Source organism: Bos taurus, chromosome 5, assembly GCF_002263795.3.
Source record: "Bos taurus isolate L1 Dominette 01449 registration number 42190680 breed Hereford chromosome 5, ARS-UCD2.0, whole genome shotgun sequence".
NCBI classification, from domain to species: Eukaryota; Metazoa; Chordata; class Mammalia; order Artiodactyla; family Bovidae; genus Bos; species Bos taurus.
This window is the reverse complement of record NC_037332.1, coordinates 66,586,640-66,708,535: the sequence shown is the minus strand read 5'-3', so window position 1 is coordinate 66,708,535 and position 121,896 is coordinate 66,586,640. Positions and strand designations below refer to the sequence as shown.

The following is a 121,896-nucleotide window of genomic DNA, read 5'->3' as shown; positions in this document are numbered from 1 at the left end:
CTGACCCAGGGTTCAAACCTGAGTCTCCTGCATTGACTGGCAGTTCTTTACCAGCTGAGCCCCTGGGGAACATAACTTTTCATATTGAACATACTGGCAAGGAATCAGACATTTGGAAAAGACCATATTGAGGATACCTAGCAACAGGAACCCGTTTGCTGTGCTGGTGGGAATGTGGACTCATACAAGCCATTCAAAGGGGGCAATCTGGCATTACTTTGTGAAATTAAGGATGCATGTTTCCTACGATTCAGGACCTCATCCTTCTATCCCAGAAAAAATTCTCACACAGGATGTGAGAAGACAAGGATGAGGATATTTACCACAGTATTACTGTTGAGGGTGGTGTAAAGTTAGAGACAGCCTAGGATTCATCACTGGGGAATGGAAAAATCAAATATGGTAGTTATAAAGTGTGAAATATACTACACTAGTTAAAGGAGCAAAGAGTTACTACATTCAGTAGCATGACCATGTTCCAAGAATGTAGAAAGAAAAAAGTTAGAAACCAGAAAATCTATAGAAAATCTATATACATGGATATGCTATAGTAAATTTATACTGGGGCTTCCCAGATGGCTCAGTGTTAAGGAATCTGCCTGCCAAGGCAGGAGACACAGGTTCAAACCTTGGGTCAGTAAGATCCCCTGGAGTGGGAAATGGCAGCCTTCTCCAGTATTCTTGCCTGGAGAATCCCAGGGACAGAGGATCCTGGTGGGCTACAGTCCACTGGGTCACAAAAGAGTTGGACATGGCTTAATGACTAAACAACAACAACAACAAATCTATATTATGACATCACTCATATTCATGAAAAATATGTACACACACCAATATTTCCTTGTAGCTAATAAATCCACGACTAAATATTAAAACATGTTAAGGATGTCGTATCTAGGGGAAAGGAATGGGAATGTGGCATGAAGATAAAAGAGTATGAATAAATAAAACAAGAGACAGGCCTTGGAGGTTTTGATTACTTGCCATGAACTCAGAGATTATGATTAACTCAACTCTCTACCTGTGAGGTTAAATGACAAGTTTTTGATAACCTGCAGTGATTGGGAAATCTTCAACTTCCAAGTGAAGGTCAACTCTAAGTTTACCAGGTATACAACTGCACATCTTGCGACATGGTGCCTACCTCTTCCTGGTCGGTCAGCAAATCTCAGTGGTCGACAGGCTGAATTCTCTCTCTTTTTGTAAAAAAAAAAAAAAAGAATTTATTTATTTTAATTGGAGTCTAATTACTTTACAACATTGTAGTGGTTTTTGCCATACGTTGACATGAATCAGCCACGGGTGTACATGCATCCCCCATCCTGAACCCCCCTCACACCTCCCACCCCCATCCCTCAGGGTTGTCCCAGTGCACTGGCTTTGAGTGCCCTGTTTCACGCATAAAACTTGGACTGGTCGTCTATTTCATATATGTAATATACGTGTTTCAATGCTATTCTCTCAAATCATCCCACCCTTGCCTTCTCCCACAGAGTCCAAAAGTCTATTCTTTACATCTGTGTCTCTTTTACTGTCTTGCATATTAGTGTTTTTCTTTCTGACTTAGTTCACTCTGTATAATAGGCTCCAGTTTCATCCACCTCATTAGTACTGATTCAAATGCATTCTTTTTAACAGCTGAGTAATATTCCATTGTGTGTATGTACCACAGCTTTCTTATCCATTCGTCTGCTGATAGACATCTAGGTTGCTTCCATGTCCTGGCTATTGTAAATAGTGCTGCGATGAACACTGAGGTACACATGACTCTTTCAATTCTGGTTTCCTCAGTGTGTATGCCCAGCATTGGGATTGCTGGGTTGTATGGCAGTTCTGTTCCCAGTTTTTTAAGGATTCTCCACACTGTTCTCCATAGTGGCTGTACTAGTTTGCATTCCCACCAACAGTGTAAGAGGGTTCCCCTTTCTCCACGCCCTCTCCACACAGGCTGAATTCTTGGCTGTTCCTTTTACACTAATTTTCTTAGGGCTCACCACCACCCTTGTTCACAATAGCAACACATTGTATTCCATCCCAATTTAAATGATAGTTTAAAAAAAAAAAACAGTACAAAATTCATGTCATCAGCAATCTCATGGTAAGTGAGTTTTAATCTTATTGCATGGATAAATTTCCCCTTTAAGCCAAAACAATTTTGAAAAGAAGCTACTAAATGTTTTTCCCTAAAGCAGCAGACAACTAATTGTGCTCTCCTCCCAACACAGATCTGGGTCATTTTTATAAGAGAGGAAATTAAGAATTTTATTTTTAGTAGATGAGAAAAGAAAAAAGAAGTGCTATTATTTTGTTGTCCTAAAAATCATTGCTGTTCTTAATTTTAGAAGGGAAGGAAGAGTATGTAAGAGCCAGTGCCTTGGAACTGGGTGAAATGTAGTTTGGCTTTGAACTACTTATTTAAACTTTCTGTGTCTCAGTTTCTTTATTTATAAAGTGAGGATTCATAGGTCAAGGTTTTGGAGGGGAAAAATGAAACCACGCATGGGGAATGCTTGGCAGTGTCTACTATACAGTGTGCACTTATTTAAGTAAGAAGCTGTTATTGCTTGCTTTCATTCATTGCATGCCTCTTAAATAGCAACATAACAGGGTTGTCACATTCATTGCTCTCCTTAGTATGGCAGCAACATCAAGGGATGAAGTGATGTTTGCAAGGCAATCTTGGGGTGGAGGAAAACTCTTCATCTCACGTCTGTGTGTATGTGCAAGCTTAGTCACTCAGTCATATCCTACTCTTTGCGGTCCCATGGACTGTAGCCCACCAGGCTTCTCTGTCCATAGCATTTTCCAGGCAAGTATACTGGAGCAGGTTGCCATTTCCTGCTCCGCAGGATCTTCTAGACCTAGGGGCCGAACCTCATGTCTATCACACTAGAAAAGCACTGGAGTCCGATACAGGATATGGATTCTCCCGAGGGTGGAAGTCAAGGTCTTGCTCGTCTATGTTCAACAACATTGATTCTCCATCTGACCACAGGGAATATTAATCACACACCCAAAGACTCCTTTTGGACATAAATTATACTTCCGTCTGTATTCACAGCAACCAGTAGAAAGCCAGACATGTAACAGAGGCTCCAAGAATCCTAAACAACCCGCCCCATTTTATTTTATTTTTTTTGCCTCTTAAATTTATTATTTATTTATTTTTAATTGGAGGATAATTGCTTCACAAAGTTGTGTTGGTTTCTGCAGTACAACAACACGAATCAGCCATAAGCACATATATACCCCTTGCCTCTTGAGCCTCCCTTCCACCCCACCTTCATATCACCCTCCTGGTCATCACAGAGCACTGAGCTGGGCTCCCTGTTAAAACCCCATTTTAAAGACAAACTGAGGCAAGGACTTGGCCAAAGTAAGAGGTGGAATCAGGAGTCAATCTGTTTGTTTTGAATCCCAAATCTGAGATTTTTTTTTTTTTAATTTTTTGGCAGGTGCCTGGTCATTCCTTCAAAGAATTATGGGAGGGGAATGGGTGGATTTCTAGCAGCCTCTATTATTGGCTTGTTGACTTGTTTTCCCTTAGCCCATTACACTCTCCTGGCTAAATATTAGGCAGAGACTCAAGGCCTTGACAATCTTGATTTGTTTTCACATCTTTTCTGAACTTCTGTCTTTGCAGTGTTGTTTTGCCTGCTGGGAATGAATGTCTCGTCTCAGTGTCAGAACTGAAAAAGTGGAGGTGAATGATATCTTCCTGCAGATTAGCCCATCCCCCTATTTTATTTTCTTCAGAAGGCTTAACTCTGCCTAAACTTACTTATATGTTTGCTGTCTGTCTTCCAGAATGGTGGAAGCATGGTGGCGGAGGCAGGGTCCCCCCTGCATCTCCATCACCACCTGGCACATAAGAAAGGTCTGCAGTAGGCATCTGCTATGGTACACTTTTAAGCAGTATCCCCCAGTTACTGAGTGTTGAACTATACTGCAAGAACTCTGCGTGAGTACTAACTCCTTTCAGATTCTGTAACCTTGCGGCTCCTAGCTCACCAGGCTCCTCTGCCCATGGGATTCTCCAGGAATTCTCCTATCCCATGGACAGAGGATACAAGAATAGTGAAGTGGGTTGCCATGCCCTCCTCCAGGGGATCTTCCTAACCCAGGGATCGAACCCTCGTCTCTTATGCCTCCTGCATTGGGAGGCGGGTTCTTTACCACTAGCGCCACCTGGGAGGGTGGAGGGTGGAGGGGGAGTGGCTCAGAGGGCAAAAACTCTACTTAATGTTAAAGGTGTCACCTCATGTTTTCTCTTACCCACAGTCTTACTAAAACGTCCTGGTAAGGCGGCGCTACCATCCTCTTCTGCGTGCTCCCTCCCAGCAGAGATGTAAACAGCTCAGTGACACACTGGCTGCATTTCAACCCAGGTCGTGCTCTCACCTTTGCTCCTTAGCAACAGTGCCCAGTATTCACAACGTCATCTATTTAGTTTTCTGAAGTCAGACCCCAAAAGGTCGTTTCTTTGGTGGTTAATAGAAAGGAACCCCTCCCCAAACATCAACTAAGATACTGACTCTGCTTCTTATAATTTCATCAGGCAGCCACAGATTTACTCCAGTGGCAAAGAATCTGTGCCCAGGCTTTGGAGAGTCCTGGAAATGCCCAACCTGTCTAATCGCCAGGGCACAGGTGGTCCTGCCTCCCTCGCTGGCCTTCCAACATCCCAGGAGGACAGTCAAGTTCGGCCTCTCCGCGCCCGCCACACCCTCCCGGGCCGCTCCCCCTGCCCCTCCCCTCTGGGTGGCCCAGGTCCCGACCCAGAGCCCTGCAGCGTCAGCACAACGCCCATCGCGGGGCGTTCCTGCGGCGGGTACGCGTCAGGAGACATCTTGGAGGCGCTCCTCCCTAAAGCCAGGTTAAAAACCTCAGCACCACGTGTTGTTTGCGCTGTTTGCAAATCTCCCTGCGGCTGACGGCCGGTAACTGTAGAGAAGGCCAGTATGTCAGCTCTGGTCCTGGAGAGCCGAGCCTTGGGCAGGAAACTCAGCGACTTTGGACAGGTGAGCCTGGGGTGGGGTGGTGGGGGCGCTTAGCTTCGCAGGGAGGGGAGTTTGCACCCCTCCCGCCGTGGAAAGAGGTCAGAGCAGTGTTGGTGTTTCAAACTCCCATCAACTCACCAGGACATTGAGAGTTCATTTGAGGAGGATGGAAACGTTTAGGAAGTTGACAGATGACACATGTGCTCAACACGTTTCCCAAGGAGAGGACATTCCCAAGGAGAGGACATTCCCAAGGAGAGAGCTCATTCAGGGAATGAGCTGCAGGAGTTGGGGATCGGCTTTCAGAGCTGCCACGGATGGACTCTATGTGTGTCTTTACATAAGTCTCTGTCGCCTTCTTTTTCTTCTGTACATTGGTCCTTAACAATCTGGAATGGGAGTTGGGGTCCACCCGGATTTACTCTTCTGTGATGTTTACACGTGTTCTCAGCCAGGAATCAAAATGGCAAAATTGTAAGAAATTGTATCCTTTTTTTCACCTTTGGGAGAAAACGCCATGTCCCAGACTTACTCCCACCTGGGGAAGGAGAAAATTAAACACAGAGGAAAATATTCGAGAGTCAGCCTTGAACTTGGAATGTAAGAGAACCTTAAATGTGGCAAGAATAACGACCAGGGTGCATTCTATTCTCTAGAAAGTGTTCCCTGTCCCTTGAGGTGAACAACTGCAGAGTATGTTCTTTAATTGACTGGCCACATTCCCAGAATTTAGGGTTCAGACTTAAAGCCCACCCCTGGGAGATAAGGTGGGTCTATGGGGATTTGTCATCTGTAGGATTATTAAGAACGATTTAAAGACCAGGGGGGCTGGAGGCAGAGGATGATTGATGTTTTAGTATAACTAGAGAGTGTAGAAAAGTGGACTTTTTTTTTTTAATCCCAAGAGAAAGACTTCCTTTGGAAATGGTATGTAGGACTTGGGAGACAGAACTTCATGTTGAAGAGGGACGCCATGGGTGTCAGATCCCAGAACAGACCCCAGCTGTGGCGTTATTTAGCTTCTGGGCTGCTGGCTGTGGGATCCCCGCAAGCATGGCAGGAGGTTAGGGGCAACAATCTGGTTAGGGAGCCATGGGAACTGAAAACTTCATTTACAGAGCACTTAGAAGCCTAAGAATCACAAATTGTCACTATCAATGATGGCGGGGGGTGGGGGTGTGGTGTGTAAAGAGGAAGGTTTAGAGAGTGCCCTGTAACACCTGTGTGTTGAAAGCAAGCTATTTAACTTTGCAGAGCCGCAAGTCTATTCATTTGAAAGGTTGGAATAAAAATACCCATATCCTAGAGTTAGTATGAGAATCAAGTGAAATAATATCTTTAAAGCTCTTAGCACACTTTCTGGAATATAGAAGTGCCAGGGGTATCTAGCCAGAAATGATTTGTTTGTTCAACGAAATGTATCAGAATACTGGCAGGAGGAACACACACTGAGTCAAGCCCAGTGGCTGGTGGAACTTCTTAGTGGAAAGGTGATGGGCCCAGGATCAGGTGACGTGGACTCTGTGTTTAGTTTGCTGATGTTGTGTATCATCAAGAAGTCCCCTAACTGGGTGAAGAGGCTCAGTTTGGGATCTGTAAAACAGGGGGAGGGGGCTAGGACGTGGGGGAGGTGGGTAGAAAATAGTCCCTAGGAGGGCTTCCCTTGGTGACTCAGATGGTAAAGAATCTGCCTGCCATGTGGGAGACCCAGGTTTGACCCCAGGGTCGGGAAGATCCCCTGGAGAAGGGAATGGCTACCCACTCCATATTCTTGCCTGGAGAATTCTGTGGGCAGAGGAGCCTGGTGGATTACAGTCCATGGGGTCGCAAAGAGTCGAACAGGACTGAGCTACTAACACCTTTGAGTCTCTAGGACTCCAGCTCTGACAGTCTACAAAAAGACACATTTATACCTTCCTGAAGCTCTAACCCAGATAAGCAGAATGCCCTAGGTGTAGTCCAGATAGAAGGCTGATCTACACATGCAAGCACAACAATCCTGCAAGAGATGTCTGGCTCGTTCGTTCACTCAACTCAACAAAGACTTATTGAGCACCTACTCTAAGCTAGGCACAGCTAGCTGGTATAAGGTCTGCCCTGGTGAAACTTCAATTCTTTTGGAGGAGACAAGACTGTAACATTTAACCAAATGAACTTATAATTTCATGTGGAGGATAAGTGCTGTGAAGAAAAATAGAATGGGGCGACGGATTAAAAGATGAAGGAAACTCAGAAATCATAGCTCTAAATGGCACAGAGTCAGTGTTCAAACCCAGGTCTGACTCCAATACCCTGTGCTCTGCAACCACACTGCTTCCTCCTATAGATAAATTCTGCAATATACAGGCTTAGTGTGTCCACAGCAGGATTTCTGCTCTTGTTTCTGGGTGTCTTACACTGTAGATGTGTGTTTGTATAATCACACATGTGAAAACACACCTCTGCCCATGACCCCCAAAAGCGCTAAGGTCAGCAGTGAGTACCCCTGGAATATCTTTGCTGTAGATTAATTGCTTGTAGTTATGAAAACTGCTCTTTTTCCAAATATATTAACAATAGAATGTATTTGTTAGACAAAAGCAAAAAGAACTTATTTCTGTTGTTAAGTGTATTTCTCTGTTTAGTTCAGTCACTCAGTCATGTCCAACTCTTTGACACGTGCTACCATGGACTGTAGCACGCCAGGCTTCCCTGTCCATCACCAACTCAAACTCATGTCTATCTAGTTGATGATGCCATCCAACCATCTCATCCTCTGTTGTCCCCTTCTCCTCCTGCCGTCAATCTTTCCCCATCATCAGGGTCACTTCTTCACATCAGGTATCCAAAGTATTGGAGTTTCAGCATCAGTCCTTCCAATGAATATTCAGGACTAATTTCCTTTAGGGTAGACTGGTTGGATCTCCTTGCAGTCCAAAGGACTCTCAAGAGTCTTTTCCAACACCACAGTTCAAAAGCATCAATTCTTCGGCACTCAGCAGAATATAGTCTTTATATTCCAACTCTCACATCCATATATGACTACTGGAAAAACCATAGCTTTGACTAGATGGACTTTTGTTGGCAAAGTAATGTCTCTGCTTTTTAATATGCTGTCTAGGTTGGTCATAGCTTTTCTTCCAAGGAGCAAGCGTCTTTTAATTTCATGGCTTCAGTCACCATCTGTAGTGATTTTGGAGCCCAAAATAATAAAGTCTGTCACTGTTTCCATTGCTTCCCCATCTGTTTTCCATGAAGTGATGGGACCGGATGCCATGATCTTAATTTTCTGAATGTTGAGTTTTAAGCCAACTTTTTTCATTAAGAGGTTCTTTAGTTCTTCTTCTCTTTCTGATGTAAGGGTGGTGTCATCTGCATATCTGAGGTTATTGATATTTCTCCCAGCAATCTTGATTCCAGCTTGTGGAATCTTGATTCCAGCCTAGCGTTTCTCATGATGTACTCTGCATATAAGTTAAATAAGCGGGTAACAAAATATAGGCTTGATGTACTCCTTTCCCGATATGGAACCAGTCTGTTGTTCATTGTCCAGTTCTAACTGTTGCTTCCTGACCTGCAAACACATTTCTCAGGAGGCAGGTCAGGTGATCTGGTATTCCCATCTCTTGAAGAATTTTCCACAGTTTTTTGTGATCCACACAGTCAAACACTTTGGCATAGTCAATAAAGCAAGAGTAGATTTTTTTCTGGAACTCTCTTGCTTTTTTGATGATCCAACGGATGTTGGCAATTTGATCTCTGGTTCCTCTGCCTTTTGTAAGTCCAGCTTGAACATCTGGAAGTTCATGATTTGTTGAACTCAACGCTACTGTTGAAGCGTAACTTGGAGAATTTTGAGTACTACTTTGCTGGCATGTGAGATGAGGGCAGTTGTACAATTCTCAGTGATCAAAATTCTTTTCTTCTTGGTTGCTAGTAAAGATTTTTTTTCTCTCTGCTTTCTTTCTCCTTTTCTAGTTTTTAAACTAATTTTCTGTACCTTTATGCATCCTGAGTGTACATGTGTTTTTAAGTCACATATCTATTTGAAGCAAATAATTACAGGTTATGAGCCAGTTTAAACACATTCTGGAAAAGATTTGTCCAAGATCCCATGCTGGTCCACAGAACAGTACTGGAATCAGAATCCACCCAAGATCACATCATTTCACAAAATTCCATAAGCTTCCTTTCAGTTCAGGTCCCTCAAGCTTTGAAAAGGGGAGCTATTGTTCCAGTTGGGTCACTGGGATTTAGATTAAGGATTTTGGAGTTATTGGACTTAGGTTCACTTTACAGGCTCTGCCGCTCATTAGCTGAGTGTCCTTGGACAAGCCACTTAATCTTGCTGAGTCTGTTTCCTCATTTCAAAATAATAAGGGTGGTGGTGTCATCTGCATATTCAGGTTATTGATATTTCTCCCAGTAATATATAATATATTATATATATATATATATATATGCTGGTATATATATATGTACTACAACTTTATCCATTCATCTGTCAGATGGACATATCAATTGTTTCCAGGTCTTAGCTATTGTGAATAGTGGTGCTATGAATATTGAGGTGCATGTATTTTTTTGAAATATAGTTTTGTCCAGATATATGTCTAGGAGTGGGATTGCTGGATCATATGGCAATTCTGTTTTTAGTTTTATGAAGGACCTCCATACTGTTCTCCATAGTAGGAGCCTGAGTTCTTAACCTGCCATGCACTGCCTGTGTGCTCTCAGGTGAGTCACTTTCTTTGGCCCATAGTTTCCCCAAAATGAGATTGTGGACAAGCCTATCTCTGTGAGTCAGTTATTCTCAAGTCCCATGTGGGCATCAGGAGACAAACGGAATACCTAGATTGAGGAGGGATTATCCACCTTGGCTGAGGAGTACAGAAGTTTTCTGAGAGAAGTACTACCCGTGGGGCTTTTGAGGAAGGGTAATGGATTTGAAAGGGGAAGAGGGTAGGATGCAGTGCATTTCCTGTAATGAGGTGTTGAAAGGGGAAGGAGGAAGTCAGTTTTCTGGAAAGGAGTTTCCTGAGGGTGAATCTCAGGAGATGAGGCACCAACGAGACTTTTGAAAATTCGAAAGAGGTATTGTATATTGTTGGCTATGTTGTTGTTCAGTTGCCAAGTCATGTCTGACTCCTTGCGACCCCATGGACTGTAGCCCACCAGGCTCCTCTGTCTATGGGGATTCTCCAGGCAAGAACACTAGAGTGGGTTGCCATGCCCTCCTCTAGGGGATCTTCCCAACCTAGGCATCGAACCTTGGTCTCCCACATTGCAGGCAGATTCTTTACTGTCTGAGACATCAGGGAAGCCCTAAATTCTGCTAGAAGCATCCAATCACTGCCAATCACTGAGGGCTGGATTGTTGTCAGTGGGAACCAAAGAAAGGCCTGACCCTGAGAGCCATTTCTGGAGAAGGTCAGGCTGGCTGGGTGGAAGTGGGGAGGTAGTGGCTGACAGAGTTCCATACATTCACATCTGAATCGCACTAGTCGTAGGTGACTTCTGTTGAAATGTTCTGTTTCCTGGAGGCCAACAGGAGAGGATAATGTTGCCAAGTGAACTAGAAATAGAAATGTTTCGTCATTTCAAGGAAACTGGGAAGAACTGAAGGCTTAGTGTTCTCTCCTAGGAAGAAGACTGACATCAGAGACTGATTTGTGTGTCTCTGGCAGGGTCAGAGACAGAAAGTAGAGTCCACAGGAAGTTGTGATTCATGGACAGAGTGCTGGCATCCAGTGACATGGGCTCCACTGCTAACTGTGCAGCTCTGGATGAGTTATTTAAATTCTCTAAGCCTTCCTCTTGTCATCAATAAAAACGGCACTTGGAGAAAACCTATTTTCTAGATTGTTATCAAAATTAAATGAGATAATCCAAATCAAGTGCTTATTATAATGCTTAGGACAGTATACTAACCAGGTGGTACTAGTGGTAAAGAACCTGCCTGCCAGTGCAGGAGACATGAGACAGGGGTTGAATCTCTGGGTTGGGAAGATCCCCTGTAGAAGGGCATGGCAACCCACTCCAGTATTCTTGCCTGGAGAATCCCATGGACAGACAATCCATGGGGTCACAAAGAGTCAGACATGACTTTATAGGGCTTTTAATATATGGTAGATCAAAAAAAATTTTTTAGAAAGATAGTACTGTGGTCCATACAAAGATATATAACAGTTTGGTCTTGCTATTCATCTAAGGCTCCCTCTAATCACACTTACTGATAATTTTGGTTCTTCGCCCACACTGTTTCAGGTGAGGTTCTGGGAAAATCTGAATTCTCTGAATTAAAAGAATTTCATCAGTGGCCACACAGAGATTAAGATGCCAAGTCACCAAGAGCCTGCCCAGCCAGCCTTCTCACTGAGATAACGCAACATCCATTCCACTAATTTCATTAACTTGCTTATAAGAGAGTAATTGTTCTGCATGGAGTTTTTGTTCCCAGTTTTAGGTATATGATGTTTATTTGAAAGCACACGTGGAACTTTGTGTATTATTGTAAAACCTAATTTAATCCTTAACTTTAACATTTTAAGATTTTGGCCAACCCTTTCTGGAGTGGCAACCCTAGTCCCACCTTAATTTGCTATCACATGGCTGGAGAAAATATTAGATCCTTGACATTCTTTGCTGTTTTAAGATGTCTATCTTCCAGTGGGTTAATTGTGTGCTCTTATGTATTCTGTGACTCCTTTCCAACAATTGGTATCTCAGATCCCAGCATCTGGGAACAAGTTAATGCTCCTGCGAGCTCTTTCCTGAAGGCCAAGAAATCTTTTGTGGGTATTTTTAATATTTCCATCATTTTGAATGCTTTTATTAGTATTATATTTTAAATATTTTCTGTCTTTCTTTCATCATCTGAATACTGTTTTGATAGGGCTTGGCATGATTATACATTAGCCTGATTTCTCACATGAGGAAATTAAGAAGGTTAAGCTGTTGGTCCCAAAGTGCTCTGGTAGGTCAATGGAAGAGAAAGGATTCCAACCCATGTCTTTGGAGCTAAAAGCCTGTGTGTGTTCTAACTTTAGTATTTTCTACCCTCTGTTTCTCAGTGTTTTCCTGGACAATTATTGAACCATCATACCACCTTTAAGATCTTTTTCTACTTACCTTGCTTATTGTGTATGTGTCTATTACGTAAAAATTTGGGCTGCTGATGAATGGGGCATCCTCTTATTCATTTATTTCTCTCAGAGCCCTGATTGTACCTCGCACTTGTAAGTGTCACTGAAAGGCAATCTTTAGAGTGACTGGTGACATCAGTGAATAATTGTGTGTGTGTTAATTACTCAGTTGTGTCTGACTCTGTGACCCCATGGACTGTAACTGGTCAGGCTTCTCTGTCCGTGGAATTCTCCAGGCAAGAATACTGGAGTGGGTAGTGATTCCCTTCTCCAGGGGACTCTTCTCAACCCAGGGGTTGAACCTGGATCTCCTGCATTGCGGGCAGATTGTTTACCATCTCAGCCACCAGGGAAGCCCCAGTGAATAATTAGAGTTTTCTAAAATTGAAATATGATCTGTGAGCATCATTTAATGTTTTACTTTCCTTGATTTACTTATTTTCCCTTGCACATATACTTCTATATAGAATGTATGTAGCTCATTGTATTCCAAGGCTTAACTAGTAGAGAAAGTTCATGCTCGCTTCTTCCTTGGGGGTTTCATAGGACTGAATTGTTGAGCTGTGAAGAAAGCATTTTACCCAAGTGCATTTACTCCTATAGGAAACGAGCTATATTGAAGGCAACTCTGATCAAAATGCTGTATCGCTGATCTTCTCACTCAAAGAAGAAGTTGGTGCACTGGCCAGAGTATTACGTTTATTTGAGGTAAGTGCTCTATTCATTTCTGTTTTAAATAATGGCATAGCAGACTTCTGTGTTATCTTCTGGTTGGATGCAGTGAAAAGAACATAGAGTCTAGAACTGGAAGACTTGATTTTCAGCTTAGGCTCTTACATTACCCAACTGTGTGATCTTAGATAAGTCTTTCATTGTCTGTGAGCTAAGGTTTCTCCATTTCATAATTAGGATCATTCAGAATCGTGGTTGCACACCCAGGAAGCCAACACTGGACTCCCTCTTCCTGTATCAAACTTTGCTTGAAGTAATTGAGTTGGCCTTCATATTTACAAGTCATACCGCCTTCAGATTCAACTAAAATTTCTATCTGGGGTTGGTTGAATCCACAGATGTGCAGCTCACTGGTAGGGAGGACTGACTGTATTCATTATGCTAGTACTGCCATTTTATATGAGAGTCTTGAGCATCCAGGGATTTTGGTACCCATGGGGTCCTGGAATCAGTCCTCCACGGATACAGAAGGATGACTGTACTATTCTCTCAATGTTCCCAAAGCACTTTTTAACTGTGGACTATAGACTAACACTTTCACAGCACTTATTTACCTTGTGAAATGCATACATTTCTGATTGATCCCAAGGATTGTTTCTTCAGGCAGGGAACCTTGTGTGAGTCATCTTTATATCCTCTATAGGCTCAGTTTATATATATAAAATGTTCAGTTAAGAATGAAATAATATATGGAATCTAGAAAAATGGTACAGATGAACCTATTTACAGGGTAGGAATAGAGCCGCCGATGTAGAGAACAAGCATGGGACACACTGGGGGGAGGAGAGAGTGGGATGAATTGAGAGAGTAGCACTCACATATATACAGTACCATGTGTAAAACAGATAGCTAGTGGGAAGCTGCTGCAGAGCACAGGGAGCTCAGCTCAGTGCTCTGCCAAGACCTAGAGGGGTGGAATGCGGTAGGGGGTGGTTGGTGGGAAGGAGGCTTAAGAGGAAGGGGATATATGTATAGTTATAGCTGATTCACTTTGTTGTACAGCAGACACTAACACAACTTTGTAAAGCAATCATACTCCAATATAAAATCATAAATGAAAAAGAATGAAATTATATTTAAATGTGAGCAAAGGAAAATAGACTTTCAAAAATGCTTTTGCCCTGGATTGCAAGAAGAAATATTTTTGAACCAAATAATTTTTTACCCCTAGTACTTTAGGGGTGACTCTACCTGGTGACTAAATACATAAATAGGTGAAGAGACAGATCTCCCAGCCAGAAGAATGCCAAATAATTTAAACAGATACTCTGGAGTCAAAGAAGGAAAAGAATATAACTCTTCACTCCTTAGGTGTGGGCCATACAGAGTGACTTGATGAAATGGCCCTTCACCTCTGTGATCTTCTTTCCCTAAACCCATAACCCCAGTCTAACCATGAGGAAAACATCAGACAAATTCCAGTTAATGAACAGGGTACAGAATACTTGACTAGTACTCTTCAAGACTGTCAAGGTCATCAACAACTAGAAGTGTCTGGGAAGTTGTCCCAGTCCAAAGGAGCCTCAGGGGATATGACAACTCAATATAATGTAGTGCCCTGAGTGGGACTGTAGAGCAGAAAGAGGACATGAGACACAAACTAAAGAAATTCAAATAAAGTATGGTCCTTAGTTTGTGAAAGTGTATCAACATCAGTTCATTAATTTTAACACATCTTCAGTACTTATACATGACACTAATATTAGGGGAAATTGGCTGCAGAATATATGGGAATTCTCTCTACTAGCTTCTTACTTTTTTGTAAATTTAAAGTTGATCTAAAAAATAAAGTCTATTTTAATGAAATTAAACCTGGCTATCCAAAGTGAGGAAGAAAAATATCTGCCTGAGAGCAAGAAATGAGTGTAGAAAAGAGAGACAGAGAGGTTTCTGAATGGCAAGCTGATCCTGAGAAAGAATATATCTGTAAATACAGGAATGTCACATTTTTGTCTTTGTATTATACGGTTCATAAGCATTTTCCTTGTGAGAGTCAGAGCTTAAGGTTAATAAATTAAATAATAGTAAATTAACAGGATGTTTTCAACCTAATAAATAAGCCACAAGTAACTATTTACCAGGACGAAATGCACCCAAGAAACATGGCCTGCACGTGGGATGGTGAATGTCAAAGTTCATTGACTGTGACAGGTTGTTTAATGTGTGCCTTTGTTTACTCATCTGTAAACTGGAACTAATGATCCATACCTCCCTAGGTCCTGGAGGTTGTATATGCTACATAAAATGCGTGGTATGACTCTGAGTCCACAGAAGATTCTCACATGATGTCTGTTCCTTTACTGCTTCCAACTGTTATCTATGAAACCCATGAGAAATCTTTGAGACTGTGTGAAGAGGAGAAAGATGTTAGAAGCCTAGAGATATTCAGGAGCCTTGATTTAAATTTTTTTCCCAAAAAAGTAAAAATAAAAAAAAATAGAATGAATGGCTTAGTGTGTATTGTGAGCATTTACAGCAAATTGCAATGACCGAGAGTCAAGGCAGGACCATTTTAAAAAAAGCAGAATAGCATAGGGTGGCAAAGAGGCAGACACGACTGAGCTAGTAATCACAGCACAGTAAGCACAGCGTAGCAGAACCAAGGGGTTATGGTGGCCACAATGTATTTGTATACTTCAAATGGAGAAGTAAGTATTAGATACAAAGCCTTTAAATTGTATGCATGTGTGCTTGGTCGCCCAGTCGTGTCTGACTGTTTGTGACCTCATGGATTGTAGTGCACCAGACTCCTCTGTCCGTGGGATTCTCCAGGCAAGAATACTGGAATGGGTTGCCATGCCCTCCTCCAAGGGATCTTCCCCACCCAGGGATCAAACCTGTGTCTTCTGAATTGCAGACAGATTCTTTATTGCTGAGCCTGTGGGGAAGCCATTTATATTGTGTAGATGATGCTAAACTTCTGGATTATATAAAATGAAATCATTTTCTGCCAGAAAAAATAAAAAGAAAAAGAATAAGGATGAATCTAAACTACATTTTAGGGCAGTATTTCCTAAACAATAGTCTATCAAATGCCACATATTATTAGGTGTTTTATTAGATGAGAGTTCCAAGGTTAAATAGGGTTGGAAAATTCTGCATCTAGATTTTGGAGACCCCTCATGCTTGTGAAAATATTAAAGAGTTTGGAAAGCCCTGCAGAGTGGAAACTTATTCAGTGTTACCTTACTCAGCATTTCCCAAATGTTTTTTGACCATGGAACCTTGTTCAAGAAAGACACATTACCGTTTTGCAGGCACTAGTATCCCATTGAACTTATGTTATTCTCGAGTTAGGAGCTCCAGACTCTCAGTTATGAGTGAGATTTGGGACCCACAGCATTGGGATTCAGACTATGTTGTCTGGAACCAAACTGTTTGGGTTGAAAATCCAGTTGTGCCACCTGTGAACTGGGTAACCTTAGGAAAGTTATTTATCCTCTTGGTGACTTAGTTTCCTCATGTTTAAACTGAAGGTAATAAGATTTTTTTGTAGGGCTGTTGTGAAAGTTAAATGAATTAATACAGGCAAAGTACTTAATGATAGTATCTGTCACATAGTAAGAGCTCAATAAATGTTTGCTCTCATTATTTCTATGCAGTATCATTTTGGAGAGTCATGGAGCATCAGAGACTTACATTCTTAGCTCTGTGACAGATAGCTAAAGGATTAAGATTAAGATTAATTGACTTGAAAAGGGATTATGGGGTAAGGAAACAATAGTTTCATTCAAATATTTGAAGTGCCATCATGGAAAAAGAATGGGGCTTCCCTGGTGATTCAGATGGTAAAGAATCTGCTTGTAATGTGGGACACCTGGGTTTGATCCCTGGGTGGGGAAGATCCTCTGCAGAAGGGAATGGCTACCCACTCCAGTATTCTTGCCCGGAGAATTCCATGGACAGTGGAGCCTGGCGGGCTACAGTCCATGAGGTCAAAAAGAGTCAGACAGAAGAATACTGCTTATTTTTTGTTACTTCACAGGCAAAAGGACAAAGCATGAAATTACAGGGAGCATATTTCAAATCACTTAAAGGCATCATCTCTACTGTAGAAGAGAACTGGAAGACATTGATTTCAAGCATTATTACTATCAAAACAGCTAGTAAAAGGCAGGGCAGAATCAATGCAAAAATTATGGTATAAATAATCTTACCTTTCCTTAATAAAGACAAAGGAAAAATCCATTCTAGTTCCTCCAAAATTGGCAATGGAGGAGAAATGTTATATGGCGGAATCACCTGTACCTGTGAGTACCTTGCTAGGTACTCTTGTAGTCACCTCCATCCTTAATGAGCATGACTGTCTTTTCCATAGCTGATTAACACCAAAGTCATCATCCCACTAAGTGGTGATACTGCCTGCCAGTGGGCTCATGGTCTATTAGACCTCAGCTAGTAACAACATCAGAATGCAGTGCAAACCTGGAGAGGTGGGATGGGTGGCGGTGGGAGGGAGGCTCAAGAGAGAGGGGATATATCTATATCTATCTATCTATATATATATATTGGAAGTGAGAAATAGATTTAAGGGCCTAGATCTGATAGAGTGCCTGATGAACTATGGAATGAGGTTCGTAACATTATACAGGAGACGGGGATCAAGACCATCTCCATGGAAAAGAAAGCAAAAAAGCAAAATGGCTGTCTGGGGAGGCCTTACAAATAGCTGTGAAAAGAAGAGAAGCAAAAAGCAAAGGAGAAAAGGAAAGATATAAACATCTGAATACAGAGTTCCAAAGAATAGCAAGAAGAGATAAGAAAGCCTTCTTCAGCAATTAATGCAAAGAAATAGAGGAAAACAACAGAATGGGAAAGACTAGAGATCTCTTCAAGAAAATCAGAGATACCAAAGGAATATTTCATGCAAAGATGGGCTCGATAAAGGACAGAAATGGTATGGACCTAACAGAAGCAGAAGATATTAAGAAGAGGTGACAAGAATACACAAAAGAACTGTACAAAAAAGATCTTCATGACCCCGATAATCACAATGGTGTGATCACTGACCTAGAGCCAGACATCCTGGAATGTGAAGTCAAGCGGGCCTTAGAAAGCATCACTACGAACAAAGCTAGTGGAGGTGATGGAATTCCAGTTGAGCTATTCCAAATCCTGAAAGATGATGCTGTGAAAGTGCTGTACTCAATATGCCAGCAAATTTGGAAAACTCAGCAGTGGCCACAGGACTGGAAAAGGTCAGTTTTCATTCCAATCCCAAAGAAAGGCAATGCCAAAGAATGCTCAAACTACCGTACAATTGCACTCATCTGACACGCTAGTAAAGTAATGCTCAAAATTCTCCAAGCCAGGCTTCACAATATGTGAACCGTGAACTTCCTGATGTTCAAGCTGGTCTTAGAAAAGGCAGAGGAACCAGAGATCAAATTGCCAACATCCGCTGGATCATGGAAAAAGCAAGAGAGTTCCAGAAAAACATCTATTTCTGCTTTACTGACTATGCCAAAGCCTTTGACTGTGTGGATCACAATAAACTGTGGAAAATTCTAAAAGAGATGGGAATACCAGACCACCTGATCTGCCTCTTGAGAAATTTGTATGCAGGTCAGGAAGCAACAGTTAGAACTGAACATGGAACAACAGACTGGTTCCAAACAGGAAAAGGAGTACATCAAGGCTGTATATTGTCACCCTGCTTATTTAACTTCTATGCAGACTACATCATGAGAAACGCTGGACTGGAAGAAACACAAGCTGGAATCAAGATTGCCAGGAGAAATATCAATAACCTCAGATATGCAGATGACACCACCCTTATGGCAGAAAGTGAAGAGGAACTCAAAAGCCTCTTGATGAAAGTGAAAGTGGAGAGTGAAAAAGTTGGCTTAAAGCTCAACATTCAGAAAACGAAGATCATGGCATTCGGTCCCACCACTTCATGGGAAATAGATGGGCAAACAGTGGAAACAGTGTCAGACTTTATTTTTCTGGGCTCCAAAATCACTGCAGATGGTGACTGCAGCCATGAAATTAAAAGACGCTTACTCCTTGGAAGGAAGGTTATGACCAACCTAGATAGCATATTCAAAAGCAGAGACATTACTTTGCCAACAAAGGTTCGTCTAGTCAAGGCTATGGTTTTTCCATTGGTCATGTATGGATGTGAGAGTTGGACTGTGAAGAAGGCTGAGCGCTGAAGAATTGATGCTTTGAACTGTGGTGTTGGAGAAGACTCTTGAGAGTCCCTTGGACTGCAAGGAGATCCAACCAGTCCATTCTGAAGGAGATCAGCCCTGGGATTTCTTTGGAAGGAATGATGCTAACGCTGAGACTCCAGTACTTTGGCCACCTCATGCGAAGAGTTGACTCATTGGAAAAGACTCTGATGCTGGGAGGGATTGGGGGCAAGAGGAGAGGGGGATGACAGAGGATGAGATGGCTGGATGGCATCACTGACTCGATGGACATGAGTCTGAGTGAACTCTTGGAGTTGGTAACGGACAGGGAGGCCTGGCGTGCTGCGATTCACGGGGTCGCAAAGAGTTGGACACGACTGAGTGGCTGATCTGATCTGATCTGATATATATTGGACTTCCCTGGTGGTTCAGACAGTAAAGCATCTGTCTACAATGTGAGAGACCTAGGTTCGATCCATATACTCACAGCTGATTCGTATTTTATAGCAAAAGCCAATACAACATTATAAAGCAATTATCCTCCAATTAAAAAAAATAATAATACAAAAATAAATAGAGGTTCATTAACTCAAAAAAAAAGAATGCAATAGGCTTGATATTTACATTGGGGATACAGAGGTATGGTGTTTACACGCATTGGTTGTGTGGTGATGGAGGCAGTGAGGCAGATGGTTTCGTGGATTGGGGCCAAACAATTAGGAACATACTCAAACCTCTGTCTGCTAACCCCCCAAAATCCCACTGTCCTCAGTACATTGATCTTTCAATTCTCTGCATTTTCCAAAGTTCTCTTTATTTTTAGCTTCTACTCTCTCATGTCCTGAGCCTACTTAGAAAAATAGTCTCCTGAGAGCCTTTATTGCAAGTGGCTTAGTAATGGGCTATAAAATTAGAATCAAACTCCTGGGGGAAGTTGCAGAGAAGAGGTCTCCCTTCCTCTGCCAGAACCCCACTAATCATTTTACCTCGAATTCCCTAAGGACGGGAATAAGCCATCAGGCACATATACAGAGCTCTGAAGTGCATGATGAGTGTGCTCAGTTGTCATCATTTAACTGATGGAGACACACAGGTTCAGACTAAGCAAGCTGCCCAGGGCTAGACTCTTAGAGCTAGAAAATCCTTCCAAGTTCACCCTCCATTTTCACAGTAGATTTGAAAACAAATCTATATATGTGTTTACAGTCTAAATGTTTACAAGTACAGTCTGTATTTGTCACAGTCACTTTCTGTGTTCCCTCTCTGCCCAGATGACCCACATCCCACCCTCATAAGATACTCAATCAGCTCATACTGTCTCATTCATGCATTCCATTAACCTTCTGTGAGTATCAGCTGTTATCAGACCGTATATAGGTGTTGAGGAGACTGGGATGAGTGAAGCAGTCATTCTCTGCATCTGCAGAACGTGGAAAAGCTCAGGCTTCCATGAGCATTCTTAATCTAGGCTGGGGGAAAAATTTGTTAAGAAGTTTCTTGCAGACATAATGTTTAAGCTGAAACCTAAAGGACTGACTAGTGGGGTAAATGGGGGAGTAAATTCCAGAATGAAGAGACAAATGACTTGAGGGGAGAGAATAAACGCATGGCCACGTCATGGAATCCTTGAATCCTTTACCATCCACCAACCTCAGTGTTCCTGGGAACAGAAGCGGGGTTGCAGAGGAGAGGTTTGGCAGATAATAAGATGTTTACTACTCTCAAGTTTGGACTTTAGGTCCTGCCTGTGACTCCTGGGTCTGGTGAGCAGGACAGCATCAAGACTGAATCATGAGGGTTCCTTTTATCCTTTTCACCTTGGTGCAGAGCAGTTGTGGCAGTAACATGTTTACAGGGAACACTCCATCTTTAATCAAAATAAGAAGAGCATTGCGTTTCACTGGGGAAAAGTTCTTACAACCCAGATGACTTTTTCATCTTATTTAAACCCCCAAATATAGATAATAGTATAAAGAATGTCCATGTAACTCATTTCCTGTTTAAGCAGTAAATCATTACAGGAATGACTTAAATCCCTGGGTACCCCTTCCCCATGTACCTCCCTCCTCAGAAGTAGCTATTAATCTGAATTTGATACATATTATTCCCATGCATCTTTTAAGACTTTGTTATATAAAGATATCCATTAGGATATATGGCATAGTCTTGCAAGTTTTGCTTTTTTGAAGTAAAGTTGATTTACAATGCTGTATTAATTTCTGGTATACAGCAAAGCAATTCATTTGTATATGAACATATATACTTTACATATATAGACTTCATATTCTTTTCCATAATGGTTTATCACAAGATATTATATATAATTCCTTGTGCTATACAGGACCTTGTTGTTTATCCTGTAAGCTTTTAATCTTCATAAGATTGGAGTCATATTGTAATAGTCCGTCTGCAGTTTTCTTTTTGGGGAGAAGAATGGGGACATTGTTTTTTTAGATTTGTGCATCTATTTCTGCTCATTCATTTTTTTCCCTCTCTATTTTCCATTGTATGACTATACTTTATTTCTTATTGATGGATCTTTAGCTTGCTTCTCTTGTGTGTCCATGCAGATGGTTCTGCCTCAAACATTTTGATAGGTTTGATGATCCAGTTATTGAATAGAGGAACCTCAGATGGAAAACTGGCACTGTTTTCAGCTGTTTACCTGTTCAAAACCAGGCATATTTGAGAAACAGTAGCATGAAGCTGACTTTCTACACTTTCATCATAAAGTTCAGTCCCACGTTGTGAAAATGTAGACGGAGTGCTGTGGTCCATTGATGGTACGTGGGTTGTGATTGCTCATGGATAGCTTGGACTGAAACAGGCCACTGGACCATTTTGATTTTATCTCTTCGGTGCCAAAAAAAAAAAAAAAAAGTGGGGGTAGAAAGGGGAACCTGGGACAGGACAGCTCTTTCCTGTAAAGCCTTGAGAAGAGCCTGGATTAAGCTGCTAGCCCGTTTCTTCCCCAGGAAAGGGGTTACCTCTGAAATGGACACAGTTCCAACCACATGGAGGGGAAGATGGGGAAGAAATAACCCAACAAAGAGGGACAAGACCAAGGGAGGGGAAGACCAGGAACTGACAACAGAGATACTCCCAGGGGAGGCGAGAGTGGGATCCTAAAAGATGGTTTTCAGGGGGTGAATCCTGAAAGTTAACTTGAACCTGCCTGAGAACGCGCCTCTAGCATGGAGTTGGGGAGGGTCTTGAGCTCACTCTAGACTTTAATAATTGTGCTGCTCCTGTTTTCTTGAATGTTTTTGGTTTCCTATTTAGCCCAGTAGGTTTAATTTTTAGACTCTTAGTCAGCTGGGGCTGTTACTGGACCTCTCACAAGAAGAGATCAGTAAAATACACAAGAAGCCCTGCCTGTACCTCTGTGAGACTTCTCTATTTTTCTGTTATTTCTCACCCCAGATGTTGTGGCCATCCCCACACTGTTTCTGCTTTTGTCCCATTGCAGTCTTTCTTCTTTTTTTGTGCCCCACGGTTTGTGGGATCTCAGTTCTCTAACCAGGGATCGAACCTATGCCCTCTGCAGTGGAAGTGCAGAGTCCTAACCACTGGATCACCAGGAAGTCCCCAGTCTATCCTTAAAATACCTGCCAGAGTGCTTCATTGAAAACATGAGTCCAAATCTCTCTCTCTCTCTGCCGTACTACCTCTCATAGCACAATGGCAACCCACTCCAGTACTCTTGCCTGGAAAATCCCATGGATGGAGAAGCCTGGTAGACTGCAGTCCATGGGGTCGCTAAGAGTGGGGCACGACTGAGCGACTTCACTTTCACTTTTCACTTTCATGCATTGGAGAAGGAAATGGCAACCCACTCCAGTGTTCTTGCCTGGAGAATCCCAGGGACGGATGAGCCTGGTAGGCTGCCATCTATGGGGTCACACAGAGTCAGACACGACTAAAGCAACGCAGCAGCAGCAGCAGCATCATAGTTGATTTACAATGTTGTGTTAGTTTCAGGTGTACAGCAAAGGGTTTAAGTTACATATACAATACATAGACATATATTCATTCTTTTTTCAGATGAAAGTGAAAGTCTCTCGGTTGTGTCTGACTCTTTGTGTCCGCATGGACTATACAGTCCATGGAATTCTCCAGGCCAGAATACTGGAGTGGGTAGCCTTTCCCTTCTCCAGGGGATCTTCTCAATCCAGGGATCAAACCCAGGTCTCCCCCATTGCAGGCAGATTCTTTACCAGCTGAGCCACAAGGGAAGCCCAAGAATGTTGGAGTGGGTAGCCTATCCCTTCTCCAGTGGATCTTCCTGACCCAAGAATTGAACCAAGTGTCCTGCATTGCAGGCAGATGCTTTACCAACTGAGCTATCAGGGAAGCCTTTTTCAGATACTTTACCTTTATAGGTTATTACAGAATATTGAGTAGAGTTCCCTTTGCTTACAGTAGGTCCTTGTTGTTTATCTATTTTATACACAGCTTCTTAATGTCACTCCAAGTGAAAACCAAAGTTAAGATGATGGCCGATAGGTTACTCTTGGCTGCTTCTCTGCCTCGTGGCCTACTGCCCCCTGCCCCCTGCTCATCTGCGCCTGTCACACTGGCCTCACTGATGGTCTTCAGTCATACTGTGAAATGGCTGACCCCAGCACCCTTCCACTTGCTGTTCCCTTATGACTTGCTTCCTCACTGATTTTAGGTCTAGACCTACATGTCACTTGTTTATTTTTGGGGGATTTCACGACCCCATTGTTTAAAATGGCACCTCGATTGAACCTCTGGAATAGTCTGTCCCTCTTCCCTGCTTATTTTTGTATGTTCCATCTGAAGACTGTATATTTTATTTATTTATCATAGTTATTATTTGTGTCTTCCTTCCAGAATGTAAGCTCCAGGAGGGCAGGGATTTTTCCTGCTTTGTCTGCTCTTATAGCCCAGTGCTTAAGCCCTGGCACCAGGGAGGTGTTGGATTGAATGAGTTATGAAAGGCTCCTGTCTGTTTACCTGAGACCAGTGATGTGGACCATCATCTGTGACTGTCTTTGATATTGCCTCCCACCCCAGAAAGCTCTGAAACCGACAAGGACATAACTTCATTTGAGCTTATGCCAAGGCAACAGCCTGTAGGAGGTCCAAGAACTCAAGAAGCTCCCCTTTTCCAGTCTAATCTCATCTGAAAATATGCTCAGCATTTCATTCCCCTTTTGGAAACATACTTTCAGGGAAAAATCTGAGAAGAGCTTAAAGTACAGCAAATATTAAAGGGGAAGTGACTCATCAACTTAATGTGTTTCAGTTTCCAGGAGAATAATATCTGTGCCAGGTTGAGAAAGGTAGGGCATACTGACTTCTTACTGAGTAACTGTGATTGAAGCCACAATGGTGCAAGGTGCTTTCTCTCTTGCTAATGCTCATTAAGCTGCCAGATAATATGATTTTTATATTAAACATGGAAAATAAAAGTTCATAATGTCTAACTAATGTATCCAAAGGTAGTGAATACAGAACAGAATTTGAACTCAGATTAGTCCCAAAGCCCGCACCTTTTGCGTTATCATTCTTCTTTCCTTGAGAAATGAAGTGGAAGAGGAGAGGAAGGAACTTGAGTTCAAGAAAAGGTCCAGAAGCACGAATCCACTTTTCACATTTCATCATATTCATTCTGTATTTCATCTACTTGTGATGAATCCCCCTTTAGGAAGATTTTCCTCATGGATGGGAGCACAAAAGGCTTTCTGGTCAACCCTTGTTAAAATAGACCATTCTTTTCACTTTGCTTTTTTCTGGACCCCACACTCTGTTCAAGAGTCCTGAGTCATCAGGTTGTTGCTCTGCCTTCTTGTATGCAGAAATTAACTACTGGGCAAATTGTGAAATTGTCTTTGCAGTGTTGAACTCTCACTTTTCTTGCCTCTGCCAAAATGTCCACGAAGATGTGATGAGTGTGCATGGGTCAATTTTTAACTTGAATAGAGCCCTCGTTTGAAAATACAAATTCAGGGACTTGCCTGGCTGTCCGGTGGTTAAGACTCTGTGCTTCCACTGCAGGGGGTATGGATTCAATCCCTGTTGGGGAACTATGATTCCAAATGCCATGTGGCATGGCCAAATAAATGATAATAAAAATTCACTTCTTAAAAGGTAACTATGATCATATTCAGATTTGGAGGTTCACTTCTAAAGCATTTCTTAGCAACCAAAATTATTGGTATCTAAGGATCCACACTATTAAACCAGAGAAACACCACTAAGGAAATTGCATGCTAAGCTAGAGAGCTAATTGATTCAAATGGGAAAGAAATCATCTGAAGAATTTAGCTGGGTGATCTTAGCCAGAAATTTCACTCACATTAAAAAGATACGTGGATGAAACTGGAGCCTATTATACAGAGTGAAGTAAGCCAGAAAGAAAAACACCAATGCAGTATCAGTTCAGTTCAGTTCAGTTCATTCACTCAGTCGTGTCTGACTCTTAGCGACCCCACGAATTGCAGCACACCAGGCCTCCCTGTCCATCACCAACTCCCGGAGTTCACTCGGACTTACATCCGTCGAGTCAGTAATGCCATCCAGCCATCTCATCCTCTGTCATCCCCTTCTCCTCTTGCCCCCAATCCCTCCCAGCATCAGAGTCTTTTCCAAGGAGTCAACTCTTCGCATGAGGTGGCCAAAGTACTGGAGTTTCAGCTTTAGCATCTAACGCATATATATGGAATTTAGAAAGATAGTAACGATAACCCTGTATAAGAGACAGCAAAAGAGACACAGATGTATAGAACAGTCTTTTGGACTCTGTGGGAGAGGGTGAGGGTGGGATGATTTGGGAGAATGGTATTGAAACATGTGTATTATCATATGTGAAACGAATCGCCAGTCCAGGTTCGATGCATGATGCAGGACGCTTGGGGCTGGTGCATTGGGATGACCCAGAGGCATGGTATAGGGAGGGAGGTGGGAGGGGGTTTCAGGATGGGGAACATGTGTACACCTGTGGCAGATTCATGTCAATGTATGGCAAAACCAATACAATATTGTAAAGTAATTAGCCTCCGATCAAAATAAATTTATATTAAAAAAAGATATTTTGATTTTCGTTGCATGGGTAATAGTATGAAACTGTTGGCAAATAAATGGAAGTTACACATAATCTTGTCATAACATCATGATGCCTTTCATTCTAGCCTTTTTTCCTTGTGTTGGACAGAAGTTTTAAAACATATTTTAATTATCTATCACATACCTATATCCATCATAAGTATTTTCCCAAGGGTCTGTCATTTAAAAGAGAAAGTTAAATTTTAGTAATAAATATTGTCTTTCGAAAAGTTGAACTGTGATCAAAAAGAAAATAGAGACAAAAACACCCTGAGGCCCATCAGTGGAGTTGTTCAGTCGCTAAGTCATGTCCAACTCTTTGTGACCTCACGGGCGACTTCCCTGTTCTTCACTGTCTCCTGGAGTTTGCTCAAACTCATCACTGGAGACCATCACTGTGGGAGTACTTACTGGCACTTTGTTTTTAATGGTTTCAGGGTCTCCAGTGAATGATTATAGACTACGGTCCATCTTATATCCCACTATTATGTAGTCGGGTTACAAATTTTGGTAAAAAGTTCTCCCATAAGTTAGGTCTCTAGAATTATAAAAACTGAGTCATGGGGCATACATTGTTTTTTTTTAAATTGGAGCAAAATTGCTTTGCAGTGTTTTTGTTTCTGCTGCGCAATGAAGTGAATCAGCTGGAAGTATACGTACATTCCCTTCCTCTTGAGGCTCCCCCTCCTTCCCTCCCTTCCATCCCACCCCTCTCGGTCATCACAGAGCACTGAGCTGAGCTCTCTGTGCTGTACAGAAGCTTCCTACCAGCTATCTGTTTTACTCATGGTAGTGTACATACAGCATACGCTGTCTTCTGGCTGTTTCCAAGGTGAGAGGCTTCTCCCTGGGAAGGGGTGTTGTGTTACGAGGGGTGGGATAGAAGTGGGGAAACTCAATCAGTGTAGTTTCTGCCTTCCAGCCTTTAAAATTTTTTTTTCACTCTACACCCCTTCCCACCTCCTATACCACCCGGCCTCCCTTGCTGTTCCACAAATGAACATGGCCGAGGTGCATCCACTCCTATTTCTTGGCTTTGCTGTTTTTTCTCTGCTCTTAACAAAGCAGGAATTGGTTAAAGTTTAAAGTTACTTTAAACTTCTTTTAAAGTTTCAGCTTAGGTCAATAGGCGGAGCTTAACCATTTGCTTTCATCCAGAGCCAAGATGGATGACATTGCTCTTTGTTTTCATTAGAAAGTCACCTCTATTTGCAAAGAAAGCTTTAGAGCAACTGCTATCTGCTCTTCCTTCCTCCACGTGATCTTCTCTGTCTCTGGTCAGGAGTCCCCACATTGGGTTACCTGGTCAGGGGTATGTTCTTCTGCAGCTGGTGCCCATGTATAATGGCTTCATCATGTACCCCTGAGAATTATGGGGAAGAAGGAGCAGGAAGCAGGCCTGTGTAGGATTGCTTCTTATTGTGTTTACTCCCATAGTGTTTTCACTTTGAGGGATGTGGCATAATAGTAATAAGAATGATGAGACCTGGTATTTGTGGGATGCTCATCATATCCCTGGCAGGACAGGGTGTGTGGTTAAAAGACCAATGTCTGAGGTTAGAGAAAATGAGCTTCTCTCTCCAGCCACTTTTTTTTTTTAAATAGGTGTGTAATTGCTTTGGGCTTCCCAAGTGGCTTCCCTGGTGGCTCAGATGGTAAGAATCTGCCTACAATGCAAGAGACCCGAGTTCCGTCCCTGGGTTGGGAAGATCCCCCTGGAGAAGGAAATTGCAACCCAATCGAATATTCTTACCTGGAGAATCTCATGGACAGAGGAGCCTGGCGGGCTATAGTCCGTGGGGTTGCAAAAGAGTTGGACATTACTTAGCGACTAAACAACACTAATTGCTTTACAATGTTGTATTAGTTTCTGCTGTCCAATGCAGTGAATCAGCTATATGTATACATATATCCCCTCCCTTTTGGACCTCCCTGCTACCCAGCATCCCCCATCCCAGCCATCTGGGTCATCACAGAGCACCGAGCTGAGCTCCCTCTGTTACACAGCAGCTTCCCCTCTGGCCCCTTTTAACAAAGCATCTTTGTCTCTAATTTCGTTCTTCACATCTTCCTTAACCTCTACAAAGGATTCTTGAGAAGGTCACAGAAGATAATTTGAAACTGTAAAGTGGTATTATTTGAATATCATTACTGTATTTAAGTATCATTACTGTAATTATCCATGTGCTCTTCAACCATATGCCACTAACCATCGAGGAAAAAGATGCACTTCTTGAACTCTAAGGTTGATGAATTTCATTTCTTTGCAATTATAGAATTATTCAAGTTAAGCATTTTTTTCTGGGTACATTTTGTCCATTTTAATGTTTGGAGAAATCCTCTTTTAAAGAAAAATTAATAAAGAGGATAGTCCTTGATTTTCTTCACAAAGAACAACACTGTCAATGAAATCAGAGTTTTGAATAAGTAATAATGAAAACCACACATTAAAATTTGAGGGCCAGTTTAAGTAAGTGACTCTTTTTTTACTGATGAACTCAATAAGGGCTAAAGTATCACCAGCTAGAGACATTGTAGTTGAGAAGCTGTATTAAGTGATTATTATTTGTGGCATTAAATGCACATGAGTCTTCCCTTCTCAATGAGACTTCATGTGTCCATTCTATTAAATACTGCAAACTGCCCCGTTGCACTCCAAGACTGCCTGTTCCCTTCACCCTGCTCTGCATTGTGTTTTTCCCTAGGCTTTATCATTATAATACATAAATCAGTTATCTTTTTTGTTTGTTGTTTGTATCTTCAAAACTTGAATGTAAACTCTATTAAAGGAAAATATCTTTGTTTTGTTCACTACTGTATCGCAGCCACTTAGAAAGTGACCAGTACCTGGAAGGTGCTACATATACGTTTGTAGCATAACTGGAATGAAAAGTAATTATAAAAAAATATGAGTGGTATTTGTACTGGATAAAATAAAATTTTAACTGAGCATGTTTTAGGTACCTGACAGTCTGTATGTATTGTCTCATCCAGTGTTTCCTACAAATTTATGAACCAGGTACCATGAATACCTGGAGAAGGGCATGGCAGCCCACTCCACTATTCTTGCCTGGAGAATCCCCTGGGCATAGAAGCCTGGCAGACTGCAGTCCATGGGGTGGCAAAGAGTCGGACACGACTGAGTGACCAAGCACCACAACTACCCACAAAATTACAGATGGAGAAACTGATGGTTAGAAATATAAAAGTACATTTTCTAAGGTCTCATAGCTGACATAGTTAAGAACCTTGATTTAAACCCAATAAGCCTGACTCTTGTGGACTCTATCCAAGCAGAATAGTGTTGCTTCTGTGTACCAAACTGAAATCTTATGTTTGCAATTCTAGGCCTTGAGCAGATTTCCATGTGATTAAATTCTGTGACATTTGAACTATTTCCCCAACATTTGGTTTGTTATTTGGTTTTGCAGAAGAAAAAGTAAACAATTTTTGCTGTGTTAAAGGCTTTCTTCTACTCTTATATTGGACAAAAAAAGGAAGAAAGAAAAAAAAAGAGAATTCTTCTTCCTCACTTCTCCACATTTCATTGTGTTTGCTCTGGTTTTGCGTTTGGTCTGTGTCAATTCCAGTTACTGTCCCCTTCATACTCCCTTAACTTCTCTTTTCTAGGAGAATGATATAAACCTGACCCACATTGAATCAAGACCTTCACGTTTAAGGAAAGACGAGTATGAATTTTTCACCAATCTGGATCAACGCAGCGTGCCTGCCCTGGCAAACATCATCAAGATCTTGAGACATGACATTGGTGCCACTGTGCACGAGCTTTCCCGGGATAAGAAGAAAGACACAGGTGAGAGGCAGGAATTTCACAAGGTAAATAGCTCTACATCCTCACCATAAAATAAGGGCAAAGAAGGACTTGCCTGGGAGCCCAGTGGTAGGACATTGCCTTCCAATGTAGGGGGTGCCGGTTCCATCCCTGGCTGGGAAGCGGCGATCTCATATGCCTTGAGGCCAAGAAACCAAACGTAAAACAGAAACAATATTGAAACAAATTCAATAAAGATTTTAAAAATCATGCTCGTGCTAGGTTGCTTCAAAGTTGTGTCTGACTCTGTGCAATCACATGAAAAAAACTTAAAAAAGAATAATGTCAAAGGTAATCTCAACCATGAAAGACCAGGATTTAGTGAGAGGATGTAGTTTAGGGATGCAGAATAGTGCCTGTCATAGTTAGACATTTAATAGCTGTTCCTTTTCCCCTTCCTCAAAATAGCTGTTTCTTATATTAGTTGTCTTTAGTTGCCTTCTACTGCAATTTTTATACATTTTTCATTGGTGGATTTTTATGCTCTCAAAATTTCTCTGCCTCAGTTTCCTCTGTAAAATGAAAATTTTTGAGATTTAAAAGGTCAATTCTATAAAGCCTGTGTGTAGCTTTATGTAGGGTGACAGTTACAAGGCAGAAGTCTCATCTCATGGCTTAGAGGTAGGATGGTTAGGGTGTCCAGGGTGCTTTCTATTTAAATATGGTGTCAGGACAAATTCTTTAGTAATCTCTGTTGCGTCTCATGGTCTCTCCCCATGTGCTTCTCATGAGCTGGAGCTCTTTGATTCCTTGTTCTTAGGACTTCCATTGTCTCTTCCACTAGATTACAAGCTCCTTGTAGGCAGGGAGAGTCTCTTACCTACATTAATATCCTTAGAGTTACATAGCTCTCAGCAATTATTTGTGCATGAATGACTAAATAGAGTAATTGTCAAGACTTGCTCTGCCCACTTGTTTACTTACTGAAATTGCTACCGAATCCAAACTGGTTCTGCTCTGTCACACGATGGACCAGTAAATCAGGAGACAAGTTCTTGGGGACAAGGGATAGTGACTTTATTCAGAAAGCCAGCAGACTGAGAAGATGGCAGACTGATGTCTCAAAGAACCATCTTACTCCAGTCAGAACTTGGGCTATTTTACTAAAAATAGCCCGAATTATATTTTTATGTTAAAAAGAGAAGTTAGTTGTCTATTGTAAACGTCTTGGTGCAGGAATCCTTTGTTCTTATAGGTGTCCCTGTAGGTCAGGTTATGATGTTCCTGTGAATCTCCAACAAAACAAATGTTATTCTCTGTTTTGCAACTTTTTACTCATATATGTATAAAGGCCTGAGCCCTGAGAATGGGCTATTCTGTATATTTTAAGTTCTAGGCAACATTCTTTTACAAAAGGTGGAGAGCCAGTGTGATTAACCACTGGCAGCAGAGCACAAAGGTTAAAATAACAGAAACATCTAATATGGAGTCATATTTGTTCTTCCCTATTACAAAATATTGCCCTGGAGAGGAGTTAGGGCAATAGAGTGTAGGAATTGCATGGGCTTGGCCTTGGAGAGGCTTCGGTTCAAGCCCTGCTTTTTCCACTTATTGGCTTTGAGACCCTTGACAAGTCTCTTTAACAGCCCTGACCTCTATTTTTCATAGGACTTCTGTGAGGATTAAATGAGATCTTGCATAGTCAGTGCTTAAAACAGTGCCCAGCTGGGTAAATGATAGTATGTGGTGGTTGTTGAACTGATGAGCTGTGCTAATAGATGACTAATAACTAAAGACCAGAGTTTCCATTAGGGATAATGCTTTGCGTTGTATAGTTCTGTTGATTTTGACAAATACATAATGTCACGTGTTTGCTATTTCATGTCATACAAAATGGTTTCAGTGCTCTCAAAATGCACTGTGCTCCACATGCTCATCCCTCTCTCCTTCCCCTTTCTCCCTGGCAACCACCCATCTTTTTACTGTCTCCGTGATTTTGACTTTTCCAGAATGTTATGCTGTATGAATATGGAACCACAGACTATATATGCTTTTTTAAAATATTTATTTATTTGGCCGTGTTAGGTCTTAGTTACGTTATGTGGGATCTTTGGTTGCAGACTCTCTAGTTGTGGCATGAGGCTTAGTTGCTCTGAAACTTGTGGGATCTTAGTTCCCCAAACAGGAATTGAACCTGTGTCCTGTGCATTGCAAGGCAGAATCTTAACCACTGGACCACCAGGGATGTCCCTACATCCTTTTAGACTGGTTTTTTTTGTTTGTTTGTTTCATTTAGCAGGTTTCCTTCATGCCTTTTTGCGACTTGATAGCTCATTTTTTGGTAATCACTGAAAAATGTTCCATTGTATAGATGTACCGCATCTCATTTATCCATTTTGCTCAGTCTATTGAAGGATATTTTGGTTGCTTCTAAATTTTGGCAATTATGGATGAGGCTGTTAAATATTCATATGCAGGTTTTTCTGTTTTCAAAGTTTTCAACTCATTTGGGTCACTACTTAGAAGTGATTGCTGAGATGAACTATTTTTTCCTATATAATCAAAAAATTTTTTCTATTGTAAAATCTAAAATCAAAAGCTTTTTTTTGGCCACAACATTAAAGACTAGCTCAAGAGGATTTCAGGCTTCGCAGTTGAAGTTAACATGTTAATAATTACTGCTGCTGCTGCTGCTAAGTCGCTTCAGTCGTGTCCGACTCTGCGACCCCATAGACGGCAGCCCACCAGGCTCCCCCGTCCCTGGGATTCTCCAGGCAAGAACACTGGAGTGGGTTGCCATTTCCTTCTCCAATACATGAAAGTGAAAAGTGAAAGTGAAGTCGCTCAGTCGTGTCCGACTCTTCGCGACCCCATGGACTGCAGCCTACCAGGCTCCTCCGTCCATGGGATTTTAAATGAGACATAAGACTGCACACTCCTCCCCCCACCGCCCTGCCCCACATAGGCCATTGAAACATTTTCTTTTTTTTTTTAAAGCTTCTAAAAAGCCTAAGCCCAGATTCATTTTGATCCAATATTAGCAGAGTTCCACTGCCCGCGATGCCGTAGTGCTGCGAGGCGGCGCAGGCCAGTCGGCCCGGCAGGTATGGGGAGAACTCGGCGGCGTAGCCGTGGCGGCCGGGCATCCGAAGCGTCCGTACCCCTCCGCCGGGCGTCGCGCTCATCGCGCCCGCCGCCTCCGGCCCTCGCCGCTTTGGCCGCCGAAGCCGCTCCGAATCGAAACATTTTCTAAAAGACTCCTCTGAAGCTATCCCAGGGGATCTCTTCTCTTCCTGCCCTTGCTCTCTGTGGCTGTAACCAAGACCAGGAAGTCCATCCTATCCTGGGTGTCTGCCCTTGCTGAGAGTGGCAGCCATGCATGCAGGCTCTGATCACTGGTGGGGAGCGGGGCACTTGGAATTCCTCCTCAAATTAACCCTATCGGCTTCCCTTCTTCTTCTACCTTCTGAGTGAGCTGCTTCTCTGATGACCTCCTTCTCTTGCTTTTCCGGCCACCTGCTCCCAACAGGAGCCTCAGGCCCTCAGGGCAAAGGGCCTGCCGGATCCTGGGGCGAGCTCTGCCTCTGCTGGGAGCAGGTGGAGGCCGGGCCAGCTGGGGCCCTGGGGTAGAAATTCAAAGCAATTGACAGGCAAGCAGGCAGCCCCTCAGGGAGGCAGGGAAGATGTACATAGATCAGCTGAAGGGCTGGCAGCCTGAACTGGAGGCTCAGAAAGCAGATGTGGAAGAGCAGTTAGGAGCCCAGGCTCCGGAACCAGGACATCCACTTGGTGTGATTTGGGGCAGATTATTGATCATCATAGTTTATCACTGTATAGAATTCAAGTAAGAAGCCTCTGTCTTGCAAGATTAATGAAGTAACACCAGTGGTGTATTGAGGACAGCCCAGAGTACATTTAAGGGCTTAATAGAGGTTTGCTATTCTTGTGTTATCATCATTATTATAAATAATGACTTGAGCATAGGAGCCATGAAAAGCCAGCCGGTACACAACTACATTTTCAGAGGTTCTGGGAACTGGAAAATGACCTCAGAGGTCATGCAGCCCAACATCCTTCTTAATTTTTCATCTGTTAAAATCAGAGGCCACAATTTGTCTTCAGGCACAGAGTGAATTCTGTGCAGTTGTGGGCAAGCAGGTGTCAAGCACCGCTCTATGCCGAGCACCGTGTTTGGAGCCAGAGGGAGAGAGAGAGCTGGCAGGGCCTGTCCTTAGGGAGCTCACAGGCTGATAAGGGCAGCTGGGCAGCCGAGTGAATGCAGAAGAGGGGTGGGTGCTGTGATGGAGACATGGCTGGTAGAATTCGGCCTCAGTTCCACCTTAACTCTGAGGACCCAGCAAGTGTGAAAGTGAGGAAGCCCACACTCTGACATCGAGGCACCGCATCATCAATGTTGGGCTCATCAGAGGTAGAACGTGACATAGGTCTGATTCCCTGGTAGGGCCCAAAGTGGCAGGGTATTGATGTTTAACATTGGGTTGATATTTTACCTAGTGAGGAAAACACTGCTCAGACTAACCCTCCAAAACACTATGTGTCTCAGGACCCTTGTTTCTTTGGATGGTTCTTTACCCCAGCCCATATTGGTTGCCCTTCCCTGGCATGGTTTCCTGACCCTTGCACCTGCTGAAAGACATAGCCCTTTGGGTTTCTGGGTTAGTTTTTGTGAACTGGAGTCTGGGCCCAGAAACAAATTTTTTTTTTTTTTTAGGGGAAACAGCCATCCCTTTGCAGAATTGTTCTTTCCGTCAAACTCCATGGGAGGATGATTAGGAGAAGAAAGCATCTTCATAGATCTGAACCTTTGATTCTTTCATTCAACAAAGTGCCCTTTCTACTGAGGGGCTCAGATCTCAGGGGTGAGTCTGACAACAGGCTGAAGGAGGGGGAGATCTGAACCCCTCAAATCAATTGGGCTAAATCACTTTCCATTCTAGTTGTTAAACCATTCAAAAGGCCGTATGGGTGCTAGAAAATGAAAGTTTTCAGTTTCTTAATTGCTAAAGTTCCCCACCCAAAACAGCTTAAGGGAAGGCTAATTATGGTGACAAGTTAAAGAAACCCCAACCTTCTCAAATGGCTCTTGGCTGATAGGAATTTAATAGGATTTTAATCCATAGAGTCTTTTGAATACTTGAGGTCTATTCTCCTGTTCCCCTGTCTCCTGATGACCTCAAATCCTTTTTCAACCCAACATGAAAGAGTGTTAATATCTTCCATCGATTAGTCTACTAATCCTTTTACCTTTCTCTTTGAATCTTTTGCATGACATTACATTTAGCTGGTGGGGCGGGGGGGATGTAAAATTCCTACATGGAGCCAGATTGCAGCCAAGAGAAGCAGATGGACAAAATGTCTTGGCTAGACAGAGGTGTAGGATCATCACCTTTTGAGAAATTTATCTGTTTGGAGTTATTTTCCAAGAGCAATTGGACTTGAGAGTTATTTTCCAAGAGCAATTGGGTAGATTTTGTTCAAACTGGGGTCACTATAGGAGTCTTGGTGTGGAAACAAAGCACGTCCAGATTGCCAGGACAACTATATTTTCTGTGTGGAGTAGAAAGGCTATTTATTTACTTATTCATCTATCTACTACCTATCTAGCCTGGAGGTGCTTATGATTTTGTCTTTTTTATTTGGATTAATTCCTGAAGCAATGATGGAAAAATTATTGCAGAAGACAAAATAACATTATATTTATTGCCTCCTTCTTATACATTATATTTATTCCCTTACTCTTCTTTGCCCCTCTCCCCTCCCAGCCCACTTGAGTTTTTCTCTTTTCTGCTTCAACATCACTGCTGTGAAAGGCTGATAAGGCTGAAGTTTCAGATCCATCATGGGAGGAAGAAGGGTAGGGTTCCTTAGAGGAGTCTGAATAGCCCCTGGGATTGTGGGCAGAATTGTACCTGCTTGCATATATTTTAGGAGAGAGGATTTTCAAAGGGGTCATGGTTCTCAAAGAGTTGAGATCCTGTAGAGAGAAGCTGCTTAGGGCAGGAGGGGGCTCCAGATGGTCAGGATATTTCTCCATTTCTACCACCTGCACCTGCCTTTCCTCTGGCTCTTCCTCTGCTCTACTCTTCCATTTCCATCATCTTCCCTTTATCTCCCTCTCACTTCGGAACCTCCTCCCTTTCATTTCACTTGGCCCCACGTGTGTCTCAGGGCCGGGGATGCCCATGGACCTGGGTCTGCTGGAGACCTGGGATCTGCATGTTCATAAAGACATACAGGATTGATTGACAGCCTTTTCCAGTCTACCTAGATGCTTGCTACCTGTGGCAACATCGCTCTAAGTCCTCTGGCAGCTGGGGATGGGACTTTTGTTTCAGTAGCCTGCCTCATCGTGACAAGCATGCCCACAGCTAAGAGGACAAACCTGTTTGTGAAGAGGTGGCAGCAACCCTGAAGCTGGAGGCTGGCCTAGGGTTTGCCCTCTTGTAAGCTGTCAGAAGCATGTCTATTCATGGTGAGGGAAGATCCTGAGTAAATGCGGTTTCTGAGGCCAGTCTGCTTCCTAGGTTCCAGGGCTTCAAGCTGAGGAACATTATAAGATTATAAGCAGGCTTTCATTCTAACAGGAATTCCTTATTTGCGGGCCAAATCCAAAATATTTTCCCCTTAGGTTGTCTCACTGAAGCTTTGCAACTCAACTGGCCAGAGTAAGCAGATAACGTGATTTTTATTCTCCATATTAGGAAATGAGGCAGAGGTACACTTGAATGGCAGTGTGGATTTTGGAGTCTTCATTTTTCCAGTTCAATTCCTGGGCTGTAGTTTTATGGTCAAGTTGCTCGCCCTCTGTAGGCCTAGCTTTTCTTGTCTGTAAAATGAAGATACCTGTGTGCCAGTTCAGTTCAGTTCAGTCGCTCAGTCGTGTCCAACTCTTTGCAACCCCATGAATCGCAGCACGCCAGGCCTCCCTGTCCATCACCAACTCCCAGAGTTCACTCAGACTCATGTCCATCGAGTCAGTGATGCCACCCAGCCACCTCATCCTCTGTCGTCCCCTTCTCCTCCTGCCCCTAATCCCTCCCAGCATCAGAGTCTTTTCCAATGAGTCAACTCTTCCCATGAGGTAGCCAAAGTACTGGAGTATCAGCTTTAGCATCATTCCTTCCAAAGAAATCCCAGGGCTGATCTCCTTCAGAATGGACTGGTTGGATCTCCTTGCAGTCCAAGGGACTCTCAAGAGTCTTCTCCAACACCACAGTTCAAAAGCATCAATTCTTCAGCGCTCAGCCTTCTTCACAGTCCAACTCTCACATCCATACATGACCAATGGAAAAACCATAGCCTTGACTAGACGAACCTTTGTTGGCAAAGTAATGTCTCTGCTTTTGAATATGCTATCTAGGTTGGTCATAACTTTCCTTCCAAGGAGTAAGCGTCTTTTAATTTCATGGCTGCAATCACCATCTGCAGTGATTTTGGAGCCCAGAAAAATAAAGTCTGACACTGTTTCCACTGTTTGCCCATCTATTTCCCATGAAGTGATGAGACCAGATGCCATGATCTTCGTTTTCTGAATGTTGAGCTTTAAGCCAACTTTTTCACTCTCCTCTTTCATCTTCATCAAGAGGCTTTTGAGTTCCTCTTCACTTTCTGCCATAAGGGTGGTGTCATCTGCATATCTGAGGTTATTGATATTTCTCCTGGCAATCTTGATTCCAGCTTGTGCTTCTTCCAGCCCAGCATTTCTCATGATGTACTCTGCATATAAGTTAAATAAGCGGGGTGACAATGCAGTTGTGTAAATTCTGTGATATGATTGTACAATGTGCCTGGCATAAAGGATCCATGCAAAAAGGTCAGGAAACTCATGCCTAGTCTTTTCTAAGGATCCCCAGTGAATCTCATGGTGGAGACAGAGTCAGAACCTCCAAAGTCCTGATCTTTGATAAAGAAAGGCTACCATGATGTGCTATTTGGATCAATCCAAAAGATGGTGAAGATTACAAAGAATTAGACTAAGAACACCCTTTTTCTCTGTACAGATGTGTTCCCTCAATTGAAGGAGGTAATAAGAGAATATGAAATGCTTATTATGGAATGTCAATTTGCCATTGATGCTGAGTTGAGGGAGCAGCATAGCAAGTAAAAAAGAGCAACTACTTGAAAAGAGTCAAGAGCCAGGATATGAATTCCTATTCTGTACAATGCCAGCTAGGCTTGATCTCATCTGACTTCCTGCCAGCTGGGATACCTCATTACCTCTTCTTCCTCATCTGTAAAATAGAGCTGAGATTCACTCTGTCACTTTCTGGGTCTCACAAGGGCATCATGCAAAATACTCTGTATGTTAGGATGTTTGATGGATTGCGTTGAACTTGCTTGAGTTGAAGAGGCCCTTGATCTTAGATATCCTTAAGCCTTAGTAAGGGGGGAGCTTTATGGTCTGTTGCTGTTGTTCAGACACTAAGTCATGTATGACCCTCTGCAACCCCATGGACTGTAGCCTGCCAGTCTCCTCTGTCCATGGGATTCCACAAGCAGTACTGGATTTCTTTCTCCAGGGGATCTTCCTGACCCAGAGATGGAACCCATGTCTTCTGCACTGGCAGGCAGATTCTTTACCATTGACCCATCAGGGAAGCAACTGCAGCTTAGTATCAGGCTATTTGCTACCACCAGCTCCTTGGGGTGGACACTCACCAGGCTAATAACAAATAGAGAGTTGGTGGCAGCCACTCTTTCACTGGGGCTGGCCCCACCAGAAGCCAGGGAGTCAGCTTCCTGTGTGGGATGATGTGAGGGCCCCTGGGGATGATCTCTCATTCACAAAGATGACTTCCTGTGAACATAGCTTGGGTGTTTGATATTATGCATGTGACTCTGTGTTATACTGGAAATAGCACTGGTGGTTGCCTGCCGTCTTTGGGGTCGCACAGAGTCAGACACGACTGAAGCGACTTAGCAGCAGCAGCAGGAGATGGAAGGCCAGTTTCACATTCAGATTTCTTGCTTTTTCCTCTTTGTTCTTTTCTTCCCTCCTTTTCTTTTTTCCCTTCTCTTCTTCCTCATCCTTCTGACAACATTCATTACCAAAAGCAGTAGCCTCTTTTTTGTCATCTTCCTCTTTGAAATACTTGTAACATTTGACAGCATTTTTCTCCCTGGAATCCTCTCTCTCCTTCATATTTGCTAAATCACATGGGTCTTACTTATTAAAATTCTGACGATTGGGGTTTTCTTCCTTTTTCTTTTATATCTTCTCCAAACTCAGAGTCTGCTTTACCACCTTCTTGTCATTCATTCACATTTATGCCCCAATTCAGTGGATCATTCATCCATACAACTCATATATATTGAATACCCATTCAGCGGCAGCCACATGGAGGGATGCATTAGGGAAAATCAGTCACGTGTGGTGTCTTGACTCATGTGTCTTATGGTCTAGGAGGCTGCTGTTCAGCCATGTCTGTGTAGGGATAGGGGAGTGGCTGTTTGCCAGGCACACCAAGGATCTACACTGAGGCCAGTCTTGAGCATGGTGGGGAGAGGGGAGCAAGGGTTGGGGAGGGGCTCCTGTGGGGAGACAGACATTATATGGAAGAGGCTTTAGATACATTCTGTTTGAGCCAATGTAGGTTGACCATAACTCCAGAGGCAAGTAGCTGGTAATCAGATCTCACTGCAATGTGGAATTCAGTATTTGGGAACATAGTGAACATTCCCATCAATAAGTAAGTTAATAAGATAAGTGACATCTTAAAATGGCTGTAGGGAGGATAGCTCCAGTTTAGATTGGTGATTGGAATACACAACCTTTTCTTTGTTCATCATTCACTGGCATCTCTCACTCATTCCATCCATCTATTCATTTTGACACCTTTTCAGTCTTTACTTCCTGGTAGATGCCTTTTACCCACCTGGTTTCACTCTCATAAGTGAGCCCTGCCTCCACCATGCTTCCGTTTGGTCCAGGAGGAGGGAACTGGCTTGGCACCATCATCCGCATTTGGCTCACCCATTCTTGCCAAGACCTTCACAGAGAGTGTTCCTTCTTCAGAAAGAAAATGGAAGCTCCTTAAAGGAGAAACCTAATGCCCTCAAAGGCATTCATCCTTCAGGAGGTGGGCACACCAGCTCTGTTGGGGTTAGTTTGGTGAAGGCTTCTCTGCTGGGCTGGAGGCCATGGCCTCAGAAAAGACATCCAGGAGCCTTGGAAGGGGGCGGGGGGCGGGCAGGGCAGTGAACACCCTTCTATTTTGGGCCTTGGAAGCTGAGGATTTATTGCTCTCCCTGAGACAGGCTGGAGGCAGAAGTCTGGGGCAAGCCTGGGTGCCTTGCTGGCTACACCCTGGGGCTGGTGAACATCTGGTGGAGGGAGGGGGTCAGATGGGATTCAACCTGCACCTTGAACTGCTATAAATCTTCCTGGCCAGGAAGCAGGCTCCAGCCAGGCCTGTGGGGGTGGAGTGGTGGTGGTGGTGGTGGTGATGCTTTTTGCTCAGGAGCACCCCTGAACCAGCCGCTCCTCGGCGTCCGGGCTGAGCAGTTGACCCCGACTTAATGAGACTACAACGTGGGTGTCCAGGGCCAGCTCTCCCGTGGGCTGCTTCCCTTGGAGCCAAATCAATATTTATTAATGATCTGCCCCCCTCACCCCACCCCCGGATGCCTCTGGCTTCACAGAGGCCCTCTGTTGCACCAGCCTGCCTGAGTCATTCATTAACCACTGAGCCCCGCCGCCTGTGAGGCCGTGGAGGGGCTCACAGAGGCCAGCCCACCGCGGAGGTATTTGCAAAGGTCATTAATGAGCTAATCTGATTTCACTTTTCCAAACAGAAGCCTGGGTCGCTGGGGTCAGTCTCTATTCCCAGCTTTGTGAGTGAGTCTGGTTGGGAGGGGAGAGGCCTGTGACCATCACTGAAGAAGAGAAAGGGAAAAGGAAGGGGTCTTGGAAGAACCTAGAACTTGCATGTTAAAAAGCTACCACTTCTAAAGCCAGGGTGCCTGATGGAAGGTGAGGAAGACCTGGGGCTGTCCTAGGGATTTTCTATCAGCCCCTCTATATTCCTGTCTTAGTTTGTTATTTCCTCCCTCTCTCTAGATGGGAGAACAGAAATCTAAAATCAAGGGTCCCCACCCTCACTTTATTCTAAGCCAGCCCAGTGGTTCAGTGCACGAGCTGCCCCAGTTCTGATTCCAGGCCCGCCAGCTCTGTCATCTTGAACAAGTCACCTCATCTCTCTGACCTTCAGTGTGCTCCGTTAATAATGCAAAAATAATCCTGTCTACCCCCCAGGGCTTCCCTGGTAGCTCAGATGGTAAAGAATCTGCCTGCAATGCAGGAGACCTGGGTTCTATCCCCGGGTTGGGAAGATCCCCTGGAGTAGGAAATGGCAACCCACTCCAGTATTCTTGCATGGAGAATTTCACAGACAGAGGAGCCTGGTGGGCTACAGTCCACGGGGTTGCAAAGAACTGGACATGACTGAGTGACTAACACAAACGCCTGCCAGGGTTACTCTGAAAATTAAAACAGACGGTGGAAGTCAAGTGCTTAGCACAGCATTTGGTGGCCGGGAAGCTCTCAGAAAGTGTAACTTTAAAGGAAAAAAGCAGTTACTATAACCTTGAGACTGGGAAAATTGGAAGAACCCATAAGTTGATGATGGGGACATGGCTAAGTGTCCTATCCTGGCCATCAGTGGACTGCGGGACCTTACTTAACCAGACAAGTGTGTTCTGAGCCTTTTCTGAATGATGATGGGGCCCAGAAGCTACCAGGAGCCCCTGGACTTCGATGAGGGCCCCATGGCCTCACAGTGACACCTGGGTCTCCCTGACAGTCTCCCTGATGGCATCCTAGAGATTGTTAAGCTGCTTCAACCTCTGTTTTCTCTTTGCCAAGACTTAACACCTGGAGGATTTCCTGGTGGCTCAGATGGTAAAGAGTCTGCCTGCAATGTGGGAGACCTGAGTTTGATCCCTGAATCAGGAAGATCCCCTGGAGAAGGAAATGGCAACCCACTCCAGTATTCGTGCCTGGAAAATCCCATGGATGAAAGAGCCTGGAAGGCTACATAGGGTCCATAGGGTTGCAGAGTTGGACATGACTGAGCGATTTCGCTTTGCCAAGACTTGAATCCTTTGAGTCTTTGCAACCCTCTCAAGTTCTCTGATTTTTTTTCCCACCAAGAGGTCTGAACCAAGCCATGTGGCCCAAGTACAGAGTGTTTTCCTTTTGGAGGAGAGGAAAAGAGAAAAGAAGAGAAAAGGAGAGGAGAGGAAACGAGAAATCAGCCAAAGCTGAAAGTAAGCTGGTTCTGCTGCCCTCTGGCGTTCAGCTGGAAGCTGACCAGCACGCCCAGCTCTGAACCTGGGTGGGGACAAAGAAGCTTGTCTCTGGAGCAGAGCCTTGTTTCTTTGGGAAACAGTAGGGTCAGGCATTTGGGGAGCTGAAGAAACACAGTAACTGTGCTTCCGAGAACAAGTCAGGCTGACACATAGATTGACTGAAAGTGTATTTTCATGAGTGCCCTAGCCAGCGTTAGCCCTCCACATAGGCATATGAAACCCCAAAAGGATCATAGCAGATATGAATCCAACAGCCTACATTTTTTGCAGAGGAAACTGAGCCCAAGATCAGAAAACCTGTTAACATCAGAGCAGAGCCTGTCTGAGAAGGTGCTTCTGACTCCTGTCTCCCTTCTTTCCTCCTGTTCCCTCCCCTCCTCCTCTTCCTTCTCCCCTTCATTCCTCTCCTCCTTTTTCTTCTTCCTCATCACCACTGAACTTATCCCGTCCTAGTGGTTAACACCGATGGAACACTGACTGTGGCCAGTCGCTCTGCTCGAATGTGTCCCATTTTCTCTAGCATTTAACACAAGTGTGTGCATGCTCACTCGTGTCTGACTCTGAGACCCCGAGGACTATATAGCCTGCCAGGCTTCTATGTCCATGGGATTTCCCAGGCAGGGATACTGGGGTGGGTGGCCATTGCCTCTTCTAGGGGATCTGCTGACCCAGAGATTGAATCTGCGGCTCCTGCATTGGCAGGCGGATTCTTTACCACTGAGCCACCTTAATGTACATAATGATGCAGTAATATGGAAAGACAGTTTTAATTCATTTTGTGGTTAAAGAAACTAAGGCTCTGAGAGATAAAATGCTTGCTCAGTTACACAACAGAGTAAGTGGACAGATTCCTAGCCTCACTGGAAAACATTATGCTCTGCTCCCTGTATTATATTACTGCTACTGCTGCTGCTAAGTCTCTTCAGTCGTGTCCGACTCTGTGCGACCCCATAGACGGCAGCCCACCAGGATCCCCCGTCCCTGGGATTCTCCAGGCAAGAACACTGGAGTGAGTTGCCATTTCCTTCTCCAATGCATGAAAGTGAAAAGTGAAAGGGAAATCGCTCAGTCATGTCCGACTCTTCGCGACCCCATGGACTGAAGCCTACCAGGTTCCTCCGCCCATGGGATTTTCCAGGCAAGAGTACTGGAGTGGGCTGCCATTGCCTTAAGGGCAGAGTAAAAACAAAGGCAAAGTCCCCGGAGTTTGTAGCTGAACAGTCCTAATAGCGACATTCCTCCTCTATCGTGCTTTGCTTTACCATGCTTCACAGGTACTGTATTTTTTACAAATGGCAGGTTTGTGAAAGCCCTGTATGGAGCAAGTCCACAGCCTTCATTTTTCCAACAGCGTTTGCTCGCTTCCTGTCTCCGTATCCTATGCTGGTAGTGCTCACAATATGTCAGCCTTTCTCATGGTTGTGTTTGTCATGGTGATCTGAGATCACTGATGTTACTGATGTTACTACTATGACTTGCTGAAGGCTCAGATGATACTTAGCATTTTTAGCGAATAAATATTTTTTTAATTAAGACATATACATTGTTCAGATGTAACACTATTGCACACTTCATAGACTACAGCACAGTGTAAAAACACAACTTTTATATGTCCTGGGAAACCTCAGAGTTAATGTGACTCACTTTACTGTGATATTCTCTTTATCATGGTGGTCTAGAACCAAACCCCCAGTATTCCCAACATGTGTAAGTGCTCAGTTGCTGCGGTCATGTCTGACCCTTCGCAAACCTATGGACTGTAGCCTGCCAGGCTCCCCTGCCCATGGGGTTCTCCAGGCAAGAATACAGGAGTGGGTTTCCATGCCCTCCTCCAGGGGATCTTCCTGATCTAGGGATCGAACCTGCTTCTCCTGCATCTCCTGCATTGCAGATGGATTCTTTACTACTGAGCCATCAGGGAATCCCTATTTCCAACATGAATCTGTATTTATTATGTGCCAGACTCTGTTCTCAACAGATCACACATATTAACTCTTTTAAACTTATGTGTTCCTATAAAGTGGTACTTTATTATCCCCACTTTACTGGTAGGAAGACTAAAGCAGGGTTAAATATTTGTCCACTTGACTTCACATTCCAGGATATCTGGCTCTAGGTGAGTGATCACACCATTGTGATTATCTGGGTAGTGAAGATCTTTTTTGTACAGTTCTTCTGTGTATTCTTGTCACTTCTTCTTAATATCTTCTGCTTCTGTTAGGTCCATACCATTTCTGGCCTTTATTGAGCCCATCTTTGCATGAAATGTTCCATTGGTATCTCTAATTTTCTTGAAGAGATCTCTAGTCGTTTCCATTCTATTGTTTTCCTCTATTTCTTTGCATTGATCACTGAGGAAGGCTTTCTTATCTCTCCTTGCTATTGTTTGGAACTCTGCATTCAAATGGGTATATTTTTCCTTTTCTCCTTTGCTTTTCACGTCCCTCCTTTTCACAGCTATTTGTAAGGCCTCCCCAGACAGCCATTTTGCTTTTTTGCATTTCTTTTTCTTTGGGATGGTCTTGATTCCTGTCTCCTGTACAATGTCACAAACCTCTGTCCATAGTTCATCAGGCACTCTGTCTAGCAGATCTAGTCCCTTAAATATATTTCTTACTTCCACTGTATAGTCATAAGGGATTTTATTTAGGTCATACCTGAATGGTCTAGTTATTTTCCCTACTTTCTTCAATTTCAGTCTGAATTTGGCAATAAGGAGTTCATGATCTGAGCCACAGTCAGCTCCCGGTCTTGTTTTTGCTGACTGTATAGAGCTTCTCCATCTTTGGCTGCTGGAGAAGGCAATGGCACCCCACTCCAGCACTCTTGCCTGGAAAATCCCATGAACGGAGGAGCCTGGTAGGCTGCAGTCCATGGGGTCGCTAAGAGTCGGACATGACTGAACGACTTCACTTTCACTTTTCTCTTTCATGCATTGGAGAAGGAAATGGCAACCCACTCCAGTATTCTTGCCTGGAGAATCCCAGGGACGGCAGAGCCTGGTGGGCTGCCATCTATGGGGTCGCACAGAGTCGGACATGACTGAAGCGACTTAGCATAGCATAGCATAGCATATCTTTGGCTGCAAAGAATATAATCAATCTGATTTTAGTGTCGACCATCTGGTGATGTCCATGTGTAGAGTCTTCTCTTGTGTTGTTGGAAGAGGGTGTTTGCTATGACCAGTGCATTCTCTTGGCAGAACTCTATTAGTCTTTGCCCTGCTTCATTCTGTACTCCAAGGCCAAATTTGCCTGTTACTCCAGGTGTTTCTTGACTTCCTACTTTTGCATTCCAGTCCCTATAATGAAAAGGACATCTTTTTTGGGTGTTAGTTCTAGAAGGTCTTGTAGGTCTTCATAGAACTGTTCAACTTCAGCTTCTTCAGCATTACTGGTAGGGGCATAGACTTGGATTACCATGATATTGAATGGTTTGCCTTGGAAACGAACAGAGATCATTCTGTAGATTTTGAGATTGCATCCAAGTACTGCATTTCAGACTCTCTTGTTGACCATGATGGCTACTCCATTTTTTCTAAGGGATTCCTGCCTGCAGTTGTAGATATAATGGTCATCTGAGTTAAATTCACCCATTCCAGTCCATCTTAGTTCACTGATTCTTAGAATGTCGATGTTCACTCTTGTCATCTCCTGTTTGACCACTTCCAATTTGCCTTGATTCATGGACCTGACATTCCAGGTTCCTATGCCATATTGCCCCAGAGACCGCATTCAAGCCTAGGTTGTCTGCCTGTGTAATCAGGGCCTTAACCATAGCTAGGTTGTCTCTCCCTGAGAAACGGGGGCCCTGATCTGGGCTGGGGTCAAACTCTGGCTGTTTCAGTCCCCTTGAGCAATGGCAAGCTCGTGTAATGTCTCTCCGACCTTCGCCCTGGGGTCTGGAGCCATGAGATGTTATATAAAATAGTATCTTCTTCCTTTTCTATTTCCTGGCACTGATTTTTTCTTCTTCAGGGACTTCCTGGCATTGTTATATTTTAAAATTTATTTATAGCTTATTCCTTGTCACTCTCTCTCGGATGTGAGCTCCACAGGAGTGAGGAATCCACTGTATTCACTCCTCAACATCCAGAGCCTGGCAGTATAAGTGCTTAATACGTAGTCATGAAAACTCCTTTGGGAGGGCTAAGGGTCCCCCAAGTCAGAAGATGGTACAGTGAGGAAAGGCTGGCTTGCTGTATCTCCAAGGGCAGCTGTTACTGCCAGAATTATGGATAAATTTCTGGCAAAATAGAGGCTGTGAATGAGCAGGGACAGGCAGTCTTGGAAGGCAAGTGACAGGGCAGCAACACACTAGAGAAACAGGGAGGGTCTTACAGGGGGTCCTGAGTCCTGACTGACTACAATAGGACATCCTTCCTTATGCCCTCCCAGACCCATGGAGGGAACAGACCCCATTTTCAGTGCTGACAACAGAGATCCATCATGTAAGGCCCTGGATTCAAGGAGAAAGAAAAGCTTGGAGAGAATTCAAGTGGCAAAGTGGGAAGTCAGGTCTCATCTTCAGGGAGCTAAATGCGGGGCTGAGTCATCCCAGACTCCAAAGTCCAGCATCTGGGACAGCGGAGGGCTGTGGAGCGACTTCTCCTCCCTGCCCCTCGGCTTCCTCTTCTGAAAATGGGGGTGATAATAATACCAACCTCACGGAGCTGGTATGAGAATTGGGTGAGGAAGGGTATGTAGTGTTTAGGACAGCACCTAAACAAGAGCTCTGTGAGTCTTAGCTGGAATTACTACCACAATGTCTGTTCCTGTTATTACTATTGTAGGGAGCCTGCCTTGAGAACCGGGCTGGGCTTAGGGGCATGCAGACCTCCAGGTGGGAAACTGTAAAGAAAATCAGGCAGTCAGGCTCCAGAGCCAGCCCCTCTGCCCAACCTCTGTGCTCCCCACCCCTGTACCTGGCAGGATGGATTTTGTGGTCCAGACCTGAGATCACAGCATCATCCAGGCCCAAGTTTGAATACTGAATCCACTGTTTCCAACAGTGTGTGTGTTTGGGTTTATCACTTAACCTCTCCATATCCCAGTTTTTTCATTTTCAATATGGGGATACCAATAGTACCACCAGGCTTCCCTTGTGGCTCAGACAGTAAAGAATCCACCTGCAATGCAGGGTTTGATCCCTGGGTCAGGAAGATCCCCTGGAGAAGGGAATGGCAACCCACTCCAGTATTCTTGCCTGGAGAATTCCATGGACAGGGGAGCCTGGCGGCCTACAGTCCATGGGTCTCAAAGAATTGGACACAACTGAACAAATAACACACAGTCAGTTCAGTCAGTTCAGTTGCTCAATTGTGTCTGACTCTTTGAGACCCCGAGGACTGCAGCACACCAGGCCTCCCTGTCCATCACCAACTCCTAGAGTTTACTCAAACTCATGTCCATTGAGTCAGTGATGCCGTCCAACCATCTCATCCTCTGTCATCCCCTTCTCCTCCCGCCTTCAATCTTTCCCAGCATCAGGGTCTTTTCAAATGAGTCAGTTCTTTGAATCAGGTGGCCAAAGTATTGGAGTTTCAGCTTCAGCATCAGTCTCTCCAATGAATATTCAGGACTGAATTCCTTTAGGATGGACTGGCTGGATCTCCTTGCTGTCCAAGGGACTCTCAAGAGGCTTCTTCTCCAACACCACAGTTCAAGAGCATCAATTCTTCGGCGCTCAGCTTTCTTTATAGTCTAACTCTTACATCCATACATGACTATTGGAAAAACCATAGCTTTGCCTAGATGGATCTTTGTTGGAAAAGTAATGTCTCTGCTTTTTAATATGCTGTCTAGGTTGGTCATAACTATTCTTCCAAGGAGCAAGCATCTTTTAATTTCATGGCTGCAGTCACCATCTGCAGTGATTTTGGAACCCAAAAAACTAAAGTCTGTCACTGTTTCCATTATTTCCCCATCTATTTGCCATGAGGTGATGGGACTGGATACCATGATCTTAGTTTTCTGAATGAAACTTGAGCTTTAAGCCAACTTTTTCACTCTCCTCTTTCACTTTCATCAAGAAGCTCTTTAGTTTTTTGCTTTCTGCCATAAGGGTGCATGTCTGCATATCTGAGGTTATTGATATTTCTCCTGGAAATCTTGATTCCAGCTTGTGCTTTATCCAGTGCAGTATTTCTCATGATGTACTCTGCATATAAGTTAAATAAGCAGGGTGACAGTATACAGCCTTGACGTACTCCTTTCCCAATTTGGAACCAGTCTGTTGTTCTATCTCCAGTTCTAACTGTTACTTCCTGACCAGCATACAGATTTCTCAGGAGGCAGGTCAGGTGGTCTGGTATTCCCATCTCTTGAAGAATTTTCCACAGTTTGTTGTGATCCACACAGGGCTTTGGCATAGTCAATAAAGCAGAATTAGATGTTTTTTTCTGGAACTCTCTTGTTTTTTTGATGATCCAACTCATCGAATAGTACCCACCAATAGTACCCACACCAATAGTACCCACACACACAATAGTACCCACCAATAGTACAAATACTAAGTAAAGTATTTGGAATTATACTCAGTGTTAGTTAGTTTTTATTATTAACAGAGGAGGAAGAAAGATTAGCATCTAAGATCTATGGAAAGGAGGCTGTTAAGTGGACCTTTATTACTTGTGTTCACATAATCATCTTGTTTTGATGGAATGCAGCTGTTTCCTGTCTGATGCTCTAATGTATAGATCATGGGTGACAGTTCCCCAGTATAACCACTAGATGGCACACATGTTCTTTCCTGCCTGACTTGAGCAAAGCCAGACAGAAATAACACGCAAGCAGTGGAAAGCTACCTTTTATCATCCTGACGCTGGGCTGCATCCTTTGCCTACATTCTCATTTACTCCTCACAGCAGTCCCCAGATTAAAGGACATATTTCACCAAAAATGCTAAGCACAATTCCTGGCATATGACATGTTGCTGCTATTTTTACAGAGTTGAGACTGAGACACAGAGAGGGTGAGTAGGCAGCTGGAGCCTGGGTTCTAAAAGGTAGACACAACCGGCTGCAAGTTTAGCATCTTTTTCCCTGAAATTTCCTCCCTCTGTTCCCTCTGCACATAGAACTACAGTGCAGTCTGGTTCCTAACTTCATGGAACTTACAGTCCAAAATGTCCTCATCTCTGTTCATTCATTCCTGGGACAGTTCCGCTCTCAGTGTGCCTTCTTTCTTGAAGGCCACAGAGATCTGGGTGCTGCCACCTGCTCTGCAGGACCCAGTCACTGTGGGTCACACCATTCAGACCCCGCCTTCTCTCCCACTGTACTGCTACTGCTTCAGAGCAAGCCCGTGGGTTTTTAGGTACTGCCCAGCATCGTCAAATCCCAAACTGCTGGATGGTGTTTATTCCATGTCACCACGGCTTTGACGTCAAAATATTTTGCAAGGTTTCCTGGAGGCCCTTGGGAGGGAGATACATGAAAGGAAGATGGGTAGCAAGAGGAGGGTTCTTGGGCTTAACTGGTGCTTACAATAGAAGGCTTCCCAGGTGGCACTGAAAGAAAGTGAAAGTGAAAGCTGCTCAGTGGTGTCTGACTCTTTGTGACTCCATGGACTATACTGTCCATGGAATTCTCCAGGCCAGAATACTGGAATGGGTAGCCTTTCCCTTCTCTAGGGGATCTTCCCAACCCAGGGATCAAACCCAGTTCTCCCACAATGCAGGCAGATTCTTTACCAGCTGAGCCACAAGGGAAGCCCAAGAATACTGCAGTGGGTAGCCTATCCCTTCTCCAGGGGATCTTTCCGACCCAGGAGTTGAACTGGGGTCTCCTGCATTGCAGGTGATTCTTTATCAATTGTATCAGGGAAGCCTCGTGGTAAAGAACCCACCTGCTAATGCAGGAGACATAAGACATGTGGTTTCAATCCCTGAGTTGGGAAGATCCCCTGGAGGAGGGCATGGCATTCCACTCCAGTATTCTTGCCTGGAGAATCCCATGGACAGAGGAACCTGGTGGGCTAAAGTCCATAGGGTCACAAAGAGTCAGACATGACTGAAGCGACTTAGCATGCATAGAATGCATATTCCAAAATATATCTGGAACATATATCACATGAAATATTCTGCTGCTAAAGTAAACCATAAAACACCACTCCACTGTGCCATGATAGGTAGACGAGAGATGAATTTTGAGATCATTCAGAGAAAATCTTCAGGAAAGGGAATAGGTGAGGGAACATGTTTTAAGTGAAATACGCGAGACAGAAAAAAAAAAAAAAACAAACAAACATACTGAATGGTATCATTTATATGTGGAATCTTCAAAAAGAAAAAAAAAGAAAAGTCATAGAAACATAAAGTAGATAACTGGTTATCAGGGGCTTAATGGTGGAGAAATAGGGAGAGGCTGGTAAAAGGGTACAAACTTTTCAGCTATAAGATGAATGAGGTCTGAGACTTGCCCAGCGGTTCAGTGGTTAAGACTCTGTGCCTCCAGTGCAGGGGGCATGGGTTCAGTCCCTGGTGATGAAACTAAGATCCCACGTGCTGTGTGGAATGGCCCCCCAAAACAGATGGATCAGGCCTGAGGATCTAATGTAAAACATGGTGAGTGTAGTCAATAACACTGTACTGTATTGTTGAAATTTGCAAAGAGAATAGAATCCTCAAAAGATAAATATGTGTGGTGATGGATGTGTTAATTAACCAGATGGGGGGAATCCTCTCACAATGTGTATGTCTCTCAGACCATCATGATATATGTTTAAGCTATCGTCAGGTTTTGTTACTGGCTTATTCAACTTCAATGTTGAATAAACCAAGAAATATATACAATTTGTTTCCAAGGAAAATGAGATTTGACTTTTGAATAGGAATTTGGGGGTTATCTGGGACCCCACTTGCCAGCACCATGGGCTTGCCTCATTGGAGCTGATCCCCTGCTTCTGATCTTGGTGGCCACGTTACACCCATCTGCTAATCAGGCCTTTGCCCTTTCTGTGTTGCAGTGCCCTGGTTTCCAAGAACCATTCAGGAACTCGACAACTTTGCCAACCAGGTTCTCAGCTATGGAGCTGAACTGGATGCAGATCACCCGGTGAGCCCGTGGCCCCGCCCATGAGGCTCCCTAAGTTCCTCCCTCCACCCCCTCCACCCCCTCCACCCCCTTTCAGCAATGTGTCTTTGTTTGCTTGTACGACAAACATTTATTGAGTGTCTACTTAGACATCATCATTATCATGGTTATCTTTGAAGCAAATACAGATCACCATCCAGAAACTATTATTTATTTATCATATATGTATGTAAGGGATGTGTATTCATACATGCACAAAAACACACATGCACATATGTAAATCACCTTTATTTCTGATTTGGTCCTACCACAGAGGTTTAAATCAAGTGCTTGGGCAACACTAAACTACTAACAACTCCACCAGGTACAGTGGGGCAGTGGGGGGTGGTGATCTGGAACTGGATTTCAAAGCCTGAGAACAGCCATATAAGGAAGCAAGAGGCTCTATGAGCCGAGGGAATAGCATATGCAAAGGCTCAGAGTCCTGAAAAGTATCTGGAATATTTGGACATGAATCTCAGCAAACTCCAAGAGATGGTAAAAGACAGGGGAGCCTGGCGTGCTGAAGTCCATGGGGCGCAAAGAATCAGAAACAACTCAGTTACTGAACAACAACAACAATATTTGGGGAATGGCTGAGTTGATGTATAGGCATGAGGGTGAGAGTGTCAGGAGATGAAGCTGGGCGGTGGGTTATGGTCAGATTTTAAAAGATCTGATGTATCAGATAGAACATTTGACTGTATCCTGTATCCATTCATATTTTTAAGTAGATGACCAAGGTTGGAGTCTTATTCTCCTTTTTAGGGCAGAGGACTCTAGAAGGAGCAGCCTTCTAGAGGCTGAGAAGCAAGGCTTCTAGAGGTGAGAAATGCCACCATCGTGTTGACTGTCATTTACTCTCCAACCAGGCAGATGGTTCCTCAATCTTTAAACGACTTGGAGGCTGTTTTCATTAGCGATGGTTACTGTAACTCACTTAGAGCCTCTGCATTTTATCAGGACTCTGTTTCTCCTCCGTCTCAGCTATGTGGTCTTTACAGCTGAGCAGGTTGTGAACTTGCTCTTCACAAAGGCTCTTTTCAGTAAGCAAAGCTGATGTTCCCATTGTACTGACTGAGTGACTGAGGCACAACAAAAGTAAATGACTTCCCTAAGTCATCCTAAACTTTGGATCCTTCACCTCTTTCATCTGTGCTCATAGTACCTGAGGACAGAAGTCTAACCAGTGTCAGAAATTCAGGCCCTTTCACAGAGACGAAGAGCAAACTATTTGGGCAGGCTAGCCTTTTAAAATATGAACAGTTGTTGCTTGTTCCAGTTCAAATAGTAAACCCCTTAGAGTGGACTCAAAAGTGCAGAAAAGCGTGAGGAAGAATATGAAGATCATCCCTAATCTTAGTTATTTCTCTTTTTCTCTTGGTTCTATTCTGCTTTTTTTTTTTTTTTTTAACATGGAGAAGGTGTTTTATAAGCAGAAGCAAAAGTGAATTTCCCCCAGCTCCTATACTTCAAAACAGAAAAAAAAATCACCTGTTATACTGCCAAAATCATCAATATTTTATTAATTTATTTATTTAGACACATGTGAGTACACATGGCGCTTCCCAGGTGGTGCAGTGGTAAAGAATCTGCCTGCCAAATGCAGGAGATGCAGGACACTCGGGTTCGATCCCTGAGTTGGGACGATCGCCGGAAGTAGGAAACGACAGCCCACTCCAGTATTCTTACCTGGGAAACCCCTTGGACAGAGGAGCCTGGAGGGCTACCGTCTGTGGGGCCACAAAGAGTCGAACACGACTGAGCATGCGCGCACACAGCATTAATATACATATTTTAAGTCAGTGCTATCATGTCCTAACCCGCCCCCAACAGGAAGCTTGTAGGAGGTTTCAGTCTTTTAGTCTTAGGATGATTCGGCAGTGAATCCTCCTGCCTGTGCATCTTTATGTGAACTTCCCAGAGCTTCTTTGATTCTTATTTGTGAAATTATTTAAGGATAGAAACTGGATTTCGGGCTCCTCATATCTATTACTTAAACACCTGCTCCCTGCAAAAACTAGAGGTAAAGTTGCAGCATTTGGAATCTCGTCCCATCTTCCTGGGTAGAAAGCAGCCGAGTGGAGCCCGGGAAGAGGGGGCACACAAGGAGATGCTCTACATGCCCCATGACACGTCTGGGGCAGACCCGCTTTGCTGCCTGCCCAGGGAGATGAGCATCTCTAAAGACTCCATTTCTCAGAAATGCTGTCGGGCCACCCTGACCCCGTCCCTGGGATGTTTTCTCCTCTTCCCAAGCTCCCCACCTCCCGCTCGGCTCCGTGTCCCTTCCGCCGGCCACGTGCTGGCTCCCTCGGAGCAACGGGGTAAGAGGCCAGTCCTCAGAAACGGCCCGTTCCCTCTCCTTACCCTCGTGTCTCCTCAGAGGCACTTGGGGCTGGTCTTAAAACTCCCTGGAATTCATTTTCATTACAGACCCAGCCCATGTCTTTGGCTCCCTGGCCTCTCCGTGTCATGCTTTTTATCATAAAAATGCGATTTATCAGGTACACGGTCCCCCTGACAAGGAGGCCAGGCTCTCTGTGTTCCTTTCTGTGACTTTTCATCAGATCTCGGGAACTGGCGGGCCAAGGACAGAGTAAACCCTCCAGGGTGCTTCCCCGCAGCCTCCAGCCCTGCAGGGCCTGGCCTCGCCGCGAGGGGTGGCTCGGGCGTTCTTCCCGAAAGGACCCTCTGTTCCTCCCGGTCCCCTGGTGTTCAGACTGACCCCCTGCCCTTGGCAGTGTCCACTGACACCTGACCCAGCATCTCACTCTTGGGCTTTCAAAACAGCCCCTTGAGAAAAGAGGACAAGGAAGACTTGTTCCCAAAATGCAGGGTAGAGGGCACCTGCCTTTCAGCAGGAATGTGGAAGGAGCCAGCTCACCTGCCTTCTTCCCCAGCTCTCTCCTGCCTTCCCCCTCACCCCACCTTCCTTCCACAAACATTGATTAAGCAAATAACATCCACAGCTAATGTTTCTCCAGTGAGGACTGTATGCCAGATGCTGTGCTGAATGCTTTACCCACATTTTCAAAATTTCAATGTTATAACCTCCCTGGGAGGATTGAATTCTCTCATTTTCAGAGGAGACAACTCAGACGAGCAGGCTGTGTGGCCTCACGTGTATGTGGACTGTGTCCCAGGCTGGAGAGGAAAGGGGCTGGAAATGATTAGTGAGACCTGGTTCCTTCTGCCCTCCACAGGCCTTCGGTCATGGGGTAGAGCAGGGAGGGGTGTCCAATTTTCCCAAACGGATGCCAGAAGGGGCTAGGATACAGCCTCGCAGGCGGAATTCAAATGGGTCTAGTTATTGTTTTTTAGATCATGAATTAATTTGGTTGCTTTGGGTCTTGTGGGATCTAGTGCCCTGACCAGGGATCAAACTGGGGGGCCCCCTGCATTGGGAACAGAGTCTTAGCCACTGGGTCACCAGGGAAGTATCCCAAATTGGTCTGTTTGATCCCCGTTTCTAAAATGGACTCTCCTTTCTCTGACATCTCCCAGCCTCTGTGCTCCTGTTCATGTCATTTCCTTTCTCTGGGATATTTTTTCTTTTCTTTTTTTGGGGGGATATTGTTTCTTATCCTCTCACTTCTTTGCCTGCTGGCAAACCTGTCTTTTCATCTTTTAAGGCCCAGCTCACATACCTTGGCCTCCCTAAAGCCTTCCTCCTGAGCACTTTCTCCTGGTCAAGTTTTTCACACTGATGCTGCAGAACTAGGTGCACTGAGTTTTATACTCTGAACACAGTATCAGCTCGAAATAAATTCATTGCCTCAGAGGACTTCTTTAATGGTCATATGCACAGTTCTTAAATTGTAGTCTTTGAAAAAAATTCTCATGATCAAGGAATAAAGTCTGTATTCCAGACTATCATTTTAAGCATCTATAAGTTCCATTATCTCACTAGAAGGTTTGGAAAATCCTATAAAAATGAAACCCATTCAACCTCATGTTCCTTAAATTTATTTACCCATGGAACCCCCTTTTCATGGAATACCTAGCAACACCATCTTGAATGGTAGTGTTCCATGGAACATAGTTTGAGTTCAGTTCAGTTCAGTTCAGTCACTCAGTTGTGTCTGACTCTTTGCGACCCCATAAACCGCAGCACGCCAGGCCTCCCTGTCCATCACCAACTCCAGGAGTCCACCCAAACCCACGTCCATTGAGTCGATGATGCCATCCAACCATCTCATCCTCTGTCGTCCCTCAATTCTCCTCCTGCCCTCAATCTTTCCCAACCTCAGGGTCTTTTCCAATGAGTCAGCTCTTCGTATCAGGTGGCCAAAGTACTGGAGTTTCAGCTTCAAAATCAGTCCTGCCAATGAACACCCAGGACTGATCTCCTTTAGGATGGACTAGTTGGATCTCCTTGCAGTCCAAGGGACTCTCAAGAGTCTTCTCCAACACCACAGTTCAAAAGCATCAATTCTTCATTTGGTAAAATCGTAACACACAAAGTATATGATTAAACATCAGATTTAAAGAGATAGTACATACTATCAGTTCTAAGGTCCCTGTGGACTAGAATGGTTTGGGAGGACTTCTGGAAAGAGGGAGATCTGAGGTGAGCCCTCTAGTAACAAGGTCAATAGTTGCTGTTCAGTTGCTAAGTCGTGTCTGACTCTTTGCAACCCCATGGACACCAGGCTTCCCTGTCTTTCACTGTCTCCTGGAGTTTGCTCAGATTCATGTCCATTGAGTCCATGACACCATTCAACCATCTCATCCTGTGCTTCCCTCTTCTCCTTTTGCCTTCAATCTTTCCCAGCCTCAGGGTCTTTTCCAGTGAGTCGGCCCTTCCCATCAGGTGACCAAAGTATTGATCAAGAGGGCCAAATGCTTATCATATGACCCCCAAATCTCTATGAATTAACCCAGTAAAAGTTCATTTCCAGTGTAGGTCAAAAGGGAAGTTTCCTCTCACACTCCTGCAGAGATCAAGTCTCCTTCGATCTAGCAGCGGCACCCTCATCTGGGTCCTGGGAGCCGTCTCCATTCTGCCAGGCATGGGAGAATTGCTCCTGGGAGGTATTTATGGTCCAGGATGAAAGGTGACTCACATCCCTTCACTTCAGTTCCACTGCCTGCAGCTCAGTCACAGGGTTGCTACTCCCTGAAAGAGAGACCAGGAACAGTGGTTTAGTAATGCTGTCTGAAAGCAAAAGGGCTCAGATCTTGGGGACCATCAGCAGCCTCTGCCACATAGACCCTAACCCCATAGGTCCCTCTTCCAGTTTTCCTGGCACCTGTTGATGCTGCTGCTAAGTCGCTTCAGTCGTGTCCGACTCTGTGCGACCCCATAGACGGCAGCCCACCAGGCTCCCCCATCCTTGGGATTCTCCAGGCAATAACACTGGAGTGGGTTGCCATTTCCTTCCCCAATGCATGAAAGTGAAAAGTGAAAGGGAAGTCACTCAGTCGTGTCCAACTCTTCGAGACCCCATGGACTGCAGCCTATCAGGCTCCTCCATCCATAGGATTTTCCAGGCAAGAGTACTGGAGTGGGGTGCCATCACCTTCTCCATCCTGGCACCTGTACCTGCTTCTAAACTGAAGATCTGCATGAGGCGAGGCTTTCTGGTGGGGAAAGCATTAGCCAATACAACTGCTTGTCTGTGTCTCTTTCTACTTCTTGATTTAAATCTCTCAAATTACTTTTCAGTATTTCCAGAACATAGATGCTGAGTTTCCCTGCTCTCCAAGAAGAGCCTTGCTCTTTCCTGAAAGCAGGACTATCTTTCTAATACTTCTCTTTCCCTTTTCCTTTGCCCATCCAACCTTCTCCACCCCAGGGTCCTGTCAAGGTCTGTTCTAAGGATCAGTCAGAGAGTTGAGTCATCAAAGACTCCTTGTGCTTGTACTAAGCTGCTCTGTCAAAGCATAACTTTTAAAAAGTTAAAAACAACTGTCACACAGGTAGATAGTAAACATCTCTCAAAGATCTATGAACTCTGGAGTAAGGGAATCAATAACATGACAAGGACAGTGCAAAGGAAGATATAAGAGATGAAAACATATGGTCATTGAAAAATGGGATGCTAGAATGAGATTACAAAGATGGGTACACGTGATTAATGTCCTATAAAACAATAAAGTCACAACCACGAGTGCTTTCTGTTGGACAGAAGTCATTTGCAACTTGATCATAAAATAAATGTTTTGCAACTTAAAGGTCCGTCTAGTTAAGGCTATGGTTTTTCCTGTGTATGGATGTGAGAGTTGGACTGTGAAGAAGGCTGAGCACCGAAGAATTGATGCTTTTGAACTGTGGTGTTGGAGAAGACTCTTGAGAGTCCCTTGGACTGCAAGGAGATCCAACCAGTCCATTCTGAAGGAGATCAGCCCTGGGATTTCTTTGGAAGGAATGATGCTAAAGCTGAAACTGCAGTACTTTGGCCACCTCATGTGAAGAGTTGACTCATTGGAAAAGCTGGAGGGATTGGGGGCAGGAGGAGAATGGGATGACAGAGGATGAGATGGCTGGATGGCATCACTGACTCGATGGACGTGAGTCTGAGTGAACTCCAGGAGTTGGTGATGGACAGGGAGGCCTGGCGTGCTGCGATTCATGGGGTCGAAAATAGTTGGACACGACTGAGCGACTGAACTGAACTGAATCTTCTTTAAGGGCTTCCCCGGTGGCTCAGCGGTAAATAGTCTGCCTGGAATTCCAGAGACAAAGGTTTGATCCCTAGGTCAGGAAGATCCCCTGGAGGAGGGCATGGCAACCTCCTCCAATATTCTTGACTGGAGAATCCCATGGAAGAGAGGAACCTGGCAGGCTACATTCTACAGTGTTGAAAACAGTCAGACATGACTGAAGTGACTTAGCATGCATGCATTCTTTCTATAAGTCAGCCCTATTGAAGCAAAATCATACTATTCAACACCCCAAGTAAAAAAATTGCTGAGATTAAGGTGAGAGATTCCAGGTGGACTGCGGGTGATGTTACGACTTTGCATCCTGTAGACTTCTCTCACCATCGTCCCATCCACTATGCCTCTCTTCTGCCTCCCCCCACCACTCTTTCACCAACAATATATTTTCCTGTCAAAACATACTTGGTTACATGCAGTGCAACCAAAATTGCTGCTATTAGCTTAATTGAGACAGGGTGATTATAAATAAATTATATGCAGTCCTACCGAAATTGCTGCTATTAGTCCAAATTGAGATGGGATGATTAGTCATCACCAACTGTAGCTTAATTCAGAGTGTCTTCTACGTGGTCACAGAGCCCTGTGGCCACCTGGCAGCCCAGGGGATGCAAGGCCAAATGCCTGAGAGGTGGGCTTCCAGGCTGCAGATCTCTTTTGCTGGTAACAAAACAAAAGTCTGTGCTGCCTAGTTGGCAGGGTTCCTTTGAACATTGATAATGGACTTGTTAGAAACTTGAAGTTGGAAAAGACCATAGTTAGAAAACTTGCCATATAGAAAATTTTTATAAAATATTAGTATACCTAATTATATAAATAATATATAATAATATATAAAATATTATGCAATATAAAATATAGTATTATATTTGGATGTGTTGATATAGCTCACTGTATAAATCTTCTGTCCATTCCCATAATGATTTGAGATGGGTTTTTAATATTATTTTACCTTTTTTCTAATTATAAAAGGGGTAGAGATAAATTGGGCTTCCCCAGTGGCTCAGCAGTAAAGAATGCGCCTGCAGTGTAGGAGACGCTGGTTCAATCCCTGGGTCAGGAAGATCCCCTGGAGGAGGGTGTGGCAACCCACTCCAGTATTCTTGCCTCGTGAATCCTGCGGACAGAGAAGCCTGGTTGCCTGTAGCCCATATGTTTGCAAAGAGTTGGACACAGCTGAAGTGACTGAGCATGCATGCCAAGATAAATTTTCAAGTCGGGATTAACATATGTTGTTGTTGTTTAGTCACTACATTGTGTCCAGCTCTTTTGTGATGACCTGTCTCTTTTGTGATGGTAGCCCGCCAATCTCCTCTGTCCAGGCAACTGGAGTGGGTTGCCATTTCCTTCTCTATGGGAGCTTCCCGACCTAGGGATTGAACCTGTGTCTCCTGCATTGGCAGGCAGATTCTTTTCCACTGAGCCACCAGAGACTGACATATACACACTGCTATATATAAAATAGATAACTAACAAGGACCTAGTATATAGCACAGGGAGCTATACTTAATATTTTGTAATAAACTATAAGGGGAAAATCTGAAAAAGATATGTATGTATATTTATTCAGTTATACATATATATAAATGTATAACTGAATCATTGTGCCATATACCTGAAATTAACATGATATTGCAAATCAGTTATACTTCAAATAAATAAATAAAAATGAAACAATAAAATAAACCCAACTGCAAAAAAAAAAAAAAGGAAGGAAAAAGAAACCCACATTCACAGTAAAAAAAAAAATACTGTGTATTTTTACACATTAAAAATACATTTAGAAGCCTAAGTGGCACGGAAGAATAAGAGTTCCCATTTCATACCATTGATTGGATTTGGGTGTATTTATTCTACCATTGTTTTTGTTCTATTTAAATAATCCCTCTGACATAGTTGCTACCTATTGGAATACAATGTTATATTAAGCTTTTTTTTTTTTTTTAATTGGTGGAGAAATCTTTAAACTACCTAGACAAAATACATTGAAGGTAAAAGAAAAATGAGCCCAATGGTAAGAGAAATTGTCATGGGCATCCCATTCTGGAGACATCATAATAAAATGGAAATCCACCGGTTAAGCGAATTTGAATTCTTCACTCCTCTCCCTGGGTAACTATCTCAGACTTCAAACCACATCTCACCACCTGGCCAGGACGGGAAAACCCAAGTGGAGGTGCTGTTTCTGCAGTTAAGGGCCCCTCGGCAAATGGCTCTATGGGCTTCACTTTCTGTATATCTACATCAAAATATAAAAATAGATATTCTCCAAGGCAACTTTACAAGTGCCTATGCTTTGTATTTAGGGACAGGGAAAAGCCATGACCATTAAACAGGACTTGTAGTGAGGATGACTGTAAGTCAAGCATTAATGACTGACAAGCATTAAGGTTAAATTTTGAGTCTTTAAGTTTGGAGATGTGTTCTTCATTTAGCCCAGTAGACAGGTTCCTCAAAGTGTTTGTTAGCGCTGCTTGGAAATAAAATGATAGAATCCAATTTTCTTTAATTTATTTTTATTTATTTATTTTTGGACACACCACAGGGCATGTGGGATTTTCCCTGACCAGGGACCGAGCCCTTGGCCCCTGCACTGAAAGTATGGAGTCTTAACCCGTGCACTGCCAGGGAAGTCCAGTTTTCTTACTGTATTGTCCCAAAGCAACTTACTTTCATCCAGAAGAACTGGGTCTAGCAGTAGTTTTAAGTTTTCAGATTCCTAAGCTTTCCTGCTTGTAGTTAATGATTTAAAATCATTCAGTGCTTGAGGGAAAACACTATAGTTATACTTTGTGATAACTATTTTATGGAATCTTTTCTAAGCTGAATAACTGCTTAATTTGAGATTTAGTTTTGGAGTGAAAAACTAAATAATATGGAAATTTTACTTTACTTTTTCAGTGGGAAACATTTAGATTTTTCTTTTTCTCAAAAAAAGAACTATAAATATCCTAGGAAACAAACTAGGGAACTTCTTTCTCCCCTTCCTTTCTCTCCCCCTCTATTTATCCCTCCCTCCGCCTTATCCTTTTCTTCCTTGTCTATTTTAACAAGTGTTGGTGGTTCTTTCCATATGCCAAACAGACTCTGTATGCTATGGATACTCAGGTGAAACTACATTATATACATGGACCCCTGGTTCTTTGGAATTACTGGTGGAGTTGGGTTTTATAAAACAGTTCACTTCAGTTCAGTCGCTCAGTCGTGTCCGACTCTTTTCGACCTCATGAATCGCAGCACGCCAGGCCTCGCTGTCCATCACCAACTCCCAGAGTTCACTCAGACTCATGTCCATCGAGTCAGTGATGCCATCCGGCCACCTCATCCTCTGTCATCCCATTCTCCTCCTGCCTCCAATCCCTCCCAGCATCAGAGTCTTTTCCAGTGAGTCAACTCTTCGCATGAGGTGGCCAAAGTACTGGAGTTTCAGCTTTAGCATCATGAACACAATAACCAACCAACCAATCAAGTGAAGCAGAAAACAATATCTGAAAGTCAGAGAATACTTATCCTTTAAAAAGAGTCTTTAAGTATTACTCTCCATGGCATAAACCTTTGTTGTTGATTCATTAATGCCTTGGTTTGGAGGGATGGTGGGACATAGAAATTGCAAGCTAAAGTGATGGATGGTATGGTTTATTGGTAGATGCTTGGAGGGAACAAAGCAAGGTTCTAGAGTGATGACACTGATATCTTGTTTAACTAAAATACAGATTACAATCAAATTTTTTTGGAAAATGGTCTTTTTTCTAGCTTTTTTGAAATATAATTGGCATACAGCATCATGTAAGTTTGGACTTACAACCTGCTGATTTGATATGTGTGCATATTTAAAAATGATTGCCATATGTGATTACTATATATATTGTAATATGATTACCATATGTAAGGTCAGTTAACACCTCTATCTTCTTACATAATTACCATTCTTTTCCTGTGGTGAAAACATTTAAGATCTACTCTCTTATCAGCTTTCAAGTATAAAGAGTAGTATTTTAACTATAGTCATCATCCTGCACATTAGATCCCTAGAACTTGTTCATCTTGTAACTTGAAGTTTGACCCTTTAACCAACAGCTCCCTGTTTCTCCCACTCTCCTCCTCTGGCAACCACCAATTTACTTTCTGCCTATGAATTTGGCCTTTTTAGATTCCACATATAAGTGATGTCATACAGTACTTGGTCTTTCTCTAACTTATTTCACTTAGTAAAATGCTCTCAAGTTCCACCCATGTTGTCAGAAGGTTTTTCCTTCTCTTTGTATATATGTACCACATTTTCTTTATCCATTTATCTGTCAGCGAACACTTCATTTATTTCTGTATCTTGACTGTTTGAATGGGGATGCAGTGGACATAGAGGTGCAGGTACCTCTCTAAGAGTGAGTTTATTTCCTTTGGATATATACATACAAGTAGGATTGCTGGATCATATAGCAGTTCCATTTTTAATTTTTTGAGGAACCTCTGTACTGTTTTCCAAAGTAGTTATACCAATTTACATTCCCATCAGTAGTACACAAAGGGTTCCTTTTCTCCACATTCTTGCCAACACTCATCTTTTTGATAATCAGATCAGATCAGTCACTCAGTGTTGTCCGACTCTTCGCGACCCCATGAATCGCAGCACGCCAGGCCTCCCTGTCCATCACCAACTCCTGGAGTTCACTCAGACTCACGTCCATCGAGTCAGTGATGCCATCCAGCCATCTCATCCTCTGTCATCCCCTTCTCCTCCTGCCCCCAATCCCTCTAACAGATATGAAGTAATAGCTCATTGTGATTTTAGTTTCATCTTACTGATGATTAGTAATGTTGAGCATCTCTTCATGTACCTGTTGGCCATTTGTATATCTTCTTTGGAAAAATGCCTGTTCTGATCCTCTGCCTATTTTTAAATCAGACTATTTGATTTTTGTCTATTGTTTGAGTTTCTTGTATATTTTGGATATTAATTCCTTAGCTGATGAAGAGTTTGCAAATATTTTCTCCTATTTTATTGACTGCCTTTTCATGTGGTTAATTGTTCCTTTCGCTGTGCAGAAGCTTTTCTGTTTGGTGTAGTCCCACTTACTTACTTTTGCTTTTGGTGTCATATTCAAAAATTCATTTTCTAGGCCAAGGTCAAGGAGCAATCCTGAGAAAGAACAAAGCTAGAGGAATGACATGCCCTGATTTCAAGCTATATTACAAAGCTATAGCAATCAGAACATTTTAGTATGGGCATAAAAACAGACAGATGAAGTAATGGGACAGATTAAGAGCCTGGAAATAGACTCATGCACATATAGTCAACTAGTGTTTGATAAGGGAGTGAAGAATACTCAATGGGAAAGGATAGTCTCTTCCGTAGATGGTGTTGGGAAAACTGGACATTCATACGCAAAAGAATGAAATTAGACCCCTGTCTTACACCACTCAAAAAATGAACTTGAAATGCATTAAATTAAGACCTGAAATGATAAAACTCCAAGAAGAAAACATAAGGAAAATGTCCTTTTAACCAGTTGGGATCATCTCCAACTCTAAGATGTGACCTCCCCCAACCCTCAACACTGAAAGACATACTTGGCCTCTTTTCATTCAGAAATGTTTACCAATTGCTGGGGAAAGGCTGCCTGCAAGTCAGCCTCAGAGGAGAAACTAGTATCCTGTTTATGCCCTGGGGCAGAATCTTAGTTAGTCAGGCCCCTGCCAAGTTGTAAAGGTTGATATTTCCTGAAGTGAAGTGAAAAGAGTATGGAACTGAGTGATTCAAATCCTAACTTTACTGGACTGCTCTTCTCTGAACCACTGTTTATTCTGGAAAGAAAGGGATCATCACACTGGTTTACCTTACATGTTTCTTGTGAGAGTTATAAGTTCCTAGTATGCACAGACTGGCACATAATAGACACTGAGTAAATGGTATTTTTAAAGATTGCAATACCAGTAAGCGTTTACCTGTTAGTCTGTTAAGAAGTTAGGAGACAGTGCTGGACTCATACCATGGGTCAGGACTTGAGTGGCTGTTGTCTATCTTCTTCCTAGACATTTACCCTAAGAACTCTGCCTAATTTAGCACATTTATAGATTAGAAATGCTATAGATGAGATTTCTTTAAAACCCAGACACCATTTGTGCTTAGGAATCCCAAGGCAGAGCTCGCATTGAATTGAAAGTGTGGCTAGTAATGTGTCACTCATGATATCTTATGGGACAATTTATGCTCAGATTAACTGAGACTTTATTTTCAGAGTATAATCAGGGGAAGGCGAGATGAAGTGTCAGTGGTCAAAGGCCCCCATTCAAAGCATGTGTAGATAGGCCAGGTTTCAAAGCCTGAAGAAATAAAGTGTCTCCTTTCTTCCCAGGGATTTAAAGATCCTGTATACCGAGCAAGACGGAAGCAATTCGCTGACATTGCCTACAACTATAGACAGTAAGTCTGCTCTGTGTGTTGGTGGGGGATGGGGAGAAGACCATACTCTCCTTTGCCCAAAGTTGGAAAATACCAGCTTGGAGAATCCTTCCCTCTGTGTATGTTTGTGTATGTTTAAATCCTCCCTTTAATAACACACATTTAAAAATTCACCACGAGATAAAACAATATTACCCCCTACACCAGGGCCCAGCTCTCTCCCAAGCTTTGTTGTGTAATTACGCAGTGACATCTGACATAATTATAAAAGGCCTCAGTCCTGAATAAAAGAGCCTCTGGTGTTTCTGCATTAAACCAGGAAAAAGGAGAAAGAAGTATTTACATTCAAGAAGGAGTTGGCTGCTTTACTGAATTAGTGAATCATTGGAGGTTTCAGGAGAGCCAAGCCTCAGGGTTCTACTTTTATCTGATCTGACCCAGATGCGAAGGGCAATTTTAGAATGAGTTTATTTTTTTCTCTCTGGGATTCTGCCAGATTTTAGCCAGAGGAAAATGCAAATATTAAATGTTATTTGGGAAGAGAATTGTTTTGCTATTTTGAGTTCTTGGGAACTACAGAAATGCTCCCATGAGAAACTTAGTGTTTCGGGACCTGAGCTCCATTCCTGAGTTAAGGGTTTGAGAAAAGACGTGCTCAAGAAGAAACATACAGGGTTTACAACATGAGGTGATGGGACTTTAACAGCTTTGCTAGAATATGGGGAAGATAAAGGAGATGCTAACGCTTTGTATACAGAATAAAAACGACCTTCACAAGGGAAAGGCTTCCAGAGAAAATTTCTTTATCTGAATGAATCCTGGTAGTAGAAGGATCCAGAACAGTGCTGACCTTAGTCATGTCTAGACCCAGCTGGACTTTGGCTTGTGGCAAGCAGGAATCACAGAATGTGGTGACCTCTCTCCCGTGTCCCCATCATGACCCCAGCATGGTCAGGTGGACACATCAGACACAGACAAGAGTCCTTCTTCAGATAGTCAATAATAATAGCTCATTTTTAATCTCCTTGTTATGTCTGGGGCTTTGCTAAATGCTTAATGTGCATAATTTCATTTAGTCTTAATAATAACTCCCCATTTTTCAGATGAAAAAACTAAAGCTTTAGAATATCCCAGTAAATAACTTGCCAGAGTCATAGAACTGGAAGGTGGCAGAGCCTGGTTTTGAACTCAGGCTTTTTTAACCACAAAGTCATTCTCAACCACTTCCTTGAGTGTCTGGGGAGTCTCCAAGTCAGGAGACCACACTTCTCCTGATGTCCAAGGAGCTGCTTACGGGGTGCATTCACTCCTTCTTGGCTGTTGGGACTTGAGGGGGAGAAACTCAAACCACCTCTTTTCCATAAAAATATTATACCTGGTGAATAAGTGTGGAATTGGTTGAATGCCTCATGATTCTGGATGATCATGAGTTAAACTGGCTACTGAAACCCATCCAGAGATGGCTGGTACTCAAAGGCACACCAGATATTTTCAGGCAGTTTTATACCTCATGTTCAGTTCAGTTCAGTTCAGTTTAGTTACTCAGTCATGTCTGACTCTTTGTGACTCCATGAACCGCAGCACGCCAGGCCTCCCTGTCCATCACCAATGGCCAGAGTCTTCCCAAACTCATGTCCATTGAGTCAGTGATGTCATCCAACCATCATTTGTTATCCCCTTCTCTTCCTGCCCTCAATCTTTCCCAGCATCAGGGTCTTTTCAAATGAGTCAGCTCTTCGAATTAGGTGACCAAAGTATTGGAATTTCAGCTTCAACATCAGTCCTTCCAATGAACACCCAGGACTGATCTCCTTAAGGATGGACTGGTTGGATCTCCTTGCAGTCCAAGGGACTCTCAAGAGTCTTCTCCAACACCACAGTTCAAAAGCATCAATTCTTCGGTGCTCAGCTTTCACTGGAGAAGGCAATGGCACCCCACTCCAGTACTCTTGCCTGGAAAATCCTATGGACGGAAGAGCCTGGTAGGCTGCAGTCCATGGGGTCGCTAAGAGTAGGACACGACTGAGTGACTTCACTTTCACTTTTCACTTTCATGCATTGGAGAAGGAAATGTCAACCCACTCCAATGTTCTTGCCTGGAGAATCCCAGGGACGGGGGAGCCTGGTGGGCTGCCGTCTATGGGGTCGCACAGAGTCAGACACGACTGAAGTGACTTACAGCAGCAGCAGCAGCAGCTTTCATTATAGTCCAACTCTCACATCCATACATGACCACTGGAAAAACCATAGCCTTGACTAGACGAACCTTTGTTGGCAAAGTAATGTCTCTGCTTTTGAATATGCTGTCTAGGTTGGTCATAACTTTTCTTCCAAGGAGTAAGCGTCTTTTAATTTCATGGCTGCAGTCACCATCTGCAGTGATTCTGGAGCCCCCCAAAAATAAACTCAGCCACTGTTTCCACTGTTTCCCCATCTATTTCCCATGAAGTTATGGGACTGGATGCCATGATCTTAGTTTTCTGAATGTTGAGCTTTAAGCCAACATTTTTACTCTCCTCTGTCACTTTCATCAAGAGGCTCTTTAGTTCTTCACTTTCTGCCATCAGGGTGGTGTCATCTGCATGTCTGAGGTTATTGATATTTCTCCCGGCGATCTTGATTCCAGCTTGTGCTTCTTCCAGCTCAGCGTTTCTCATAATCTACTCTGCATACAAGTTAAATAAGCAGGGTGACAATATACAGCCTTGATGTACTCTTTTTCCTATTTGGAACCAGTCTGTTGTTCCATGTCCACTTCTAACTGTTGCTTCCTGACCTGCATACAGGTTTCTCAAGAGGCAGGTCAGGTGGTCTGGTATTCCTGTCTCCTTCAGAATTTTCCAGTTTATTGAGAGCCACACACTCAAAGACTTTGGCATAGTCAATAAAGCAGGAGTAGATTTTTTTCTGGAACTCTCTTGCTTTTTCTGATCCAGCAGATGTTGGCAATTTAATCTCTGGTTCCTCTGCCTTTGTAAAACCAGCTTGAACATCTGGAAGTTCACAGTTTACGTATTGCTGAAGCCTGGATTGGAGAATTTTGAGCATTACTTTACTAGTGTGTGAGATGAGTGCAATTGTGCAGTAGTTTGAGCATTCTTTGGCATTGCCTTTCTTTGGGATTGAAATGAAAACTGACCTTTTCTAGTCCTGTGGCCACTTCTGAGTTCCAAATTTGCTGGCATATTGAATGCAGCACTTTCACAGCATCATCTTTTAGGATTTAGTGAAGTGAAATTCACTTCATGTAGTGCTTTCACCTTGTGTAGTGAGGTGAAATTAAAAGACACTTGCTCTTTGGAAGAAAATATATGACAAACCTAGACAACATATTAAAAGGTAGAGACATTGCTTTACCAACAAATGTCCGTCTAGTGAAAGCTATGGTTTTTCCATTAATCAAGTATGAATGTGAGAGTTGGACTGTAAAGAAAGCTGAGCACTGAAGAACTGATGCTTCTCAACTGTAGTGTTGGAGAAGACTCCTGAGAGTCTCTTGGATAGCAAGGAGATCAAACCAGTCAATAATAAAGGAAATCAGTCCTAAATATTCATTGGAAGGACTGATGCTTAAGCGGAAACTCCAATACTTTGGAAAAGACCCTGATGCTGGGAAAGATTGAAGGCAGAAGGAGAAAGGGATGACAGAGGGTGAGATGGTTGGATAGCATCACTGACTAGATGGACAGGAGTTTGAGCAAATGCTGGGAGTCAGTGAAGGATAGGGAAGTATGGCATGCTCCAGTCCATGGAGTCACAAAGAGTTGGACATGACTGAGTGACTGAACTGAATAGTGAAGTGAAAGTCACTCAGCCGCATCCAATTCTTTGTGATCCCATGAACCTCCCAGGCTCCTCTGTTTATGGAATTCTCAAGGCAAGAATGCTGGAGTGGTTTGCCATTCCCTTCTCCAGGGGATCTTTCCAACCCAGGGAATAAACCCACGTCTCCCACATTGCAGGCACATTCTTTACCAGCTAAGGTACCAGGGAATCACCTCATATAGATGAACCCCAAATGGTTAAGTGATGTACTGAAGGGCATATCTCTCATTAGGGACTGAACTTGTCCTCCAATTTAAAGCCTGTTTCTGACCTCATCTCCGCTCATCTCTTTTGAACTTCTGATGCTGTTTTCCATCCCTTCCTTCTTTGCTTTTGTCTTTTATCTCAACATCTGTTGCAGTTGATTCTCATTCTTTGAAGGTTACTTGCTTACATTGATTTGAGACCCCTGCAAACACAAGGGATTTCCACACTCACCCCCAGATATGTGCAGAGCAAGGAAAAATGTGAGTCTCCTGATGCATCAGTTCCCAACTGAGGTCAAACAAGGCAACACTGCCTTGTTGTTTTGGCTTTTCTACTGTAAACAAGTGTTTCTTTTGCGGTCTCTTTAGAGCCATGTTTGTTGACTTTTTGTTCTTTTGGTTGGTAATTTTGTTGTTTAAAATGGCCCTCCAGCATAGAGCTGAAATTCTGTCTCACGGTCTTGAGTACAGGATGGCTCTGACATGCCTAATGGGAAAAATGTGTGTTCGATATGCTTCCTTCAGGACTGGGCTGTAGTGCTGCTGGCTGTGAGTTCAGTGTGAATGAATCAACCATACATTAAGTAAGGTGTCTTTAAACAAAGGTACATGCAAGACAAGGTTGGGATTATGAGTTGAAAATGTGATCTGGGTCCTGCATTTCACATAGGAGCAGCGGTTCAGTGTTCACTTACTCAGAGTTCATGGTGTCTTGATGGAACAGAACTTCTGTCAGTAAGGAGAATAAACTCTGTTTTGCTCTCTGAAGGTTTCCTTCCTTCCTTCCTCCTTCAGGCTTCATCTGTCTCCTCTGGCCTCCTCCTCCTACCCCAGAAATCATCATGCCTTTCAAGACCCAGTTTTGACCCTCTTCCTTGGGCTCTGCCAGCCTCCATGCCAAACAGCCCCACATTCTGGCCTCTAGCACCTTCCCAGTCATCCTCCCACATGGAGGTCAAAATCCTGCCCCTTGAGTCATAGACTCACAGGATCAGTTGATCCAATGTGTTTACTCTCTTCCAGGACACATGCCAAGAGCAAGACCAACAAACTCCATATCCTCTGGGGATTATTGAGAAAGACAGACAATGACAGAAAGAACAATACATGCGATCCGTATGACCAAAGTCAAAACACGGGTGTCACAAGGCCATATAATTAGGAACTTTAATTCTGACTGGAGGGTATTGGTTAGAGGAAGTGACATTTAGACTGAGAACTGAAGATGGAGTAGAAGTTTATCGGCCCAAGAGAATGAGGAAGGTGAACGGGAGGGTAGGTATGGTTAAAAACAGGACTTTTGTTGTCAGATGTATATTTGGGTCCAGAACTGAATTACTGGAGGCAGTCAGAAAGCAGCTAAACCCTGTTAGCAACCTCTTCTTGGCCCATCCACCATGGGATGCTCTGGCTCCTCCCTAAGAATATTTAGCAAAAGTCTTAAAACATCAGTTTGAAGAGGCACTGTCAAATTACTCTTGTGTTTAGGGGTACCAAATTATTTGCCTTGGTAATGATTACATGTATGGGGACTTGGTGTAAAATAAGACTGAGTGAGGAAGCTGATACTTTCCTGGACTATAGGTGCTGGATTATCTTGAATGCCATCTTTGGTTGGTGGAATAATTCAAAACCAGTATCTTCTCCTTAAAATACGTTTTTGTTTTTGTTTTTGTTTTATTTTTTTTGGAAGAGAGATCCCAATGGGCTGAAATCTTATTTCAAGCTAAACTGACAATTTTTATTTTAAGCCAAATTAATACTTTCTCTCAAATATCTTGGTTTATTTTACTTCATGAGATCATAGTTTGGTAAAATAATTGATGATATATTCAAAGACTGAGGATCTTGTGTAACCTAGGTCTCTTGGTAGAAGAAGATGGAAGCAAATGTGCAGAATTTAATTCCTAAGTAGACCATGGATGGACAGAGGAGCCTAGCAAGGTCACGTGATTTAGTGACTAAACAACAATAAATATTCCCAGAACATCATGGGTGTTCAATAACTGTTTGTTGAATGAATAACGAACCTAGGAGACCCTATGACAGTAGAGATTCAAAGTACCAAGTCAAAGATGGAGCTAGGGATTGTGTCTAGAACCACTTAGAAGGCAGCTGCTGCAGAGTTTGATTGTTTCTGGAGTGGGGCTTAGACTTTAGAATTTTATCAAAGAATATGCTAAATGGACTATAAGAATTTTTATCTTTTAGCCACAATTGAACTGAAACAAAAGGGGTGTTTTATCGGCTCCTATAAGTACAAATTGTAAAGGGAATAGTTGAGGTGGATCTAGGACTCCACATCTCATTCTCCTTCCTTCCCCCTGACTCTGGTGTCCTCTGTAGTGACCTTGCTCTGAGGCACTGGCCTTATCTCTCTCAGAAGTGAACCTAGCACCTCTAGGCTGACACCACAATCTGGCCAGAGGTTCTATCTCTTTTCAACAGAATCAACAAAAGTTCTTTCACTGAGTCTCATTGGCTCTGATCAGGAAATGGGCCTATCTCTCAGCCAATCACTGTGGCCAGGGAAATGAGACACTCTAATAGGCCAGACCTGGTCACATGCCCCCTCTGAAGGTAGGAAGGGTGGAGTCTCCTTTTACTTGAACCTGCAGACGAGAGGGGAGAAGGGTTCTTTACTGGAAGAATGGGAATGGGTATGGAACTCTGGAACAGCAAATGTCAACCGAGGGGATATCTCATTGCCTAGTATGTTACAATCTCCTGAAAATTTGTTGCTCTTATAGCAGAGACTTTGCTTTCTAAATGAGAATCTGTTACAGTGATAATTTCCAACTATCCAATGGTATTGTTTGTCAGCACCAGTGTTAGGTACTTTATACATAGCATTTCACTTACCTCTCCCCCATACCCTCCAAAGAGTTACTTGTTATTAGCCCATGTCCTGGCTGTATAGGTTCAGAGAGGTTTACTAAATTGCCTGAGGCTACTCAGTCAATGTCAGAGCAAAGTCTACTTACCTCTGACCTTTTCCAAAGCCTATTTTTTCTCTTTGTCAGCACTTAACCCCTGAAACAATGGTGCCTCTGTAGGCAGGTCTTTCATGGTGTTCTTTTCACAGTTCCAACACCATTATAGACCCTCTGGGCTTTTAATTCTTAAAGAAAAATTGGTCTTTTCCCCCTACCCTCTGCCCATCATTTCATGGCACATAACAGTGACTTTGCTTTAATGTCTTTGGAAGAGCCACAACTCTGAAAGGGCAAGAGGGACCTAGTTTGAAGCCTGAAAACGATCTATAATTCTAAGGTAAACAGTCTTGCCTTGTCCCAGACACTGTGTACCCTGTTAGCAAACAGGCCAGCAGCCCAGAGAACAGTCATGGGCCTTTGAACTCAGGCTTTGTTTGGTTTTCATTTTTTGCTGTTCAGAATATGGCTCACTCTTAGCTGGTTTTCAAAAGGACCTTTTGAACTAATGACGCTTGGATAATAGAGTGTCACCTGGGAGTATATTGGAATCCATAAGCCTGGGCTCTCCCCTCCCTCACAGGATCAGGATATGAGGGGTTCAGTTCAGTTGCTCAGTCATGTCCGACTCTTTGTGACCCCATGAATTGCAGCACGCCAGGCTTCCCTATCCATCACCAACTCCAGAGTTCACTCAAACTCACGTCCATTGAGTTGGTGATGCCATCCAGCCATCTTATCCTCTGTCGTCCCCCTCTCCTCTTGCCCCCAATCCCTCCCAGCATCAGAGTCTTTTCCAATGAGTCAACTCTTCGCATGAGGTGGCCAAAGTACTGGAGTTTCAGCTTTAGCATCATTCCTTCCAAAGAACACCCAGGACTGATCTCCTTTAGAATGGACTGGTTGGATCTCCTTGCAGTCCTAGGGACTCTCAAGAGTCTTCTCCAGCACCACAGTTCATGATTTTGGAGCTCACCAAAATAAAGTCTGACACTGTTTCCACTGTTTCCCCATCTATTTCCCATGAACTGATGGGACCAGATGCCATGATCTTCATTTTCTGAATGTTGAGTTTTAAGCCAACTTTTTCACTCTCCTCTTTCACTTTCATCAAGAGGCTTTTTAGTTCCTGTTCACTTTCTGCCATAAGGGTGGTGTCATCTGCATATCTGAGGTTATTGATATTTCTCCCGGCGATCTTGGTTCCAGCTTGTGCTTCTTCCAACCCAGCGTTTCTCATGATGTACTCTGCATAGAAGTTAAATAAACAGGGTGACAATATACAGCCTTGACGTACTCCTTTTCCTATTTGGAACCAGTCTGTTGTTCCATGTCCAGTTCTAACTGTTGCTTCCTGACCTGCATATAGGTTTCTCAAGAGGCCAGTCAGGTAGTCTGGTATTCCCATCTCTTGAAGAATTTTCCACAGTTTATTGTGATCCACACAGTCAAAGGCTTTGGCATAGTCAATAAAGCAGAAGTAGATGTTTTTCTGGAACTCTCTTGCTTTTTTGATGATCCAGCGGATGTTGACAATTTGGTCTCTGGTTCCTCTGCCTTTTCTAAAACCAGCTTGAACATCTGGAAGTTCATGGTTCACGTATTGCTGAAGCCTGACTTGGAGAATTTTGAGCATTACTTTACTAGTGTGTGAGATGAGTGCAATTGTGCAGTAGTTTGAGCATTCTTTGGCATTGCCTTTCTTTGGGATTGGAATGAAAACTGACCGTTTCCAGTCCTGTGGCCACTACTGAGTTTTCCAAATTTGCTGGCATATTGAGTGCAGCACTTTCACAGCATCATCTTTCAGAATTTGAAATAGCTCAACTGGAATTCCATCACCTCCACTAGCTTTGTTTGTAGTGATGCTTTCTAAGGCCCACTTGACTTCACATTCCAGGATGTCTGGCTCTAGGTCAGTGATCACACCATCGTGATTATCTTGGTCGTGAAGATCTTTTTTGTACAGTTCTTCTATATATTCTTGCCACCTCTTCTTAATATCTTCTATTTCTGTTAAGTCCATACCATTTCTGTCCTTTATCGAGCCCATCTTTGCATGAAATGTTCCCTTGGTATCTCTAATTTTCTTGAAGAGATCTCTAGTCTTTCCCATTCTATTGTTTTCCTCTATTTCTTTGTATTGATCACTGAGGAAGGCTTTCTTATCTCTTCTTGCTATTCTTTGGAATTCTGCATTCAGATGCTTATATCTTTCCTTTTCTCCTTTGCTTTTCACTTCTCTTCTTTTCACAGCTATTTGTAAGGCCTCCCCAGACAGCCATTTTGCTTTCTTGCATTTCTTTTCCATGGGGTTGGTCTTGATCCCTATCTCCTGTACAGTGTCACGAACCTCCATCCATAGTTCATCAGGCACTCTATCTATCAGATCTAGGCCCTTAAATCTATTTCTCACTTCCACTGTATAATCATAAGGGATTTGGTTTAGATCATACCTGAATGGTGTAGTGGTTTTCCCTACTTTCCTCAATTTCAGTCTGAATTTGGCAATAAGGAGTTCATGATCTGAGCCACAGTCAGCTCCCGGTCTTGTTTTTGCTGACTGTATAGAGCTTCTCCATCTTTGGCTGCAAAGAACATAATCAATCTGATTTTGGTGTTGACCATCTGGTGATATCCATGTGTAGAGTCTTTTCTTGTGTTGTTGGAAGAGGGTGTTTGCTATGACTAGTGCATTCTCTTGACAGAACTCTGTTAGCCTTTGCCCTGCTTCATTCCATACTCCAAGGCCAAATTTGCCTGTTATTCCAGGTGTTTCTTGACTTCCTACTTTTGCATTCCAGTCCCCTATAATGAAAAGGACATCTTTTTTGGGTGTTAGTTCTAAAAGGTCTTGTAGGTCTTCATAGAACCGTTCAACTTCAGCTTCTTAAGTGTTACTGGTAGGGGCATAGACTTGGATTACCATGATATTGAATGTTTTGCCTTGGAAATGAACAGAGATCATTCTGTAGTTTTTGAGATTACATCCAAGTACTGCATTTCAGACTCTTTTGTTGACCATGATGGCTACTCCATTTCTTCTAAGGAATTCCTGCCTGCAGTAGTAGATATAATGGTCATCTGAGTTAAATTCACCCATTCCAGTCCATTTTAGTTTGCTGATTCCTAGAAAGTTGACGTTCACTCTTGCCATTTCCTGTTTGACCACTTCCAATTCGCCTTGATTCATGGACCTAACATTCCAGGTTCCTATGCAATATTGCTCTTTACAGCATCGGACCTTGGTTCTATCACCAGTCACATCCACAACTGGGTATTGTTTTTGCTTTGGCTCTGTCCATTCATTCTTTCTGGAGTTATTTCTCCACTGATCTCCAGTAGCATATTGGGCACCTACCGACCTGGGGAGTTCCTCTTTCAGTATCCTATCATTTTGCCTTTTCATACTGTTCATGAGGGATAGGTCCAATATATGTACTTTAGCAAACTCTCCATAGTTTTGTTATGTCATAACAACAGATACTGGGTAAGCAGATTTTTTACCTAGCATGCATTTAAATATTCTTATAACATCCTAGGGGCAGAAATACCAAATCCAGCAAGTTTATGCCCACTCAACAAGGGATCTCAAACTCATGGTACATGTAGTAAATCCACTTGAGCTCACAGGTATGGTTGCTTTAGTTGACAATACAAAACACTATTGTTTTGCTTGAGCTTGGATGCTTTTGTTCAGAAAGAGGATGTATTCTTCACTTGTCTCAGTCCCCATCCTCCTATTATCTATCCCTGCCACTTTACACATTTATGTTAAATGCTAAATGTTAAATGTACTTCTGAAGGTAAGTGCATTTCCACACTGGGTAAAGAGTAGAAGATAGAAGAGCAGAAAAGCCCAGTGGTTTCCCAAAATGAGAAGAAATCCTTGGTGCAGTGGGTAAGGTTGCAAGCTTCTGTCCTTGCTTAACCAAGTCACATGAAAATTTCCTGTATCAAGAAGTGGAATTTTCCTCTTTCAAATAACTTATGAAATAGGAAATCCACTGTCTTCTGGGGTGGCAGCTCAGGGACTTTGGACCCATGTCCCCTCTGCCCAAGCTCCTTCACCTCCTCTGCACCTGCCCTGCTGCTGACAAATATTTCATGTCTGTTTCCTAGTGGGCAGCCCATTCCTCGAGTGGAATACACGGAGGAAGAAAAAAAAACATGGGGGACGGTATTCAGGACCCTGAAGTCCTTGTATAAGACCCATGCTTGCTATGAGCACAACCACATTTTCCCCCTTCTGGAAAAGTATTGCGGCTTCCGTGAAGATAATATTCCCCAGCTCGAAGAGGTTTCTCAGTTTCTGCAGAGTAAGTGCACATCTGGGTCAAAAGATTGGGGGCTGGGGATGGAAAGGGGAAGAGAAGGAAATTTAGGCAAGTGTGATTGTGTTCGTGCTGATGCAGGCAGGTTGATTTTCCCAGGAAAATGAATATTTCACTGCTGGGCTCTGCCTCCCTGCCAGGCCCCACCAGTATAACACTGTCATCCAAGAAAAGGCATCCAGTGTGGATTTTGCCATGTTTATATCCCTGAAAGGTTTTTCTAATACTCAAAGCCCAAGGTGCCTAGTCAGGGTTCTCCCCGCAGCTCCTGCTATGTTATGAGCTGGCTGCAGTGTGCATTTGTGTAAGATATGCACTATTGGTGCCAAGAGATCTGAGCCCTGTCTATTCATCTGGTCTTTGGAATCTTGTTTTGATCCTCTCTAGTTGGGAGAACCTTCCTTAGTTTAGTCATTTGTCAAATGGAGACCATCCACCATTTAGTCTTTCTCACAGGTAAATTGTGAGAATGAAATCAAATACTGAACGTGAAAGCCTAGCGCTCATGTGTAGTAGGTGCTCACTGAGTTTGGGATGCATTGCAATCTGAGTAACTCAGTAGGTAAACAGGTGATTAAACTGACCTGCCCATCATTTCAGGGGAGAAAAGTGTTTTCTTTTCTGCCAGGAGCTGTTGACTCAGCAAAACCAAGATAAACAGTCAACACATGTTAAACACCTACTATGTGCTAGGTAAAATGCGGGAAATTAGGGAGACAGACCAGGTTATAGGTTATAGAAGGAAGAGTTTTCTATGCCTCAGAGCTATGCAGAGACGATGTGGCCAGCTCTAGGGCAAGAAGCCAGGGAAGCTACCTAGTAGGGAGGGAAGTGGGAGCTGGACTAGATGGGGAGTGAGTTGGATGACCTTTTGAATCCCTTCTATTTAGAGTCTTTACTATTCAGCTAAAGAGAAGAGCAGGGCTCAAGCAAAATGAACTTCAACCTGAGGGTCTAAGACACATAAGCCAAGGGACAAAGGAGTCTTAAAGATATTCTTTGGCTAATTACCTGTGTTGCTATGGCCAATAACAGGAAGAATACAACAGCAATGCTAGCAGTTGTGTGTGTGTGTGCGCTCAGTCATGTCTGACTGTTTTGCAACCCCAAAGACTGTAGCCCATCAGGCTCCTCTGTCCATGGAATTTTCCAGGCAAGAATACTGGGGTGGGTTGCCATTTCCTCCTCCAGGGGATCTTCCTGACTCCGGGATTGAACCCATGTCTCCTGCATTGGCAGCTGGATTCTTTACCATTGTGCCAGCAATTTGTGGGGTGGCAGGTGGGGGTGGGAAAGAAGTATGTGCTAAGTCATTCCAGTTGTGTCCGAGTCTTTACAACCCCATGGGCTATAGCCCTCCAGGCTCCTCTGTCCACAGGGATTCTCCAGGCAAGAATACTGGAGTGGGTTGCCATGCCCTCCTCCAGGGGATCTTCCCAACCCAGGGATCGAACCTGGGTCTTCAGTGCTACACATAAATTCTTTACCATCTGAGCAACCAGGGAAGCCAGTGGACTATATACTGCACCAGTGCCTAGGAGAGAAGTACAGTTCAGTTCAGTTGCCCAGTTGTGTCTGACTCTTTGCAACCCCGTGGACTGCAGTATGGCAGTCTTCCCTGTCCATCACGAACTCCCAGGCTTGCTCAAACTCCTGTCCATTGAGTCAGTGAAGCCATCCAACCATCTCATCCTCTGTTGTCCCCTTATCCTCCCGCCTTCAATCTTTCCCAGCATTAGGGTCTTTTCCAATGAGTCAGCTCTTCACATCAGGTGGCCAGCGTATTGGAGTTTCAGCTTCAGCATCAGTCCTTCCAATGAATATCCAGGACTGATTTCTTTAGGATAGACTGGTTGGATCTCCTTGCGGTCCAAGGGACTCTCAAGAGTCTTTCTCTAACACCCCATTTCAAAAGCATCAATTCTTCAGTGCTCAGCCTTCTTTATAGTCCAGCTCTCACATCCATACACGAGTACTTGAAAAACCATAACTTTGACTAGACAGGCCTTTGTTGGCAAAGTAGTGTCTCTGCTTTTTAATATGCTGTCTAGGTTGATCATAGCTTTTATTCCAAGGAGCAAGCTTCTTTTAATTTCATGGCTGCAGTCACCATCTGCAGTGATTTTGGAGCCCAAGAAAATAAAGTGTCTAACTGTTTCCATCGTTTCCCCATCTATTTGCCATGAAGTGATGGGACCAGATGCCCATTGGAGAAGGCAATGGCAAACCACTTCAGAATTCTTGCCTTGAGAACCCCATGAGCAGTAGAAGAGAAGCATCAAGTAGCGATTCTAGAAACAGACTCTGAAGCCAGAGTGCTGGTAGCTGTGACCTTGGGCAGAGCTTTAATCGCTGCATCTTCTCAGGTCCCCCATCTGTAAAGTGCAGAGAATAGGAGCTCTACCTCCTAGAGTTACGATGAGGATTAATTCGTGTATATAAAGTGCTTAAACCTGTGTCTGACACATGGTGGGTATGATACAGTGTTAGCTATTACTATGGAGAAGGCGATGGCACCCCACTCCAGTACTCTTGCCTGGAAAATCCTATGGACGGAGGAGCCTGGTGGGCTGCAGTCCATGGGGTCCCTAAGAGTTGGACACGACTGAGCGACTTCACTTTCACTTTTCACTTTCATGCATTGGAGAAGGAAATGGCAACCCACTCCAGTGTTCTTGCCTGGAGAATCCCAGGTTCGGGGGAGCCTGGTGGGCTGCCGTCTATGGGGTCACACAGAGTTGCACACGACTGAAGCGACTTAGCAGCAGCAGCAGCAGCTATTACTATCATGATCATGGTCGTTACCATTCTCCTTCCAAGTCTGAAATTAGGGAGATTGAGAGACAGATACAAGAGCCAGAGGATGGGTGATCAAAATGATATTGGTATTTTATTACCAATAGAAGCTGCTTCAAGAATGTGGTATAGATGTGTAGGCAAAATGGACTTTCTAATGTTTCACCCCTGGATTAGGTAAACTAACTTGCCAATTAATTCAGTGGCACAGTATCTAGTCATTGGCTGGCTAAAAGCAGACTAGAATGTGTTCCTGTGTGGACAGTCAAGAGAGAAAGGGCAGAGAGGGTGAAGTTGAGAATATTCATTTCCTCTTTGCAAATTCTCAGTCAGAGAAGTCACTGTTCCTCATGGGGTATACCTATATGTGCTATATGGAATGCACTACAGAAAAGCTAGAATTGCTCCTTTCATATTCTTCCCTCCTGGGAAGCAGAATGAAAATTCCCTGCTACTCTGGAAACATGAGAAGTAAGGAATAAGTGTTCCACCCTAACAAACAGTAATGAAAGTTTAAATTTATTGGAAGTTTCCATGTGCTAGGCTCTAAGTCTTTTATACTTATTAGCTCTTCTGATTCTCAGAATAATCTTAAGAAATATTTCCCCACATTTTGCCCGTGAGAAAACAGGCTCAGAGAGGTGAAGTGGCCTGACCCAGATCACCCAGCTAGAAAGTACTAAAGCATAGATTTGAAGTCAGTTCTGCTTGGCGTCCACGTCCGTGCTCTTGGACAGTTGAATGTACTGCTTTCCTCCCCAGTGGTCTTCAGGCCCCTCTGGCTCCCTGTGATGGGCTCTGAGTTTTCTTTCTCCTCTGCTTCCCAGGTTGCACTGGTTTCCGCCTCCGACCAGTCGCTGGCCTGCTTTCTTCTCGGGATTTCTTGGGTGGCCTGGCTTTCCGAGTCTTCCACTGCACTCAGTACATCAGACATGGGTCTAAGCCCATGTATACACCAGAACCGTGAGTACTGTCCTTTTGCTATCAGTTTCTAGCCACAGTGAGTTGTATCTCACCCGGCTCCAGGAACAAGGCTGGGACTCACTGTGGGCTGGTCCACAGGACTCATTGCCTGCATTGTTTGATGATAGTGCAACAAGGGCATTTCATCTCTTCTGGGGACTTCCCCCATCCAAATAGACTGTACTGATTGGAGATTTAGGCATCTTCTGAATCAAAGGTTCAGATGAGAGAATGAGAGTTCACATTCAAATTCCAAAGAGACTGTAGAAAAGTCAAAGCTATGAAATGCCAAATGGGAATAGGAACAAGTGACAGCCAGGTGGTCTCAACACTTCCTGATTCCTGGATCACATCTAGATGACTCTTATCTCTTTGCCTAGGTTGGGTCTCAGCTGAAGATACAGAATGTCTGGCCACTATGCTTCTTATTTTTGCATGTAGCCATCTCCTTAGACAGCTAGAACCGAAGTAGTTTATGTGATCAGTCAGCAGGATACCTCAAATGATCTTTCCCAGCCTACAAAATTCATTACTAGAAATCAGAAAAGACCTATTACTAGTAAATCTGGCACCTAGAGTGTTAAATAAATGTAAGTTTTCTTCTGTAACCAGTGTCAGCCCCCTCCAGGATAAGACAGGAGCATCATTAATATTATTATTGTTGTTGTTACTGTTAATATTACTTCTACTATTATTATTATTTAGTTCTCATGGAGAATAACTGAGCATATTGTATCTGCCCAGGGATGTCAATACCAAGGAGAAGACTTGGGATGGGAAGTGTTTGTGATCCACAGTTCATTCAGGTGTATGGCTGCCCATAGGTGTACTGGCTCTTTTGTTCTGCATCCCACTGGGCATACGCTCAAAGTCCTCTGGCTACTGTGTTCTGTCCTGTCCCTTACATTTCTCTTCCCTTCTTCTTTTTCTCTTGTATCTTGTTTCAACTGATACCAAGCCTTACATACCCCTTATTCTTAGGAATGAGGTTATAAGACTGAATGAGTTGCTTGTTGCTTTCTGCCCATTCCTTGTGTAGAAAGACTGAGTCCTGCATAGCTTATAGCCCTCCTCCCCTCCAAGCTCTGTGCTTTTTGTTTTTCAGGGACATATGCCATGAGCTCTTGGGACATGTACCTTTGTTTTCAGATCGCAGCTTTGCCCAGTTTTCCCAGGTGAGCAGTTAATTTCTCTAGGCTTCTAGTTACAGGGTGAGACCTGGATTGCTCAGATAAATTGAACCCATGGAGGGGCTCCCATGTCCTCTGCGAGGGTGGAATCCAGGTATAGTTCTGTGACCCCATCACAGGTGGGAATGTGGTCCCATGGGGCTGGCTAATTACCAGTTCCAGGGACCACAGCATGGAGCTGGTGATTTGGTTGTCCTAGGAATTGTGTGTTATTGACTTAGCTAATTTCACCTGTCCTACTGGATGTAGTTTAAGAGCCTTTTCATCTGTGAAAACCTCCCAGATCCCCATGCAGAAGTAACCTTGTCTTCTTCCAAGTTCTCGTGGATCTTTCCCCTCATATTTTGGGTCTTTGCCACTTTCTACCTTATCAGGCAATCATTTTTGTATATGTTTTAAGTAAGTAAGATGGCATTTGCCAAGACTCTAGTGCCAATAGGCTGACTCATGGCAAAAAATAAAGAGCCAGCTGCCTTCTCACCATCATCAAGGCAGCAAGCTAAGCTTTGATTCATCTATTACAGTGGTGAGCAGGCTCAAAAATGCTTTTTGGATGAGTGAAAGAATCCTGCAAATTCTCTTCTGGCACTGAGAGGCAGCCCCAAACCATGGCTGGGCAACTGAGATGGTGGGAGAGTGGAATGGTAGTGCTGAGTAGCCCGGAGCAAGTTGCCAGTCACCACAGAAGTGGATCAATAAAGAGCCCTTCCTGATAGTCTCCTTCCTCACAAGGAGGAATAATGATCAAATAGAATGACCTATGAGCAAATGCTGGGCCAAGGATGAGTTTCACAGTAATGGGATTGTATGTGAATCACTTAAGCATATTCCTTTAGCCATAAAGAACTATTTCTACTCTTGAATGAGGAGGCTGCTACATGGTAGCTGAAACAGAGAGCAAAATTAACTGCTTACCAAACAAGGAAAACTGTACTTATGAGACACAGCCTCTCTAAACAAAGGAAACAACTGCTTTTATGTGTGTTAGATGCTCAGTCATGTCTGACTCTTTGCGACCCCATGGACTGTAGCCCACCAGGCTCCTCTGTCCATGGGATTCTCCAGGCAGGAATACCAGAGTGGGTTGCCATTTCCTCCTCCAGGGGATCTAACAAACCGAGGGATTGAACCCCTGTCTCCTGTGCCTCCTGCATTGGCAGGCAGATTCTTTGCCACTGAGCCACCTTATGTGGGCTTGGGGGAATTGCGAAGTTCAGAGATTGTTGGACTTTTAGAAGTGGGAGTGTTTAGAAATTAGGTGAACCTTTGCTGTGGAAGTGTCACCACAGGAGTAGCTGACTTTCAGAAGTGTGGTTCCTGCTGCCAAGATGTCATAGATTGCTATCAAACTAGGATTGGAAGTTTTTATTCTCATTACTAAAAGTTTTAGTTCCCAGTCAGAGGCTAAATGGCCATCCTCCTTAAGCCATTTCCAATTTGGGGATCCCCACAGAGGGGTTGGAAGTTACCTGAGTCAGCAGACAGGAGCTTCTGGCTCATCTGTGTTCCTGGTTCCAATTTTGACCTGGGCAGTTCCAAAGCAGAGAGTTATTTTGAGTTCCCTGAGCATATTCTTTTTTGATCTAAAAGCAGGACTAGTTTCCCACTGGAGTGCAGAATGGACTGGGGATGAACCACTTTGGGTTCCTTGTTTTAGGCAAGATCTGGGCTCACAAAGAATAGTGGCTATAAGAACAGGGAACCCTTTCAACCTGCATTTATTGATGATGACTTCTGTTAGACTTGGGCTTCCCAGGTGGTGCTAGTGGTAAAGAATGCGCCTGCCAGTTCAAGAGACGTAAGAGACGTGGGTTCAGCCTCTGAGTCGGGAAGATCCCCTGGAGGAGGACATTGCCTCTCCTTAAAGGGATTTTTCACGGGCTGTGCATTTGGCCTGTACAATGCTCTTTCCTCTGCTATCATCAGAGCCAATAACAGCCTCACTTTCATCAAGTCTTTGCTCAAATATCACCTTTCCAATAACGCTTTCAAATTGTGGTGCTTGAGAAGACTTTTGAGAGTCCCTTGGACTATAGGGAGATCAAACCAGTCGATCCTAAAAGAAATCAACCCTGAATGTTCATTGGAAGGACTGACGCTAAAGCTGAAGCTCCAGTACTTTGGCCACCTCATGTGATGACTGACTCATTAGAAGAGGCCCTGATGCTGGGAAAGATTGAGGGCAAGAAGAAAAGGAGGTGACAGAGAATGAGATGGTTGGATGGCATCACCGATTCAATGGACATGAGTTTGAGCAAATTGAGTGAAGCACAGGAAGCCTGGAATGCCTCAGTCCATGGGGTTGCAAAGAGTCGACATGACTTCAAGATTGAACAACAGCAACACAGTGATTTTTTAAAACCATTCTGGAGCCTTATTTAAAATCACAGCCTCAGGACTTCTCTGATGGTTCAGAGATTAAGAATCTGCCTTCCAATGCAGGCATTCGAAGGTTCGATTCTATCCCTGGTTGGGAACTAAGATGCCATATGCTGCAGAGCAACTAATCCCGCATGCCTAGAGAAGCTGCATGCCACACTTACTGAGCCTGCAAGCTGCAACAAAGACCCAGTACAGCCAAAAACAGAAGATGAAGGATAGGGCAATCAAAGCCCCCGACCCCACCCCTGCTTCTCTGGCACGCTGGATCCCCCTTGTCCCTTTCTCCTTTTGTTTCTTCTTTCCGAAGAACTTATCACCTTATGACATGCTTATTATTTACTGTTTATCCACTTAAATGTAAAAGTCAGGAATCTTTATCAATTTTGTACATTGCCCGTCACATAGAAGGCATTCAATAAATATTTTTGGAATGAATGAATGCATATTAGTAGGAAAGAAATATAATATATATGCACACACACATATATATATTTGTATATATATGTATGTGCTTTGTCTGCTGCAAATCAGTCTGGAGCAAATGCTGTAAAAGAGTCAGAGACCACTAGGGGCTTCTGAGTTGGGACCTGTGATGAGAGGTGGCCCATGACATCTCAGACTCTCCAGCTATGCATATACCTGGACAGATGTCAAGCATTTCACAGCAAGTCTCCTATGGTATCTTCAGGGGGCTTGATGAAGTCCCATCTGGTGCACCAGGAATATTCCACTTGAACTGTGGAAGGATAATCAGGACTTGAAACGTTAGACACAACCTACCGTGTGACCTTGAGCAGGTCATCTCTTCTCTGTGCCTTGGTTTGCTCTTTTGTAAAGTGAATAGAGGACCAAGTGATGGAGAAAGGCTTCCTCCATCCTTGAGATCTATGATTCTGTGAAGTGTGGTCAGGGAAGCCTTGACAAAACAGTTAAGAGTCTACCTGGGCCCTTCTGAATGTATCTAGCCACCCATCCCCTTCCTGTGGTCAAATACGAGGTTGGATCTGAGAGTCAAGGTTGAAGGTCAGCAGACCCCAGCCATGTCAGTGCTGGTTTCTCTGCCGTTACAGGAGATCGGCCTTGCCTCCCTGGGTGCACCTGATGAGTACATTGAAAAACTTGCAACAGTAAGTACCCTCTCTCCCTGGTGGATGGTGGGAATGTCTTGGGCCTTTGAAACTTTGCTGCTTTCCTGAAAGCCAGATCATTTGAAAAAAGAAAAAATCTGAATGCCTTGCTTACATTTGCACAAGTGACATTTCACATTTTGACTTCTTCTTAGTGGTTTGATTTTGAAATCAACTATATGCAGATGTTTACATGTAACTTTAAACAGTATGTCTTGAAAGCACCAACAGGCTATAATGATAGTCGTTGAGAACCCCCTTGAGTGGGTAGGTAGTCGTCTAGATTCACATCTTTGAAAAGGAAAATATTTACTTTCTACCTAACACTGGAGCCAGCATTGGATCTTTCCTTTCTCAGATCCAAGGTAGAAGTGGGAACTGGCTTTTCCCTTCTAACCAAACACTCTCTTCCCCAGGAGTGTGATGACTGTCATCCATAGACACCATGGATGAGCACCACAGCAGGGGCTTTCCTTCCTGTAGACCCCTTTCCAACTTGAGTGATTCCCTCCCTAATCTCTAAGCCACATTTTTAAATAATATGCTCAGCTTGGAAGAAAAGAAATAAAACTTTATAACGGAACTAGGGACTACAGATTAATGCACACATATCATTCAGTTCAGTTCAGTTCAGTTGCTCAGTTGTGTCTGACTCTTTGCCACTCCATGGACTGCAGCACTCCAGGCTTCCCTGACATTATGATATATCTGTTTAGAAGTTTGTGAATTTAATTTAAGAGAAGGTTGAAACCTCCCAGATCCTTTCTCACTGCCCAGCTGCTCTGAGACCTTGGGCAAGTAGCTTTTGCACCCTCACCTCTAAAAATGGATACAATTTTTTATATCATTTCCATCTCAAAAGTACATCATGAGGATCTTGAGGATCAAAAGAGTTAAATTTGTGTGGATGTAAGTTTTTAAACGCCAGATGCTGTGGTGATACAAAAAGCAACTTTCAAGGAAACTGCAGAACTTGATCGAACCTCTCATTTGTAAGAAAAAAATAAACTCAAACACAGAGCATTAAGTTACCTGCTGTAATTATGATAAAAGTATTCATTACCAACCTAGCTTCTCAAAAATAATCTTATTATTAATATACTGATCTGGGAATAGTCTTGGGCCCCTTGGTCTGCCCTTGAGATGCTGTGTCACTGTATGTATGTAACTTGACCTCTATGGGCTAAAGATGTCTCATCTGTATGTGAGGAGCTCAGACTGACTCTGTTCTGACAGCCTTCCCAGGTTTCACATTCTCTGCTGTTGCTGCTGCTGCTAAGTCGCTTCAGTCGTGTCCGACTCTGTGCGACCCCATAGATGGCAGCCCACCAGGCCCTGCCGTCCCTGGGATTCTCCAGGCAAGAACACTGGAGTGGGTTGCCATTTCCTTCTCCAATGCATGAAAGGGAAAAGTGAAAGTGAAGTCACTCAGTCGTGTCCGACTCTTTGCGACCCCATGGACTGCAGCCTACCAGGCTCCTCTGTCCATGGGATTTTCCAGGCAAGAGTACTGGAGTGAGGTGCCATTCACATTCTCTAGTGCAATAAACAGACTTACCTAGAAACCCTGGGCCTTGGCTTTCTCTTGGCCGTACAGTAGGAAAGAAAGTGAAAGTCACTCAGTCGTGTCTGACTCTCTGCGATCCCATGGACTATACAATCCATGGAATTCTCCAGGCCAGAATACAGGAGTGGGTAGCCTTTCTCTTCTCCAGGGGATCTCCCCAACAGGGATCAAACCTAGGTCTCCTACATTGCACGTGGATTCTTTACCAGCTGAGCCACAAGGGAAGCCTGAGAATCCTGGAGTGGGTAGCCTATCCCTTCTGCAGCGGATGTTCCTGACCCAGGAATCAGTTCTAGGACCTTATTTCCCAAGCCATTTATCTGGGACATGTTGCACTGGGAGCTATTGAAAGAAAAAGACTTGGTTATTTGGGAGGCTGAGTGCAGTGACTGACAGGGTTTTAACACAGATTTTTGGATGGTGGGGATATTGAATAATAACCTTAGAACTTTGAGGCCAAATAAGGAAGCAGATAACTCAATAAAATGCAGTGATGAAGTTTATTGTGGGTAACTTTTTTTTTACCCACAAATAAGATCTTTTATTTGTCACCATTAAGAGTCTGCATTTTAAACCGATTCTTGGACTGGTGGCTCGTATCCATCAGCTCGTTCAACTTTAGCACCTGTCTCATCCCCGGTAGCTTTTCCAGAACTACTACCTTCTGTATTGTGGGTAACTTACACGCAGGAAAGGGTGGGTAGACAGCAGCCAGAGGCTTTGGCAACCACACTCTATGCCACAAAAAGGGTACGGGGGGTTAAAGGGGCCAACGCTACAAGATCAAGTGCAGCCAAATTAAAATTTATTAGTTAATTAATTAAAGGGGCCAAAGCTAAGGGTAGAATCTGATTACTAAGGGAGAAGCAGGTTCACACTGTCAGGAGTTAGGGGTTTTTTCCTCCCCCCGGAAGGTCTCATGACCATTATTTCTTGTGAAGCATTACCCATCTGCCTCAGCAAAAGTTTTTATATGTCAGATGAAGTTTTTATATCAGATAAGAAGGATAAAAGTTGATGAGGAACTTATTTGGTGCAGTCCTTGTGAGTAGACTAAAGTTCAACCATGCAGAAAAGGATAGGGTTAGGACTTCAGGCTTAGATGGAACTGACAAAATGGAGTTGGCGTGGTTCAGCCACACAGATGACAGGATACTCCCTCACTGATTCTATCATGACCCAATTTCCTACCTCCCACTGAGCCTGATGGGATTGTCTGGTAACTCCAGCCAACTTGGGGGAGCAACTCCCTCTAGCTGATGCCACAGAGAAGAAAGCGAAAGGGGTGGAGGAGTTCCTGTCATAGAGAGTGGCTTGTTGGGAGTATCCTTTGGGGGCTTCCTTAATGCTCTCCCACAACTTCCCATCATATCTTGCATTCAGTTCAGTTCAGTTCAATCACTCAGTCATGTCTGACTCTTTGCAACCCCATGGACTGCAGCACACCAGCCTCCCTGTCATTCCCTGGAGCCTGCTCAAACTCATGTCCATTGAGTTGGTGCCATCCAGCCATCTCATCCTCTGTCATCCCTTTCTCCTCCTGCCCCCAATCCCTCCCAGCATCAGGGTCTTTTCCAAGGAGTCAATTCTTCATATCAAGTGGCCAAAGTACTGGAGTTTCAGCTTCAGCATATTGCATTCAGCCAACTCTTAATTCAACAGGTAACTGGATAGGGTAAGGCATAGCACACAAAACCATGACCCCAGATCAGGCTGATTCAGAGAACAGACCTGCACAAACTCCCACCTGGGCACCTTGTCTCTGGCCCTGGGTCACCTGCTGCTTCCTTGTGTATGCTTTCAACTTGACTTTCCATTTCAGATTTACTGGTTTACTGTGGAGTTTGGGCTCTGCAAGCAAGGAGACTCCATAAAGGCATATGGTGCTGGGCTCCTGTCATCCTTTGGTGAATTACAGGTATGAACTGAACAGGAACTATGGATGGATTTGAGAGTGGTAGCTACAGCAGACCATTCATTTTCCCTTTATGCTGTCAAAACCCTCTTATATCCACTTTGAAACTGAACCTTGGAGTTTCTCCTTAAGTGATTGACCTCTTAGCAGCTATGATTTGGTCATGACTGTGGGATTTAGAAATTGAAATTGAACTGCAGATACATAGGTCTCCAAACCAGAGGGGCCTCCTGAATCTAGGATTGAACTGTGCATTGGGACATAGACAAACACATGCTAGAAAATGTGGCTGCTCCCACACCCTCTGTTGATCAACCTTACCTGAAAATGGTTGGGGTAAAATATTCCTTTTGATCCTGATTACTGTCTAGTATGTGCAAATAATTTAGTTCATCTGCATTGGGACTAGGGTATGGAAGGAATCAGGATAAGGTGGGAGGGGATGCACAAATAGCCTAGGGGATGTGGCAGGGACCAGCAGCCCTGACGTAACCATGATGACTTTCCATTTGGGACCCGCAGTATTGCCTATCAGACAAGCCAAAGCTCCTTCCTCTGGAACTGGAGAAGACGGCTGTCCAGGAGTATACGATCACAGAGTTCCAGCCTCTGTATTATGTGGCTGAGAGTTTTAATGATGCCAAGGAGAAAGTGAGGTGAGATGGTAACCACGGTGGACCAGCAGCCCTTGGGACCTCCTGACTTGACCTGGTGCCGCCAGCCTGTGGGAGGTTGGGCAGGAGAATGGACTCCAGTGCCTACAGCAGCGGCGTGCATCGGACAGTATTCTCTCCCCACCCTGTCTCTTTCCACTCCCTGTTGAGAGAAGTGCCTTCCTTTGCAGGACCCCATTTCATAGCTTGTTAGCCAAACATGATGATCCCTGCAGACAGGCCTACCACCTTATCCTTGCTCAGTGCGGCCACCAGGTCCACCCCTGAACTCTGCTATGTTCAGAGCGGCCACAGAGGTACCCCCCGTCAAACAGCCCTAGGTGTCTTCTCACCCCAGGAAGTCCCTTGTCACTTTAATCTCCCACATATGTGCATAACTCACCCCCCCCTTCAGCCTTTCAGTTCAGTTCAGTTCAGTTGCTCAGTCGTGTCCAACTCTTTGCGACCCCATGAATCGCAGCACGCCAGGTCTCCCTGTCCATCACCAACTCCCGGAGTTCACTCAGACTCACGTCCATCGAGTCAGTGATGCCATCCAGCCATCTCATCCTCTGTCATCCCATTCTCCTCCTGCCCCCAATCCCACCCAGCATCAGAGTCTTTTCCAATGAGTCAACTCTTCACATGAGGTGGCCAAAGTACTGGAGTTTCAGCTTCAGCATCATTCCTTCCAAAGAACACTCAGGGCTGATCTCCTTCAGAATGGACTGGTTGGATCTCCTTGGAGTCCAAGGGACTCTCAAGAGTCTTCTCCAACACCACAGTTCAAAAGCATCAATTCTTCGGTGCTCAGCCTTCTTTACAGTCCAAGTCTCGCATCCATACATGACCACTGGAAAAACCATAGCCTTGACTAGACAGACCTTTGTTGGCAAAGTAATGTCTCTGCTTTTCAATATGCTATCTAGGTTGGTCATAACTTTTCTTCCAAGGAGTAAGCGTCTTTTAATTTCATGGCTGCGGTCACCATCTGCAGTGATTTTGGATCCCCCAAAAATAAAGTCTGACACTGTTTCCACTGTTTCCCCGTCTATTTCCCATGAAGTGATGGGGCCAGATGCCATGATCTTCGTTTTCTGAATGTTGAGCTTTAAGGCAACTTTTTGACTCCTCTTTCACTTTCATCAAGAGGCTTTTTAGTTCCTCTTCACTTTCTGCCATGAGGGTGGTGTCAGCTGCATGTCTGAGGTTATTGATATTTCTCCTGGAAATCTTGATTCTACAGCCTTGACACCTTTACCCACACTTACCCTTTTTTGTGTATCCTTCTCTAACCAACTTCCTTAAAATCACTACCCAGCCCTCTCCCCCCAAGTAGTCCTTACCCACTCTGTGATTTACTTTTCTCCCTAGTACTTATTAATGTCTAAAATCTTGTATGATTTAAGGTCTATGAGGATAGGGAGTTTTGTCCTTTCTGTTCTTTCCTTCCACTTCAGGAACAGTGCCAGACACATAGCAAGCACTCAGTATTGCTATTGTCCAGTTGCTAAGTCATGTCAGGCTCTTTGCGACCCCACAGACTGCAGCACACCAGACTTGCTTGTCCTTCACTGTCTCCTGGAGTTTGCTCAAACTCATGTCTATTGGGTCGTGATGCCATCCAACCATCTCATCCTCTGAATTAGTGAGTAATTGACAAATGTGCCAATCGCAGAGGCAATTCAGCACCAGACTGGTGGAGTGGTACCAAGACTCTGAGACTCTCAGCCCTCCAAGAAGATGGCCCTGCCATCAACCTGCTAGAGCCACACTGCTCCCAGCAGGAGATAGGCTGGGCAGAGGGTCTACTTAGACAGGGCAACCATGAATCCATTTTTACCACTTCTTTTGTTATATCTTAGCAGTGATGCATAATAAATATAAGTCTTACAGGCTTCTGGGATCCCATGAAGCTGGGCATGTCAGCTTTGAATGCACCAGACTTAGGTAACCAACAGTAAAATGGTAGCCCACAAATGTACTTTCTTTGACCCCAAATGACTCCCTTTACTCTTTTCTCCAGGGCCCTTAGGTCCTTCCTGCCATTCTTTCCCATTTTTCTCCTAAATTTTCACCCTTACTGGGAACCTAGTCTTCCTGTAGCCCTAAAGGTTCCACTTTGCCATTCCTGGGACTCCTTTAGGGTTATGGATTTTTGTGAGTTCATGCATTAATCCACCAAGGTAATTATAGTCACAGGTAAGGTGGTTCAGACAGTAAAGAATCCACCTGCAATGAACGAGACATGGGTTTGACCCCTGGGGTCGGGAAGATCCCCTGGAGAAGGGAATGGCTAGCCACTCCAGTATTCTTGCCAGGAGAGTCCCATGGACCAAGGAGCCTGGTGGGCTACATGCCATGGTGTCGGACACATGTGAGAGACTAACACTTTAACTTTTCTAGATGCCTGGTAGCTATTTTGTACCAAACACTGTTCTCGGTGCTTTTCAGATATTAATTCATTTAGTTATTAAATAAGATCACAAATTGCAGATAGGGGTACAGAAACATTGAAGGGGTAAGTAACTCACTCAGAGTCATACAGCTAGTAAGTGGCTGGCCCAGGGTGTGGACTCAGGCAGTGGAACTCAGAGCCAGTACTCTTAACTGCTGAGTTGCACTGAGATTCCCATATGGACAGGCCCTTCAGGAAGTTCTCAGCCCCAGGCCAACAGGGAAGACCTTGCCAGGACATGGGCCTCTCTTTGAAATCCCACCAGCTCTGCTAGTGTTCACTTCCCCTGGTGACTCGGTGGTAAAGAACCTGCCTGTAATGCAGGAGACACGGGTCCATTCCCTGGGTCAGGAAGATCCCCTGGAGGAGGAAATGGCAACCCACTCCAGTATTCCTGCCTGGAAAATCCCATGGATGGAGGAGCCTGATGGGCTATATAGTCCATGGGGTGGCAGAGAGTTGGACATGACGGAGCGCACTCACTCACTGCTAGTGTCTAGAGCCCAGAGGAGACACAAAAGCTCTCATCTGCTGAGAGCTGGCTCACAGAATGAAAGAGAATTCTAAAGAACACAGTTCAAAAAAGGAAGGGATCTGAGCATCTCTGGGATACCCTCAGAGCATCCCGACTAAAAGAAACCGTGCCAACCATTTTCAATTTCGGTATTCAAGTTCTAGCAGAGATGGGTCTGAGTTTGTTCACACACCTGGCTGCTTGATCTGAGGAGGGCTGAGTGGGCCTCAGACTGATAGTTCAATTCATATACCCGCAGTGGGGGAGGTCGATTCCCCACAGAAAAAATAAGGGGCGCCTGGGAATAAGAGGGAAGAGAGGAAGAGCAGGCAGAGCCACAGGCGTCTACTACTATTCTGGTTCATGTCACCAGCTGCACTGAGAAAGCTTTTTCCAAAGAAGAGATGGGGAAGGATACTTAACCACTTATTCTTCATGCATCCATAGTCACTAATAAAAGATTCCTCCCAGGCCCAGGAGTGATGCGCCAGGGAGGGCCAGGCCAGATTCAGACTACTCGTGTCCTTTCCCTTCTTTATAATGTATTGCCAGCATGGCCTTAGTAGTTATTTAGCTTCCTCAAGCCTCGGTTTCCTCATCATAAAATGGGAATAGTAAAATGGTACCTTCCTCTTAAGGTTTTTATGAAGACTAATTTAGTGATAATAGTTGTTAAGAGTATAAAACAGTTGAAACTTGCTATGGTTCTCAAACATAGGAGGCCCTCAATCCATGTTGAGTTTCATTCATAGTGTTGTCTTCAACTTTGGGAACCATGTTTCTTTCTTTGCATTGATGGTCAAGCATCTCAGAGCTTTTTTTTTTTCTTCTATAACATTCTTTGGCTAGGTTTTACTTACTCCTTTTATTTTGTTTAATGATAAGAATTTGGTCTTATTGTATACTGTGCTTTTATTGTAAGCTACTTCTGACATTTTGGAGGCATGACACACCTACCACATACAAAGGCTTCCCAAAGAAGACCTAAAACTCCATTTCACTTCTCAGCCCAGTACTAAAGCCCCTGGTGAGGTTTCAATGCTACTAATAACCAAGTGAATGCCACTGAAAAATCTTTTAAAATTATTTTTCCCCAAATGGTAGCCTTCATTCAGACCTATGATTTTGGTTTCAGGAACTTTGCTGCCACAATCCCACGGCCCTTCTCAGTTCATTATGACCCATACACTCAACGGATTGAGGTCTTGGACAACACCCAGCAACTTAAGATTTTGGCTGACTCCATCAGTAGTAAGTAACATATGCCCTTCGAGGCCATTCTCTCATAGAGGATTGTGTTTTCTTACCTTCGTCAGAGGAACAGTAAGAAATGTATTAAATATTTAAGAAAAGCATTTCCAGGGAAGCCACTGACTTATTGAGAGAGAAAAACTTAGCAATAAAAAGCCAGAATTGCCTTGAGTGTCCTTCTGCTTTGACCTTCCTGGACCCCATGCCACCTCTGATGACCCACCACCTTTCCACCCTGGCTTGTTGCTGCCACGTTCCTCTTTCTCCTTTGCATTTTCACCCCTTTCCCTCTAAGTGTTCACTGGACCTTACTCTGCCTGGAATACCAGCTCCTAAGGATAGATTTTTATCTACTTTATCAGCCACAGAGTAGTTCATCCATTGACCTTTTGTTTTTTCTGGACAACAAGAATATTATAATAGTTGTTCTTAAAAAGTCATTGTGCTATTGTGTTCATCTCCCGATTCTTTCTAGCCTTCAAATTCCCCTCGAGCAACACTGACCAGCTCTTAGTTCCCATGCTTTCCCCTGGCCTTTGCCTATACAGTTTTTGTTTAAAATACTCTCTTTACCACTCCCATTTAGGGACCCCATCCCAGTTCATCTTTTAATCTTCATACATGTCTCTTCTTAGGGTAAGCCTGGTTTGGGTGTCCCTCCTAGGTTTTGGCCTTCCCATAGATCCCTCTCTCAGAGCACTTATCATAGGTTTTTTATTTTATTTTTATTTTATAATTGTTTGCTTGTCTGTCTCTCCAACTAGACTTTAGCAGAGGGCCATGTCAGGTTTGCTGTCAAATCCCCAGCAGTTATCCATATTCCTAAAAATCATATTAGGTACTCAAGAGCTATTGAATGAATGGAAAAAACCACCAAACGATCAAGCTTAAAGGGAGAAGTTCTAGTCCAAGGGGTGGGGAGTTTCTATCTGTAAAAATGTGGTAACAAAGACCAGAAGGGCTGGTGGGCTTGGAGTATCCCTCTCTACCCCTGTGATGTTGCTTGAGACCACTGCTAATGTGTAGAACTAGCCCATTATACTTGTTCACATCAGGTATGGCCTCCCTCCCATAACGAGCCATTTTGATAAAGTCCAAGGCTGATTCCCTCCCATAGATGCCATCTTGAATACTCAGCTGGAATAATCTGTTCACCGAAGAGGCCAGCCAAGGGCTCTGGAGGCTGGGGTGTGAGAGAGAAGGGTTAGGCCATAGCTGTTTTTTCTTCTCTCTTTCTCATTTCCCCTGAGAAAGCGAAAATACTTTAAAAGACTATTATTTATAAGAGGTTTCTAAAAATCACTGAATGACAGATTTAGGAACTGGAGGGTCCTTAGAGTTTTGTGACCTTATATAAGGCCCCATCATCTCTATACTGTCCTCAGGACCTAGGCAGGAATAAGGCTGGTCTGTCTCCAAGTCCCCTTCCACTTCTATGAAGAGTCTGTGTCCTTGTGGCCCCATGGCATGTGAGAACCTGCATGAATGAAAGTGACTCCATCATACCTTACTTAGTCTGGTGGTCTGGCGATCTAGGCTGAGTTATCTGCTTGGGCCATGCCTTCTCCAACCTCGTGTGTCTCAGAATCACTTGGAGAGCTAGTTAGAAATGGATAGTCCTGAGTTGTACTCCAAGACTATCCCTGAATGTGTGATATGAGTCAGGGATTTGTATTTGTAATGAAGCCCCAGTGAATTCTGACATGGAGTGGGGATGGGGGGCTATGTGAACCCTACTTTTAGGTTCTGTGGCTTAGCCCCTTGCGAGCATCTGTGGATGGTCATGTGAAAAGGAAACTTAAAAGCTAGTGATTTCCCTGGGGAGAAAACTATTAACTCCTTCCCTGAGAAATAGAATATGGAAAGATGAAGCTTAATTACATTAATAGCTCTTTAGCACTTCCTACAACTTGGAATCATCTGTAATGGCTCAGATTTTATCACCCTAACTAAGCTGTCAGCTCCTTGAAGGTTGGGGTAGTACCTAGTGTATCCACACACCCCACTGATTCCCTAGCCTTTTACACACTGCAGATACTTGAAGGGTGTTTGTTTACAGTATAAGTGGCTCCTTTGTTTTTCTTTGTAGGTGAAGTTGAGATCCTTTGCAGTGCCCTCCAGAAATTAAAGTGAAGTCACGGACAGAACCTAAACTGAGAATCTCTCAATGGAAATCCACCTACTTCTTTTATTTCATCTTAAAAAGTGTAACAAACAAGTCTTGATTCAAAATGACAGCCTTAAATCCTTTCGAGAGCAAGTTGGCGGGTCAACAAATAAAATCATATGAAATGACAGCATATTAATAATACCCAAAAGCATAATGGTAGATCTTTTGGGATCATCTGTGATTTAGAGATGATAATCTCATACTCTGAATTGAATTAAAAATCAATAACCTGTCACATTTCATCAAAGTTAATGAAAATTCGGGACCTGTTTTATTCAACCTTCCTAAATACTTTCATTTGCTGTAGAGAATTCCTAAAGGGGTATATCCCTCACTGTGAAACACAAGCCTATCAGAATTGAATTTCTGGATTTAATATAAATTTTAACCTACAAAAGTCTTTTTCTGTTTCAGGGAACTATGATTCTACTTACTGCTTTGTTATTTTGCCTATGTAGATTTTCTTTAATTCAGAAGCCTATTAAAATCAATACAAATATTAAAATTCATAATGTAATATCAAAATATTTCTGTATGTTTTATTATCATCATAAACACTGGTATGGAAGGTGGTAGAACTTTCCATCTGATTCAACTTGCAGTATCATTTTCCAATCAATCAATTGTCAAGTCTGTTTGGGGAGACATTTTGAAGACATTTAAGATGCAATGCATACATGCTAAGTCACTTCAGTCATGTCTGACTTTTTGCAACCCCATGGACTGTAGCCCACCAGGTTCCTCTGTTCATGGGTTTCTTCAAGCAAGAATACTGGAGTGGGTTGCCATTTCTTCCTCCAGGGGATCTTCCTAACCCAGGGATAGAATCCAAGTCTCTTAAGTTTCCTCCATTCGCAGGTGGGTTCTTTACCACTAGCACTACCCAAGAAGCCCCTTTAAGATGCAGTAGATGTTAATTAAAATCCCAGCTGGTAGATTTTCAGTAAATATTCATTGAATTAATACATTATTAAATAGCAAATCTTCAACAAATTTGAGAATTTTAAATTCATTAAGAAAAACTTTAGAGTTTTCTCAATTTTGTAGTTTCTTGGAATGAAATAATCCTCTCATTGCCTTAGAAATATATTAGCTGGATAAACTTATAACGCGAAAGAATGATCAGAGTTTCAGATTTCCCATCCATTGCAGGGGATCATTGTGATAATCTAAGTCAAGTCTGGGCAGTTGACAGATTTTGACTTTTGTTGCTTGTGCATTTTATGTGACTACACAAATATAAGAAACAGTGGGGACAAAAGCAGTGTCTTAAAAGCTTTGGTTTGAAATTCTCACCCCACTTTATCATTTTATCATGGAAATAGTTAAATCATCAATGATTTTTATAATACTTCTGCAAGTGTGATTCTCAGACCAGTTGTATCATTATCAACAGTAAATCCTAGGCATAATCTGAGCCTTGTTGTTGTTCAGTCACATCTGACTCTTTGCAACCCCATGGACTGAAGCATGCCAGGCTACCCTCTCCTTCACAGTCTCCCTGAGTTTGCTCAAACTCATGTCCATTGAGAGTCAGTGATACCATTCAACTATCTCATCCTCTGCCCCCGCCTTCTTCTCCTTCCCTCACTTTTTCCCAGTGTTAGGGTCTTTACCCAAATAAAATATCTGGGGATGGGACAGAGACTTGTGTTTTTAAGCACTACAGTTTATTCTCTTATGCCCAGCCAAGCTACCTCAAGTTTGAGAAGCCCTGATTTCTGGTGGTCAGTTCTACCACTTGCTAATGATGTCATCTTGCATAAGTCTCTTCTCCTCTTTGGACGTTAGTTTTACTCTGACAATGAGGAGTTAAACTGGATGAATCAAGATCCCTTCCAGCCTTGAAATATAATTCAAATGCTAACATGTGTCTTTAAACAGCTGTCACTAATCTATTAAGGGGTGTAATAATACCCACCCAAGTATGCCAGATGGGTGGAAAGAACAATTTGGTCTGAATGTGTCTGCGGTTTCATTGCTTTGAAAGGGGGATTTTCTTTCCTCTATTTCCTCATGCCTTTGAAGAACTCATTGACAAGCTATGATTCTAAAACTGGAAGTGGACTTTTTCTCTGGTGTTCATCCTAGGGTTCAAATACCCTGCAGAGGAACTATTTTGATAACTATTTTTTTGCTCTGCTCAGTTGCTAAGTTGTGTCCAACTGTTTGCAACCCCAAGGACTGTAGCACAGGTTACTCTGTTCATGGGATTTTCCAGGCAAGAATACTGGAGTGGGTTGCCTTTTCCTTCTCCAAGCTGTTTCTTTACTTCACATTAAAGGTAAGTTAGAACATTTCTTGATTTTGGTACTGAAATATTATAAAGTATTTTATACTGGCTATTTTATTTTGTAGTGATTTTTAGTCCTACTGAAGATAATTTAGTGTGTTCTAAGTGAAAGCTTAGGCAGGAAGAAATTATGTATTGGATGGAAGCTAGTCTCTGAAATTTTCATGTGTTACTCAGTACTTGGCTTTTTTCATCTGGATATAAAAGGTACAGCAATTGGATTCAATATATTTCCATGTGTTAGTATTATTATTTGTTCAATACACAGTAAACAGTTTTTAAGGAAACAATAGTAATGTTTTACTGACAGCTAATCTTGCTATGTCCAAAAAAATAAATATATGGAAGAATATTAAAACTGTGTAGTATTAGTGTTCAGTAAATTTCTGAAAGGAGGAAACTAAATTTTAATTCTTAATTTCTAAGTTATATCATTTAGTTGTGCTTCAGAGAATCTACCACGAAAATATCATCTTCATGAAGTCAAGAACCTTTATTATTTTTTTCACCACTGGAAAGCCTTGGCATGTTACACATGGTAGATGCACAATACTCTTTAATCTTTAAAACTTTTTCTGAGTTTAATCACAAGGAGTGTCGTGAGATTGTCTCTCACAAATAAACTATTTTGCGAGAAAAATTTGAGAACAACTAAACTTGTGATTTTCCCATTTAAAATCTATTGAAAAATATTATTCTAGGCTATGACTTTTTAAAAGAAAAATATTATCTCCTGTTTAAGCTGGGTTATGGCTAGGTAGTTTGTATCTTATACTGCTTCAACAACTGACATTTAGAAATGCTTGTTGTTGCTTAGTTGCTAAGTCATGTCCAACTCTTTTGCAACCCCCTGTACTGTAGCCTGCCTGGCTCCTTTGTCCAAGAGATTTCCCAGGCAAGAATACTGGAATGGTTTGCCATTTCCTTCTCCAGGGGATCTTCCCCACCCAGCGACTGAGCCTGCGTCTCCTGCTTAGCAGATGGATTCTTTACTGTCTATGCCACCAGGGAAGACCGTGGAAGGTCTTAATAAATGTCAATTAATAAAGGGGACAAAAATGCATTGGTGAAACTTCAGAGTTATCCACAGTGGGGCTGAAATGGTCAGAAAGCAATAAGTGACTTGTCTAAAGATTGCAAAAAATCACAGGAGACAAAATAAGAAAGCTTAGTAAAATATGGACTGTTCAAAATAAGAAGGAAAAAAAGGTGATCAAAACTTTCGCTTCTCAATGAAGTCTGCACACACACACACACACACACACACACACACACACACACACACATGATCACTCCCTTTTAATAGCTTTCCCATTCAGTTTCAAAAACTATAAGCCATAGTAGATTTGATACATGTTAGAAATGAAACTAGTAGTTTCTGTGCCTTGAATTTTTACCTCATTTATAGTCTTACTTTTAACTTTGCTAGCTTCAAGGCACAGTTTACCTTTTCACCTGTAGGAAGCACAATTATTTTAAAAGAATAAGTTCAGAATGAGAAGCAATTGCAGAGAAAATTGATTCTAGCTCTCCAGGGTCTATACAAGTCATCTATAACGTTATCATTGTTCAGGGTTACTCTTTAACAATATTTGTTTTGTATGTGTCTTACACACTGTTTCATTTATGACAACAATCTCTGAGTAATAGAACACCTGTGAAAAATAAAGAGACAAAATGTACCTCACTGAGAGATGGACCCAAAAGGAGATGAAACTGCAAGAAGAATAATACCTGCTTGTTTTCAGGTCTGTCTAAATGGGTAAAACGTGAATGGTGATTCACATGAACTGCAGTGTGTATTTTTTCTCAGATCATTCTTAGGAGAGAGGTGATGCCCCAAAATCAGTTTCTTTCATAGAGGTTATTAAAATTAGTACATGCTTTGGATGTCTATAGTTTATTCTTCCCAGAAGCAAATGAAAGACTATCTATTCAAGAAGAAATAAACTTAAGTCTTCTCTGAGGCTTCTTTATTCCTACAGGTTTTCAAAAAATGTCAGCTGCATCCTGTCTTTTTCTGCAGTCACCTTTCAGATGGAGAGAGTGCTGGCGAAAGGCTTACTGTCATTGTTCCTTGTGAGTTGTCAGGGGAGAGTAGAGTTTAGACTTAGAAAGAAATGATAAGGAATGTACATTCCTTTGTTTTCAGTTTTTCCCTTATGGCTCTCTTCAAATATGTGGCCCTTGGGTTTCTTTGAAAAGAAATTCATCCTATCATACACACACACACCCCATTCCTTTGACCTCTAAGAGTCTTTACAAAAGATGAGTTGGGGGCTGAGTTAAGGTCTCTACAGATAAAGACACATAGGACATACTTGGGGGTGGGGGGAGCATGTTTTAAAGCATTTTTTTGAAAGCCTCCAGCCATTGACACCACCCAGAAGGAGAGAATCAGCTTGGAACAACAGCAGTACTTGCAAAGGGTAACTGTTGGCTTAGTAAGGCTTTCAATTGTCTCTAGCATCCAAATACTCCTTGTGCCCACCAGCACTAAAGCTGTGGAGACTGCTAAGTTCCATTTCTTTGGCCTAACAAAAAATCAAATTTCCAAATGAGGAAGCTGAACCTTTCCCAAACTTCCCATCCTCAGAATGTCCTTTGGAAAGGGAGGGAGACAAGAGGCTCCTGTAAGAGTGTCATTTGGGGGAGAAAATAATTCCCCAGTGCACAGGGAAGTCTGGGATTACAAAACAGCAGATTACAGAATGGTGGTGTTATGAACATGAAGTGCCAGATAAGAGAAAATGTGCCTGAGGTTGGAGTGGAGGAGTGCATGCTAAGTCACTCAGTTGTCTCTGATTCTGCAATCCTATGGACTGTAGCCCACCAGGCTCCTCTGTCCTTGGAATTTTCCAGGCAAGAATACTGGAGCAGGTTGCCATTTCCTCCTCCAGGGGATTTTCCTGACCCAGGGATTGAACTCTAGTCTCTTTTGTCTTCTGCATTGGCAGGCAGGTTCTTTACCACTAGCGCCACCTGGGAAGAAGGTGTAAGTGAAGGGAAAGGGCCCTACTTATCTAAGCCTCCCGAAGGTGAGTGTCTCAGCACCGCGGACAGCACCCACTCCCAGCACGGGGAATCACTGACCTGGCTGCTGCTGCTGCTGCTAAGTCATTTCAGTCGTGTCCGACTCTGTGTGACCCCATCGACAGCAGCCCACAAGGCTCCCCCGTCCCTGGGATTCTCCAGGGAAGAACGTTGGAGTGGGTTGCCATTTCCTTCTCCAATGCGTGAAAGTGAAGTTGCTCAGTTGTGTCCAATCCTCAGCCACCCCAGGGACTGCAGCCTTCCAGGCTCCTCCATCCATGGGATTTTCCAGGCAAGAGTACTGGAGTGGGGTGCCATGACCTGGAAGAGGATGGGAAACCTTAAGGCTATCATTTCACTAAGCAAAAGTAAGGAGAAGGGGGGAAAAAAGTAGAGGAGTAAGTACACAGATGAAGCGGCAAACTGTCTTGCTCACTACAGGCTGAATAAATTTTGACTGGGTAAAGGCAAGGCAGGATGGACCAGTGGGTCATGGTCCCACTGGTAACAATGCATTATACAGATGAAAGTCAGGTATTATATTTTTGTTAACGGTACACACCCACATTTGAGATCGGAAGACATAGCATCTTTTAGTAGCACTGCTCTGATGACCCTGATTCAAATGCCAGTTTTTCCATCAGGTTGAACCTACTTTGACAGACTCTTAATCTCCCTGAGTTACAGTTTCCTCCTCTGTAAAATGGGGAAGAGGTACGCTCACCTTATAAGATTGCCACATAAATCAAATAACATATTATGTGTGTATATACACCTCTCAATCATTTTTAGTAACATTCTAACAATTTTAAATGTTCATTTATTGCTATTGTTCAGTCTCTACGTTGACTCTTTGTGACCCCATGGACTGCAGCACTCCAGGCTCCCTTCTCCTTCACTATCTCCTGGAGTTTGCTCAAATTCACATCCATTGAGTCAGTGATGCTAGCTAATCATCTCATCCTCTGCCATCGCCCTCTCTGTTTGCCCTCAATTTCCCCCAGATTATTATGCTGACATAAAGCACAAATGAACTCCCATGAAATTTGGTTATTATTATTATTGTGGTTGTTTTGGTCAAATAACAAGATCCCAATTGGCCCATTTTTTTCCAAAGAGATGGATAATTGTGGAAGTGCCCTACAATAAAGACTATTTTGTTTACACTTGAGAAAGGAGTTTGACTAAATCAGAATATAAACCTTTCAACACAGTCCAAATTTATGTACACATATACATAAAAGTTGTGAGCTATAAAATAAAGAAATGTACATCAACTCAAAGCTAAAGCTCTATCTTGTAAAAGATAACTTTGCAGATTGAAATGGAAGTTTCCTGTTGGAAGTTCAAAGCAATAGACTTTCACTCCTTTAATCCCATTTCTGCAATTCCCACATCATTGCCTGTTTTCTTTTTCCTTCTGGAGCTATGGCATTACCAGCACTGTTTAAAACCATAACCTCCAAAAGCCAGCATTCACTCTTCTACTAATGACACTTCCTTCTGCTAGGAATATCATGTTGTGCTCATTCTACAAGATTGTTAACATAAACAAAATTGAATTGAAATCATCATTCTCTTGATATGTTGTTTTACTGCGGAACCAACACAAGAGAATTTAGCTTCACTCTGCTGCCCAGTTTAAGGTCACCTTGGGCAGGCTTTTTATCTTTCCAGGGGCAGGAAGTAGAGATCATTAAAAAAAAAAAAGTAGCTGGTACTATGATCAAGCCATTTCCCCCTCTGAACATTTTGCTCCAAAGTCAACCCAAGGAGCAGCCAACGTAGAAGACCAGATGGAAATAACAATTCTTGCAGAATAGAATGAGTCCCTCAAAGATGTGGATGTTATAAGAAGGTATCCTTATAAAAGGATTATAGAATAAATGCCTCCAAAATTTGTCATGAGCTATATACTTTGATAGAGAGAAGAGAGACCCAACCAGTATACCAGTATACAAAGCTTAAAAACGCAAAATTTATTGCACTTTCTGGGTTTAATTCAACAAGTAGTTTATTTGGCTGTCTACTTCCTGCTCAGCCCTGGACCAGGCTCATTAAAAAGATTACTGGGAGGGCAGTTAGGCAGTGCCTGCCTCCATGAGCCCTCCACTGGAGTGTTGGTTTGGCTGGTATGTTTCCACCTCTGTACCGTCCCATTTCCTGACCTCCTTTTCTCTTTCCTCTCAGGAGCTCACTGAGCTGAAAGATATCACTTTCCATGCTTCAGTCCTAGCTCAGACTCTGTTCAGATGGAACCAAAACACAAGCTCCACTTTTACCTTTTTAATTGGAGTATAATTGCTTTACAATGTTGCATTAGTTTCTGCTGTATAACAACACGAATCAGCTGTATGTGTATGTGTATGTATGTGTATATATATATATATATATCCCCTCCCTCTTGAGCCTCCCCTCCCACCCCTCTAGGTCATCACAGAGCATCGAACTGAACTCTCATTGCTACATAGCAGCTTCCCACTAGCTATCTATTTTATACTTATGGCAACCCACTCCAGTGTTCTTGCCCGGAGAATCCCAGGGACAGGGGAGCCTGGTGGGCTGCCGTCTATGGGGTGGCACAGAGTCGGACATGACTAAAGTGACTTAGCAGCAGTGTATATATGTCACTTTAAGGGGTTCAAACCTCACTGACCCAAAGATCCGGTTTTTATTTGACAAAATTAAAGCTTCATCCCCTGGACTTACAGGCCAGGGCAGTGAATTTTAAGCCAATCCCAAATTCATTCCACCCTGAAACTTTCAGGACCAGTTTCAGGGGCTTGGGGATTGCGAGTAAAGCAGGAAAGGGCCATGTGGCTTTTCTGCCTGAACTGGGAATGGTGCTGGAGGAGGAATCGGAGGAGGCAGGCTAAGAGAGTGGGAGGCATCAACATCTTTTTAATTCACAAGGGGAGATAGTACTAGCAGGAAGTGGAAAGACTTTCAGATTCACCCTGACAATTGGCACATGGTTGGGAAGGTGCGGAAACGCGGCACTCAGACCTTAATTAGCCTGCCTGCAACTGGGTTAATTAAAACCAATTCCAATACCATAGCTCCGTTTTACTGCTTTACCCGTTTTACTGTAATACGGCTGGGCTGCTGTTGGCCTTAGACATCCACGCTTTGATGTCGGCCAGGACCATGGATAGCTGCCACCCGTAGGTCCTTCTGTCCTCCCAGCCCTGGGCAGTCTCCAGTTGCACCCGGGAGGACCAGGACTGTGGCTGTCCGAATCGACTTCCTCTTGCTCTGCTCCCTCCCCACCCACCCCCGCGACTTCTGGGAGCCTGGAGTCAGGCCTTGAGCTAAGAGCCCTAGGAAAAGTCCGAGCCAGAGGGCCAAGAAGGGGGCGCCCCGCTGAGTACCCAAGTCTGCAGCGCAGGAAGTTCAGCTTCCGCACCCGAGAGGCATCACCCAGGGAGATGACAGAGGAGAAGGCGGCCACGGAACCCAGGAGACCTCAGGGCGGAGGTGATCTTGCTTTTCTCCGGAGGGCGGCTGGTTTGTCAAAGACTGCCCAAGCCCTCTAGGGGCTTCCAAGGGAGGGAAGGGAGAGAGATGTGTTAGAAGCGTCTCTGCACAGTGGAGCTGAGATTTCCCAGGACGGTAAGTTCAATCTCCCCATTTCCCCCTCCACTTCCAGTCTCTAGCCCCTGGAAATGTGGCTCTTTGTGGGGAGGGGTGGCTAGATGTGGAATTCTCTCCATATTAGTCTTGCATCTCAGTGTCCCCATTTCACCAATCACTGGGTGGTCTCCACATTCCCTCACTCCTCTCTTTCCAGATCTCACCATCCCCAGGTCCTGTAGAAAGAGCTGAGAGTAAGGTCGGGTTACCAGGGCCGGCTGGGGGTTGAGGTCTGGAGGTCCTTGCTTTTTGTAGGAAGGTAGGGAGGGAATTTGAGATCCTTCTGCTTCAGATTGGTCTTCTTTGCTGGCTTCCATTGTAAGTGTAGAGGCAGAGCTCAAGGAGAAAATTCTTCTTCTCCATCCAAGACTAAGGAAGCTTTCCACAGATACTGTCTTTGTTAAGGAGCCAGAGCTTGCTTTGTGTGTGTGTGGTTGGTGAGTGTGTGGCAGAAAGCACAAGAGGCATATTTCAATCCAACTGAGCAGCATCTTCTAAGGTTTTGGTCTCTGTGAATCCCCAAAGGGCTCAGGGCTGACCCAGGAGACAAGTCGGGGTTGAAGGCTGGACCTATGACAAGGTTGAGGGGGCGGGGAGAAACGATGGAGGAGGGGGGAGAGAAGATGCCCCTGGTATCAGAATGGGGATGCAGATACACAATATTGCCTTTGGGGATTTATAATTTAAATTATTGCTACTATTAGTTGTGGGTATCTCAACTAGAATCAGAAGCAGGAATTATTTGTGGAAGGGGGTCTGGGACTCTGAAAAGTAAAAATTCAGTTATGTTTTATCTGGGTGGTTGGGGGTTGGAGGGCATTCCAACCACCTGACACCTTCAGGCAAGTGCTAAATGCGCTAAAAAGATGAATTGGGCAGTGTAAAAAAGTATGTCAACTTGATTTCTAGCGCACTTTTTGTATTAACAAATATTTTGAAGTAAGCCAAATGTCCAACAATAAGAGATTGTTTAGACAAATTATAACCTATATACTGGAATATTGTATTGGTGGGGGTGGTGGTTTAGTCACTCCATCATGTCGGACTCTTGTGACCCCATGGACCGTACCCCGCCAGTTTCCTCTGTCCATGGAATTTCCCAGGCAAGAATACTGAAGTGGGTTAGTAAAGTTAATCACATTCTTTTTGTTTGTTTGTTTGTGTTCTTAAAACCAGTATACAAGCTAAAGAATGAGAGCAGTCTCTGACCTCTATCCCAGCCGCAGTAGTAACCCTAACCACTGGTGACATTCTGGTGCTTACAAGTCTTTTTTTTTTTTCTTGTAATCATAAAAAGGAGAATACTCTTCTTAAGGAAGATTGTTGGGGGAGCACCTCAAAAGAAAATGAGGTGAATCTGTAAAAACTATCAGGGAATCCTAGGAGGTGTGGTTAAGTGAAAAAAATAAAAGCATGATCATGTTTTAATTAAAATAAAAAGCTGTCAGTAGTGTGTATGCCTATATTTAGTCTACAGGTATATTTTTTATACTCACAGAGGGAAAAGACTTTCGAGCACCAGAATGTTGCCAGTGGTTAGAGTTATTACAGAGACTGGGATAGGGGTCAGAGACTGCTCTCGTTCTTTACCTTATATAGTGGTTTTAAGAAAAGAAAAAAAATGATGTGATTAAAGACAATTTCAATTTTTTTCTGTTGTTTTTATTCTCATTATTTCAGTATTTTTTGTAATAAATAAATACCACTGAAATGAGAAAGAAACAAGCACACAAAGATGTCAATTACTGATACATCTCTCCCTTTTAGTCCTTGGAAACAAAAACCCTCTGTCTAGAATCAAAATTTACTCCCAAGGCTAAGGGAGCTTTGTCCCAGCTGGAAATTTACATGAATATGACATTTCTAAGTCCAGTGTCAGCCTGTCTATTGATGACTTAAAACAAGAGCTCAAAAATATGCATGTTCACCCAGAGGCTTATCATTAAATTTTTGTGTTTATACTTTCTGAATCAAAACTGAGTGGAGATGCCATTTCCTTGGATTAGCTATGCTCGCTAATTTTGTCTCCTTTTAAAGGTAGTTCCTGGAATTGCCGAGTGCTACATCTACTCAAAACTTTGTTCTTATAAATCTTGCTGACTAAGAAGACAGCAGAACATAGTGATTAAGCAAGGGCACTGAAGTCAGATTGAACCTTGGGTTTTCCCATTCACTGAATATATGGCCTCTAACAAATTATTACCACTTGTGTTTCTGCTCCCTCATCAGTAAGTTGGGAATATAATAGTAAATACCTCGTAGATTTATTAAGATAAACCCTTTAAAGAGTTTAGGAGAGTGCTAAGTGTCAGCATCAATTATCAACAACCCTACCTACAAAATGCTTAATCAAGGGGCAATGGAAATCAGTTAGAAGCAACTTGGATTTTTTTTTTTCTGGATAAAAATATCCAGCATAACCATGAAGAATGGAGCTAGACAAATGGGAATTGATTAAGGAACCTACATAGATGGGAAAAGATAATGATTTTTAGAGTCAGACGCCCTGGATTCAATTCCTGGCTTTAGCATTTATCAGCTATTTGCATGTGAGCAATTGTTACCTCTCAGTACTTTTGGTTAATTACAAAATGACAGCAATAACAGTGCCCACTTTATATAGTGGCTGTGATCATTAAGTGAATCTAAGCATTCAGTAAGTGGTAGCTTCTACCTGTTTCTTGTCCTCTAAGGCAAAATTTCTTAGACACTGTCCGTTACCCACTCATATCCCTCTATCCTCTCCACTTCAGTTCAGAAAAGCTTGACTCCCAGCTACCAGCTCCTGCATTTCTCTTCCTGAAAGTTTTATCTGGATTCTAAGGCACTTTGCCTGCCCTATGGTAAAAAAGAGTGCCTGGAAATTAATAACTTACCATCAGCTTTCTTCCAATGACCAATGAGAGTTGGTAGTGTTTTTTTTTTAATGTATATAGACACTGGCTCCCAGAGTTTCCTCAGTGAGATGAAGCTCAGCTGCCCAAAGTAAGAGCTGTTGATCACACGCCCTTTAATCATTGCCTTTCCTTCCCTGTGTCTCTTTCCTAATTTTTCCATCTTCAGTTCCTAAATAAACTATTTGTACTGGAATCCTTTTCTTGGGTTCATCTTCTGGAAGAACCCAAAGTAAGACAGAGGCACATAATGTTTCAGTAATGATTATAGTGGTGACTTGAGTTTCTCCTACAAGCTTCTACATTGTTTTGTTCCACGATGGCCATTCTTAAGCCTTATTCTATCACATAATTGCTCTCTTTTTTTGCTCAGATGTCTTCATTTCTCTTTCTTAAATTTGCTTTGATTCCAAGGAAATATATAAGCTCTTGACAATTGCCACTACCTGGTGATCAAGCATGGACACAATTTGGACCATTATCACTTTGTGTGTCTGGAATGTTTCGTAGCTTACAGTGTGTACTCTCCAAAGTTCTAAAATGGGACTCCAGACAGGCTTCTCATCTGCACTGAGAATACAATCACTCTCAGGCAGGAATCTGACAGGCAGACCCTGATCTTTCCTAATAATATGGCTGGAAATATGAACCTGGATTTAGACCAGTGTGTAGGTACTGCACAATCTCTGACCCCAGGCATATAGACAAAGGGAAATTGGACTCTTTTGTTCATGAGTATCTTAGAAGGAACAATTGCACACAGTAGAGCTGGTAGCCTGAAGCCACATAGGTTAGGGTTTCATCCCAGCTCTTTCACAACTAGCTGTGCAACCTTGAGAAGTTTATCTTTCTAAATTCTGATTCTCCTCATTTGCAAATTCAGGATAATAATACATATATACATACCTCACAAGGTTTCTTAGCAATTAAATATGCTAATACATATTAAGGACTTCCCCAGTGGCTCAGTGGTAAAGAAATTGACCTGCCAATGCAGGACATGTGGGTTTAATTCCTGGGTCAGGAACATTCCCTGGAGGAGGAAGTGACAACCCATTCCAGTATTCTTGCTGGGCAAATCCCAAAGACAAAGAAGCCTGGCAGGCTGCAGTCCATGGGGTTGCAAAAGAGTCAGACATGACTTAGTAACTAAACAGCAAGTACATATTAAGTACTTAACACAATGGCATATGTCTAAGAAATGTCAGTCCTCATTTTAACTAATAATAATAATAACAACAACATCTTGTAGAGGAATCATAGAATACCATATAGTATACAATGAATTTATACCATCTGGACACTGGAAGAAGATTGTTGTCATCCTACAGCACAGCAATCCTCTAACTGAGGTAAGGGGAGGTAACATTTTACAGTCTACACAATTGGCTTCAACAAACAAATGTAGACATTGTTCAGCACATGTTAGATATGATTGTTGGTGTTGCTGTTGAAACTACAGGCAAATGGTAGAGCTAGCTGTTGAAAGACATAAGGCTACAGGTCAGTACAGAGCCTATTCACTGTCACCTGGCAGGTGGCCATTTGTTGTTTAGTCGCTAAGTCATGTCTGACTCTTTTGGGACACCGTGGACTGTAGCCTTACCAGGCTCCTCTGTCTATGGGATTTCCCAGGCAGGAATACTGGAGTGGGTTGCCATTTCCTTCTCCAGGGGATCTTCCCGAGCCAGGGATTGAAACCTTGTCTCCTATGCAGGCAGATGCTTTACTACTGAGCCACCAGTGTAACCCACAGGTGGCCACAGGTAACATCTAACACCAACTGAGAAAGGAGACCATCTCTCTTCTCCAGGCCAAGAGTATGCGCAGGGCCCTGATTACCTTGGAAAGGAAGGCAGGGATTCCTGGGTGCAGTCTGCCAGAGGCAGGGGTGGGTTGCATTAGTGTGGCACTGAGCTGGAAGTACATTGAGACAGAGAAGGAGCCTGGTTGCCTCCTAGGTGCACTCACAGGGTAAATACCTTGATTGGCTAGGTGATCAGTCCCCAGGATACAATGAGCATCCATATATGCGGGTCCCATTGCTGCTGGTGGAACACAGGTAACATTTATCCTAGAAATTTCTGTCCCTTATCTCCAAAGCCCCATATTGGAGACCCTATTCAGAGTGAACTCTTACATCCTATCTTATCACACTACTGCTTTATTTTAATTTAATCTTTTAGCAGTGCTGGGTCTGCATTGCTGCACGGGTGTTTTTCTAGTTGTGGCGAATGGGGCCACTTTCTAGTTGCAGTGCATGGCTTCTTATTGCAGTGGATTTGTTTGTTGCTGAGCATGGGCTCTAGGCACATGGGCTTCAGTAAGTAGTTGTAGCTCCCAGGCTCCAGAGCACAGGCTCAGTGGTTGTTCAGGGGCTTAGTTGCTCCACATGTGGGATCTTCCTGGACCAGGGATCAAACACATGTCTCCTGCATTGGCAGTGGATTCTTGATCACTGAGCCACCAGGGAAGTGACACAGTATTGCTTTCTAAGGAAACATCATTCTTGTGGCAAAGGGGCATGGTTGAACAATTTAATTCCTTACTGGAATCTTTGTAAAGTGCACCTAAAGGTAATTCTATTTCTTTTCTTATAGCAAAACATCCTGATACTCCACAATTTCTCTCCTTTCTTTCTCCTGTACTTAATATCTCTCCAACATACAACCTATGAAGCTTATCTTTCTCTCTTCTGTATTTACCTTCCTATCTACTTCTGACTTTCTGGCTCTAAAGATAACACAGTGTCATGGTTCAAAGCATAGTCTCTGGAATCATATTGGCTAGCTTTGAATCTTAGCACTGCCATTGTTTGTTTATAGCCTTGGACAAGTTGCCTAATAATATTAGTTGACATACATTGATTTTTACCTTGTATCAGGCAGGTATTAAGTAACTTGCCCAAGGTAACTTAGCTCCTCAGTGATAGAGATAGGACCTGAGCTCAGGTGACTTGGCTCCAAAGCCCACACTCTTGGAGGCTATTCTCTTCTGCTATGATATGCCTCAGTTTTTTCATCTTTAAAATGGGGATAATAGTAATACCTCCTCATGGCAGGGAATGCTATGTGCTGCTGCTGCTGCTGCTAAGTCGCTTCAGTCGTGTCCGACTCTGTGCGACCCCATAGACGGCAGCCCACCAGGCTCCCCCATCCCTGGGGTTCTCCAGGCAAGAACACTGGAGTGGGTTGCCATTTCCTTCTCCAATGCATGAAAGTGAAAAGTGAAAGTGAAGTCGCTCAGTCATGTCAACTCTTAGTGACCCCATGGACTGCAGCCCACCAGGGTCCTCCATCCATGGGAGTTTCCAGGCAAGAGTACTGGAGTGGGGTGCCATTGCCTTCTCCAATGCTATGTGCTAGTGAATGGTAAAGCTATAACTAAATTAATTTCCTCAACTGAAGTTCAGAGAAGCTAAGTTACTTCCCTAATAGTCACATTAATAAATTGCTAAAGCAAAGTGGATTTAAATTCAAATCTATACTACTTCTAGACTAGTCATTCAAACCATACTCAGCCATCTGCTAATGTTGTAGTATTAAACATGTTTCTCTATCTCTCTGGGCTTCAGTTTTCTCATCTTTAAATTCAGGATGAAAAAACCTGTCCTGTCCACTTCACAAAGTTGGGATAAGAATAAAAATCAAATATGACAATGTAACTATAGGCCTTCAAATGGCATGGAAATAAAAGTTAAGGTACCACTAGAGCTTTCTAGAATCTTTCCCCTATGTGGCACACAGCTGGAAAATGAAGAAAGTTTGGTGGACACACCAGACACCCTCGAATTACCCGAGGACACCACAGATGACCATTTAGTCTATGGGGAAGTGTATTAAGAAAACCTATTGAGGAGAGGACAGGGGGTGACTGCCAGGGTCCCTGGAGCCAGAGGCACAGGAGAATCGGAGCACTGCCCCTGCTGCACACTGAGGATGGGAGGAGAATCTCTGTTGTACTGAAGCAACAGTGTACTTAAGAGATTATGTATGGAGAAGGAAGCGTCGATAGTTGGGCTCATGGAGAACCCAGTTACCTATACATCCACTCTTCCCTCATCCCTGTCCTAACAGAATCACTAGGATTGCCTTCTCTTAGGGAACAGGCTGCCTCATTCATTTGTTCAACAAATATTTGTTAATTACCTACCATGTGGCAGACACAATTCCAAAGAATATGAGAAAGTCTTGTGGCATCTGCATCCTGACATATAAGGACACAGGAGGCGAGACATGAAGTAAAGAATGTAATCATTTTGTGTGATAAGGGCTATAAAGACAATAAACATGTAATTGTTAATGAAAATAAGTTCTGATGATAGGTCACTATATACTTTTGGCAAATAATCTGAAGGTGTTCAAATAAATCAAAGACATTACTATAATAAACCTTATATTCTTATTTGCTTACTTATATCAATAAATACCTAAATTTTAAAAAAAATTTTAAACACACAAGTAGAAGCAATACTGGTTCCTGACTCATTCTAGCAATAAGTTAATTAGTTCTGTATGAACTAATGGAGGTTAGAAAAAATCTTAATTTACCTAATTAATAAACACATTTCCAATTAAAGTGAACTTTTATAGTTTTTTAATAATTTATAAATTTACAAATAATATTTGTACATTTTACTCAATCTAAAAGAAATATTTTAATGCTTAGGATCTTATAGTAACAAGAAAGTTTTTAAAAATACACTCACCTTTAACTTATATTCATATTTTTATTGCAAAGATAAACAAAATGCTTTAAAAAATGAAGCATGTATATCATTGGGATAAAACTCTGTATGCAATATGGAATGGAAATATGACTTTTTTTAAACAGGAAGAAACAAATTTTCTAACTATAAGCAAAGTGTTTATTCACATATTTTGAGCTGATTATGGTGAGTACCAAATTTGAATGGAATTCAGATTTCATTGGATACCTATAGAAGTATGGTCTATGGTTTTATTTTATTGTTTTTCATTTTCTTAGTTTTATTTTAAATGTCAATATTTTAATACACTAGGAATTAATATTCTTGGCAACACATGATAAAATAATAACTTCAAAATATACAAGGGGTGTGTGTGTTAGTTGCTCAGTCATGTCTGACTCTTTGCAACCCCATGGACTGTTGCTCACCAGGCCCCTCTGTCCATGGAATTCTCCAGGCAAGAATACTGGAGTGGGTTGCCATTCCCTTCTCCAGGGGATCATCCCAACTCAGGGATCGAGCTTGGGTCTCCTGCATTGCAGGCAGATTCTTTACCATCTAGGCCACCAGGGAAGACCCATAAGGGGTATATGGTTTTATGAAATTTTTTTTTTCTTTTTAAATTTTATTTTTAAACTTTACAATATTGTATTAGTTTTGCCAAATATCAAATTGAATCCGCCACAGGTATACCTGTGTTCCCCATCCTGAACCCTCCTCCCTCCTCCCTCCCCATACCCTCCCTCTGGGTTGTCCCACTGCACCAGCCCCAAGCATCCAGTATCGTGCATCGAACCTGGACTGGCGACTCATTTCATACATGATATTATACATGTTTCAATGCTATTCTCCCAAATCTCCCTACCCTCTCCCTCTCCCACAGAGTCCATAAGACTAATCTATACATCAGTGTCTCTTTTGCTGTCTCGTACACAGGGTTATTGTTACCATCTTTCTAAATTCCATATATATGCGTTAGTATACTGTATTGGTGTTTTTCTTTCTGGCTTACTTCACTCTGTATAATAGGTTCCAGTTTCATCCATCTCATTAGAACTGATTCAAATGTATTCTTTTTAATGGCTGAGTAATACTCCATTGTGTATATGTACCACTGCTTTCTTAGCCATTCATCTGCTGATGGGCATCTAGGTTGCTTCCATGTCCTGGCTATTATAAACAGTGCTGCGATGAACATTGGGGTACACGTGTCTCTTTCCCTTCTGGTTTCCTCAGTGTGTATGCCCAGCAGTGGGATTGCTGGATCATAAGGCAGTTCTATTTCCAGTTTTTTATGGAATCTCCACACTGTTCTCCATAGTGGCTGTACTAGTTTGCATTCCCACCAACAGGGTAAGAGAGTTCCCTTTTCTCCACACCCTCTCCAGCATTTATTGCTTGTAGACTTATGGATTGCAGCCATTCTGACTGGAGTGAAATGGTACCTCATAGTGGTTTTGATTTGCATTTCTCTGATAATGAGTGATGTTGAGCATCTTTTCATGTGTTTGTTAGCCATCTGTATGTGAAATTTTTGTAGGGAGTGTGTTGAGATAAAAGTTTGAATAAAGACTGTAATCCGTAGGCTGCATTATATTCCATGGCCCCTAGAGGGAGTCTCTTCCCAGTTCCACTCAAGGACAGTTTGGAAGGATGGAGAACACTCATTTGCACTGATGGTTCCATAAATTATTAAAATGCCCTGGATGGAAAGTTCACTGGGAGGGAAATGCCGCATAGTACAAATAGCACTGGATCTAACATAAGTTGAGTCTGCTTGTAACTAGCTCTTAGGCTCTCTGATCCATTGTTTCCCCATTTGAAATATGGACACAAAACCTGCTCCTCCTAATCCACAGCATGCTAGAACATAGCGATGAAGAACACAGACCCTTGGATCTGACTGCCTAGGTTCAAATCCAGCTTTGCCACTTACCAGCTGGGTGACTTGATGCATGTTTTTTTATACCTCTGTGCCTTGTGTCATCTAATAAAAAATGGAATAGGATCAATAATAGTGCCTACTGAGTAGAGTTGCTGTGATAATTAACCAAGTTAATAATTATAAAGTGCTTTGAATAACTCTGGCACAAAGCTATTATTTTTACGTATTATCTTAGTTATTACTATCATGATAGTCATTCACATGTTTATTGAGAAAATCAAATGGGACAATGCACAGGAAGTGCTTTGAGTCCTCTGGCTGCTACAAAGATAAAAGAAATACCGATAAAACTGTATTGGCTGTGGTGCTGTCAGCAGCAATTACAAAGCAAAACCTACTAAAACTGGCTTAACCTGTGACAGGATTTCTAATTTCCCATAACACTGAGTCACCTGTGAGAGGATTTCTAATTTCCCATAACACTAGCCCCACAGATGTGACAGTGGGGATTCTGGTGCTATTACTCCAGCCCTGTCCATGAGTTTGCTTGGTCTTTTACAATGACATCCCTTATGCTCACACAGGATGGCCACTGACAGAAGCTGAAGCCTTGTTCTTCCCGTCTGCAATGGTCTGAATGTTTATGTCCTACCCCCAAATTCATGGAGTCTTCCCTGGTAGCTCAGCTGGTAAAGAATCTGCCTGCAATGCAGGAGACCCCAGTTTGACTCCTGGGTCGGGAAGATCCACTGCAGAAGGGGTAGTCTACCCACTCCAGTATTCCTGGGCTTCCCTGGCGGCTCAGCTGGAAAAGAATCCACCTGCAATGTAGGAGACCTGGGTTCGATCCCTGGGTTGGGAAGATCCCCAGGAGAAGGAAACGACTACCCACTCCAGTATTCTGGTCTGGAGAATTCCATGGACTTGCGACATGGGGGGTTACAAAGATTTGGGCACAACTGAGTGACTTTCACTTTCATTTTCCCTAAATTCATACAATGAAACCCTCAACCCCAAAGATGATATATTTAGAAGATGGTGTTGGGGGCCAGAGTGAGGCACTCGGCCCGTGGCAAAGGTCATGAGGAAGGAGGCTCGACATACGCAAAGGCGGGATCGAGCCTCAGGAGTCCCCCTGGAAATCCTCAAGCATCTACCCCCATAACCAGAGCCTGCCTACTTTACTACTTTGTGCTCTCACCTACACCTCTGACTTTACGGGGGGCTGTCCCCCACCACCTCTTTCAGAGAAGGAGTTAACCTAGAGCTCCAGTTAATAAAAACTCCTGGGCGTGACAAGAGTGTTTTAACCTACAAACTCCTCTGAAGGTTCTCTGGCCTGCCTGACAGGCTTGTCCCGGCACATGTGATTGCTCACAGCCTCCCAACCGTGAGAGGCATGAGATGCTTTAAACCTTCTAAAAACAGGTTCCTTAGAAAAGTTAGAAAACTATTAGTATAAGTATAATGGGCTGATTAGAAATTGTGTTGGTGAAGGGTTTTTCATTTGTTGAGCCAATGTTTGTTGCTAAGTCTCCACATCCCCTGCCCTTACACACATTAATGAATATATAGAAGAAATAAGTATTAACTTTTGATATTAATCATGTTAGACCTTAGGCTAAATTCTTTCCTTAACTAAAACCCACTACACCCTCACCCTATAGGAATGTAACTTTATTTGGGTGGCATCTGTTTTAAGAATAATCACCCCTGGAGAAATAAGTGTCCTGGTTGACTGACCGCTGTCACAAGGAGAGGGTCATAAATTGTCAGCAGGCCCCCTGGCCAGAAGATGATGTAACACCCCTAAGACCTCTGTATACATTTGTATGAAGCACCTGACTTTGATAAAAGTCAGGACTGCTGACCCCGCGTGACTTTTACATAACATCTCAGTGTATAAAAGTAGACCATGGAAAATAAAGAATTGGGATCAGTTTCTCGAAGTACTGGTCTCCCCATGTCGCTCTCTCTCTCACTCTGGCTGAGTCTCCATCTGGAGCGTGGAACCCGCCATGCTTACTAATTTTGCCTGGGCTTCTAAGATCCAACCAGGGAGGCCTCAGTGTCTCCTTTCCTTCGGGAGAACGGAAGGACGCCTGCGGCCTATGTAAGTGGTGCAAACTTCTTGTCTTGAAGTTTTATTGGTCTCCCGCGTAAACCAAGCTACTCAGCCTCTTTTCTCCACTGAATTTTCCTACTGAGCTATCCTCATTCTATTACTCCTTACATCTTTAACTAATATCTAATTGAAGCTATTGTATCCTGATCCTCGCCGATGCCGTCCCCGCTTCGAATACCCTGGATCAGCCGGGGCTGGACCCCGGCAAGATGGGACCCTTGGGAGCTGCTTGGGTCATGAGGATGGAGCCCTCATGAGTGGGGTCAGCATTCCTTAAAGAGACCTTACAGAGATCTTCAGTGGCTCAGACAGTAAAGAAATTGCCTGCAAGGCAGGAGACCCAGGTGAAATCCCTGGGTCGGGAAGATCCCCTGTAGGAGGGCATGCCTAATCCACTTTATTCTTGCCTGGAGAATTCCATGGGCAGAGGATCCTGGTGGGCTACCGTCCATGGGGTCACAAAGAGTTGGACACGACTGAATGACTAACACTTCCACTTTTTCAAAGAGACCTCACAGAGATCATGGAAAGGGAGACAGCTAGAGGAAACAGCTAGAAAACACTGGCTAAGAATCAGAAAGCAGGCTTTCACTGGAGCCCTCTCACCAGAACTCTGGTGCCTTGATCTTGGACTCTGCAGCCTCCATAACTGTTAGAAATATACTTCTGTTATTTATTTTACAGATTTTTTTTGATATGCACTATTTTTTAAAGTCTTTGTTGAATTTGTTACAATATTGTTTCTGTTTTGGTTTTTTGACTTTGAGGTATGTGGGATCTCAGCTCCCCAACCAGGGATCAAACCCACAGTCCCTGCATTGGAAGGCAGTCTTAACCACTGGATCACCAGGGAAGTTCCTCTGTTGTTTATAAGCTACCCAGTCTGTGGTGTTTTCTTATGGCAGCCTGGATGGAATAGGAAACACCTTCCATCTAATTAGCCTGCCTAAGTAAATTAGGTGCCCATCTCTGGATCAGAAACATTTGTTAAGGAAGTACCATGCACTGAGTGCCTTCATCTGGGGTGTCTGAATTGATTGCTGGTAAATGGGATGCTGTGACTAAAGTAGTCAGGATCCAGCCCTTAAAACTGGAGATGTGAGTCATGTGACATCTTAGGGTTACAGCAGGAAGTAGGTGGCATATTAGAACCGGTTAGATGAGGAAAATTTAATCAAGTGGTCATTTATGAGGTTGTGGGCAAAGCTGAAGAAACTCAGCAATGGCTAGTGCAGTGCCCAGGGGCTGACAACAACAGAGAGCCACCATTGCCCCTCAGCCTGAGCAGTCCAAAGCTCTTATTAGAACACACGCCCAGGGCATTGGATGGTGAGGGCGACCCAAGAGGATCTTTGTCCATTCATAAAGGGATGCTGTCAGCCTGCAATTACTTAGCCATGGAGAAAGCCAACAGAGTAAATACTGCAACCTTACTCTTCTTCCGGTTGCTGAAATTCACAGGGCCAGAGAGCCATTAATCCCACCAATGCATGCCCAGGTCAGAATGGAGAAGGATAAAGACGGATTTGGAGGAGCAAATGGAAGAGGGAGCACAAAGGAATACTGAGCACACTCAGACCATGAAGGGGAGGGCAATGATCAGTCAGCAAAAACCATGACCTGCTGGGAAAGAGCAAGGGAAATGCTGGCTAGATAGCTAACAGGATTCACTAGAATGATCCTTATTCAAAATAACCATAGATTGTTTAAAATTGCAGACATCTCTTATTTGGAAGTAAATAAGGGAGCTGCACCAGAAGATAACAAAAGGCTGAGCTGCCACTAGTTGATGAGGAATACAGGAAAGGGGGACGTACTGACCTTTCAGAGAAAAGTGAAGAAATCCATTCCCATAAGGGATTGCAAAGAGAAGTGGCTGTTCCCTTGATAAAGCCAGAGAGGGCAAGCCTAATGAGGCCTAAGCCAGTTACATGGTGTAATTTACTGAATGGTGTTGGCTGCCTTGCAATGTTTCAAAGCAATTTTTTTTGTTTGCAATACATGATTAGTAGGAAAAGATTTGGATGTTGCCATTTTCCAAAGGAAACTTGACTACACTTGGTAATAGAGAAAAATAAGTCTCCTTGGAAAGTGTCATATTTCAATGCGAAGCAGTACCCTAAGTCAGAATTTACACAATGTATTATTGCCTAATGTATGAGGATCAGCTAATTAATTCAGAACTAAATGTCAAGATAAACAGACCCAATCCCGAAGGGACTCCAAGACTTAGTGGCAACATCAAGTGTCCATTAAAAACCCTACATCAGTGATTCTCAACACTGGCTGTGCATTAGAACAACCTGGGTAGCTTTAAAATTTTTCTACACCCAGACTCCACCCTAGAGCAATTAAATAAGAATCTTTCAGTGGGGCCCAGGAATTGGTATTTTTTGAAAAGTTCTCTAAGTGATTATAACACTCTCCAGGGGTTGAGAAGCTCTGGTCTACAGGATACTTACATCTCTGGTGGATGCGATATGCCTAAATCAATCAGATCGCTTGCTTTGCTAATTAACTCATCAGTTCAACTCAAGTAGACATCCTGGAATGTGGATCTGCCTTGCTGTGTCTTACAGCCAAATACTGAGGCCGCTCAACAAAAGGGTTGGGGGGGGGGGGCTCTGAGATCAGGCTGTGAAAGTGAAAGTGAAGTTGCTCAGTCGTGTCCGACTCTTTGCGACCCCATGGACTATAGCCTATCAGACTCCTCCATTCATGGGATTTTCCAGGCAAGATTGCTGGAGTGGATTGCCATTTCCTTCTCCAGGGGAATCTTCCCAACCCAGGAATCGAACCTGGGTCTCCTGCATTGCAGGCAGACGCTTTACCGTCTGAGATCAGGCTGCCCACGTCAAATTCTGAGTCTATTCATGGGCTTATGTGACTTTGGGAAAATCATTTAACACTTTCGAACCTTAGTTACATAATCTGTACAATATAGGAGGGGCAATGGTAGACATTACAGCATAGATTGTTTTGAGGATTAATTTAGAATTCACAGAAAGTATCCCCCATAGTACTGATAAGGATCCTTTGGCCCAGAGACGGTGAGTAACTTGCCCAAGATTATCCAGCTAGTAATTGACTGAAGGGCTTCCCTTGTGGCTCAGCTGGTAAAGAATCTGCCCACAATGAGGGAGACCTGGGTTCGATCCCTGGGTTAGGAAGACCTCCTGGAGAAGGAAAAGGCTACCCACTCCGGTATTCTGGCCTGGAGAATTTCATGGACTATAGAGTCCATGGGGTAGCAAAGAGTTGGACACAACTGAGTGATTTTCACTTTCACTTTAATTGACTGGATTAGGATTTGAACTCGGGTCTGTCTGTCTTTGTGGCTCATTCTTTGTCAGCTGAGCCATCTTGTGTCTCTGGAATGACACTCCTCAACATTAGGACTGCTGTAACTTCTCCTAGGGGAAAAAAAAAAATCCTTGCTAAACAAATGGAACCATGTCCCAGGAGTGGTGCTTTCTCAGCTTGTCTCTTCCTTTCTAGGACAACACAGATCTGGAGCACAGAAGTTAAGAGCAGACATTATGGCTTTGGGCTACGGAGAGTAAGCAAACCAGTCAGGCAGTGTTCCTGGGTCCATAGCTTTCCCTGGAAAGAGAACTATTTTCCTTATAGGAGTATTTTTTATCTTGAAGGATGGGTCAGCAGTAGTGTTGCTCCATGGAGAAGAAAGGGCAATGTCTGCTGGTGGTGCTCTGCAGAAGACCCACTCTCTCGGTGCTCAAGCAGTGAAGGGTGATGAGTGGGTGGATGAACTGCTCACAGTCCACCTCTGAGATCTGAATATCAGTGCATCCCCACTGAGAACCTGATACTTCCCTACGCTGGCCAGGGCTCCACAGCCATCGTGGTCCCACCCTCTCCTGCCCCAAGTGGGCACACTCATACGTTGTTTTTTTTTTTCTTTTTGAAAAGTGTGTGAAAATTCTCAGAAAGAGAATATTTTAAACCAGATTTACATTTATATATTTAAAATAACCAAGCTGCAAATACAAAATAAAAATAATAGCCTAGTCTTATTGAGAGGCTTTGTAGCCCAAGCTTTACATGTATTATTAACCCATTGAAGGCTCACCATAACCCTGTGAGGTACTGATCTAATCTTTCAGCTGAGGAGACTATAGCCCAGAGAGGTTAAATAATTGCCAGGTGAATTCTGTGGTTGATTGCTGGTATCTATCAGATCCCGGCAGTAAATAGAAGAGATACTAAATTGGGTAAATCAGGAAGAGTTTAATATTGGAACTAGATATGCTAGCTGGGCTTCCCAGGTGGCACTAGTGGTAACGAACAGATGTGCCTATGCAGAAAAACTCAGTCCCTGGGTTGGGAAGATCCCCTGGAGTAGGGCATAGCAACCCACTCCAGTATTCTTGCCTGGAGAATCCCATGGACAGAGGAACCTGGTGGGCTATAGTCCATAGGGTCACAAAGAGCTGGACATGACTAAAGCAGCTTAGCACATACATACACTCTAGATAGAGTGGACAGGGTATAAGGAAACTGAGAAAGCATAGGCAATACCTTGGCCCCAGACATAAAAGGAAAGAGCTCTGCCAGGAGCTATGACTTTGAGTGGGGGGAGGTACCAAATACCCACAGTTACTCTCCTCCCTTCTATCTCCCTCCAGTCTCCCACAGTGCTTTCCATCAGCCGAACCCAACTGCAAGTAAGAGGACAAGAGACCCGTGATTCAGTCCATACAGGTTGACCTCCCTGGGGCATGGGAGAGGATGGAGGAGAATAGAGAATGGATCTGGAAAAGAAAACAGAAAACATTCAGCACACGTGTTATCTCAGTTTGGACAATTAGCTCTTCTTGCTCTAGAACTTGAAATTGAAAACAGAGAGACAGAGAAATTGTCATTAAAAATGAATACCGTTAATGGTGCATGACAGAATGTCCACCAGTTTCTGCTGCCGAAGAATCTTGACCTTTTCTGCTTCCATTTCTTCTACAAATTGGTTGCTCAGTGATCCAGGATGTTTCCAATATGTCTCTTACTTCTGCCTAATACGATGGAAGTCATTTACTGTCACTTATAACTGAAAGGTCCCTAATGAAGCAATGCCCAAATTTTTAGTATTGGCATTTAGATCACTGCATTTATGGCTACATTCCCAACTGTACTCAAGAAAAGGACTTATGTAGAAGAAGAGGAAGCGGAGGAGAAAGGGGAGGAAAGAGAGGAGATCGGGGAAAGAAGGAGAAGGGAAGGAGGAGGAAGGGTGGGAAAGGGAATAGAAAGAGAACAAGAACACAAATGATTATAAATACTTGGAAAGTAGGAACTTCTTCAATATGATCCTGCTGAGAACCACTGTCCCATCACCCACATTCTCAGATGGCTCTTTTGGAGAAAAACTTAATTATTGGGTTCTAATTTTTTAGAGTTAGCTATTTTGCTTAATTGAATTTGCTAGTTAACTGTCCATAACCTTTGAATTTTAATCTAAGCCATATTACCTGAAATCTTATATAGATCTGCAGCAGTTGCTTGAGATCCCTAAAGGGCAGATTGGAGAGAAACAACTCAGTTGGATTTCTTGCCTCTCACTGAGAGAAATCAACCAGGCAATCATTTAGTTTGCAAACATTTGTCAATTACCTTGTTGTATGTGCGTGGAGGGTTCCAATCAGGACATATAAAGATGAAATGACAATGTCTTTTCATGGGAGGTGACTTACGGCCTTAGCTTTTAGTACCCTCTGCCTGGAGATATCTATTTTATACTTAGTGTTTTAATAAAGAGCTCTTTTTCCAAATTATTTTAAGATATGTCTGAACAGAAAAACATTTGTGTGTGTGTGTGTGCATTTCACTTTCTCTTAATTGCACCTGTGGAGACACCTTGGCTCTTTAAACTCCAGGTTTCTGACCAAGACCTTTCTGACCACCTGGGGGCAGCATAACCTTACACAGAAAAGCACCTTGAAGGAACCAACTGGCTTTCTGAACTCCTGGCTTTCAAACACAAGCCTTTTAAGTAATGTTTCCCAAATGATTGACTCGAGAAGTACTATATTTGAAGAAATGGTTCTACAATTAAACAAGTTTAGGCAACTCTGGTTTAATCAAAGTTAACATCTGAGATTTTACCAGAAAAGCGTATGAAATGTTCTGAGAAGTCTTGCAGGGAAGACATCTTCTAACTCGGATGGGAAGTTAATTTGATGAGAAGGCTCTTGTCATTTAATCTGTTCTCAAAGTTAATACTACTCAACCAAGACTAAAGCGTATATTTAAAGTATATCTCATGTTGATGTTTGATAGAAAACAACAAAATTCAGTAAAGCAATTATCCTTCAATTTAAAAATAAATTAATTTTTAAAAAAAGTATATCAAGTACCAGTCAGAACTGAGTTTTCTCTAGAAGAAAAGGAAAGGTAGAGAGGTAAAACTAGAAATTCACAGGCTTCAGCAGGGAAGCTAAACAGAAAATCGAGTGTTCTGAGAAAATGGGGAAATACCTCTTTATGGGAATCCAAAAATAAGACTGAGATTCTAAATAATGTTGGAGAATTAAAGCTGGAATAAGACTGGTACCTCTGACCAACACAAGGCCTTTTTAGAATAAAGTTACAACATCTGCAAAACAAAAAGTATTGCTCACCATCCAATTATACAAGGATCAAGTCATTAGCCACTGTAGTTGCTGACCAACAGTGCACCCTGAGAGGCGTGAGCATATGTGCTCAGTTGCTCAGTTGTGTATGA

At 43.2% G+C, this 121,896-nt stretch overlaps 1 protein-coding gene across 1 annotated transcript; it reads left to right on the top strand.

The window, feature by feature from the left end:
* Positions 1–4,907: 4,907 nt before the first annotated feature.
* On the top strand, positions 4,908–95,110 carry PAH (phenylalanine hydroxylase). Its single transcript, NM_001046058.2, is given in 13 exon segments — positions 4,908–5,021; positions 12,728–12,832; positions 29,695–29,878; positions 51,133–51,221; positions 64,259–64,326; positions 75,392–75,588; positions 79,227–79,362; positions 80,468–80,537; positions 84,005–84,061; positions 87,451–87,546; positions 88,066–88,199; positions 92,304–92,419; positions 94,509–95,110. Coding segments are annotated over 13 exon segments (1,356 nt in total). The 5' UTR covers positions 4,908–4,961; the 3' UTR covers positions 94,553–95,110.
* Positions 95,111–121,896: the final 26,786 nt, after the last annotated feature.